Source organism: Paracoccidioides lutzii (genome assembly GCF_000150705.2).
Source record: "Paracoccidioides lutzii Pb01 unplaced genomic scaffold supercont2.48, whole genome shotgun sequence".
Taxonomy (NCBI): Eukaryota; Fungi; Ascomycota; class Eurotiomycetes; order Onygenales; family Ajellomycetaceae; genus Paracoccidioides; species Paracoccidioides lutzii.
In genome coordinates this window covers 1-111,196 of record NW_015440994.1, presented here as the reverse complement: position 1 = coordinate 111,196, position 111,196 = coordinate 1, and the positions used below count along the sequence as shown (strand labels likewise).

The following is a 111,196-nucleotide window of genomic DNA, read 5'->3' as shown; positions in this document are numbered from 1 at the left end:
TATTTATAAATATTTTAAAATATAAGTTTCATATTTAGCAGATCAAGTATTTAGAATTTATTATTATAAATAAAGATATTGAAGTTGATTTAAAGAAGATTATTATGATCTTATAATTAGTGTAGTATTTAATATAGTCAAAAAAGTTTAATTATTCTTGAGATTCTGTATTTTTTATCAGTATTTTATAAAAAAATATAATTAGATTATAAAATCACTGTTTAAACTTACTAAGAAAATTAATCTTTTGAATAAAATAAAATCTATTAAAATATTTTTAATTAAATAAAAAAAATTTTATTTGAAGCCTCAATGTTTTATCATTATAATTTAAATTATAAAACTCATATAAAGATTAGTACTTTAAATAATGCTATACTTGATATTTTATCTCAATTATATAAAAATAAATAGTGATATTCTATTGTATTTTACTTTACTTCTATAAGTAATATAGAGAGAAACTATAAAATTTATAACAAAAAAATATCAACAATTGTAAAAGTATTATTAAAATAATTTACTGAATTAAAAGAACTTCAGAGAGAAAAAAAGTTTAAAATTTTAACAGATTATTGAGTATTGAAGTATTATATAATTATTAAAAGTTTTAATATATAATAAATATATTAAGTTAAGTTTTTTTTATAGTTTTACTTTTTAATTTAGTATTAATCTGAGTATTAAAATATATTAATAGATATTTTAAGTAGATTAGAGATTTAAAAAGAAAATAAAAGCTTTTAAATATAACTATTTCTTAAGTCAGAAAAATTAAACTCATAAATCATCAAGAAATTCATTAAAATCAAAACTGTATATATAAATATATAAATTTTTGATAAAGTTAAAATAAAAAATAGAAAATTAAAATTACTGAGATCATGATATAAAAAAATACAATAAAATGAATAGCTTAAAAAGCTAATAGAAGAATTTTTATATTTTAAAAACAATTGATGATATCAATTGAGAAAATTTCTACTCTTTAAATATATATTATAATAAATATTAATGAGTAATTATCAATAATATATTTTAAAAAAAGAAACCTATACTCATTAGTAAAGATAAGATACTACTAAAATGACTGAATTAAAAATATCAATCAATATATAAATAATTATCTGATGTACTAATGAATAAAGATCTTCTATGATAAGATTTCATAGCTGCTGAAGCTGTTATCAATTTCTAGCAGAGTCTAACAGCATATATTAATAATTTTATAAATGATTTCATGATAAAAAAACTATAATATTATACTAATAATTGTCTGTAAACTAAGAAAAAAACTCATATTTATTTCTATCACAAGAATGATTAATAATTAAAAACTAATAAGACTATTACTAAAGTGCTATTATAAATACTATAAAGTATTAAACTTAATTATATTAGATTGAGAACTGTAATTTATCTTAAACTTCTGAAATAAGTTTATCAAATTGTTATAGCGTAGTTGCTTATATATGAATTAAGATTGATCTACTTTACTACGCTCTAAAGATTAATTTAATTCAATTCTTAATTATATTATATATTTAGCTACTTATTTATTTCATATTTTAATCCTTAGTTTAGTATTCTCATAGCAGTTGTCTAAATAGATAGATGAATTGAAGCTGTTCTCTTGTTATCATTTAGACTCTAATTAAGCTATGATATAAATGATTAAAAGTTAAATTGAAACTTTTATTTAACTCATCAAATACAAATAGATAATTAAACTAAAATTTTTAATTAATATCTAGTAATTAAACTCTATCTATATATGAACTAATATTAAAATAATTTGAAATAAGTAATTATTAATGATAAATTTATAATAGAAACTCTGATAAATAAATTAATTGAAATAACACTCTTTCTAACAGCTAGTAAATATAAACTTCAAATGATCTTTAATTAAAAGTTACTATAAGAGATATTATTTAAAGAGAATAATTTTAAATAAAAAAATATCTATCAATATATTATTTAAATAATAAAAATTTAAAAATTAATAACTAATAATATAAAAAAAATATAAAAGATTATAAAACTATAAATTAATAAATATTATTATAAGTCGAACTTTGAGATAGAAAATAAAATCTTTCTATTATTCAGAAACTACAAATTTAATATCTTAGCAGAAAGCTTATAAAGCAAAATAAAATAATTTTTAGGATTATTGAGAAGATTAACAATAACTATAAATTAAATCTATCAAATAGTATAAAAATTTACTTAATATTCTTATCTGATAAGCTATAAAAAGCTATAAATAACTATCTATTAAAATAAGTAAATAAAATATTGAAACTAATTAAAGTATAAATTAAAATAAATAAAAAATTAAGAATATTTTAATAGATTATATCTTGTATGAGAAGCTTTAATACTGAATAAAATAACTAAAAATTGATAATAATTTAATATGATATTTATCATAAAATTTAAAAAAAAGTATTATATTTAATTTAAAAATTTTATTCAATAAATTTAATAAAAATAAAATATTTAAAATAATTAAATTAATAATTAAAAATTTAAAATAAGAACAACTATTTAATAGATAAAATAAATGATAATTTATTGATATAAAAATATATCTGAACTTTAAAATATTGAATAATATAATAGTATAAAATAAACTCTGTTTAGATTACTCAATCATATAAAATCACTAAGTTGAAAAATATAATTCTAACTATCTAGTAATAGTATAGCAATTATCTTACAATTATCTTATAAACAAATTGTAAAGGGTTAAGCTCTAAAAACTAGAGACTAGTCCTCTTATATAACAAGGATGAATTGCTTGAGAAAGGGAAGAAAAGAATGAGATGAGAACTCAAGCTTAAGCAAGCTCACATAGCATGATCATGTGCGCATGTGCAAATGTGTTGGGCGTGTGTTGCCCGGGCGGCCGCCCCGCCGCACGTGATATAGCGTATATTAGATAGCTAGCTAGGCCTCCCAATATGAGAGATTAAACCATCCCACAGGTTATGGCCCGGATAGCAGTTTTTTAAGCAAAAGAAGACGTTTTAATTAGAATACGCTGCAACCAACGCGATATTGGATGAGTTCGACTAGATTTCCTTTAAAAAAAAAACGCTCTTTTTACACTAAAAATCAGAAGATCCCAAGGGGATACTCTCTGTTGTGAGAAAGCGATCGCGTCCGCGAAGGAATCAAAACAAAACATCATTTTTCTCTTTTTCCTGATTTTCTTTCTTTTCTTAAATTTTTGATCTGAGGATACCCAAGTCTTGTGTCTAGATGAGTAGATTACCCCCTACTCCTCAATCAGAACGAAAGAGATCTCTACATTCCCATTCAAAGGCCCAAGAGACATTCCCTACACTCTACGAAGAAGGTGTAGTGGATACGGTGCCCACCTCAGGAGACGAAGGAGAAACCAAATACGCATTAGTGAAAGAAGCAATGGAAGAAGCCATCTCAACCTGTGATACAGGGAAAGGGCCCGTACGCGACGAATCAGAGGATGACGGGACCCCTAGCCCAAATCCTGGCCCTATCCCAATCCCTACCCCCAATGCCAACGGCATGATCACGATGACCACGGCCGATCTTCTCACGTTTTGTCAACAGATGATGACCGCGCGGGAGAACGCCCGTATGAGTGATACTACCCCTGCGTATACCCTAAAACAGGAGATACGTGAATATCATAAGGAGGTGCAAGCTTCGATGGATACGAAGACCGTGACGACGTTCGATGGAACCAACTACCAAGCATGGAGGATTGGCATCCTGGCGGACGCGGAGGTTATTGGCGCCACTGATATCCTTATGAAAAACCAACATGAACCACCTGAAGAATACGGCACCAACCAGTTGGATAAAGAGCGTTGGACAGTATGTACAAAGGCCTTATACCATTGAATGTTGCAGTCCCTACTGGGACCTGTACATACAATGATTGGAGTATTAGAACCGGATAACGCGGCTGCCCTATGGCAGAAGATCAGCCAGGAATACGCTGTCTCATTGGCAGAGGAACATATGAATGTCATGAAGGAGCTCTCAAACCTTGCTGTCAAGGATAACGACTATCTTGCCTATCAAAGGAGATTTCACTACCTGGTTGCACGGCATAAGGAGTTAGCCACACAAGATGACGATTTTTATCACAATCTTTTCCTTATTGGCCTACGTGATCATCAGAAGGCGTTTGTAAAGACCCGTCTTGATGACTTCTACGCAACTGGCCAAGATCCAATTGTGAACATGGATATTGACAATTTGATGAAGCAGTTAACCAATTGTACAAGCAAGACAAAAGAGTCTGATCATCCGAAGACCTCTAAAGCAAACGCTGCCACCATGAATGGCGATAACAAGCAGTCCAATATGTCGACTACTGCCTCGAAATGCGATGTTTGTGACCGTGTAGGACATACAAATAAGACCTGCTGGCGCCAGCACCCGGAGTTAGCGACTGATCGATGGAGGGAAGCGAATAAGGATAAGATCGTCAAGAATACTGATGAGAATAGTGGCGGACAGAAACCGAAGAATAATAAGGGGAAAGGTAGATATAAGGATGACAAAAACAACAAGAAGACGCCAGATCTCCTTGCCTCTCAACCTAGTGCCAACGCCGCGATCGCACTATCCGTGTCGTCCGAGATATCATCCAAACCATGGTATTTGGATACCTGCGCCAGCTTCAATATGAGCGGCGAGAAGCATTCGATGATACATATGGTGTCTTTTGAAGGTAATCTCAAAGTTAATATGGCCGACGGAGGACAGGGACAGGTTAAGGAAGTTGGGGATATCCTCCTAGAATCGGATGGGGGGGATATCATGGTAAGAGACGTCCATTGGATCCCAAATCTAACTGTCAACCTGTTGTCGTTCACGAAGCTAGAAGACCAGGGTTTCTGATTTGAATTATCCCCATCTACCCCGTCTTATTTCATTATTCGAGTGCCAAACGGTGTCATATTTACCGTGATCCGAACGCCCCAAAGCTCCATATACAAGATCGTCGAACGAGAATCAGAAGTTGACATCCACCATGCGTCCAAAGCGGTCAACTTCGCCGCCCAATCCTACGTATATGGAGACGCGATGGTGACGGTCAATGAATCTGGCGATAAACTGAATATGATATTGAAAACCCTCGCGGAATGGCATGTTGACCTGGGTCATATTCATGTTGGGGCGATAATCACTTTGGCAAAGTATCCACTATCAGGCGTATGAATCAAAGGCCCCAAATCAGGACTATTCTGCGACGCCTGCGTCAAAGCCGGAATGACACAAAAATACTCGCAGACCCCAATGCCACGGGCGCTATGAGTGATGGAACGCGTGCATATCGATATCGCAGGCGGAGGCAAGACGCTCGATGAGATGAACAATCACCCCATTGAATCCCGCCAGGGGATGAAATATTACATGCTAATCACCAATGATGCCACCCGTTATAGGTGGATCTACTTTTTGCATGCGAAGGACCAAGCTGTCGATTTTTACGGCCACTGGGTCCAATTCATGAAAAACCTCGGTTTCACCCCGCCTGCGTACATGAGAACAGATATTGACGGCGTATTCCGTTCCAATAAGATGTCTACAATTATGACCAGTCAGGGGACGATTTGGGAGCCTACGACCCCCCATTCCCCCCACCAAGACGGCGTATCGGAGCGCGGCATTCGTACGATCATGGCGCGTGCCAGGGCAGTCCTTATAGGAAAGGATATCCCTAAGAAGTTCTGGGCGGATATTTTGGAAATGGTAGTGTTGATCACAAACAACACGCCTACTTCCACTGTCTTGTATAATTTGAAATTTTGGCCTATGGATACTACAGATGAATTGCAGCTTGTACACTGTCCTCATATGATCCTGTTCTCTGCACTCCTAAACATCCCACCAGAGGTTTTGCACTTCCGCGAGCTCGGATCGGACGTTTATGCTCACCTCCACGGATCGCAAAAACCCGCGGATAAGCTGTCTGCCAGGGCAGAATCATATAAGCTTATTGGTTTTCGCGGTAAATTGATTTTTCATTTGTGGAATCCTGTGACGGACAAGCTCCTGATCACCAGCAATGTGATTTTCCCCTCAAAAGAGCGTACGAATGAAACAAACATTGAAGGACTAGCGTCCAATCCTACGACCTACTTGGTTGAGGATGGCGAAGTTCCTGAAATCGAAGATGCTGAATGGATAAGACCTGCGAAATTGTTCACTACGTACGTCCCTTCTCCTATCACAGGTTCATTGCCAAAGACGTACAAGGATGCCGTGAATTGACCAGGTGTAGGAGAATATTGGAAGAAATCAATGCAACATGAGATTGCAGATCTCAAACAATGGAAAACCTGGACCCTAATCCCAAGATCAGACATCCCCGCAGACAAACCAGTGGCACCAGGCCGTTGGATCTTCATCAAAAAAGATCGCCCGAACGACCCCAACGCTGATCCGGACGGGATATTACGAAAATCTCACTGAGTAGCATGCAGTAATTGGTTGAAAAAGGGATCTCACAAAGAGACATACACCCCCATGGTTAATGACACTACGAATCGTATGATGTTCGCAATCTCAGTGAAAAAAGGATGGACACTACGTCAAGTTGATATTGTGATGGTGTATCTTCATGGCCGACTGGGATGAACAATCTATATGAGACAGCCCACCGGATTTGAAGCAGGAGCTCCACAGACATTGGTTTGTGCTGTGGAAGAATCTCTATATGGATTGAATCCGGCAGCGAAGATTTGGTACGATTACTTGACGGCATTGTTGCGTGAGAACAGATTTGCCCCGTCCCCCTACGACCCCGCCCTATGGCGGCATATGACCCGTAGGCACCTCTATATGACGATCTACGTTGACAATCTTCACATAATGGCGGAAGAGCCTGCGGATGCTGATTGGTTAGTAGAAACATTAGTGAGCAAGTTAGAGATCAAAGATCTCAAAGAGCCGTCGAAATATTTGGGTATGGAGGTTGAACATCGCCAGGATGGCGGAATCAAATTGACGCTGAAACAGTATATCAATTGTTTAGTGCAAGATTTCCACCTGGAGGACGCTGTCACCATTCATACACCAATGGAAGAAGGACTTTGAATTGACAACTCCCCTGTCTCTGAAAAAGAAGCTGGTTTTACAAAACAGCATTATCAACATGGCGTTGGCTGCTTACAATATCTCACAGTCAAATTATGTCCAGATATCACCCGTGCGGCATCTCTCCTAGCGCAGAAAAATGCCATTCCCACCCCCAAGGCGTGGAAAGCTCTACTCCACGTCGTACGCTATTTGAAAGGAACGAGTGATCTAGGCATCTCATACGAGGGGCCCGACGATCGTGAGTGCGTTCAATTCCCAAATGCTACATTTACACCCATTGGATATACAGATTCCGATTGGGCAGGACCCCTGAATGGCAATTGGAAATCTACATCAGGTTTCATCTTCTTGCTAGCAGGTGCCCCAATTTCATGGCGATCTTCTAAGCAACCTTGCGTATCTTTGAGCTCTAACAAAGCTGAATACGTAGTGCTTAGTGAAGCTGTACGCGAGGCTATGTGGATTCACAATATGATGTTGGATATGGGATTTATTACAAAGGACCCCCTGCAGATTAGGGCGGATAATAAGGGTTTGATCAATCTCACCACCGTGGCAGCGATTACCGCGCGCAGCAAGCATATCCACACTAGATTCCACTATTCCCGTACGCAATTGAATGAGGGGGTGATTTCAATTGACCACGTTCCTACGGAGGATATGGCGGCAGACGGGCTTACAAAACCCCTAGGCACAGTGGCATTTAAACATTTTATCAGTTTGCTAGGTCTTTCACAAGGAAAATAGTTCATTCTAGCAAAATCTTGTATGTAGCGTGTTTCGGTTGACATCTAGGATAGGATAGCTAGATTTGAATACGCGGAGGACATAATATCCCGCACGTTTGGTGCGTGGGGGGGTGTTGGGCGTGTGTTGCCCGGGCGGCCGCCCCGCCGCACGTGATATAGCGTATATTAGATAGCTAGCTAGGCCTCCCAATATGAGAGATTCAACCATCCCACAAAATGATGACTAGGCTGAGTCAGCCAGTCAGAGCAAATCTAGAGGTTCAATTCTTTATAATACCTCTCTTCTCCCTCTTTGTTGCAGGCCTTTATGACTATTTAAAGCTCTCTTTATATCTAATTTTGCCTACTGAGAGGCCTCTCAAGCATTCAAGGCCTTCACTTCTTGTAGGAGACTCACATCATTTCATATAGGCTCAGCTCAATCTACTCATTTAACAAGATATTGTTTTTTTCTTCAGTAAATTCATTCATTCTAAATTTCCTCAATCTCAAACTCAGGTCCTTCTGAAGTCTCTATAGCAGGTGGCTGTCAGTCAGTTTATCTCTGACTAGGCAGGAGATCTGTCATCACAGTATGTAGAAGCTTTACATTAAAGATATTGTGAATGTCAGATGAGATATTCAGTCAGTAAGCATGAAATTCTATCTTTTCTAGCACAGTATATTGATTGTATTTCATGTTCAGCTTCTTGCACAGATGATTAGTTTTTATATTCTCTAAGCTCAATCAGATCTTATCTTCAGATTGAAAGCTTGAAGCTGAGTCTTTTCATCTATTCATATATTTCTCTTGAGATTGCTGAGCATCTGTCATTTTTACTTGAGCTCACTTCAACACTTCACAGACCTTCCTCATATAATCATCTGCAAACTCAATAGAATTACATGACATTTCAACATGGGGTGCATCAGCTATATCAGTGGAGAAGATATGAAAAAGATGTGTTAAAAAAAATGAGCTCACACTCATTGAGGCAGCATCTCTATTATTGATGATCAGCTCTGCTAGAGAGAGTCATTCACACCAGTCATCCTGTTGAAAGCTAATGTACTTGTGTAGGTAGATTTTCAGAATCTGATTCATTCACTCTGTAGCTTCATCAGTCTCTGAGTGATAGACTGTGAAGAGTCATCTCTTAATGTCTAATTTCTCACACATCTGAGTTCAAAACATGCTTGTGAAAGCTGACCCTTGATCTAACACTACTGCCTTAGAGATGTTATGTTGAGAGATGATGTTGTGAAGAAACACTCTAGTCACTGTCTTCATATCAGTTTTCTTAACTGCTTTTAATATAATTTCTTTGGTCAGTCTATTTATTATAATCATGATGTTCATGTATTCTTTAGAGCTTGATAAGTCCACAATAAAGTCCATGGAAAGCTCCTGTCACATGCATTCAGAAATGAGAAGAGGCTTAAGCAGTCTCTGACATTAATCTCTCCATGCAGTGTTTGATCTGCAAAGATGATAGTTCCTGATCATTCTTCTCACATCAGTGGCATAGCCTGACCAGTAGAACTCACATCTTAGAACTCCTGTCATTTACTCTCACCTAGGATGACTGGTAAGAGGTGAGTCATGAGCCTTATGCATTAACCTGGTTTAAAGAGGTTTGAAGTCTGATACTCACTTACAATCTTGAAAGAGAAGCTCTCTGTTCTCATTTAAAGAGCACTTAGAGACAGAGATCTTAATGTCAAGTTCAGAAGAAAATCTGAATCTTCTCTCATGAAGAGTTTGCTTTAGACACTGCAGAATCTTGTTATTTTTGTGAGTCTCATTTCACTGAGCTTGAAGAGACATCTCAGGTTTCACACTGACAGTAATCACTATTGATTTCATTTCAGATGTCAGTACATTAAACTTAAGTAGTTGAACTTGCCTCTGCTTGATTCTCTCATTATCAGCACTTTGTGACATGTTCTGCTCTCTTCATGATAGGATGTCTGGTTCAGCATTCAACTTCTCTAACTGGTAATCAATTCTGAAGTTGAATCAATAGAGAATATCTATTCAACATAGCTGTCTTTTATTTAGTCTGTGTATAGTCATGAAGTATTCTAGATTCTTATGATCTGTGAGAATCTTGAATTCCTTTACACTTCATAGCTCAGTGTCTCATTTCTTTAAACACTCAATTATCACTAATAACTCCTTATCATGAATTTTATAGTTGCATTCCGCAGGTGAATGCTTGCAAAAAAAGAAGACATATGAGTGTAGAATGCTCTGCTCATCATATTGTAGCAGTACTTCTCCTGAGACATAATCTGAGAAGTCTGTTTCCAATATAGTCTCACAGTCAGAGTCAAATTGAAGCAGAATTGAAGCAGAGATAAACATTGATTTTAGATGCTTAAAAGCTTCCTCAGCCTTGCTTATCTACAAAAAAGGAACATTCTTATGTGTAAGAATTGTCAGTGAGATTGCAATCTTTGAGAAATCTCTGATAAATTGTCTATAGAAATTGACAAAGCTTAAAAATCCTCATACATCTTTAAGAGTAGTAGATGTCACTCATTTCAAAACAGCTTTAATCTTCTCTGAATTCATTTGTATACTCTTGCTCACTTCAATGATGAATTCAAGATATTTTGTGCTGTTCACCTCAAACTCACTCTTTCTGATGTCTGCCTGCAAGCCTGCTTTTCATAGATATATAAGCATCTTTTATACATACTCACAATGCTCCTGTAAGCTTTTTGAGGAAAATATCAAGATGTCATCTAAATAGACTGAGCAGAAGTTGTCCAGATATTTATATAATGCTCAGTTGATATATTTTTGAAATGTGCTCAGAGCATTGGCCAAATCAAAGAGTGTAACTAGCCACTCAAATAGTCTGTATCTGATTCTAAAGACTGTCATTCACTTATCATCTTCTGTGATTCAAATCTTGTGAAAAGCTACAATAATGTCCAGCTTAGTGAATCATTTAGCCTGTCTAATTCACTGTAGAGTCTCACTGATTAATGATAGAGAATATCAATCTTTTCAGGTGATTTTGTTAAGAGCTTGATAGTTCACACAGAATCTTAGCTCACTCTCAGACTTCTTCATGAATAGTATAAGAGCAGCTGCAGAGGAGTTGCTCATTCTAATAAAACTTTTATTCAGATAATCTGTAAGAGTCTTTTGCAAAGCCAGAAGTTCCTCTCAAGACATATTATATAATGAGCTTCAAGGGGGTTGTTCTGTACTACCATCAGTCTTTTTAATCAGTTCAATCTCATGATCTCTACCTGGGTCATGAAGTGGGGGTAGAGTGTCAGTGACTTCCTTATCAAATACATTCAAAAACTCATGATAATGTTCAGACAGCTTTTCTCTAGAGTCAATCTTTGATTTCACTTCTAGAGTCTTTTGAATGTTGGTCAAACTGATAGTGAAGATCTTAATGTTTCACTTCTCTCAAGTGCTCACAAGCCTAGAGAAGCTTATAGCAGAGATGGAAATTACATCAGCTTTTGCATTTGAACTAGACTCTATCTCTATGCCACTCTCTTCAAATCTCACAATTCTTTGATGAGGGATCACAGTCATCTTTTGCTGGGCCAGCCAGGGGTCACCTAGATACATATCATGATCATATAACTTATTTACTATGTAGAGAAAGGTCTATTCAGTTACATGATCACCTATATCAATTTGAATGCCAGTCACTATGCTTGTAGAGAGTCTCATGAAGTCTTCAAAGCCAGTCATTTTAACAGGAGGAATTTCAATGCACAGGAGCTTATGCTTGTTAACATAGAATTGAGAAATAAGATCATAGACATTACATCCACTGTCTATCATTGCTCTAGTTAAAAAGGCATTATCTACTAAAGCATTGACAGTGAAGGGTTTGAATATTATCTTAGATTTAAATCTTCTTCATTGCTTTCTCATAAGCTTCTTATTTTGCTTCTTTCAGTGTCTTTTGATTGGAGCTACTCTTTTCCCAAATTCTCACTCATATTCACATCATCATTGTCCAGTACCAGCTCAAGGATCACCTTAGCTATCATGAGAGTGGCAGAGTATCTAGGAGGTTTGAACAGACAGCTCTTAATCATATGACCTTCAGCTTCACATCTCAGGCACAGGCCTTGCTCTTTTCATTGATTAACCTCTGTCTGATTTATCAATTTGATGTGGTGAATGCTTGAGGTCACAGCACCAGGAGAGAGATCCATCAGATTATCAGTGAAAGCTTGAGACTGATTTCATTAGTCAAGGACAACATGACAAAATAGAGAGTGTGAATTAGATGTTGTATGATCTGAAGAAGATCTGCTCTCACAATGTTTAGATCACTGTCTTAAAGTCTTAAGCTCAGAGAGTTGATGATCAACTAATCTAAGCTCCCTGCAATAATTCTCATAGAGAGATAATTCTCTTACATTCACTATGCCTTCTCTCAGCTCTATGCTTAGAGCAGATTTCAAATACTTCTTTTCAATGTGATCATCTCATCTGTGATCATCAGCTTCCAGCAGTAGCTGATTAAATTTAGGCAGAAAGTCAAAGAGAGCTCTTCTACTCTGTCATAGATTGTTGAGCTTTTGTATAGCCTTTTCCTGTCATACAGAATCACTAAAGAGTATGTGTGTCTGCTTCAGTAAGCTCTCTACTGTGAAGTTAATCTTGTTCTTATTATTCTCAACTCAGAGATAAACTCAAGCTGCTGTCATTTCTTTCAGTCTTGAGTATACATACCAAGCACATTCCTCATTATTATCTAAAGCTTTCCCATTGATCTTAAGTTTTGATTGAAGCTTTAGCTTTTACTGAGGGTAGTGCTTCAGATTAAAATCATCATACTTCTTGCAGTCTGATAGCTTGGTCTTTGATCTTCTGACTGCAATGAGTGATTGTAGATTCAATTGAGAAAGAGTTGATGTTGAGATGTTCAAAGCTTGTTGTAGATTAGCTATTTCAGCTTGCTGAGCTGCTATTAAATCTCTGTTCTCACACTGGACCTGTTCCTGCTGTTGAAGAAAGGTCATTTATTGTTGTTCAAAGCTGCTGAGGGTGTCCCTGCTCATTGCTTTGTGTTGATTCATTTGTTGTACAAGTCTGCCACTTTATCTCATTCAGCTAGATGTTTTCAATGTTGCTTGTTCATTTATTAGCATGATTGCTAACTCAGTCTATTCATATATTAGTGCTATCACTGAACTTCATGATGCAGAATTTAAGGCTTTCAATAGTCTATCATATGTCAGTACATTTGCTGAGCTTTGTGATACAGAATTAAAGCTCTCAGTGACCTATCAATGAAAGAAGTGAAGTAATTTATAATGTAAAAGGTTAAGCTCTAAGAACTAAAGACTAGTCCTCCTATATAACAAGGACAAATTGCTTGAGAAAGAGAAGAAAAAAATAAGATGAGAACTCAAGCTTAAGCAAGCTCACATAGCATGATCACATGTACATGTGTGAACAATGACTAGGCTGAGTCAGCCAGCCAGAGCAAATCTAGAGGTTCAACCTCTTATATAAATACTCTATAAATATAAAAACTATTTAATAACTATATTAAAAAAAAAAAGTCAACTTCATTAAATATATATATATATATATATATAAATAAAGTTTTTCTTAAATTTATTTTTTAGAAATTATTTTAATATAATATATTAAAATTACTTATTTAATTAGCAATTAAACATCTATTTTATTTATATTTAGATTGAAGTTATAATAACTACTGTACTATGATAATATATAATTATTAATTATAAATAATAATATTAACTAAAAAAAATAATAATAATAGTTTAATAATTATTTTAAAAAAGTTATTGAATAACTATTTTATAAATAAATATTTTATAAAAACTATCTAGTAATAATATAATAATTATTAATAAAAAATAGTAAAAAAAAGATATATAAACAAAAATATTCTCAAATTATTATTTTATTAAAATAACTTATATAATTAATAATTAAATACTTATTTATCTATATTTAAATTTTATAATAAGAAATTTTATATTTAAAATAAATAAATAAAGTTATAAATATACTATATTTATTAATAAAAATTTTTATAATATATTAAAATTAAAAATTTAACTATATTAATTTATATAATAGTAGATATAATTTTTTATATTTTTTAAATAATTAATTTAAAAATTAATTTTTTCTATAATTTAAATAATATTTAATATTATAATAATAAATTTTAAAATATAATTTTTTTAATCTTTTTTATATATAATTATATCATATTTTTAATAAAATAAAATAAAAATATAAATTTTTAAATTTTTAAATAAAAATATCTTCAATATTTTTAATTCAATTAAAGTTATATAAAATTTATTAAAGAAAAAAAGTATATTATATATTTTTTATTTATAAAAATATTAAAAATTAAATATAATTATTTATAAAATTGAGTTTTTAATATTGAGTATTTTATTTTAATTATATATTATAAAATATAAATAATATAAATTTTATTATATTTTAAAAAATAAACTTTAAATAATAACTTTAAAATATTAAATATAAAAATATAAATTTATTATTTTCTAATTTTTTAAAAAAAAACTTATTTTAAAATCTTAAAAAAATTATATATTTACTTTTTTCAATTATAATTCAATATTAAATATTTATTAATTTTCATTTTACTAAATATTATAAAATTATATATTTAAAAATATTAGTTAAAATATTTAACTTATTAATATTCTTATTATATTTATTAAATTAATTAATTATTTTATTGTTATAACTATTAGTTATAAAGATTATTTTAAAATATATTATTATATTTTAAAAATTTAAATTATATTATAAATTATAGAAGAATTAATAATAATAATATTTTAATATAATTATTAATAATTAAATTATTTAAAGTACTTTTAACTAAAGCTTTAGTTTTATATTATAACTTAATTAGAGTCAAAATGATAATAAAATAATAACTTTAATTTATTTATCTAATTAAACATCTATGATGAGAATATTAAATTGAGAATTAAAATATAAAATAAACAAATAGTTCAATATATAAAGATGATTGAAAATTAAAGTGAATCAATTTTTAAATTATAGATAATTAAAAATTAAAATAAATTAATATGAGCAATTAAATATGATTGAGATTAGAATAAATCAATCTTTAAAATGTAGTAAAATAAATTAATTTTAATTCATATATAAGCAGGTATATTATAATATTATTTTTTGATTTAAAAAAGTACTTGCTTTCAAATAACTGTGTTAGAAGCAAAAAAAAAGCAAAATGAAAATTTACTAAGCTTTTTAGTAGACTAATTGCTTTGATTATCATTTATTAGATTCTTATAGATTTATTTTCATATCTCAGTAATATCAAATTTGTCACAGATTTTTACCTAGAGGCTGGGATTTATTTGACAGTTTTGACAGCAGTGATGAGACTTAAAGAAATATAGACAGAAGTGACAGTCTTCAATTCAATAATCATTAGATTTGCAATGTACGCAACAGTCTTCTTTATAGGGCGTGTGGTGGAGAACCATCATGTAAAAAGTCAAAGGCATTAAGCTGAATCTGATAGGATTATGACGAGCAGGGTGATCAGAGTGAGGCAGGGCTATTGGAGCGAGCTGAGCTATTGAGCGATTAGAGCGGACCAGGCTATTGAATGAGCTGAGCTATTGAGGTGAGCTGGGCTATCAAGCGAGCAAGGCTATCAAATGAGCTATGCTATTGAAGCAAGCTGAGCTTTTGAACGGCCGGCGAACAGCTGAGAAGTGTGTGGCAAAAATGAATAGAAAGAACTAGAAGCTAATTGCCGGACAACATGCAAAAATTCCTTTTCGATTCAAAGAAGATTTAACTGCTAAGCTAGATGATTGCAGATTAACATGATGAGAATATATGTATTTAAACTTAGCAATATAGATTGTCAGGAATTTGTTTGAGATCTAACAGTAAGAGCATTAGATAGAATTGAAATCAACATTGAAAGTCATTCAGAGTTGTTGATTTTGATGATAAAGCTTCTAAATAGTACTTTTAAATTTTTGATAAAGAGCAGCAAGAGAAGCTTTCATAATGAAGATAAAAAAAGAACTAAAAATTAATAAAAATTTTGAGTACTCAGTATGATCATAATGACTAAAAAGCTCATATAGATATAAATATAAACTCAGATATAAATATAGATTTGATCATTTAACATAGTCACAATTATTGAAAAGCTTATATGAATATAAATATATAAAGATTTTCTATTTAATTTTCAGAGCTTTTTAAAAAAAAGAAGCTTAGTATTATATTATAACTTAATTAAAGTTAGAATAATAATAAGATAACAGCTTTAATTCATCTATTTAACTAGACACTTACAATAAAAATACTAAACTGAAAATTAAAATATAAAATAAATAACTAGCTAAATATATAGAGATAATTAAAAATTAAAATAAATTAATTTTTAAAGTAGAAATAACTAAAAATTATAATAAACTATTATAAACAATCAAATATGATTGAAATCAAAATAGATCAATTTTTAAAATATAGTAAAATAAATTAATTTTAATTTATATATAAGTAACTATACTGTAATACTTTATAACTTTATATTTTTCTTTATTATTTTTTAATTTTAATTATTTTTTACTAAGATAATATTAATTAGAATTATTACTATTGAAATTTTATTCAATCAAAGTATTAATAAGCAAATTAAAAAAATATAATAACTGTAAAAATTAAAAAAAATTTAAAATTAAAATCTTAAAAATTTTATAAATAGTTAAATTTTTAAAAATTTTAGTAAAAAACTTTTAAAAAATAAAAAATTGATTTAAAATAATTAATCTATTTAAATTTATTTATATATAAGTTTATAAATATATAATAAAAAATTATCTTATAAAATTAATTATTTTTATTATTATTTTAATTAATTAAAAAAATAAAAATTGATATTAAAATGCTTTTAAAAAAATATTTTATTTTAAAATTTTTTTTTTTAGAGAAATATTTTATAAAATTTTATTTTCTTTATATGTTGTTATAATATAGCTACTTATATATAAATTATGATTAATTTACTTTAATTTTTAATAATTTTTTTATATTTAAATACTCATTCATTTCTTATTTTAATTCTCAGTTTAGTGTTCTCATCATAGTTGTCTAATTAGATAAATAAATTGCAGTTTTTTATATTAACTTTAGATTAAATAATAATATATATCATTAAAAAATTCAATAATATATCAAAAAAATTATTATATAAAAGGTGTAAATCTTTTAATATATGAAAATTAAATAAGATGATAAAAAGATCAAATTAAGAAAGTAGTCTGCTGATTTCAACAAGATAATTTCTGAATTGACTGTATTTAAATGCAAAACAGACCTTAATAATTTGACAGAATGACAAACTTGATTGATTGCAGAGTTTGCACACTACAAGAATGACTAGTTATGGTGGAAAATACATCACGTGATTTTTATGTCTGACATTTATTATGTGTGTACATCCCTGCAAATGTGGAGGAGTTTTTAGAATGAATTCTGAGGTTTTATATTTTCTTTCAGGCAATTAGAGTGATTCTAGGTTAAAACATTTTTAGCTTCTTTGCATATCTATCACTTTTTATTTCACATACACAATGACAAAATTCATACCTTTATGATCAAAACGTGTTATGTCATATGTTCTTGAGCATTTTTTGATAGGTGCAAGGAAAGGGGATCATGTTTGAGGGGTAATCTTACATGCAACATGCAACTGCACGAATATATACAAATCAATACCAATGTAGTTAACCACATTCCATGATTCAAACTTGGCATCACATGGTGCTAAATAAAATCATTCTTAGGCAATTCCTTGGGGGCCTTTATCAACCCCCGTGAAGCCAGAAGACGAGCTTGTATTAGCCTGAGGAAACGATAAATGTTGTCTAGTATTGGAGTTGGAACCCCTCTAACTCTCGCGACCCGTAAAGCATTACCCAGTATTGCTTCCGCCTCGACCGGATTTCCCTTATCCACATCAACCAACATGCTGGGCCGGAACGAAAGTTCAATCGGAGCTGTCTCAATCATGTCATCAATAACGCCTTTACCAAGATCATAACCATCAGCCTTTGCAATGGCTACGACTTCTGCCATAGCAGGCCGAATTAAGCTGTAGTCACCGCCAAATTGCCTAATTGCTGCGCTGTCTAGCTGCGTAATGGCACACATGGGATTGAACGTGGCATTCCACAATAACTTCCGCCATCGGTAAAACACAATGTCATCTACTTTTCTGACTTCGACGACATTGCTAGTGGTGTATGCCGTGGCGAATTCGTCGAGTTTTGCTTTCTCGAGTGAGGCATCCAGAGATGGATTGCGAAAGGCTCCCAGGTCCATACAGTCGTGGTCGTTGTGGCTTACATGTCCATCTCGCTGGTGAGCACCGATGTAACTAGCACCAGAGAGCAGGACGCAGGTTGGGAATGCTTTGATAAAGTCTTCCTCAATGTATATTCCGTTTTGGATCAGGACGATACTGGTATGTCCTGGCGTTACAGCTGGCTGGATAATTTCTGGAATGCTGCATAGTTCTGGGATAGTTTTCATTGTAACAATGACATAGTCGAATGGCTGAGACGGTTCAGCTTTGGGGACCGAATTTACAACTGTTGGTTCTGTCAGTCTTGAGATTCTTTCTTTCAGCAAGGAATCATTGAGATGAACTCGTACTTTCACTGGGTCGCCATGATGTCAAATTTCCATGATCAACCGAATCAATCGTGAAGCCATGCTCCTTGACACGGTTATAGTTTGACCGGAGTACTGCAGTAACTCTCGCTCGCCCAGACCTTTCAAGGGCAACACATGCCATTGTTCCGACCCCGCCAGCTCCGACTACGAGAACGCGAAGGATGGAACCGCCAAAAGATGCCATGATTAGCGTTTGGTTTCCTCAGCCTTGCTTCTCGCCGGTTGGATAGGTAAACAGGTGATTTGTATGGCTACTGTTGGGCTGCGTTAACAGATGGTAAGGAGGAAACGGTATGCAAAGCCGAGACACATGTTGAATCAGATATCTAGTTAGGTTGTGCGGAAATGTGGTGGATCGCCCAGCCATACGATAAGGTTGGCAATCCAAATATGTGGATAAAAAGTTCCGGCCATCCCGTTCCTGCGCTAGTTCAGCTTGGCGGTATGGGAGTGCAGACGGGCAGAGTGTAGAATCTCATTGGCTTAGTAACGTGACTGGTCACTCATCGCTTCAAGTCACTCAACACTTCAATTTTTCTCACTTAAAATACTCAAATTCTTCAACTTTTCACATTACCTCTCATATTAAATGAGGATTCAATTAAACTTGTAATTAAAGATTTGAAAATGCTAAAGATCAAAAATTGTCGTATCACTGCTAAAAATATATATAATTATCAAAAGTATAATATGCTAAAAATATAAAAATATTTAATTAATATAAAATAAAGTTATTTTTTAATATAAAAAAAGATTATAAATATATAAAAATAGTAATTTTAATTTATATAATAAAATCTATAACTTATAACTTTGCTTTTATTTTTTAAATTATTTAAAATTTAATAAAAATTTATTAAAAATTTTATAATAAAGAAATAAATAAATTATTTTATTAAATATTATAAAAATTAAATTAAATTTTTTATATATTTATATAATTGATTTAAAAATATAAAAATATAAAATATTATAAATATTTTAAATATTATTTTATTAAAAAGTGAATATAAATTATATTAAAAATTTTTTTATATTATTAACTACTATATAATAAAATACTAAATTTAATAAGAGAAAAAAAAATACTAAAATCTACTTAGATTATAAATAATTTATATAGTTATATAACTGAATTATAAATAATTCACTAAGTCATATATGAAGCAAAGTTATATAATAAAAATAAATTTAATCTTAGTATCAGTACTTAGTTTAATATCATTCTATGATATAAAAATAAATATATTCTTATATTGATAGATTATTATCATTTTCATTTCTTAAATAATCATTTTTTTTATATCTTTAATTATTTATTCAGTTATTTCAATAGTTTAGCTTTTATAGATCTAGTTTTATAAAAATTATTTATTATATATTATTATTATGACTCAACTAGAGTCAAAAAAATAACAAGATAACAGCTTTAATTCATCTATTTAACTAAGTAGTTATAATGAAAACACTAAACTGAGAATTAAAATATAAAATGAATAAGTAGCTAAATATATAAAAATAATTAAGAATTGAATCAGATCAATTTTTATTCATATATAAATAGCTATACTATAATATTACTCTTTGATTTAAAAAAATATTTATCCTCAAACAACTATATTAAAAGTAAAAAAATATAAAAGAAAATTTATTAAAATTATCAGTAAACTAATTACTTTAATTATTATTTATTAAATTATTATAATTTTTTTCTTATATTTTATTAATATCAGATTTATTTTTAGATTTTTACCTAGAGGTTGAAATTTATTTGATAGAATAATATTAGTAATAAAATTTAAAAAAAAATATGAATATAAATGATAGTCTTTAACTCAATAATCATAAAATTTATAATATATATAATAGTTTTCTTGATTAAATATATAATAAAAAATTATACAAAAAGTCAAAAATATTGAATTGAATTTATTAAAATTATAATGAATAGAATGACCATAATAAGCTAAATTATTAAGTAAATTAAGTTATCAAATAAATTAAGTAATTATAGTAAGCTAGATGAGAAGTATATGATAAAGATAAATATAAAAAACTAGAAGCTAACTACTGAACAATATATAGAAATTTTTTATAAATTTGAAAAAGATTTAACTACTAAGTTATATAAATTCAAATTAATATACTGAGATTGTTATAACTTAACTAGAGTTAAAATAATAATAAAATAACAGTTTTAATTTATCTATCTAATTAGATAACTATAATGAGAATACTAAAGTGAGATTTAAAATATAAAATAAATAAGTAGCTAAGTATATATAAATAATTAAAAATTAAAATAAATTAATATTTAAAATAAAAATAATTAAAGACTAAAATAGATCAATATTAATTTATATACAAGTAGCTATATTATAATATTATAATATATTTAGTTTAAAAAAGTACTTGCTTTCAAATAACTATATTAGAAGCTAGAAAAAAGTTAAAAGAAAATATATTAAATCTATCAAAAAAGTAATTATTTTAATTATTATTTATCAGATTTTTATAAATTTTCTTTTATATACTATTAATATTAGATTAATTATCATATTTTTATCTAAAAATAGAATTTTATTTGATAGTTTAATAATAATAATAAAACTTAGAAGAATATAAATAAAAGTAATAGTCTTCAATTTAATGATTATTAACTTTACAATATATATAATAATTTTTATGATAATATTTTTCTCATTGAGATGATAAAATTAATATAATATATGATAAAAAATTATTATATAAAAAATTAAAAGTATTGAATTGATTCTAATTTAAATTTATAAAATTATAATAAATTAAATATGTCAAATAATCAGAATGAGTTAGGTAATCAGAGTAAGTCAAATAAAAAGTGTATAATAAAAATAAATAAAAAAAATTTAAAACTAACTACTGAATAATATATAATAATTTCTTGTAAATTTAGAAAGGATTTAATTACTGAGCTAGATAATTATGAATTGATATATTGAAACTCTGATAGAATTGAGAGATTTTTAAAAAAAAATTAATTATTTTTAAGTTTTAATCTCATAGAGAATACATTCAAACTTAGTAATATAAATTATTAGAAATTTATTTAATTTTTACTTTAGATTATATAATTTATTTTTTATCTCAATTATCTTATTTAAATTCTTATATACATAGACAAGTTGATTGAGAATTGAGTTGTAGTCTTAATTATTTACTTCTTTAGCTTATGCTAACTGAGAAAGAATCATTATTAATATATTTGAATCTAAATTCAAGGTATAGTAGAATTAAGTAATTAAATCTTTAATAGTAACTTGATTAATATATAGTTTGACTTTGATTGAGAGAAGCCAAATGTCAAATTTAAATTTTAACCAGTGAACTCTTCAGAGTCTGATAATAAAAAATTTAAATAAAATTGAAATTGAGAGATATTTAAAGCAGTCTGTAAAGATTGAAATTCAATTTACAAGAAGTAATATTTAATTTAAAGCTATTGATTTGACTATAAAACTTCTAAATAATATTTTTAAATTTTTAATAAAAAATAATAACAAAAGCTTTAATAATAAAAATTAAAATAATAAAGAAAAGTAAAAAATTAATAAAAATTTTAAGTATTAAAAATAGTTAGAATTACTAAAAAGTTTAATTAAATATAAATATAGATATAAATATAAATATAAACTTAAATATAAATATGAATATAGTCATAAATATAGATATAAAATCTATTTACTCAATTCTCAAAACTTATAATAAAGAGAAATTTAGTATTATATTATAACTCAACTAGAGTTGAAATGATAATAAAATAAATAATTTCAATTTATATATATAAATAAATAACTATAACAAGAATACTAAACTGAGAATTAGAATATAAAATAATCAAGTAGTTGAATATTTATATAAATCAATTTTAATTTATATATAAATAACTGCGCTGCAATAATAACTACTTGAAAATATATATTTTTAAACTAAACTAATATTACAGTACAACTACTTATTGTGAAGGATAGATTGCTTGATTGATTATGAAGTGATCACTAACTACGCGGAAGTTATATACAGTGCAGATTACATAAGAAGATGGATAGACTTGACACTCCCACTTACTGATGTAACTGTATGTGAGATTATATATAAAAAATTTAACCTGTAGCTAGGTATCAGTATATAATTTGACTGGAAAACCTATATTGTTGAAAAATCAGTCATTTCCTTCATATAATCATTTCTACCTGCTTACTGCATCTTCTAATATTGACTGTCATAGGGTGTATCTAGTCACCTCAAGTGGCTTGGTCAGCCTATTTGCTGCATTTTTGGCGGATAGGACATAATCAATCAAGATCTCATTCTTGCAGATAAGATCCCAAAGAGTATGAAAGCAGACCTCTATATGCTTAAATTGATGCAGAATAGCCTCACTTTTGATCAGTTCAATCACTGATTTATTATTTATCTAAATTGTATATACTAGCTTATTGGTTAATGATTCAATCAAACTGTCATTATTATCTAGATTATTAAGTTGGGACAGCATAAAGCTAGCATCCTCTAGCAATTCCTGAAGGCAGACAAGCTCATAGGCAGTCTCCAAGAATGTGATATATTCAGTCTCAGTAGATGATTTTGAAACACCTGTCTGCTTGCTACTTCACCAAGCAACAGGACCCCCTGCCATATAAATAATATATTCAGTGGTGAAGTGGGAACCCAGATCATAGCCTGCCCAATCAGCATCAGTGAACACTACAGGTTCTATATTCACATCTTTTTAGTAGGACATATCTATGTTAAATATATCTTGTAGATATAAAAATTCACTTAAATACTACTCAATTCTTCAAGATAGAGCAGGAGCTGAATCTCCCTAGAAAGTCAGTGATAAAGCTTATATCAGAATATATATTGGCAGTGAGATATTGCAGAGAGTCAATCTCTGATTGATAAGAATATAATGTAAATTCTGCTGTATAAGTAATTGATTTTTCATTATCACTTATGAAATCAATATTCTCCTTCATAGGAGAGGATGTTGAGTGGTAATCATTCATTGAGAATTTCTCAAGCAGGTTCTTTATGAATAGTGGCTGAAACAGTGATAATGATTTAGCATTTTGATCAATCTTCATACTTAAATACTGGTTCAAATTACTCACATCTTTAATCTCATAATTAGTGGTGATCTGGGCTTTTATCTATTCAATATCTGATATATTCAAACTGTATAGGTGAACATCATCCATGTAGATGATTATATAAACCTTGTAAATATCATTTATGAAAAAACTAGCATCATGAAAATTGATGTGAAAACTTGTTTTCAATAGCATTTTTTACAGCTCCTTATACCATAATAATGTTGCTTACTTCAGACCATATAGTCTCTGCATCAATTCACATACCAGATCATTGCATCTCTTACAGAACCTAGTAAGTTGATGCATATATATATATTCATTAGCAGGAAGCTGAGCATTTAAGAATGCTATAACCATGTTAATCTACAGAACATGTCATTTTCAGAATACTGAGATTGCTATAAGCACTTAGAAGATAGAGGCTAATATAACTGGTGTGAATATCTTTGAATAGTTGATATTCTTTTCTTGATAATTGCTGCAGACTACTCAGCAATCCTTATATTAATCAATTCTACTTGTATTATTAATCTTTTTATTGAATACTCATTGATCATATAGAATCATCATATCTGATATTCTTTCAACTAGTCATCATGCACCAATCTACTTGAGGTAATTAATCTCCTTAACATAAGCATGAAAGTAATATTTTTAATTTGTAGACATCTGATCCCAGGTGAGATTCTTCAGAACTAGCAAGCCAGTAATCTCAGAGTCTGTGAGAACATCAGTTAAATTGTTGATAAAATCTCTCACTGAGGCCTCCTCCACTGAAGTAATATTTTCAATAAACATTGAAGAATTCTTTATCTCTAAAGTGAACTCTGAGAGAGCAGTAGTGTTTCATATCAAAAATGTCAGAATTCACATAGTAATCTCATAGTCTATTCATCAATTATTTGTAGAGTGTAGAAATACCAGAGAGATAGATAGAAACTCTCCATCTATTATGAAATTATCTGTTGATAAATTATGTTGAGTGGAGAGAATCACAATCACAGTCACATAAGCAGCAGAAGGTAGGTTCTTGATATCTCACTTAGACAGAGTCTGAGAATTTATCAAATGAAGATCTTCTTAAAATATTATGTCTTTTGATGTAAAAAGATGATCATTAGAAGGATTGACTAATCTATAATTAGTAAAGCTATCATAGTCTGTAAATATAAGCTTCTGTAATTGTGAGGCTATTTTCATATTTGGCTTAAGCACTATTTTTAAATAAGCCTTACACCCTCATCAGTGAATCTCATGTGTAGAGGGCAAGGCCCTGAGCCAAGCTTCATATAGAGTAATCAGCTTTAGATCTGGATTCTCTACACTATTATAGAGCTTGACTGATATTGATATAATATTAAGTATTTCAGTCACTACAATTACTATGTCACTCTACATCTATAGGGGAAGAAGGAATCTATTAATAATTTTTAAGCTTTTTTAATAATTAAGTTAATAGAATATTTGAATATATTATCTTACTGTGAAGTATAAGGCAGGATTGATTTTCATTTAATACTCTCACTCATCATATAGATGACTATAGTATTTGAATTCAACTCACTGTGATCAGAGTAAATAATCATAACGCTGTGATTGAACAGATTCTTCATAAATTAATTGAAGATTTATATATATTTTAAAGTCTTATTGCAGTACTTCAATAGAAAAATCCACTGCATTCACATGGCATTATCAGTGATTATCATCACAAGCTTCTTATCTGCATAAGATGATGTATCTTCTTCATTATCAAGCATTTCTTCACTCTCAAATAGGTTTACTCAGATCTTAAAATCTTTGCAGGTGATATAGTGTAGTAGAGCATTTTTATAACTTGTACATTTATACTTGATTTTAATATATATGATGCAAAATGAGAGCTTCTTCAAACTGATAATAGCAATTTTAAAACAGAGCTCTCATAACATTTTAATTAGATTCTTCTCATCAATATAGTCTAATTATTAGTATTACTCATCAATCAGTAGCTGCTTCAGCATAATGGCAGATAGTCAAATTGATGAGGATAAAATGAAGATATCATTATTTAAATTCTTCAGATTAATTAGCTGCTCTACATCATTGCAGTTGAAAAGACTCAGTGATGCAGTGTTCAGATTATAATTTGTTGAAATTACTCTAGGCTTCAGAACTGTCAAGTATGCCAGTAATCTAAGCTTCAGATTATTCATAATACTCTTGAACATAGAGAAGATGTTGAATAGAATATGTATATTATTAGAATTCAAATTTGTATAGAAGATGTTGTTTTCTATAAATGCTATTATCTCAAAGTAATTTCCAACATTCACCTGCAGATCACAGTAAATATAGCCTTGATGCTTTAATAGATTAGTGGATATGAGATTGATAAATAAGTCTGGTATTAAATAAATATGATTGAATTTAATTAATCTTTCTCTGACTGGGATAAAGATAATCTTAATCTCTTGAATCTTCAAAGTAGCCTTATTGACCACTTAAATCATAGAGCTACTAACCTTTGTTATTTAGAAAAATTGTGATCAATCACATACAATATGATATCTAGCTCTATTATCTCATATGATGAGTGAGTTGATGATTGATTTGACAGAGTACATAGGCACCTCAATGACCTGCACTAGATTCATCATTTGAAATATCTCAGAGCTATTATTTGCAGTTGATGAAGTCTTTTTATCCTCACTACTCTTTTTATTATTATATTTCTCTATTCTTACTGTGTTGATGATTTTTCATTCTTTGAGAGTGCTATATGAATTGACTATTTAGCAGAGCTTACTATGATAATACTCACATTTCAGGCAAATTGAGAGGTTAGAATTTGAATATCTATTCATTTAATAGTCTCTGTGTTCTCTGAGTCAGTTCTCACAGGCTAAATTATTTTAGATATTACTATTATTATTAGAACCTGCAGCTTTGTTTTTGATCTGAGTCATGTTGACTAAAAAATTAGCTGCTTGAGCAGCCTTCTTGACCTCTTTGAGAGGGTTCAATCAAGAGTATATTTCCTTCATGATCAAATGAATATTCAATATAACAAACTTTGATTTGGACTCTTATATCTCCTTGATTTTCTTTTGCATATAGTTTCACCATATATTGAGAAGTGCAGAATAGAATATATAGAATATTATATCATTTGACAGTAAAATATCAAGTATTTCTAATTTCATAATAATGTCATTGAACTTATTGAAAAATATATATATATTAGTGACTTAAATACCACTTATTGATGTAAATGCCAAGACTGCTTTCCTGCAGAGCTATGTTCTCAGAATGAAGAACTTCTCTTCAATCACATGTCAAAGAGAATAAGTGATCCTGCCCTCATCATACTTATTAAAATAAGGCCTAATTCTAGCTGCCAATATATTTAAAATGAATACATAAAGTTAGCAATTTTTAGTCTCTCAAAAAAGAGTCTATTCAGAGTTTTTATCAGGGCTTTTGACTTGCTTATCCTCTAATATAACCTAGTATTGAGTATCAATTAACTTGGCCTTTATATTCATATACCAAGAGAGGTAATTCAAAGATTCAACCAGAGCATTCAGCTTGGTGGCATATTTAGTATCTTGTTTGAACTAGCTAATTGCCTTGCCAATACAGCTATTCAGGTCATAGAGATTATATTATATTTGAGACCTCAAGTTTGAATTTCATACTGATAGTTGACTCACCAGCAGATTTGTTGGTATCATAACTCTATCATTCTGAGTGTGGAGCCTCTTCAATTGAAGTTGAAGCTATAATTCTTTACACCTCTCTTTTTGAAGTTCTAAATTAATCTTTTAACATTTGAGATTCAATCTCCTCAGTTGCAATTCTTTAGAATCAGTTACCAGTAGTAGCTTAGGAGTCACTGCAGGTGTCTCCACTCTATCTTCTGAAGGAGTCAGATCAGCATATTTAACATGATGTAGGTAGATCAGCCTCACCATGGTAGAGGCTGTAATCAGCCCAACTTGCTAATTAGGCATTTCAAAGGGTCTAATATTGGAACTCTTGAACGCTTCTGGGGGGGTTAGTGAGCTCAGGCCCCCCTGATCATTTTCAGATTAGTCAGATTAACTGAATTGACTCAATCACAACTACAAGTGAGTCATTATATATTCTGCCATGTTGTATTAATCTTCTTTATAATAGAGTAATCTTATTCAATGAGATTTTTGCCTATAAGCTTGATTGAGTGAATTGACGCATTCTTGTGTGATCAGTCACTGAAAAATTAATGAGTTGCAGATTTTTTCACCCACTAAGTAAATAAATTGAACACAGAAAAAAAAATAATATAAAAGTGTATCAAATTAATCAATTGACATAAAATAAGATAATATTATATTAAATAAAGTAAGTAGTGATTAATATACACTATATTTGATAAGAATTCCTTGAATTGGCAGTTATTTACGCAAAATAGATCTCATAACCTATGAAGAATAGATTGCTTGATTAATTATGAAGTGATTGCTAGCTTCGCGGAAATTATATATGATGTAAATTATATAAGAAGGCGGATAGACCTGATATTTATAATATGAATTAAGATTAATTTATTTTAATTTTTAATTTTTTTATATTTAATTATTTTTTAATTTTATATTCTAATTCTTAGTTTAATATTATTATTACAGACTATTTATTCAAAGTTATATAAATATTATTATCAAAGTAGGAATAGTACTATAAAAAGGTAATTTTTAAAATATATATTAGTATCAAAAAATATCTTTAACTTGATCTCATAATTATAATAAAAATATAGAAGATGTTAGACTTAGTACTGAGACTAGATTCATCTTCATTATATGATTATGATTATGCTTTATTTGTTATAAAATAGCTGGTTTTCCATTAATAGGAGGACTGGCTAGCTAATTAATATACATATATATTATGTGAGGTGGTGTGGCTACTGGGTGATCATGCTCAATACCCCTCTTCTCTTCTCCCCAACATACCAATAAGTGAGATATCTTTATGTAGTTAAAGCTAGCTATTCTATTTTAGAATTTAACTGTAATATACTATATTTAAAATATTTAAACACTGCTATATCTAAAGATTAATTCTATTTATTATTATTTTCTTCATGAGAACACAGTTAATTTGTTGAATTGAATATTGAATTTATTGACTATTACTATTATATCTCTATAATTATAGAAATGAGTAATATGATTGACTACTTTGAATATATGACAAATATCATTTTTCAAATTTCATTCAATAATATTATAAATAAAGCTTTATGATATATGAATTACAGTAAATATGATATCATTTAAGACATAGATGATAAAATATAACAAAGTGATTGAGAATAGTTTAAATCTAAAGCTTTGATCTTCTAACTTTATAAATAATAATAGATTGATAGTGAAATTTGAGATTCAGTGTATATTTTAAACTATAATATTCTTCTCTTCTAATTGTAGGCAGATATTCTCTATCTTTTTGATTTGTCTTTAATCTTCATCAGCTATACTTACTTTAAAATTTCTATTAAATGACTTTGAATGTATCATTAAATACCTTTTATCAGTAATGTGAAAACTGACACCAGTGTCAAGATATCAGAATTTATAAATAATGTTGAATAATACAAATAAAGTAATTACAGAGTTGATATTAAATTTGAAAAGTAAAAAAATCTAGTATTTTATTACTAGAGTTATTATTCTCATTCTTATTTTTATTTTTATTCTTCTCTCTATTATTTGTTAATTTCTATCTATTACTATTTTCATTGATATTCTCAATAATTTTATTTTTATTTACTTCTATTTATTAATTAGTCACTAATTTCAAATGTGAATATTAACAGGTCTTGTTTATATACTCTGCTCAGTTGCAGATAGTGTACTTTGAAATAAAAAATGATGTATTGAACTGCTTATTATCATTATCTACTGTGGTAGCATTTGTATTAAAAGCTTTTAAACAATTAGTCTTCTTTGTCTTACTTATATGATTAGTCAGTTATTTTATCAGATTATTAATATCTATATTAATAATTAATCTTAATTTATTATATAAAAATTATTCAAATAAGTCTTTACAAAAACTCTTTGATGATATTATAAGCTATTGAAGAAGAGATCATAATAGAAATTATTTATATTTTTAACTAACTTCTTATGACGTGCAACTAAATAGTAAAATCTTCTCTAATAAATAAAATAATTATTATCTTTGATATAGAGAGTAGAAAGTTTTTTTATTATATTCATGTATTCTTCTGCTAATGAGACTGTATATTCAGTACTAATTCTCTATCATAGAGTAGCTGTATTATCTGATTTTAGCTTTTCAATTGTTGTCTGTATAGGTTATAACAAAAATTGAAGTATTTGACAATATGTGATCTTTGTATATATTGTTTAACATTCTTTTTCCAATATATTGATATTCTGATATAATTTATTCTAATTTTTCATTCAAGATATATATATTATCAATGACCTTCACATCTGCAAGAATACTAATTCTCTATATCTGATAATTGATTTCATTAAATATCATTATAGTCTTTGTATTCATTGAAGCTTGCACTTTCTTTTGATATTTATATATCTTCTATTTTAGAGTATATATAAAGATGTTCTCATTGATTTGAGTATTTTGCTGCATAGTCATTATTTATTGACAAAATATAAGTAAATTAGCTACAGTCATAATGATTATACCACTTGCATTAGAGATAAACATAAAAATAGAGATAGATATAAAAGATGAGATCTTCTCATCTGATTTATGATGTGTAGATCTTTTCCTTAAATTATAGCTGAAACTGACTTTCTTCATTGCTTTTTCTGCCAATATGTATTCAGTTTCTTTCTCATCTGCTGAGCTAGACTCTGATATTTGATTGTGCTCTTCTTTGTACACTGAAAGAAATGAGCCTTGAGAGCTTAATTAAGAATATAAAAATCTTTTTATTCTGATTTAAAAATAAATGATAATAGACTTATTTGATCATAATGTGAATGCTGATTTTTCAAAGAACATAATCACTTCTTGTAATCAGATAATATTTCTGTGAAATCTTCTGATTTTGTTGCAAAAAAAGTCTTTTTTTGTAGAGTTGATATTTTTATTTTGATTTCTTTATGAACATGATCTTTTCTTATAACAAATAGTATCTCTTTAAAATCTTCTGATTTTTAGTGTAAAAAAATATTTTTAAAGAAAATCTAGTCAAACTCATTCAATATCATGTTGATTGCAATGTATTCTAATTAAAATATTTTGTTTTGCTTAAAAAACTGCTATTCAGGCCATAACCTGTGAGATGATTGATCTTTCATTGGTGGGAGGACTGGCCAGCTAACTGATATACGCGTACATCACATGAGTTGATGCGGCTACTGGGCGGTCATGCCCAACATTTGTAATCTAGAGGATTGATATGATTCAGTCACGTGATCAGAATGAATTGTTACATTCAATCACGTGATTACATGATTTGATTATAATTAAAGCAGATCTCAACATATCTTTTCTCTCATCAATCTTAGTATTTCATTATATAGCAGTTAGCAATGCAAAGAGATTCTTTCTTAAATAGCTCACATTCACCTTCTAATAGAAGATATTGTCAAGAAGATTTCTTTGACTAGATCTTATAATTATGATATAAATGATCTTATCAAGTCACTAAGTCACTAGTTCATCTTAGTCAAAATGTAGATGAGTTGATCTTACTAAAATATTTGACTTATCTCATCATGTGATCTGATCTCATTTTAGTTGGACTCAACCTCTCACAATACATTGTAAATCATTTATCAATCATATAATCCTTACATCAACAACACTATTTTAAAGAAATCTCTTAATTAAACTCATTTCATGATGTTTTCACTGCAAAATAAAATGAGAAGAATGTGAGTGATATTCAAAAAAATTAGAAAAATTAAAAAGAAAATAAAATTGATAAATTTATATTAATATTAATATATAACTTATTTTTTTTAAAAAAAAAAATAACTAATAATATTTTTATATTTTTTATTTTTAAATTATAAATACTTTAAAATTATTTGATAACTGCTTAATAAATAACTAATAAATACTTTAAATAACTCAATAATATTTTTATTATATATTTTGATAAACTTTATTAATTATTTAAATTAAAAATTTATTTTTATATTTATATAATTAATTAGAAAATAATTGATAAATAATTGATAAGAAGTTAATAAGTAGATAACATCTAATAAGCAACTAGTATAAATATTCTGTTAATAATCTCTAAGAATATATATTTCAATTATAGTAAAAGAAATATTGATTTGAATTTGAATGTTAAAAAAAAAATATTGAGTAGTTATTAATTATTTATTAACTACTTGATAAGCAATTGAATATCAGTAAGAACTTGTAGTATTTACAACCTTTGAAGCTATATTGATCTCATCATTGTTCAGTCCCTGCAGTCTAGTAGTACCATCTATAATTGTTAAAGAGAAATTATTATGGTAATGTTTTTACCACCTGACCTCTTTTTATACGTGCACGGTCCTCAATTTGAATGTGTAGTCACGTGGTGAGGTCAGCCAAGCCTTTAGTGAGGTCGACCGATCTGTATGCTCCGCCTTGGTAATTACGTTACGCTCTAACTAGTTAGTTAACTAACTAGTTAACTATTATAGATTAATAAACAGACAAGCAAACCGCCGAATTAAACTTTGACCGTTGGTCCCAAAGGAAAAGTGCAGTGGTCCATACTAATTAATTTATTACGCCAGGATTGTTTCTCACCATCCTCTATCTCTACCTGTAACTCTACCTTCACTTTTGCTCTCCTCACAAGTAAATACCCATCACTTTACTTCCTCCCTTCTACTAATTTCCCTTGTTCCTGAAGCCCTTGGTATTTTTGTTAGTCCAACATTTCATCACCCTTTTGCTTACCGCCACATCTCCAGATTGCCTACCAACAACTTGGTGTCTTTTCATAGTCACACAAACTCCTTCGATCAATATGTCTGAAGACTGGGACTCCGTAACTCGTATTGGAAGCAGAGTCCGTGGGGGTGGTGGTGCTCAACCCCGTGAGACAGTTGTCAGAGGCCGATCTGCACTCAACGCCGCCCAGAGATCTGGTGCTATTATTGCAACTGAGAAGAAATATGCCACCGGGAATGCTGTACGTGCTTCCCTTTTAGTCTTTCCCTTATATTTTACTTTATGTGGTTATTATCTGTTCTACTATTGCTGAAAACTAACTGCTATTTCCTTGTGACTTCCAATAAATAGACCACTCGCCCACGCGTGGAAGGTCAACTTCTCACCAAAGTCGACCGAAGTGACGACATAGTCCCGCTGAAGGGCATCCCCCGCGAGGTCGGAATGACTATCCAGCGTCGCCGCAACGAAGAAGGCCTGACCCAGAAGGAACTCGCCGTTAAATGCAATACTACACAGCCGGTCATAGCTGCTTTGGAACAAAGCAATCCAACAGCGGATAAAAGTGTTATACCACGAATTTCCAGGGTACTGAATGTCAAACTTAGTGGCCGTGATATTGGGAAGGAACTTTTCCCGAAGAAGAAATGAAGAGTTTCTGGAGGGTGAGGCTCCGGGTGCTCATTTTTGAATGAATTTCGGGTTTTGTTTGGATAGAAACAGAAAATTGTTATGTGATGATATGAGGGAAATGCGATTTTTGTTTTTCGGTTTCCTTTAAGTTGGGACTTAACTATATATATGCAGTTGCATGGTAGTAATAGATTATTAAATACATAAGAATGAGAAGAATGATTTCATAGCAATGCTTATCACTGCTCTTCATTTAAAGCCGTTTCAAATAAGATGCCATTTTTAGAGAGCGTTGCTTGATCTATCTATTCCATTTGTCAAAATTACGAACAAAAGAGGCAAAAAGGTATAAAACAGCAAACTTGAGGTTGCTTGAAGTATGTTAAGCTTAGTAGCACAGCGGTTTTCCCGGACTCTTTTCATGTGCCACCCACGGTGACTTAGTCCTCCCTCCTAACCTACTACCCAAACATATCTGCCACCCCTGTCAAATCCGGCCCGTTGTTGATATTGACCTTGCCATCTTCTTGCCCTTCCATTTCCGTTGTGTACCGTGCTTGAAGAATAGATCTGGGTTCCCTTTGAACAGGTTTAGGAACAGTAATGCGGCCTTGTTCACTGATACTTACACCTCGCAAGCCCTCTAATAAATCAAGAACTAGCGCTCTTTGCTGCCGTCCAGACTCGGATTTCATAAGTGCCGCCAGTGTGGCATCAACTTTGCTCTTAGACATGTCTGGCAAACTCTCTATGATCCTCGTCGGCGTGTTGCTAGAAACCCCGTAGAGAACCCAAATGGAGGCAATAAGCTGCGCAAGTTCCTTCTGCATGTCGACGAAATAAGGATCATGTACGGACGTAATGCATGCTTTAAGGATATCTGTGCTGATGAATTCGCGGATACTTCTCGTGGTAGGGTTGTCGACGTCGAGGACAAACACTTCCAGGATCGATCGGATAACACGCGTTATGATAGCAGAAGATCGTGTGTCCTTCATGCGAATGGCATGTGTGCAAAAGAGAATTACTGGCTCGAGAATCTGAGGGGATGAGAGAATGAAGTTGCGCATTGAATCGGAAGGGGACGGTTGGTTGGTAATACCGTTCTGTTTGGTGGATTCAGAACCTCTCTCTGGATCTGTTCGTGAATGTGTTAGATTTTGAAAACGGGGTAAGCTGTTGAATTAGGCTGGGGGAATACCTACCTCTACGTTGCGGATCAAGAAGACTGGCCACCATAACCGCGACCGAATGTGTGAGTTGGCGCAGGATACTTTCGTCCTTCATCTCCTCTGTCAGATCAGCATCCAGCATACCAAACTTTTTATGCTCAATTATATCCCATTCATTAGTTAACTTTTTGTCGATCTGAATAAATAGCGCAGATAAGATCGGGGTTAAGAAATTGATTCGATATCTCGCAGGGCAATCGTCAATTAGACAGCGAGAAATGTTGAGAAGCATAGACAACTGATGGGAGGAGAGACACGTGGCATCTTTAAATAATGCTTGGGAAAGGGGGAGAGGGAGTTCTTCGAATGAATAGAAATGATCGCGGAGCCTGCTCATGCTGAAAAGAATGGAATAACAAGCTTCTCGTACAGCTCTAACTTTCCCTCGAACGGAGGATGAAAATCCTTCAAGTGTAGCCTTGGAGGCAGTGATACGTGCATAGAATTCCTCTTTACTACCACTTGAGATGCCCGCTTGCCAAAACCGATCCGTGAGGATTCTTCGAACGAGTGGACGCATATCTGGTGACAGCTCAGGATAGCTGTCTGGGTTGTGGAAGGCATGTGCGTGACTATGGTGATCAGTCTAAGTTGGAGAATTGTCAACTGTCTTTACATACCTGAGAAGCTGAAGCAATGTCGGGAGAATAAGAGGGATTGATTCCCGCCATAAATCGCATGCAATTGAGTACGCTGGGTCGTTTACTTGTATCTTTTCTGTGGATACGGATAACATTGTTTTCGTTAGGCGCAGTGGAAGTCGCTAGGAAAATTAGCTTAAGTCTCGCTGATTATATTAAAACTGGGGGATGGTACTTGAAATTTTGATGTCATATGGGCTTGTATCTTCTTTCCCTCCTCGTCGAGAGGTATCGCCAACCAATCTTCTATATTTTGAGCCTGTAGACGCTCTAGGTAGGGCCAAATTCGGTCTAATCCAAGAATTTGACAAAATCCTTCAAAGGTGGTTGAGCTCCGCTTGAACTCTACGTTGCTCCAGGATTGTCTGATCGGTTCGATGAACAATTGTAGTCTAGACTGTCGCACAACAGAATCTACTTGTGGTGCCCGTTGCCTGCCTACAATCAGTTTCCACCTCCTCCATATTACTAGCGTATACTAACATTATTATAAGCAAGATAGCAGAAAGCTCCATATGGGGCTTCTCCTCCCCATTAGACGCTGACACAATCTCTTGAACTTTTGGTTCTAGAGCATCATAAAAAGTCTGGACTTGTTAGCAATACCCATATTCTGCAGTCGGGATCAACGTACTGAAAAATAACCAGCGTAACGTATAGCCAGCCGGCGCACTTCGCAGGTAGCTACACTGTAAAGTTCTTTCACGGCTTCAGAATAAGTTGGACATTCTGGACGATCCACCGGGTTGATCGTCAGAATATGCTCCAGAACTTTGAGAGCAAAACTTGGCTTATTTTTCAACGGCTTATAAGAAAAGTCAACTGATAACCTTATGACTCGTTCTTTGATAACAGGGTCCTTTTTCTAATTTAGCCAATATATTAGGAACAACAGGAATATAGCGGCACTTACGTCAAAATTCTTCTGCAATAAATTGAGCGCCCATGACTCGAGGGAATTTTCTAGGCCAAGCCGTCGTTGTTCCTGATGTTGAAGTCAGCATCAAGAACATCCATCATGAATAGAGATACGTACATCCTCTTGCGGCGTTTTCCCGAGGGTATCTACCCATTTGCTGAACCCCCTTAGTGTTGCCTCAACTACCGTGAACTGGGTATCCGCTTGCAACGACGGAGGCGAGTATTTTTTAAAGTTTTCCGCTATATTTATCAGTTACAGCCTTGTAGTAAAGTAATTGGTAATGCTTACGATTAAAAGGACCAGTTGAATTATAGAGATTGTTAAGGACATAATCCGCTCTGGTTAGTATATGTGGGATCGCTTCATGTGGTCGTTGAAACACAATCAGTTCAATCGTTTGGGAACAGTATCGTCGATAATTCCCAACAAATGCATGCCTTTCCGGTGTGGTATCAATATCTTCATTAAGAAATATGATTGTGGGATCATCGGTATTCTCAGGTAAAGTTTCGTAGCGAACAAGACGTTGAGTGCAAGTCTCAAGTATGGGTGCAATGAGTCCATGGATGACATCCAAGCCCGTGATTCTGGAAGATACCAATAGTCTCGACCACGAATGAAGGACCGGTATAGACACAGTCAGGCTTGGATGCCGAAGGATGTCGACTAGGAACGGGAAAAAGAACCCCAAATCGATGTTCTGGTGAAAATCGAAGTTTTTCTCTTCAAGGAATCCGGAAATATAAGACATTAGCTAAGAAGTCATAGGTCAGCTACTGGAATTCCAATAAACTATATGACTGTCGATGGTTGTTACCTCGGATAGTTTTTTAGATATGCTGTATTTCACATCCGAAATGTCGTTTACATCAACAATCGACCAATTATAAACGTTGTGGAGCAACTGGAGATTATCAGTTTGATATACCAGATTGACAAGGGCCTGAAACTCGGCCATATCATAGCTTGTCCTGCTATATAGTGCATGGAGAGCTTCAACTGCGGCCTGAGAAATTGTCTATTAGTAAATTCGTGGAAAGACATAGTCAAGTTAAACGGAGGGAGGAGAGAAAGATACTTACCATAAGAAGATCCTCATCCTGGGATTTTAAAGCTTTGAAAGTAGTTTCAACACACATGGATGTTGATATCGCCAAAGGAATAGACCAAAACATCAGTGATCGAAGAGTTGCTAAAGCTTTCGCAGCGCATACTTTGACTTCGCGAGAGCCGTGGATGTTATCGAGACAATCGCTTAAGAAATGACATGTCCTCAAAAGCCAGCCTTCGCTTCCGTGGCGTAGCTCGATGTGGTGCTCTCTCCTTGGGTATATTTGTTGGAAAACAGAGTACGGCGTAACTATTTCCACAAGTGCACGATTGAGATCCGTACCACGAAGTGAAGAAATTGTATCTTCGTGATGAAAAGTATCCTCAGATAAAGTTTCTAAAATTGAAAGAACGAATTTCTTGTGCGCCAGAGAGATATCCCACATTTGAACCAGGTTCCTATCCATCTCTATCCACTCGAGACCCCAGCTCCGTTTTGCAATTTCTACCCATAAAAGCGAAGTCTTGTTGCTGATAAAAGACTCATCTTGAGGACTGATTGATTGGGCCAAATTCAAAATTATCACCCTCAGATGTTCCATTTCTGAAGGAGACAAACCTGAGGAATTATGTCTGAGAACATGCTCAAGTAGAGAGAGGCCGAAATGGCGGAGGACTGGAGAGTTGCTCTTCTGTGATGCCAAGAAATGGCCAGTATGGACTGCTGATTTTGAATTTTTCTGAGATTCGAGGAATTCGGAAGCTTGATGGCGGGTTTCGTTAGTCGATGACCTACTATGAATGATACTAAGAGCTTGTATGATATTTGACAACACAGAATCCGATGATATGTTGGAGCTGCCTGCAACTTCAAGATCCAGTGGTAGAGGGGCAGGCCCGGCCATGCTGTTCTTATTTCTCAATGAAGAGAAAGCAACGGAGAAAATGTTCTGAACGGAAAATACTTATATCAAAAATTCATAGTTTCGTGTCGACGCTCTATGAATAGTGGCGGGACGTATAGCTCGCTGAGCAATAGGCGGGATGAACTTCACGAGCAACTGGTCTATAATTCCCAGCGAGGGATTTTTGTTTGTTTGGATATTAAATCACTAGCTTGAGGCCTTTTCTAGCATCTTCTATGATACCTGGTAAGCCCGTTGAGATGGATCTGCCTGCGGATGTGTCTGTTCGGCGACGCGACTTTGAAAGGTTGTCGGAGGTTTGGGCGACCGACTGGCAAAGAAATTGCGGGTTGTCGGCGACCCGCCTTGGCATATTTTCCCGCCGCCAACGAGCCACCCTCAACGGCCGCACTTCATCAACCACATCTCCGAATTCAACACTTTGATTTCTTGTTTTGTCTTTTATTGGTACTAATTCTGATATGCCGTTTTACTAGTAAACGGTTCAATGTGAAAACGAAAGGAGTTCATTTTCACCGTCCCCAATTCACTTGCCGTACCACCAACCTTGATGCTTGACTTGGCAGTAAGCCTGCCTCATCCGTCCGTTCCTCGAAGGATTTGGTCACTTTTCAGATCATGAATATAGAAAATGAGTATTGATTACCGTTGTAAATATGTTCCAGATTTCAGTCGACTCGGTTCGGCACTTGTGAACGCATCCGCTCGGTCTCCGCCATTCCTTCGATCTACTCGGTGTTCCACATCGATATTAGAACCGCCGGGACGCTCTCGGGCTTTCTAAACGGTCTCGGAACCTGCGTTACCAACCAGCTATGACGAGTAGCAGTTTCTCGTTAACTTTGTCACTGCCTACACCTTCTGACCGCATTTCGCTTATAACTACAACCTGCACAACTAAACGGGGCCAAGAACAATAAGAATTAAAATCTTCCCATTTCCTATTGGGCCACAATGCTGTGTAGGCTCTATCCTGAATCTGGAGTATCATGTCCGCTTGGGCCTTAGATGCTTGAACTGGTCCTTTGCTTGGCCGGCGGATATTAGCTAACAACCCGGACGGTTAATGTGGCTTATTCTATTCTGTTTTTTGCCCATTAGACCACGTCAGTATTCTGTTTATGCTCGCGAGAAAGTAAGTCTCGATGAGATTATGATGCGGATATCATGAACGTCTGATACTCCTAGTCTAGAAGGATAGTCATTTGCCAATCTAGCTAAGCAAATGATATACCTACGACTAATTGGTATAGATAGAAGTCCATGGGGGCGCCATATCTGTGGATATCATGGTCTCCACAATTTGATCTGACATCCAATTTTTAATGTCAACGCCGTGCTCATCAATTCATTCAATTCATCAACTGCAAAAGCCCACAGCTACATATTTCTATCTGTTGGAAGAATAGTAATTCCCAATCTCGTAGTTTTAAAGAGGAATCAAATACGCTCGTCACTCTGTTACCCAGCAGTTCTGCTGGTAGGGCATTTGATACACTAAAGCAATTATATCTACAATGGCTATGTGGAAATTTTCTCTGATCTCTATACTCCAAAATATGACATTTACGTTCCGATATTTTCAAAAACTGCATCAACACTGCCCCTGGGTTTAAATAATTTTTCAGATTCGAGGTTGCAAATGCCGATATCAGCTCCGCAGGACACCCAGCTGGAGCTACAAATCTGAGGCAAAACAATTAGTTATCTCGACATCAAGTCTAAATTTAAATGGCATGAACGACGTGCCTCAAAACGCGTAATCACCGAACCGGCCGCTCAGGCACTGGTTGCCAGCTGTTACATTCCTAGGTAAATATCCTTGATACAATGTCCCTAATAGCCTGGTGTGCCTTGAGAACTGACTTCTTTTGGTCTGGTGGATTTTTTAGCTCACCCACAAACATCGACTGTACCGCTGTGGGTTATTTCATCAGCTCTTACCTGTTAATATATATCTTCCTCTGTTCTGTATATTCAAGAAGGTGAATGGGGCTATATCCATGATAATTCCATGATAATTGGGATAAGATAGCATTTGATAAGAAGAACTTTGGAATTGTTGGTAATGTTGATTTCTCGAAAATGTGACGTTCAAAATAGACTCTTTCTGCCAGGGTCGAATTGGAACTATTTCGTGTTAATCAAGCTAGCTTAAGAATAATTCCTGGGTAGCCAAAAATAGATTCTCGGATTGTTCCTCTCAAGGGCAACTAGGAACCTTGTAGGTATAATTCAGTGGAAAAATGGCAAAGATGAAATGAAATGAATAACATCAGTGAAGCATACATCACTCTTCAAAAATCATGATAAAATGGTATTTTAGTATAATGATCTACTACATCATAGATCTATCAGTTTGTTCAGCTAATGAGTCAATTGCAACATCATCAAATATAATGAGAGACAGTCACAGATAGTGAATAGTAGTCCAGGAAACAATGCATAAAATTTTCAAGCCAAAATGAGACTCACCTTCTGTTACCAAGGACCTGTACATTTCACAACTGTTGCTTTCAACAAGGCATTGAGATATCAATGCATGAAAGCGATTGAGAAATGATTTAGCAACAAAGATAAATGCTATGGATGTGCAAATTAGTAGATATAAAATCACTTTGAATAAAACGGCATTTATAAAAATATGTGTTGAGGGCACCTTGCGGAAAAGGGATGTCCTAAATTTTCTCCTTAGTGACAATTAACTACATCGATAGTTAACCCTCACCCCCTTTGACATTTTTCTACCAACTTATCACAGCAGATGGGCCAGGAGCCACCGTAATATATCAACTCCTTCACCAGAACGCCATAATAGGGAACACGACTAGAGAGTAAATACTCATTTCCTTTCTGGATTTGGACTCTGATTCAAATCGAAATAAAGTCTCCAAAAGCACAAAAGAAACGATCCCCCCGGGATGGTTCGACATAGCAAAGCAGAACCCGTCCGTCCTAGTTGAGAAAATGGAATATCGGATCAGAGGATACAATATCCAAACCCTAGCAAGGCAGTCTTATAACTGATCTGCAGGGAAAGTTTCATGCCACAGATACACACCAGCAGAATTGATCTTAAATTGTTTTAAGTAGAGCGGATCAATGGCAAGAGTTTATGATTTGGATTCACATTCATGCTGGCACTGCACATTGAACCTCGCTGTTGCAAGATCATCAGTGTGGCAGAGGCAAATGATATCATAAGGGAGTCTGGAAATGCATGTTCGCTGTCATAGTGGAACCATTTAAATCAATTGATGTGTTGTAGTAAGATAGTTAACTAGTAGTTAAACTGGCTGCCTAACCCTTTTTAGCAAGCGGCTGAAGCGGGGACAAAAAACTAAGCACAAACCCCTCCCATTTCTTCTAACATGTTCAATTATACTTTGTAGCCTAGATGCAAGTTGACTGGCAATGTTTCTGTAGAGTGTCTGAAGGTTACCGTTTGTCATTCTTTCCTTAGAAGTTCCACCGTCGCCTATGTTCACCATCGTATACACATTTGCCCCTGACAGTTGCCCTCTCTGTACGGACTTTGCCAATCATGATGAATGGCAGACCCACGCAGCGGAATGCATTCCAACGGTTGGAGAAGGTTTGTGCAAAAATTCCAAGAGCTGAGGGAGGTTACTATGGCATTTAGGCTGATGAAATCACTATTAGCTCGGTGAAGGCACTTATGCAACTGTATGTTTTCAATGAAAATATCTAACGCTCGCTTACTCTAACTCCAATGTTCTTTATAAATTACTCCTTAGAAGGAGGTTGTCTAACATTTTATGTTTAGGTTTTCAAAGGGAGAAATCGTCAGACTGGTGAGCTGGTGGCTTTGAAAGAGATCCATTTAGACTCAGAAGAAGGCACTCCATCTACTGCAATCCGCGAGATCTCTCTGATGAAAGAGCTCAAACATGAGAATATCCTCTCTCTTTATGACATCATCCATATTGAGAACAAGTTGATGCTCGTTTTCGAATTCATGGATAGGGACCTGAAAAAGTATATGGAGATGCGGGGCAACCATCTCGACTATGCCACCATTAAGGATTTTATGCACCAGCTACTGCGCGGGGTTGCATTTTGCCACCATAATAGTGTCCTTCATCGGGACCTCAAACCCCAAAACTTGTTAATAAATGTTGGGGGTCAACTGAAACTTGCGGACTTTGGTTTAGCACGAGCTTTTGGAATTCCGGTCAACGCATTTTCGCATGAGGTTGTCACTCTGTGGTATCGTGCTCCAGATGTGCTTCTTGGAAGTCACATGTATAATACTAGCATTGATATATGGTCTGCAGGATGTATCATGGCTGAGATGTACATGGGACGTCCATTGTTTGCCGGATCCACGAATGAGGATCAACTGCAGAAAATCTTCCGAATTATGGGCACGCCTTCAGAGCGTTCTTGGCCTGGGATCTCACAGTTCCCCGAGTACAAGCCGAATTTCCCTGTATATGCCACGCAGGAATTGAGCCTCATACTTCCACTGGCTGATCATGTGGGTCTTGATCTACTTAATCGCATGCTGCAATTACGGCCCGAAATGCGGATAAGTGCCGCTGACGCTCTCCGCCATCCCTGGTTCAACGATCTGCCCCAACTTCGATATCAGATGCAATGCCAGCCACATTATCAACAAAATTATCAGCAAAATTATCAGCAAAATTATCAGCAAAATTATCAGCAAAATTATCAGCAAAATTATCAGCAAAATCATCAGCAAAATCATCAGCCAAATCATCAGCAAAATCATCAGCAAAATCATCAGCAAAATTATCAGCAAAATTATCAGCAAAATCATCAGCAAAATTATCAGCAAAATTACCAGCAACATTATCAGCAACATTAGTGGACGTATCAGTATGACCTATAGTCTTATGGCGAATTCGTATGGACGTGGATATCCATCTTAATTGAATGTTGAGGAGATAAACCTGACAGAAGCACTATATACCCCGACCCTTCTCTTATTTTTTATTTCTTTTTCTTTTTCTTTTTTTTTTAATCAATTATGGCACAAAGCCCTTAGACATATTCATAATTCTACAAATTTTGCTTTATCTTTGCTTGCCCTACATTTTCACTGTCATTTTTCATTTCATACTTTTCGTTTACAAAATATTTATTGATAATCTACTATCATTATATTCCCTATTTCTATATCCTCTGATGAACCTGAACCCGATTAGTTACTAGTGACCTCCCATCATTGACTTATCGCAGCATTATTGCTGACACTTTAATCCGGTATTCGTTGTCCATCGACGTAGCAATTATCAACATATTTATCCTCCTGAATCGGCACTTGCGCATACAGGCTTTTCCAATTATTGACTACCATTTAGCGGGCTGTTCCACGCTGTTTCCAACGTTCGCACGCTTTCCCGAGGACAGCAACGCTGAAACAGAAAAGTTTGATATATATATATATATGCGGTCTCTCTATGGAGAAGATCCTTTTTATCGTACCAATGAATCGAGGGTTGAAGTTATCTACTTAAACCGCGTAGGCTAATTAGATACCTGTTCAAGCAAACGGAACTGACAGCTTTGCTGCGAACAATATTTTCCAGTTGTCAGCGAGCCCACGGTATATGTTTTCACGCTTTATCTCGTGGTGGCATGTTAGCAGAGGGCAATGTCGTGGGATTCTTAAGCAATGTTTCTGAAAAGCCCAGCCGTATATATCTTTGTCAACTTCGAATGCAAATGTGAGCTAGAATTCAACTGGGCATCGATATTTTTGTAACTTAATAATTCGAGTGGCAAAATACGAATGGTGCCCGAAACTGGATTGTAGTATCTGAAGTTCACTGACGGGAAATCGGCACCTTCATAATTCTATCGATGATCGGCTGGAAGTTAAAAGTAGAATAAAAAGTGTTGTAGATGAGATAAAAGAGTTGCATGGTTTCCAATGGATATCCTGGGACTTAAAGACTAATGGAGATTATACACAGGACAAGAGTCGAAGACCGGAATCAAGAGAGGTATTCTTACACTCCTCATTATTGCAAGGAAATTCGTATATATCAAGGTTGCCTCTGGAGTGAAAATTTGTACGCAAGTGAAGATATGGAATACTGGGGAAACGAAAGACACAGAAGTAAAGAGTGAAAGTTAACAAACACCGAAACTCGCTTATCCAAGAGGCAGTATAATGTAACCGAAACCAGAATAAATAATAATAGTAGAAGTAATAGTAATAAATAAAACACTAGAGAGATAGGAAAGTCAAGAATCCTAGACCTACATCACGCTGCATGAACCACGCTGGCACTGCTCAAGGTATCCTTCGTCTTCACTGGCGTCGGGGATAATCCATGCTTTGCGCTTTGGTCCCGAAATTTTGATGTTTTGGTCACCCTCTGCATGCCACCATTTCAATATTTGCATGGTCCCTGACCCGACCTCTTGAACTTCAATAACCCATTTTCCACCACTGGCCACCACCTCAATGTGCATTCTTGGGTAGTGCCACTCGGGGAGGTAGATTATTGAAGGGGCATCTTCTGGTGTGGAAGTTTCAGCTGATAACGAGAGTGTAAAGACGCAGTTTCGCATATCGAAGCCATATTCCTTCACGTTTCCATGGGTGAGGAGGGGACTTGGTCGGACAAACGCTTCAGCTGCACGGTAGCCAGGTTTGCCTGTCAGTTCCGAGGTTGGTTGTAACGTTTGGGTTATGGTTTGGCTAGGAATAGCCTTTTTCAGATTTTCAGGAGAGACTTGATTAGTCGTGGTGCTTTGGCTAGTGGAGAATGTAGGGGAGTTGCGATCCGAAGAAGTTGATGATCGATTCTGCGGTACCTCTCCAAGTACGCTAGGATTTAGAGGGAATTCCAGGTCGTCTGCTGAAAATATGGAAAGGTCTTCACCGTTCCATCTATCCCCCCATTGATGACAATTCTGCGATAGCCATTTGAGTTAGCCATTCATTGTTTCCCCCTTATTTTAATGGGTTATCTCCGTACCTCTGATGCATAGCACCATAGGGAAAAGCCATTCGACCCGCTTCCCTCTATAGCAAAGTGATTGGCATCCATGGCGCTGGCTTGACTGCTAAAATCGCCAGTTATATACGCATTTTTATCATCCATGTCGTACGGGATGCCAAGTTCGGTGAAGACCATTGGATGAAGTCCCATATAATTGAAGCTCTCATTACGCAAAAATCGTAGCTGGTCCCGAAGACAATTTCTTATCGCAGTTTCTCCAAGTTTAATGGCGAATATAGGACTTAGATACTTCCCTCTTATAACTCCAACGACATCCACATTATAAACTCGATTCCTAGGAACATCTGTTAATAACACGTTGTTCTAAGAATACGAGTGTCCACTCACCAATGCTTCGTCATGAGGGTAAGCCCATCGTACTGATGGGCAGCATGGACCATGTTCGGATCATCATCTTCCGTTCCCTTAATAGAAGGTGGAAGCTCCAAAACGGCAGGCTGACAAAATATAATAGCATTGGTATGTACACTGCGAATCGCATTCTTGAAATTTCGGAAGTGATTCATAAAATATTTGTTCGTAAAGCCTTCGTAGTCGAGGGATTTACCAGTCTTTGGGTCTTTGGCGAAGTAATCCTTTTTCAGGATCGTGTCTGTGGAGGGGTCCCAGACTCCGTGCTGGGCCCAGAGGCATTCACCTAATTTCCATTGGGGATCCCTTTTCCAACCGTAGAAGGTATCGTTATAATCGGCGGGTAACCAAGCTTTTTCGCCCTTTGGATCGACAAGTTCCCTTCCAATCTGATAAGGCCCAAAACTACCAAAGCCCCAAGTGCTCACTTCGCATGCACGTCCCGAACCAGTCAGCATCCCTTGAAATGCAGTTGGGGAAGTGCCAAGTTGGAGTTGTTGTTCTGGAGGGATAGCGGAGATGTCCTGAACTCCTATTAACCCTCTATTTACTTCATTCATATTTTCCCAACCAATGACAACTTCATCTTCGAGATCACCAGCCTCATGGATTCGAGTTGCCAAATGTTTGCAGGCATTGATGTAGTGACTCTGCAGGAAATCTTGAATATTTTGGCCGTTGATAATCGCTTTTGGTGCAAAGTCCTTTCCAGCCCAGAAAAGGGTGAATATTGTTTGACAGACCAGACGAGTATAATTCGTACTCCAGACCATTTTCGGGAAGGAAGCAGGGTCTGGGAGGTATGTATTTTGCACAAGAGCAGCCTGGGTAACATTGAAATTTCGAGGATTAAAGCCCGCCGCGTATATTGTCCACATGGGCGCACCTGAGCCGCCAGAAAAACGGGACCACTATTTTCCTTATCTATAAGCCTTTGATATAGTCGACTGCGGAGAATTCAACGGACATACCACATCCTGATGAGGGTCCATATAGACATAAAACCCATATTTCTTTGCAATACGTAATATTCCAATCGTGAACTTGATGAAATCCTCATCATATTTGCCCGGTCTGCTATGTTCAAGTGCCTCCCAGGTAAAGATGTATCTGATGCTATTGTAGCCCCATCTCTTTAATCTCGTAAAGTGAATGTGTGCATCTTTCAGCTCGAATGGACGGCCAACGAAGGAAACATTATCCCCATCGTAAAAATCCTCCGGCACATACGAGGGTATGTCGGGTTTTTTTGGGTATTTAGAGCCAGCGTCAACGTTGATTCCTCTCAGCGTGACCTCTCTATTCTGCAGGTCCCGAAAAGTGCTTCCTTCAATCCTCAACTTTAGGGGAGCCATTAAATTGTGGTTTCCAGAGTGGGAATTAGAAGGCTTCGAGAACTAGGAGACGGTGTATTGCGGAGTACGTTGGCAAGGGGTAGCCAGAGAGGAATAATGAACTGGATAGGCTTTAGTGAGCGTTGGGAAGTGGCATAGAACTTGAGCTATACTTGGCTAATTTCATCCGCTTAGACAATCAGATCACTGTTGAACCTGTTGGTGAATGTTGGTTGCAGCGAGTCTGATTGCTTTGCAGATAAAATACGGACCTGGTGATGTCCTTGTGGTGATAAGCGTTTTGGCAGCAATGTCCGCGGCTAATGAAATCCACCGCCTTCCCGTCCACTTCTCCCACCAACATTAGATAACTTTACAATCAAATTTCACAATAACTATGCAGGAAATACAGCTAATTACATTATAACCTATTCTCTCTTATGCTGAGAGCCTCTTTGAGCATTACCTCCAAGGTTCTCACATACACTACATTAAGGTGCTACATTGCTTTCATGATTGTAGATCAAATTGCTCAATTTCTTCGTTGTTCTCTTCATAATCTTTGTATGTGATTTCTAATTTTTTGAACAGTCAAACTCTCTCTAGCTTATATATAAATGATTTCTTTTGACACTTTCCTCTTGTAATTTTTCTTGATAGCTTTAATTTTTTTTTTTTTTTTGATCAAAAAATTATTTTATATATTATAATTATTTAATTTTTTAATTAATTAATTAATTTAAAACTTTATTAATTAAATTAAAAAATTTTTATATAATATTTAAATATTTTTAACTTTTAAATTTTATAATTATAGTTATTATATATTTAAATATAATAATAAATAATTTAATATAAATATATTATAAATTTTAATACTTTTAATAAATATTATTTTAAAATATTATTTTATTAATTTATTTTTATTAATTTTATTTTTCTTAAATAAATTATAAATTATTTTATTATATAATTTATATTATTAAAAATATTAAATTTTTTAATAATAAATTAAACTATACTAATAATATATTAAATATTAATAATATCAATAAAAATATTTTTAAAATATAAAATAATTTATAATATAAGTAAAGTTAATAATAATTAATATTAATAAATAGAATATAAATAATAATATTATTCTTAAATTATAATTTAAATATAAAATATAATATATCTTTTTTAATATTTAATTTATTTTAAATATTTTTATATAAACTATTATAATATATAATTAAATTTATTATTAATTAAAAAATAATTATAAAAAATATTAAAAAATTTATATATATTAATAATTTAATAAAATATATTTAATTATATATTTTTAATTATAAATAAAATAAAGTTTTAATTATTTAATTATATTTTAAATTAATTTTTCTTATTAAATTATAAATAAATATTATAAATAATTAATTAAATATTTTATATTAATTTAATATTATATTTTTATATATATATTTTTTATTTATTTTATTTCTTTATAAATTAATTAATACTTTATTTAATAAAATTTTTTAACTTTTAAAAATTATTTATAACTTTATTTTTAATACTTAATTTATATATATTTAATTTATATATATTTTAAATAAATAAAATTAATAAAAATTATGATTATAAAATATTTTAATAAATTAATTTATTGTTTATTTAATTATTTATAAAGAAATAATATTTATATTATATATAAAATTTAATTAATTATAATATTAATATAAGTTTAAATTTAAAAAAAAAATTATAATAAAAACTATAAATATTTATTTATTTATTTTATTTAAAAATAAATATATTTATTAATATTAATATTTATAAGTAGATATAAATTATTCTTTTTAAAATTTAATATTTTAATATATCAATATTAATATAATAAATTAATATTTAAGTGATAATTTTTTATAATTAAAACTTTTTTTCTGAATTTTTTTTTTTTTTTTTTTTTTTTAATTTTATTTATATAAAACTCTGCACTTATCTTTGTAGCTTTTATTTTCTTTTCTTTTCCTTTCTTCTTCTTATGAATTTTGTCATTTTATTGTATAAAAAAGTATTATGATTGTATTCAGCAGCACGCTCATTATATTATAAATTTGTTCATTTAATTCTATAAGTTCAGAAAGCCTTTATTCTCTATAGAAGGCTGGAGTGCTCAAGAGTCCTTTGCTCTGAAGACATGAATTATAACTCTTTTGAGTACTCACTCTCAGCAGAAACCTTCACTAACATCAATGTTCTACAGCTGATAATGCTGATCTCAGAAGATTGGTGCAGCAACAAACTGCACAGATGACTGAACTGCAGTATTCACTGAATGAGCTGAATCTTATGACATTTTATGTGTTTACACCTGCCCCCCGCCTACTCTGTCTGATAAGTCTTTGAAGAAATGATTGACCGTTCTAGATGAATATAAGAGAAACCTTTTCCTATAGATGAGATAGTAAACTATGACAACTTAGTGTGAACTTTGACTTTTCATCCTGGTGGCAAATATCTTCTTTTAGTATCAGATGATAAGAGGCTACGTTGCTGGAACCTAAGTCAAGAGAAAGTGTGTTAAGATGCTCAGAGACGTGCACATGATCGCTTCGTCATCTGTCTGAGATAGGCCCTGGGAGTTGTCAAGGATGTACCTGCGGATTACGGTGGTGCTGCTGAGGTGAAGGCTGGTGAAATGCAATGAGACGCTGAAAAGCAAGGGGATAAGAGAAGATACTCTCAACGTGCAGATCTGCTGCGTTGTCCCCACGGCAGAAGTGGATTTGAAATTGAGGATATTCGCAAACCGAGGTCGCAAGAAATGATTCTGAATAGACAGATATACACTGCTGCTCTTTGTGAAGAATAGGAGATATACTGAGTCACGCTTTTATGAGAGAATGGGAAATAACACACACACACCCCTCCCCCCCCCCCCCAAAAAAAAAAAAAAAAAAAAAAAAAAAAAAAAAAAAAAAAAAAAAAAAGGGGGGGGGTAAAGCTGGCGGGCCACGCCCTTTAGAGAATGCTGTTTCATGTCTTCTTGAGAGAATGGGAAATATCCCCCTCTCAAGAGTAGAGCTGACATTGACTGAGCCATGCATTTTCAAAAAACATGACTTATTATGAAGTTTTATTGATCCGGCTGCTAACTGTGATTTAGTTTATAAGGATACTTAACTAAGATTAACAGCAGACAGCAGATAAAAGGATTACTCACCAAATTAAGATTTCACAGTATAAATGTTGTTTCTCTTGTTTCTGTCGAAAGCAACTTCGAGCAATCAGCCATTCTATTGTAGTGTTTGCATCCTGCAATTCAAAATCATGGCCCCATCATTTTATTTTGACTCATAATGCACAACTCATTCTCTTTTGCAATTCATTTCTGGCACCCACCTGTTCTTGTTTCTTGCTCTCTCCTGGGAAATTGGCTGGCACTATGAGCGCTCATCCCTTGTGAGCGCTAATTGAATATAGTGGTTACGTTTTACTTCTCAGTAGTTTTTCACTATTGTGCTAGTCACCATTTTCTTCGTTAGGTACATGTGCAACAAGAAGCTTCTAGAGTTTTGGTGTTGATGGGTAGGAGCTGTCGTGCATCCAAGTGTCCCCTAGCCACAATTTATAGGCTGGTAGTTTTTAATCGTTCAAGATATAGAACGAATGTCAGATCAAATATAGAAGAATATGTAGATACGAAAATTCGAAGTTCAAAAATCCAAGGAATCCAGAAATAGTAGCCGCTGAAAATAGCATCCTCCATGCTGGCTCACGTGACAATCAACAGACCATGATCTTAGAGTTACCAGAAATACAATCAGTGTATAAAAATAAAATAGGAAAGAAGCTCAGGAATGCATACATTTTGTTTGGCATTGCATGGAGCCCGTCAACTCAGTTTGATCTTGGCCATAATATCAATAAGCTTATTGCTGCACTATTTTGTTTTGCTGTGAGTTATGAGCATCATCTACAAGCAAAGCACACAATATTAAATTGCAAAATCATGGTCTTAACATGCAAGCAACACAGCAAAACATTATCATTCAAATGACATTCTATAAAATACACTTTTAAAAAGTATCTTTAAGCTTAATGAAAACTGCTTTGTTGCTGAACATACTTATAGATATATATTAATTACTATTTCAATAGTAATCGTGCCTCTGCGCACTCATACCTGATGTAGATGTGCCATAGCTTAACAATAAAAACAGCATAACAATAAAAATATGGATAATTAGAACTTCAAAAATTAATATCTCATCACCACACTGCTAATCTATAATAATTAATTTATTTATATCATCTGTAGTAGCTGTATTATTTGTGAAATGTTTATATATATCATTAACTGTAAAGGGTTAAGCTCTAAGAACTAGAGGCTAGTCCTCCTATATAACAAGGACAAATTGCTTGAGAAAGAGAAGAAAAGAATGAGATGAGAACTCAAGCTTAAGCAAGCTCACATAGCATGATCATGTATGCATGTGCAAATGATGACTAGGCTGAGTCAGTCAGTCAAAGCAAATCTAGAGATTTAATCTCTTATAATACCTCTCTTCTCTCTCTTTATTATGGGTCTTTACAACTATTTAAAGCCCTCTTTACATCTAATTTTGTCTGCTGAAAGGCCTCCCAAGTGTTCAAGGCCTTCACTTCTTGTAGAAGACTCATATCATTTCACATAGACTCAGCTCAATCTACTCATTTAATGAGGTATTACTTTTTTCTTCAGTAGATTTATTCATTCTGAATTTCTTCAATCTCAAACTCAGGTCCTTCTGAGATCTCTATAGTGAGTAACTATCAGTCAGTTTGTCTTTGACTAAGCAGAGAATTCATTATCACAGCATGTATAAGCTTTACATTAAAGACATTGTGAATGCTGAGTGAGATATTCAGTCAGTAAGCATGAAATTCTATCTTTTCTAGCACAGTATATTGATTGTATTTTGTGTCCAGCTTCTTGCACAGATGATTAATTCTCATATTCTCTAAGCTCAACTAGATCTTATCTTCAAGTTGACAGCTTGAAGATGGGTCTCTTCATCTATTCACATATTTCTCTTGAGATTGCTGAGCATTCATCATTTTTATTTGAGTTCACTTCAATACTTCATGAGCCTTTCTCATATAATCATTTGTAAACTCAATGAGATTATATGATGTTTCAATGAGAGATGCATCAGCTATATCAATGAAGAAGACATAGAAAAGATGTGTTAAAAAGAATGAGCTCATGCTCATTGAGACAGCATCTTTATTATTGATGGCCAGCTCTGCTAGAGGAAGTCATTCATACTAATCATTCTGTTGAAAGCTAATGTACTTGTGTAGATAGATTTTCAGAGTCTGATTCATTCACTCTGTAGCTCCATCAGTCTCTGAGTGATAGATTGTGAAGAGTCATCTCTTAATATCTAATTTCTCACACATCTGAGTTCAAAACATGCTTATGAAAGCCAACTCTCAATTTGACACTATCACCTTATAGATGCTATGTTGAGAGATGATGTTGTGAAGAAACACTCTAATCACTGTCTCTGCATCAGTTTTCTTAATTACTTTTAATATAATCTCCTTGATCAGTCTGTCCATTATAATCATGATATTCATGAATTCTTTAGAGCTTGGTAAGTTCATGATAAAGTCCATAGAAAGCTCCTGCCATATGCATTTAGAAATAAGGAGAGGCTTAAGCAGTCCCTGATATCAATCACTTCATGTGATGTTTGATCTGCAAAGATGACAGTTTTTGATTATTCTTCTCACATCAGTGGTATAGTCTGGCCAGTAGAACTCACATCTTAGAACTCTTGCTATTTGCTCTTACTCAGGATAACTGATAAGAAATGAGTTATGAGCCTCATGCACTAATCTGATTTAAAGAGGTTTGAAGTCTGGCACTCACTTATAATCTTGAAAGAGAAGCTCCTCATTCTCATTTAAAGAGCACTCAGAGATAGAGATCTTAATACTGAGTTCAGAAGAAAATCTGAATCTTCTCTCATGAAGAATTTACTTCAGATGCTGCAGAATCTTGTCATTTTTGTGAGCTTCATTCCACTGAGCTTGAAGAGATATCTCAGGTTTCACACTGGCAGTGATCACTATTGATTTCATTTCAGATGCCAATACATTAAACTTAAGTAGTTGAGCTTGCCTCTGCTTGATTCTCTCATCATCAGTGCTCTGTGACATGTTCTGCTCTCTTCACAATAGAGTGTCTGGTTCAACATTCAACTTCTCTGACTGGTAATCAATTCTGAAGTTGAATCAATAGAGAATATTCATTCAATATAGCTGTCTTTTATTTAGTCTGTATGTAGTTATAAAGTATTCTAGATTCTTATGATCTGTGAGGATCTTGAATTCCTTTACACTTCATAGCTCAGTGTCTCATTTCTTTAAACACTTAATTATCACTAATAACTCCTTATCATGAATCTCATAGTTGTATTTCACAGGTGAATACTTATGAGAGAAGAAGACACATGAGTGTAGAATGCTCTGCTCATCATATTGTAGCAGCATTCCTCCTGAGGTGTAATCTGAGAAGTTCATTTCCAATATAGTCTCACAGTCAGGATTAAATTGAAGCAGGATTGAAGTGAAGATAAACATTGATTTTAGATACTTAAAAGCTTTCTCAGTCTTACTCATCTACAAAAAAGGAATATTCTTGTGTGTAAGAATCATCAGTAAGGTTGCAATCTTTGAGAAATCTCTGATAAATCATCTATAGAAATTGACAAAGTCTAAAAATCCTTATACACTTTTAAGAGTAGTAGATATCACTCATTTCAAAACAGCTTTAACCTTCTCTGAATATATTCATATACCCTTGCTCACTTCAATGATTAATTCAAGATATTTTGTACTGTTCATCTTAAACTCACTCTTTCTGATGTCTGCCTGCAGACCTGCTTCCTGTAGATACATAAGCATCTTTTGTACATGCTCACAATACTCCTGTAAGCTTCTTGAGGAAAATATCAAGATGTCATCTAAATAGACTGAGCAGAAGTCATTCAGATATCCATGTAATGCCCAGTTGATATATTTTTGAAATGTGCTCAGAGCATTGGCCAAACCAAAGAGTGTAATCAGTCACTCAAATAGCTCATATCTAGTTCTAAATACTGTCATCTACTCATCATCTTCTGTGATTTGAATCTTGTGAAAAGCTGCAATAATATTCAGCTTAGTGAATCATTTAGTCTGTTCAATTCACTGTAGAGTCTCACTGATTAATGATAAAGAATATTAATTCTTTCAGATAATTTTGTTAAGAGCTCAATAGTTCACACAGAATCTTAGCTCACCTTCAGACTTCTTCACAAATAGTATAGGAGTAGCTACAGGAGAGTTGCTCACTCTAATAAAACTATTATCTAGATAATCTGTAATAGTCTTTCACAAAGTCAGTAGTTCCTCTCAAGACATATTATATAACAGGTCCCAAGGGGGTTGTTCTGTGCTACCATCAGCCTTTTTAATCAGTTCAATCTCATGATCTCTACTTGGGCCACAAAGTAGAGGTAGAGCATTAGTAGCTTCCTTATCAAATATGTTCAAAAACTTATGATAATATTCAGGCAGCTTTTCTCTAGGGTTAATCTTTGATTTTACTTCTAAAGTCTTTTGAATATCAGTCAAACTGACAGTGAAGATCTCAATGTTTCACTTCTCTCAAGTGCTCACAAGCCTAGAGAAGTTTACAGCAGAGATGAGAATCACATCAGCTTTTGTATTTGAACTAGACTTTACCTCTATGCCACTTTCTTCAAATCTCATAATTATTTGATGAGAGATCACAGTTATCTTTTGCTGGGCCAGCTAGGGGTCATCTAGATACATATCATGATCATGTAACTCATTCACCACATAGAGAAAGGCCTGTTCAGTTATGTGACCACCTATATCAATTCAAATGCTAGTCACTATGCTCATAGAGAGTTCCATAGAGTCTTCAAAGCCAGTCATTTTAACAGGAGGAATTTCAATGCACAGGAGCTTATGCTTGTTAATGTAGAATTGAGAAATAAGATCATAGATATTACATTTACTGTCTATTATTGCTTTAGTCAAAAAGATATTATCTACTAGAGCATTAACAGTGAACAGTTTAGATATCATCTTAGATTTAAATCTTCTTCATTGCTTTCTTATAAGCTTCTTATTTTACTTCTTCTAGTGTCTTTTAGTTGGAGCTACTCTTTTCTCAAATCCTCACTCATATCCACATTGTTGTTGTCCAGTACCAGCTTGGGGATCACCTTAGCTATCATGAGAATAGCAGGATGTCTGAGAAGTTTGAACAGACAGCTCTTAATCATATGACCTCCAGCTCTGCATCTCAGGCACAGGCCTTGCTCTCTTCATTGATTAACCTCTGTCTAATTTATCAATTTGATGTGGCAGGCACTTGGGGTTACAGCACTAGAAGAGAGATTTATCAGATCATCAGTGGAAGCTTGAAGCTGATTTCATCAGTTAAGGACAGCATGACAAAGTAGAGAGTATGAATTAGATATTGTATGATCTGAAGAAGATCTGTCTTTGTGATGTTTAGATCACTGCCTTAAAGTCTTAAGCTCAGAGAGTTGATAATCAACTAATCTAAGCTCCTTGCAGTAATTCTTGTAGAGAGACAGTTCTCTTACACTCATCATGTCTTCCCTCAGCTCTATGCTTAAAGCAGATTTCAAATACCTCTTTTTAATGTGATTATCCCATTCATGACCACCAGCTTCCAGCAGTAGCTAATTAAATTCAGGCAGAAAGTCAAAGAGAGCTCTTCTACTCTGTCATAGATTGTTGAGCTTTTGCATAGTCTTTTTCTGTCATACAGAATCACTAAAGAACATGTGTATCTGCTTCAGTAACCTCTCTACTGTGAAGTTGATCTTGTTCTTATTATTCTCAACTCAAGGGTAAACTCAAGCTGCTGCTATTTCTTCCAGTCTCAAGTACACATATCAAGCACATTTCTCATTATTATCTAAAGCTTTTCCATTGATCTTAAGTTTTGATTAAAGCTTTAGCTCTCACTGAGAGTAGTACTTCAGATTAGAATCATCATACTTCTCACAGTCCAGTAGCTTGATCTTTGGTCTTCTGACTGCAATAAGTAGTTGCAGGTTCAATTGAGAGAGAGTTGATGTCAGAGTGTTCAAAGCTTGTTGTAGATTAGCTATTTCAGCTTGCTGAGCTGCTATTAAATTTCTATTCTCACACTGAACCTGTTCCTGCTGTTGGAGAAAGGTCATCCATTGTTGTTCAAAGCTGCTGGGGGCATCCCTACTCATTGCTTCATGTTGATCCATTTGTTGTACAAGTCTGTCACTTTATCTCATTTAGCTAAACATTTTCAATATTGCTCATTCATTTATTAGCACAATTGCTAACCCAGTCTATTCATATATCAGTGCTATCACTGAACTTCATGATGCAGGATTTAAGACTTTCAATAGCTTATCATATGTCAACACATTTGCTAAGCTTCATGATACAGAATTAAGACTCTCAGTGGTCTATCAATGAAAGGAGTAAAGTAATTTATAATGTAAAGGGTTAAGCTCTAAGAACTAGAGGCTAGTCCTACTATATAACAAGGATGAATTGCTTGAGAAAGGGAAGAAAAGAATGAGATGAGAACTCAAGCTTAAGCAAGCTTGTGTAGCATGATCACATATGCATGTGCAAATGATAGCTAGGCTGAGTCAGCCAGCTAGAGCAAATCTAAGGGTTCAACCCCTTATATTAACCTCTTGTTGAGTTGAATCTATAGCATTTTTCTTCAAAACTCTCTCAACATATTTGACTTTCTTATAATATTCTTTTTCTGCTTCCTCCTCTTTACATTGTGTGATCTTTCTATTCACATCTTTGACAGTGAGTATACCTCCTACTTAAACCTGCTAATATGTATTTTTAGTGCTGTGGTGTTTGGTTGTAAGATAGTAACTCTTAATCTCACTATCTCTTATAGTATTGAGTTTTACTTGAACAAGACTACCTTAGAAAATATTGTTCAATCAATTACTCAAGTAAGATGATTTTAAATCAAGTATATTCTTTATATTTTGCATTGTCTTCTTTGTCACTTGAATATGATATTGTAGCTTCTTGATAGTATTAAGTGAGAATAGCTATGATGAAGCAGTATCTGGACAGCTTAATTGCAGTGAAAGGAGTCTTCTTCATATATTTGCAACTCAGAATAGTCAAAGACCTTTGAATCTAGCTTAAACAGTATAAATTATAAATTGAATAAAACAATACCATGATTTGTGAAGCTAGTCTAAATAATAGAAGGTTGAAAAGTCTTTTTGTGGACATCAACTAGATTCTGTAGGAATTGATATTTTTCATACTGCTCATATCTATATCGCGTAGCTTGATTAACTACCTTTGAATGATAGTGCTTATACTGCTGAAAAGGCGTACTGTTTAAAAGTTGCAGTATATGAGTTGAATGTGAAGAAAATCTATATAGAATAATCTTGTGGAGATTGCAGTATTGTAGAAATTCTTCAGTGAGATGAGATTTATGATTGTTAAGAAACAGCAATCAATGACTGTTTTGCTGATATTTTTTAAAGGCCTCATTAAAGTACTGAATCTATATAAAGCTAATTTCATCATTGATATAGCCAGTATCTGATATCATAATTATATATCTGCCTGGTAGATTGCTTTGTGTATACCAATCTTCAAATTAAGTTTTGAATTTTATGATGATAAAAGGATTTAATACCTCATCATCTGCTGAAACATACTCAATCACAGTGATCAATCCTCAAGAATACGATGAAGTTATAACTGAATTAAAGTCTTTAAAAGTAGTAATAATCTATTCTCCATATCCTTGACCCTTTTGAAAGCCAATCTTATTGAAGTTGTAGATATTGCAGGTTTGAAATATGTACTTTTGAAGTAAGATTTCTAGACAATCAAACCACATCTTGATATAGCTAATATTCTCAACAGCAATTCTTTTTAGATTTATTGCCTTCTGCTTAACCCTTTCATACTCATCCAAGCTTTATATATATTAATAAGTCTACATCTTACTGACCACAGGTAGAGAAGTTAAAGAATCAGTATGATAGTATTTGAGAATGAGATTTGTATTATCTTAAATCTGCTTTGCAGTCAGCAGATAATTATTTCTGTTCATATAATCTATTCACTCTTTTAATGTGTTCTCCTGGCTCTTGCTAAGCTTCTTGTTCAGTGCAGTCTTTGCATTATATGTTTTTCTTTCATTGATTCTTGCTCAAAAATATTGATAAAAAATATTGAATTTATATATCAAAGATAGAATTTTCTGTTTTTGATTATCATTATAAACTTCAATGACACTCTGAATATATTTTTCAAGATTATCTATATTATTAGTTATAGTGATAGTAATATATTAATATTTGAAGATTGATTAATGAAGAAGTTGATATTTTTATCATTATACTATTTTTATTATTACACTGTAGCGCACTCATATCAGATGTAGATGCACAGAGTATAATTATAAGTGATAAGTTATAAATTATAAATTTTTTATCTTTATTAAAATAAAATATTATAATATAATTATATTATATAAATATTTTAATAACTATTATTATAATTAATTTTATTAAATATAATAATTTTAAAGTTATTTTATATAATTAAATAAAAAAATATATATTATAATTTTTAATTTTTAAATTATTAAATATATATAATATTTTTAATTATTTTATTAAAATATTAAGTAATTAAATAAATATAATATAATATAAACAAAATTTGCAACTAATAGTTAATATATTAAAGTAAACAAATCATATATATAATTTCTAAATGAAGTTTTATATCGCATGAATAAGTGACTTGAAATGTGATATGTCTCAAGAGCTAATTAATTAAGTGTTGGAAATAACATTACTTAAACTTATAATAAATCATTGTTTAACATATTTATTATAACTTTTATTTATTCATTAAGTTTCTCCGGTGGCTGAATGTAAGGCAGTCACTAGGTTGGCACTCAATGTGGAAAGCTGAGAGCTGCGGTTTACATCTCAAAGAAAGTGCCAAAATCAGACTATCATCTGGCCTACATCAGGTGACATCTGATTAGTTCCTTTGTTATCATCAGCTAAAACTAGTAGTGGGCCTAACCCCACATATAAATTGCCACCATGAATTGTAAACTATAGAATTAGTCATATCTCTTATCTATGGTAATATAACTAGTTTACTTTATTATAAGTATGTTTTCAATATTAAATTTTATTTGTATAATAATTTTATATAAATACTTAATTAATATAAAATATAATTAAATATTTTTTAATTATTATTATTATTGTTATTAATATATATAAAATAAAAATTAAATAATTATTTTAAAATTTATATTAATATTAATAATAATTATTTATTAAAAAATTAAATATTTTTTTTAAGAAATACATTATTTTTATAATTAATAAAAATTCTTTAATATTTTATACATTTTAACTATATAAATTAATATTAATAAAAAATATTAAATTATATTTATATTTAAATTATGATTTTTTTACGGTTTATTAAGACTTATAGATAATATTATTGAAATATAATAAATAACATATGTAACATGTTCAGAGGAAATTCAAAATAAAATAACTAGCTTCTAGTTGCAGTGTGTTAGTAGTGAAAGATTCATCATTGACTCAGTGACCACATGATCACAATATACAGTTTGGCTAGCCTCTCATCCGGTACAAGAGATTACCATCTCACAAAACCCGAAAGCCCTTCAGTGAACACCTGATCTGAACTTCAACTTATCCATCTCCATACCAACCTTTCATCGTCTTCAACACCCCTATCCCATATCTCATCATTACCTCTTATCCTTTCTTCATCTGAGTATCCACTCAAGACCTGTTTCCTCCGATTTGGGCCCTTCCCCTGAATCTCCTGGGCACAAGAACGTTCGTTATCTGGTCATTTCCTTTGACTTAGTCAACAATGGCGCCCAAAACATCCGTCTACGAAGCCAAACGGTCATTGAGAACCATCCGCTCCGTCAGTTTTTCTGTTTCCCTGCATCCCAAACGACTTCATAGTGAATTTTAAATAAGGACTGTATTCTAACTGATATCTTTTACCCTCCAGGAGTTGGAATTCCTCGCAGATACATCCCTCATTACCCAGAGTCAACTCACCTCCCTCCTCTCTCAACTACCTAGTGATGCACAGCTCCAAGCTTCACTACACGAATCCACGGGGGATTCTCCACCACCAACAAATCAATTGTCCAGCCTGCGGTTGAATGAGAAGAGCCCAGAAGCCCAACATTACCACGACCCTGTTGCCCCACCTGCCTACGCTTCAGGGCCTCCTGTCTTGGCCATCGCATCTGCCCTCTACGCCTACGCACCTACAGATGCAGGAGATTTGGCCTTGCAGCCTCAGGATAGGATCCAAGTTCTAGAGCACATGAACAATGACTGTATGTCACCTGAATTCCGATATGTTGCTGCGTTTGCTATGCGTGTAGACTTAATAACTAATGACTATTCTAGGGTGGCGTGGCCGGAACGAGCGGACACAGCTGGAAGGGATCTTCCCTCGAACGTATGTCAGTGTCATTGAGGAGAAATCAATTATCCATTCGCCACAGCCAGTCAGCGGTTATGGCAATGCTCCCCTTGAAGTCGCCCATTTAGGCTCGTCCGGATCATTTGGTGGACATAGTAGTGGAAGACCCAGCAAGTTCGAGGAAAATGGGAAGAAATTCGGAAAGAAAATGGGAAACGCCGGTATGTTTATTAATGCTATCGTCACCATTAACAAGAGTATTATCACACGATTTAATATTTACTAACTATCATATTTTAGCGATTTTTGGTGCTGGTGCGACGGTCGGCTCCAAGATTGTCAACGGCATTTTCTAGCCTAACCCATCCTCGTAACTCTCAGGATTCTTTCCCTTCTGCTTTTGGGCTTTGCTGGTTCGGATAAAGATTTGGGACTTCAGCATAAAAAATTGGCGTTGGAGGTTCCTTTTATGACTTCAAATTATTATTTTTTTCCCCACATACAGTCAAGGAGCAAAAACGTGGTGACGGAAAATCTGGTCGCTGTCTGGGCTTGTTTCTTCTCGTCAGATCCAAATTGATTAATGAGGGATGCTGGTGTGCCTGCACTTTGTCAAATTCTCGATGAGGAACTGGTTACTTTTCAATGCCAAGGCTATATTTTAAAACCCGACAAGTTACTGTTCCTGCAACTCCACTCGGTTGGCAGATTTATCAGCTCCACCTGGGATAACGGCGCTCCCACCTGGATTATACTGGACACTTTGTGCGTTTCCCAAACCCAGATTTCTTCGATTACGTTTCTAGCATGGATACGCCAGAATATTGATGTTATACATCACAATTCTCGAAGAAAACGAAGATTCATAGAATGCAGCAACATCCTACCCGCAGACTCTTATTTTGGACACAACTCTCATTTGTTTTGACTGACATTTTCTTGGTTGCTGTCCCCTTCTCTCCCCTAACACTTTCCCTTACTTCTTCAATGTCTATTTTATGTTTCTCTTGTTTTATACTAACTATGAAGCTTCCATCCTGTGCCGTTTTCCTTAAATTTTCTTGCTTCAATTATACTGCTTTCCTACTGCTTTCCGTGTTTTATCTTTTCTTTTCTTTTCTTTGTTTTTTATTTGCTCACCACATCTATTACCATTTCCTTCGGCGGATGATATGTGACCACAGCAAGACGATGGCATTTTCATAGTCAATGGGTCATAGTCATCAGTTTGTTGGAAAATGGGATCAAATCTTTTGTACTTGGAAAATCACACTACCACACAAAGAACATGCCCGATTTTTATTTGTCTTGATCCGGTGGGAATATGAAGCTTGGTCTGATGGATTTATGATTTGATACTACTCATGTAGAGCTCGCGCTTTATTTTTATTTATAATCTTTTTTTTTTTTTTTGTTGGAGTTTAATAGTGAAACACCTGAGGTAATGGATACTTAATATTTTTCCACAACCGATACATGCTCGTGAGATATAATGTGTTATCCTTTGGGGTTTTTGTTATATATATTCACAGTTTTTGGTGTTCCAAACCGCCACATGAAGAATTAAAAATCCAGTAGTTTCCACACCTTTTCCATAGATGCTACAAACAAGTCAAACCAGACCAGAATCAACCTCTTGGTAGGGGCAGACTTTCTGATTCGGTAACCTTGAATATCCTCTCATCATCATCGACTTCAACTGTGGAGTTCCCAGTCATACCTGGGTAGCGCTGCTACGCTACAGCACAGCAACCGCAAGCAGCCATCTTAACATCGAGGTGACAATTGAATCAGACCACATGGTTCAGCAGTAATCATCGTTCAAGATGCACTTCCGATTTGTTCGATCCGGCTCTTTCTAGCTAGAAGACCTTATGAAGACCTCAGGAATAAAGGTGGTTGGCTGCTACAATGGAGGATTATGTTGTGTCGATTTCTAAAATCCTCGCGTGCGGCTCGAAAACATTCAGTTAATCAAACAAACTGTGAGCAGATCATAAGGAGATAGCTGAAACCTAAAATTGATCACCGACCAATAAGTAGAGGTACATCTTGTCCAGATCTTGTCCAGGACCGAAAGGAAATCGACCAAAGCCAACGATGCGGAACACGAATATAGGGGTTATGCTGGCGGCTGTGGAATAACTCATGTCACCTGCCAAATATTGACAGCGGTTTTCTCGATTGCTTCTATCTATCCACATGAAAGTTTGTCGCCCCCGATTCTCAAGTTATTGTTCACATTCTTCCAACATCCTTCTCCTGTTGGAGTTTGACAGCCACAGAAGGCATTGAACGGTCTGTTATGACCCTTCAGCAGCTTGCACGGTTCACCACCATAACACGCATTTGGATTTACCATGCTCCTAGCGCTCATGCGCTGGGTTATTTTTAAAGTCTTCAAACTGGCGGATGCAACTGGAAGGTGAACGCCATCTTCCTCTTACCAATCACAAATTCTGCCAAGTAAAGACCTCGTGTTCTAGGCCTCGTTTGATTTGCTTCTTCATATCGTCCCAAATCCGCCTCGATGGAAGACATGAGCTAGCGGCTGCTTTATGACGACAAAACTTTCGAAGTCGGTATCATGCTGTGCTGGGTAAACTTCCACTTGGTTCTTCGCTTGGGTGCCTTGAGCAACCTCTGATGGAATTCTTCTCCCTGTTCATAAATATAAAAGCCACCAGACAACCCAACTAAGTCATCGCCTAGCCGCTGGGGCCTAAAACGGACTTTGGACTAGAAAACATTGATCGTCGTCGTCGATCTGCTGTTTCCTCAATATATTTTCAAGCCCTCGTCTCCTCTTTCAAAGTACGGGATTCAAAGAAAAGAATATATTCATTTGCATTTTGCCTGAAGGATTATCTTCACAATTACTTACAACCACAACTACTATTTTCTTATTTTCTTATTTCATTATTTTATTTATTTCTATATATCGAAACCACTTTATTTTTATCTTATTTCTTACATCTTTGCATCCACGTTCCTTACCCCGCTTCCTTTAAATCACAGACAATCAGGCGCAAGAATGTCGTTTCAAACCCAAGGACAACAACCTCCGCAGGGAGGATACTATCCCCGTATGCCTATCTATTTGTCTATCCTGACTGCAATTGATGTAAACAGGAAACTAACAAAATCGATTGTTAATTGTTCCAGCTCCCAACCAGCAACAAGGTACGGTACATATGTGAATCTGTCTTGTCGGCCTCTTCATAGTTTTTTACGTCTTGGACAGATGGACAACTAGGCCACTTTTTCCCCATTTAAATATTTATCTCTTATGTTTTGCTTCTCATTTACGGACGTATTGGACTAACATTTTCAGCGGCATATCCACCCCCTCCAAATCAAGGAGGTTATCCACCACCCCCCCAAAACTATAGCTATCCTGCGCCAGGAGGTCAAACTAGCCCGTCTTTTCCTCCTCCCCCAGCTGGTGGCCAAACCTCTCCCCCCCCCGCTGGTGGACATCCCCAAATCCCCCATCAGCAACCGTCACCCATCCCTGAAAAAATGCAACACGCACTTACGCCTGGTGGAGCACCACCACAGGGGCAATTCGTTGGTGTACAGTCGACTTCCGCAGATGATGTTGGTACATTCAACGGTGGCAGCTACCGGATCAGCCACCGAGACACGAACACTGTCTTGACTATTCAATTGGCGATGGGGTGTCCATTGACAGCTAAGCCAGGTATGGTATTGTAAAGTACATTTCCGGAACATAACCTCTTCTTTCTGATAACCGCTGAACCTTATTCCCACTCAATTGCTCAAAAATAAACTGACAAAAACCACATCCCTACAGGCGCCATGATTGCCATGTCTCCCACTATGACTCTGAAAGGATCCGTTAAGTTTTCGATGAAGAAGCTCATTGCTGGCGGCGAGATGTCAACTTCGACCTACACGGGCCCTGGAGAACTTCTCCTCGCCCCCACAATGCTTGGTGACATCTCTGTCTTGCGCCTTAGTGGCCATGAGACATGGTCTGTTGGCAAGGATGCGTACTTGTCCTCTACCCAAGGTGTTATCAAAGACTACAAGAACCAGGGTTTGAGCAAGGCCTTCTTCTCCGGTGAAGGGTTGTTTGTGTACAAAATCTCTGGGAACGGTCTTTTGTTCCTTCAAAGCTTTGGTGCTATAATCAAGAAGGACGTATGTTTTTTTTTTAACCACTCCCCAATGATCAAAGTATTCATATTATAAAAGAAAGAAACAATACAAGAAACCGTACTAACTCCTCCTCTTCCCCAAACCCCACAGCTAGCCGATGGTGAAAAATATAACATCGACAACGGCCATCTGGTTGCCTGGAGCTGCAAATATGTCATGGAGCGTGTGGCTTCTGGTGGCATTATCTCTGGGATGACTTCGGGTGAGGGATTGGTTTGTAAATTCACCGGCCCTGGGAGTGTATACATGCAAACGAGGAATCCGAGTGCGTTCGCATCTTGGGTTATGGCAAATGGGGCCGCTGGTGGTGGAGCGTAATGCGAGTACTTGAAAACTGGGTAATGTTAATCTGTACAAGTCTTTGAAAGATAAAGAAGATAAAGATTTTATTCCATCATGTGGCTTTGGTTTCTCGTTCTGTCCAGTTTGATCCAGGTGCATTCTTTTGCTGATAACTGTGATTCCCCATTGCTTTTTCTTTTGGGCTATTTTATTTAACTCTTTTCTGCTAATTTGATGGCTCATGATATATCTTGGTTTTCAGGCGTATTCGTTGCTTTCTTCCCTCCAGTGTGAAATAAGTTGGAATACCCGCGAAAACTTTGCAGAAAAAGTCACAATACTCCGTAACCTGTATGGCGGTATGAAACTGTCCGTGGTTGAATCACTCTGTATCTACGGCATTTCTCTCCGTCTCTACCTCAGCAATTGTCCCATTCAAGGGCACCGGCCATTAATAACTCGGCGTCTTAGTTCAATTAGTAAGTTTTCACTCAACTTTTACTAGTTAATATTTAGTCTGATAAGTAAACAGTGCAGGAAATTTTTGTCGAACTTTCACGGCTCTGAATCAGTGTCGCTGTAGTTTAAAAAGACGACAGGAGATACTACACAAAACCAGACGAACTTTTACTGGATATTCACTACATGGACAATTTAACAATTCACAGGCTCTGGGATTCTTGCATTCATCCCGATCTTGGGACCTGCTTTAACCACGTGAGCTAATTCAGTACGACGCAAGCATCCTACGCAATCACGTCGCTGAGAGGCTGATTCGTTTCATTTTACTTTATCGAACCGCAGCAGGCTAGGTTTATTAAAATGAACTCTTTCGCGTTTAATTTGCATCAAATATAGCCGAATTCCCAAAAATCGATAAAATGGTGAGTTGTGTCACCATAAATTCATTAGGGCCGAAAATGTAACCTGAAAATGAAAATGTCAGCTTTGTGGCGAGCTTCTGGGACGTGGCCGAGTAAAAGAGATGAGAACAAGATAGACGGGCTAGGTAGGGGCCTGTTGATGTGGACACTGACAGGCCTACAGACACAATATCAGAAATGAATTGAAAAGAGAGAAATTCTGAAAACTCTCAGACCACTATCATAGAGTGTTAAATACTCCACCGTGGCTCTCCCAGGCGGTCACTGGAAAAGACCCCAACGACCATCCCTTGTGGTACATTCCGTTATTCGTCCAGATACGAAATATATCGAATCTTCCATTACCACAGGATACAGCGGACGGTCTACTTCTGAATGTTCCCCCCAGACCTTCCCATCCATACCACCTTGAATCATCCCACCATCTATGATACATTTAGTTATCCGTGCCCGCGCCAAGAATATCAATTCGGTTTTTCGCCCGGGAGACAACAAAAGGTGAGCTAGTGAGGATACCCCCTAAATTTTACCATCCAGTAGGTGACGACCACATCGACTTCCATCCCACCGTTTGTGAAAAGGTGCGTTGTTTGTTCCGATACCAAAAATGTCGAGTCGATTCCAGCCGCAAGCAGCTGCAGCTGGGTGACTGTTGGAAACTCCCAAGCTCCTCCCTTCTGCTCCAACAGTTTCCATCCCATGCCTTGTGGTACATCTAATTATCAGCTTTCAAGCAGAAAAGATCAATCCGGTTTGGGCCTTATGAAACGGCAGTGAGCTAAATACTAAACACGCCGCCTAATGCCTCCCATCCAGTTTGAGATGGGCCCAAGGGGGGTACATCCCACCACTTATGGTAGAGGTGATTGTCTATCTCCAGACGGAAGATGTTGTCCACCATGTTGGGGCTCAGGAAACAGCTGTAGATGGATTTGAGAAAACACCTCCTAAACCTTCCCATCCTCCTCAAGAATTACCGTCCCACCGTTTATGAAATATTTCATTATCAGTTCCCAAAAGATGAATGTGATTGCCGCTCCAGGACACTGCCGTTGGTTCACTGTGAAAGTGCCACGGAGATTCTCCCAGTCGGATTGAGAAGGGCCCCATGCTCCATTCCACCACTTGTGGTAGAGAGCTTTATTAGTTCCCAAGCCAAAATGTCCAGGCAACCGCCGGACCATGAGATGACCGACGCATCAATGTTATTAAGAAGCGATAGAGATTTAAGCGTGATACATATGGCTAAAGGTGATCTTTTGTTTGGCTAGGTGAGGGTTTTCAGGTGTATGGACCGGAGAATGCGAACTTAAGTTTCTCCTATCAGCATAACGTCATCTCTCATAAACGCAAAAAGAGACACCCTTACCGCGACAGCCCAACCCACGCAGTTCTCAGAGGATCGCTCCCTAGAAGTGGTTTACCTACAACTTGCTTTTGTGAGAAAACAGCCCAAATATGTATACAACTTTACCGACGGGGATCGAACACCCTCTCCTTTATTTCTACTGTGTTACTATCTGGGATCCAAATCTCCATTCTCTTCGGCTGATTCGCATCTATGTATATGCATATATGCAAACTATCATGACAATGGCCCAAATAATGCATGCACGCCCGGAATGACGCCACCGTCTCTGCAGGGGTTGCAGGATATCCCGATATCTCACCATAGTTCGCCGTGGATATGGCGCCTGACATTCATACACCCTTCCGAAATGTTGATCATCTCGCTCTCCGAGTAGCATTAATATACCGGTAGAAGCAGCGAACAATGAGCGTTTGACATCTGAACCTGGTTATCCATGCTAATAGTCTGCTTAGTCAATTGTTCACCCAAGACATCAACCCCAACAACCGGGCGCAGAGTCCTTTGTTCTAGGCACCTGGTGACATGCATAGCATTCGCATGTTGTCTTTCAGATGCTGTGTGCCGCTGCATGCCGCTGCAGCGTAACAATTCTTCGGCCAATTGACAACAATCTAATCTATTCCAAGAACCAGGCTAACGTTTTTCGTGTTCAAACCAAATCCAGAATAGACACGTGGAATCGCGTTCAGCAAATATGTTCATCCGATCATTTATATATGCTTCTTGCACTTCTTGATAGATCAAATGTTGATTTATTCAATAAGCAGCTGGCTACTGGAAGTCTGAAAAGGTGATTTGATATGGATCCATTGATAGCTCGATCCGTGACACAGTGGACAAAGGCTCTACCAAGTCCCGTTCCTGATTTTCTTTTTTAGCTGTTAAGGTTTTATTGTTTATTTGGCCAAATGGTTAAAATAACAGCTAAGGATAATATAAATTTTAAGTTTCCCTTAGTTATGTATTTCCCTTATCCTTTTTTCTGCTATATTTCTATTGTCTTTGGATAAAAGTCTTGACCACAAATCTGAGGTCGTCTTCCCAATGACGTATGTCTTTACAGCTAACTATGGAAGGTCGAGGCCTCCACTGGTGGTTTTGACTTTCACCGAAATTATACTAAATCCAAATTGAAATACATAATTCTAGGTAAAGGATGCCTTATGTCTTAGTAACTAAACAATTTAGTTACGCATGGTGGCTGAAGCAAAATATTTAGTTAAGCCATCTTCTCAGTGCCTCAGCGCTTTTCAGTGCCTTAGTAAGTCAAAACTTTTCAACCTCCGTGCGTCTTAAATTTCGCTCGTCAGCATGGACTATAATATATACAAACACTCTTACATGATACTTGACAACTTCAAGCATTTTTGATCTTCATCTGATGTATGTGGGATGTCTGTACAGAGGATAAAACTGAGATATGCTTCGATTCATCTCTTGCATCATGCTCTCTTATTGAGATGTTGAAAATATGCTGTTTATCATAAATACATTGAATGCAGATTGAAAGAGAGAATCATACGATATGATAGATTTCTGGCTGCACAACTTATTATTCTGTATGTTACCATTCCTAAAATGTTCTGAAATAGTTGAATTTTGGAGCGTTGTGATTAGACTGGTAAGATTTCATTTATCAATTCCCTTGCCGACTGCGTTTGCTCTTAACGATAGATCTCAAAAACAAGGCACAGAGAATGCAGTTTTGAAGCGTAAATTTCAGGGCTTCGATTCCAAAACTTGCGCTCTGACGCGATGGATGATCCTTGCCAGGTCTCTTGATGCTTAGCGGGATCGAACCAGGGGTCAGACCAGCAGCTGCGCGGGTGAAAGCGAGGGAGAATGCACAACACGATGAGCAGGTTATTATTGTTGATATTATTTGAAGGTGCTGCTTCAAATCTCCCCCGGCATCCAGCCGACTGGTTGCAATTCCCACTCTCAGACAGCATGCTATTCAGAATTGAGCATAGTGCATGAGCAGCCCTACGGACAAAAACATCAGAAGGTCCAGATCAGATTTAATAATTCTTTCAATGACGATGTTACTTCCAACAAGTCGTCCAACAAAATTGAGAAAATCACAGTTATACACTAGGGAATTATATGTGGTAAGAGTATGATAAGCGAAAAGCTGGCATACACAATTGGAATAAGGACCATATACGGTTTACAGTTAACATGCGTTGAGATGGATTTTCTCTACTTTCTTCCCCTGCTAGTGTCCACTCAGCATATCTCGCCACAGGAAACCCTCGCTATATCGAACCTCCATATAACGTACAAAAATTCCTTCCTGAAATCATTCGTCATAACAAAAATTCTTTATACCGAGTCAACATATCGCGCAGCACCGCGATTCCGGTCAATCAAAAGATAAACTCTACGCGCTCATAAAATTGCCGAATCCAACCCTCAGCAACAAGGCCTTAAGACATTGGTTTGAGAAGCTCAAAAGATTACCCTATCCTCCTCCTCCGAGATCCTTTCTTCATGTTATGATCACCTTGAGCAGACAGTCCTGCTGTTCTTCGAAGCAGAAGTGCTACCAACAGCATGTTATTTCACAGCTTGTCTCTGATGACGGAAGTGATGAGGATAAGTATATGAATATAGAGACCCTTCCACGCATTACGGCTTCGGAGGCTTTGAATTTGGTGAAAAGGGTTCGCTTGTATGAGGAACAGCAGGATCAGGGAGATCAGAGTCTAATTCAACAGCTTAATTACTATGAGAGAAGGTTAGGAGCACGGAAGCTTGAAAATCAGCAGCACCTCCATATAGCGGATTCCTTTATATAGCGAATTGAATAGGCTTCCAAGATTAATCGTTATAGCAAGGGTTTACTGCATATATCTCTCTTCTGTATATAATTGAGATAATGATTTTGGTGTACATTTAACACATCATATGACACCTTAAAAATCTATATATTATATTAATTGTAGATATATTAACTGTTTCAATAAAGTGATTAACTTAAAAAAGATGAATTATAACTATTTATTAAAATTTGCATTACATAAGAGGGAATTGTAAACGCACTGACATATCTTAAATGATATACTAAAGTGAATTTCATAGTCTTCAGGAAAATATAGGTAATAGAGGATAGAAGTTGCTGGACATTGAAATTGAAGTTGTTTATTTTTATCTTTCATTATTTTAGAGTTCATGCAAGTTTCAAATGAACTTTTGAAGCTGCATTGATGACAACAATCATTATTGCATGAAATCCTCTACAATATTTTCATAAAATCTTATTGACAGTTTTCACTCTTTTTCTCCAAAAGTTCATTTCTTTACACATTTTCCAATAACAATCAGAGAATAATCACAATAAAGGACTTAGAGTACAGAGATAAACAGAATGAAATATTTATTACTCAGGGTATCTATTTTTGTTTTGCTTGGGGGGGGATGGCAATCCATCTTTTGTCTCTGTCGCAAGTCCATGCATCCACAACACATGGGAGATTGGGGTATTAACCTTCACGTTTAAGCGAACATGGCTGCTGCTGAAAATTAGCACTCTGCACCTATACAACGGACGAAGTCCTTGCGGACGTAACGGAACTTCCATGGTGCTTAGCCAGCTTAGTAATACTCGCCTGAATAAGTTAACTAACTAGCTAACTAACCTAGTTTTAAACGGCGCGAAGATTCCATTCCAGTCAGAACCACCACTTTGGAGCCGGTGGAAGGATGCGTTGCATTGAGGTATTTTATTTTTGAATTAACTAGACGGTGATGGTTTGGACAATAGGAATGGGTCAAAATGGAAAAACGAGAAGCGACGGCCAAAAAATGATAGCGTTTCGTATTCAACAACAAATGTCTCAAAACAAATACGCCGGCCGCTGGAGTTGATGTGGTGGGCTTGCCCCCTTTTCCAACGAGTCATTGAGGGGTTTAGTGCAAAGGCAAAGACGAACGGCCGTATCCAGCATCCTTGCCGTTGTCCAGATGGAGTCACAGCACAACGCGCAGTCGAAAAGCTAGCACCAGATCCAATCAAAACCCCTCGGAATCCAGGTGTTGGAACGGGCAATCTCCCAGGCTGTTCCGCCGCCGTAGGATCCCTTGGATTTGGGACGAGCAAGGACGGTGGACACTGGACACTTGACAATTTGAGCGCCTGGAAGGCGAGGATTGTCAGCGCTTCTGACATTACTCGATCCCCGGGAAAAGTTACCTAGGAAACCATGCAAGAATCAAAATTATTACTTAAAATCCTTCAACTGTTGGAAAAGCCTGTTTTTGGGATTGTGAACTGACAGGATATTTTTACAACCACGTTTGGAAAATTTTCAAGAAATACTGTCAGGCTACCCAGTAATATGAGGAACACGATCCATCAACCAGTCATGGTCGACACTGCTAAGCACGACGGATGGGCATGCCGATGCCCACGCCGTGGCTGGATCCAGCGCAGCGATATGGCCCCAAAAAGACCGTCATGAGTGGCATGGATTCTCGGTTGCTGAACGCCTCTCCCAATATCAATGGGCTATTGGCCCAATTACATTGCTCTCGCCCCTCGTATGCTATTGGAGGGCTCTTGTTTACAGCCCGTACTTGCGGGCCTGAACTAGAACTTGCACTTATCCTTCGATAAGCCTTTCTCACAGGGCGCTAGAATGAATTAATATTAGTGGGCAGCTAATGCTGTTGTACAATGTCATGATGCAGAAAAAAGAGACACTTTTGGACCACTTCTGGGAAATGTGGTGAATCATTGGATCAGGATTTCACTTATTTAATATTTGAATGCTTTGTGCTCGCTTTGTCTTGTTTCAATTCAGATCTTGAACCCTTTCAGTGAGAGTTGCTTCTGGCCTGAGAGGGAACCTTGAAATCTACTAAATGTCACAACTGGTAACTAGTGGGTCCTCGGAGTTCTGGTGACCAAACCCAATTCCAGCCACGATGGAGTTAGACTCAGGGGGTTCACCCATTAGAGCCCCGAAAAAATCCACGCCCGTTTAGCAGCACTGTAAAAGGCGCTACTCCTAAGACATGCATCGAATCGCTTGGGAGCTCACGCTCCCCGAACTATACAGGCATAAACCCACCCCGAAGGGGGCGATAATCGTGGCATTAGAAAAAGAGCTGATTTCCCCCTCCCCCTTCTCTGGATTGCTCTGAATGATTTCTTCCCAGTCACTCGTTTTATTCCCAACTTTTACACATAACTTGGCCCTTAGTGATACACAATGCGGTGGACACTCATTCTTTTGGGCGCCTCCGTGGCGTCCGGCGCGGCCATGGATTTCATGAAAAAATTGAGCCCTAATCTGCCGCTCTCATCTTTCGGTTCATTCAAAACCATGTCCATCCAAGATGTCAAGCAGGGAAAGGATCTTCTGGGTAAAATTCTAGATGCCCCAACAAGCAAACCAGCACCCGCGCCCGCTGCTGCTCCAGCCAATTTCCAAACCTTCGCAGCTGCATGCAATGGCAGAACACACATGCGCACCGAATGGCGCAGCTTCTCGCACGATGACCGGCTGGCATTTGTAAATGCGATCAAGTGCTTGACCAACAGATCCGCCTCTGGCAGGTTCTCGGGCGCAAAGAACCGTTACGAAGACTTCGCCCGTCTCCATCAACAGCAGCTATCAGATATCCACGGCAATGATAAGTTCCTACTGTGGCACCGATACTTCGTCTGGGCTTTCGAACAAGTGCTGCGTGACGAGTGCGGCTTTAACAGAAACTTTCCCTGGTGGGATGAGACCAAGGATGCCGGCAGATTTGCCCAGTCACCCATATTCACCCGCGACTACTTCGGTTCCCTTCCTCGCCCTGTTAACGGACAAGGCGTCTGCATTACTGACGGTGCATTTGCCGGACTTACGTGCAATATCGGCCCTGGCACACAAAACCGCCCTCACTGCCTCGCACGGGCAGTCAACGAGCAGCACACCGCTCAATGCACTAACGATTACGTGAAGTTTTGCAATTCCCGAACTACCTATCCTTCTATGCACAGCTGTGCCGAAACTGGGTAAGTTTTCTCCTTCAACCCAATGCCCCAAAGAACCTTAAAATAAAACAAACGTAAATGTCAATTTACTGACAAATTTTCTCAGTCCCCACGGTTATGGTCACAATGGTATCGGCAGTGTCATGGCCGACGTTGCTGCCAGCCCAAGCGACCCGATCTTCTTCATGCACCACGCCTTCATCGATAGAAATTTCCGTGTTTGGCAGAACGAAGCCCAATCCCGCTGGACTACCATCAGCGGTAGAGTCGCTGGTGGTGGCGCCCTCACCTTGGACACCCGCATCAGCATGGGTGGCATTGTACCCGATGCTAGAGTCCGTGATATATTGGATACCCTGGGTGGAGCTGTGATCGGTGGGAAGTATTTCTGTTACCGCTACAATTACTAGGCATGGTTATATGGCTAGGTACATACATATATAATAAATAGTGTGCACTTGCGTGTTCCTAATAATGCTGTGGGATTGGAACATAGCGGCGTTTTGCTGAAAACTCCTTTTTTTTTTTTTTTTTTTTTTTGAACAGAAATTTCCTATTATTCTTGCTTTGATATGGATATCTTTTTTATTTCTTTTGAATAATTTAATTCAAGTGCATTTCATGGATGGCATATCATCTTATAGATATCATATTTCGCTTCTATAATATATAAGTCTTTATCTCATGCATATAGTGGAGATCAGAATTTAAAATGGTGTACCTTACACATTGAACAATCATTCCTTTTACCTGTCTCACCAGATAGGTGGTACAGCTTTTCCTGATGAAAGTCTGGCCAGTATCTCTTTGGAAAGCTGGAAACAATCTGGTAATCCTGTCTCACACCAAGCTTTCTCAACAAGTTTGACAATATCTGGTGCACAAGTGACTATTCAAGCCATCCCTGAATGCAAAAGTAATACTAAATCAATTCCTGAGTCTTACAAGATTGGACAGAAATGATAAATTGTCTGAACAAGGAAGAGAACAAGGAAACAAGTAATGAATAAGAGATTCAATAACAACACTCATCACGCCCGCGCGCAGAAATATTGCACACACAGATTAAATGCTTAATCAGTCCAGCAGTTGACATGGAATCCTTCATCGTTGCAATAATGCTGGTTCAAGCATGATTAAGTCCTTCACAATGCATTGTATCCTGGGCTATTTCTTCGCTATACTCAGCATCATCCGTACTCAAATGGCTAGCAATCGTTTCTGGACTTAAAAAAAGGTATTAAACTGTGACGCCTGGAAGACCAGCGTGCCATTGTTCTATAGCTGTATGAGGGAGTAGAAGTGGTGAAGGATGTACTGCAGCAAGAACATATTTTGCAACATGTTCTCTAATGCAAAAGTTGGAGTGGGGATTAGAGAGTGAGGCTGCGCGCAACTTGGTGTGATATATGGATCCATTTGCGGGAGTAATAGAACTGCATGAGCGTTTGTTGCAATGGATTATTATTATTATTTCTTTTCTTTTTGCGCCATCACCGTTCCTCGTGACGTGTGCACGTCCCAAAGCCCTGAACCTGATTCACTCCTTTGATATCGGTGACGGTGTAGAATGTGGACAACTATGCACCTCTCGATACAACGTTTGGTGGTAGAAATTCTGCGTGTCTTGTTGGTTGGCATAACCTGGCAGGCCACTCCAGGCCGCTGCAGCACCCTTGACTCTCGTCTTGGCCCCTGCCTCCTTTCCTTCATTAGCCTTGACATGTGAGACATCACCACCAGCAAATTTAGATGTCATGCAAACATCAAAGGTTGTTATGAGGTTATACTCGCATGAAACCTTACGCCTTTTAATGAATTCATCGATTTTCTTAGAGAAGAAGGCGTTCGTTGGCGATGATTATAAGAGCTTGTTCCTTGCCATGAGTTTTTGAATAAGCAGTAAAGCCTCGGAATGCATCTGGAGGAAGTTGAGGTTAGTAGATCTAGACATGGAACTTTATAACAGCAATATCTTGTTGAGATATTTCATATTGTCGCCAGACCTGGCCGTATGTGACCGACGTTTCGCGAGCTTGCACCACTCTCGGTCTTCCGTGCTTCGAGTATGATGATATCCTTCCAGTTAATGCCAGCCTCAAGTAGCTAGCTCGAAGGCCGCAAGACTGCCGCTAAACACCGAGCCAATAATCAAATATTGTAAGCCCGGAGGAACTTCTTTCTCTCTCGATTGGCGTATAGAAGTGGGAATGGTCGAGTAGTCCGCTGCCAGTAACTATGACATGGGGTTGCATTTGGTAGACATTTGCCAGAGCGGTTTTCGGAATTGCTATTGCTGGTTTTGGGAGCAAATACCATTGCAGGTTTCCGCGAAGAGTCGTGAGCGGCCCGTCAGGAGATAAACGAATGAGAAATAAGAAAGTAAGAACAAGTTTTAATGTGTCGGTGTCGGACAAGATCAATGACAGGGGATTAATTCCCACACAACGAGGAGTCTTGGATTTGCATTCAGAACTGGCGTCTTTCCTGCAGGTGGTTGTGGACATCAGCCAAACTATTTAATCTTATGCTTGGTCCTCATAGCCGTTGTCTCCCGTTACAGCACTTATGGCGATGCCGATCTCCATGATGTTGACCCCGCATTCAGCGGCATTTTGAACCGATTTTCGGGGCCTCGCAAGAGGTTTTTCAAGAGAAGAGCCGGGCATTGAGCCATAACGTTAACCCAAAATTGTGGCTTTCAGCCAACGGCCCCTTTGGAATACCCGGACGTTTGCAGCTACGGCAAGCTTCCGCAATTGAGCAGTTGAAAAACAGTTGATTTTAAAAATTCTCAAACTATTATTCTATCGGCTTGTGGGGTGTGGATGGATGCTTGTTACGTTCAAGCCTTTGCAAAGAAAATTTATCTCGATGTGGAGGTTTCTTGGATGTAAGGCTAATTAAACGCCGTATGCCAAACCTTCCATTGTTCAAGAGATAATTGACAATTGTCGACATGCTTAACGTAGCTAACAACCAGTAACACTGATTGGTTGCAGTGTTACCTCTGTGCTTTGGCACCCGTTAAGCAGCTGACTAGTTCTTTATTTCCGTATTGTTATTGGCTTTTCCATATCATAGCCATGATCAAACAATCGCTAGAAACAACACTTTCTGTCCTCTCCCATCCCTACCACTCTTCTCACCCTGCTATTATTTGCCATTATAAACGATGAGATTTTTCAAACGCCTCTATCGCTCAGCGACTACAACAAATCATGTTCGCTCACAAGATGAAAAAGCTCTGGTTCGACGACTAGACATGTTTCTTCTGACCTTTGGTTGTCTTTCTCAAGGTAGGTCGACGAAACAAAAAGTCTTTCCATAAGAGTTAGGAATTGACCATCCAATTAAGTCATCAAATACCTCGATCAGCAGAATATCAACAACGCTTATGTTTCTGGCATGAAGGAAGACCTGAATCTGCATGGAAACCAGCTCAATTAGTAAGATTGGTAGTGCTTCAAATATCGTCGAAGAAATTGGTGAAAAAGAGCTAATGTTCTCAGTTTCACAACGTACTTCAATGCAAGTTAATAATACTTTTAAACTTTATTCGTTTATTGTAATTGGACGCCGTAACAGGAATTTCTGGTATAGATTGCTTATTGTATATTCCTCATCCCTTCTCAAATCATTTTGACGTATGTTCGCCCGAGCTTCTGGCTCTCTGGCCTAGGTGAGTGGTGGACAGCCTTCCCTGCCGTATCGTTCTGTTTCTGATATCTGTTGAAGAGGTTTCCTGGGGGGTTATTACTGGTCTGATCGCTATAGCAAAAGAGTCCAAGCAGGTTTATATTCTGAGGGTTTTCCTGGGAGTATGTGAATCCTCGGCCTGGCCGGGTACTGTTACGCTTTTCAGTAAGGCATCCCTTACCCTTCCAACATCGACTGACTCTCTGGACCCTGTTCACTCAGCTCCATTCTCTCTACTCTACCATTAGAGACTAACTCCGTCCCTCAGTGCATTGGTACACACCAACGGAGCTTGCATCCAGAATTGGATTCTATCACTCCTGCCAGGGTGTTGGCCAAATGATGTCCGGTGCTTTGCAAGCCAGCATCACCAACACGATGGAGGGCCACCGTGGAATTGCTGGCTGGCGGTGGCTCTTCATATTAAATGCTATCATAACCGTAGTATGGGGTTGTGCCGGCGTCTTCATGCTCCCTGACCTGCCAAACAAACCCAACCCCCGCGCGGTTTGGTTTACGAAGGACCACGCCGAGCTGTCGATGGAGAGACTAGTCCGCCACGGCCGCGTGGAACCGAAGCGGATGACTTGGGCGGGAGTCAGTCGCACATTCTCAAGCTGGGTAGTGTATTTCATTGCGGCTCTATATATCGCGACCGTGCTGGGGACGTACGGATATGTCTACTTCGGACTCTTTCTCAAGTCGCAGAAGAACGCAGACGGAAGTTCTCGATGGAGTGTTTCACAGGTTAATGCGATCCCGATCGGCGGTTCGGTGATTAATGTTGTCTTTGTGTGGGTCTGGGCTTTGCTTTCTGACTTTATGGAGACGCGCTGGACGCTAATTGTCGCCCAAGCTGTGCTCGGGATAATCCCATGCATTACCATGAGCATTTGGACATCCCATCCCACAAAGATAGCTATATCAGCTGCATACGCATCTTATTTCATTTCATATATTTGTCTGGGGACAGCACCATTGATCTTCTCTTGGCTTTCCGATATCACCCCGCAGGACCCTGAGGCGCGTTCGTTGATTGTCGGCGTCAGCGTTGCGGGATACTACTCCCTAAGTGCGTGGTCTCAGGTCTTGGTTTGGCCTGCTTCGCAAACGCCACATTATAAGTATGGCTGGCAATCATCTATTGCGCTGTTGGTCCTTGTGATCACCATGACATGCGTCTTGCGAGTGATCGATGTCCGCTACCTGCTGCCGCAGCGTGTGGCTTTCCGTGCTACCCTCAACAGCGATGGTCTGGCAAAGGCATCCTCAAGCAAAGTTGATAATGAAAGCAAAACGAACACAGCTGTAGTCGTCTCCTAGGTCCCTAAGGAATGACCCGCAGATTGGCTGGCTGTCATGCAGCTAGCAGGTTGGAGAAGTTTGACAAAGTGTATAGCAGCAGCGTGATACGTGAGCAACAAATTTACCAGAATTAGTTGCGTTTGCTGTTGTTCACTAGCGACATAGTGAGAATGAAAAGTGATGGTCTAGTAACCACTTCCTGGTCTCGTACGCCAGCCACCCCTTTGGGGCGCTGAGTATGTGAATCATTATTAAGGCAATTTGCTGCCCTCAACATTCACGGCGTGACATTGGTAAAAGAAACAAACATTATTCCAAGACTAATCGCCCCTGGGTTTCTGTTTCCAAAACAAGCAGAGCGGTATGAGGAAAATTCGCTGATAACATTAAAGTCCAGAAGATATGTATAGTACGTACCCAAGTATACAATTCCAAGTTTCCATGCACTTTATTGCAAGGAGTTGTGTAGTACAAATTTCAGGACCGGGCCGAAAATTCGACGGAGCCGCTCCCTACACTCTGCAGGTAATGCGAGCCAAACAATAACTGGGGAGACAAACATCCGTATGCTTACCACGGGCCAAGTATGTTCCCGTTTTCAAGTCGCAAGGTTAGTTCGATACATATCGTACGCCAATGCGACGGGGATGGAATACCTATCACAATTTCCAACCCTCCCACCGTTCTCCAAGTCTGAGATCGAGCAATGCACGAAGTCATCACGTAGCTTTAACTGTTCAACCAATTAAGTTCAAATTATCGTAAAGACCTCATATTTTCCATTCAGTGTCTTTCTAATTCTACCTTTTTTTTTTTTTTTTTTTTTTTTTTTTTTTTTTTTTTAACTTCGAACTTTTCACATCACATGTCTCTAATCTTCCTTCCTTTCCCTATTTTCCATTTAACGTAAGGCGGCCCGATTTCCTATACACATACATGTGCATTATTCAGGGATGGGATAGTTTTGAAGGGAAAATCATGAGAGAAAGTAAGATTTCGAGGAGAAAAGGAAACAAGAAGGCTACAAGAATGCATGACATTGTGACAACGACGGCGAAAATCATCATAAGACAGAATGTCCTTGGGGATATGTATAGACATAAGCAGCAAACAAAACAGAGAAGAAAAAAAAAATTGAAAAAAAAAAAGAAAAAAAAGAAATCAATAGATCCAGCTCCTTCCGATTAAAACAGAAGGATAAAAGAAAACAAGGAAAATTGGTCGTAAACAAAGTTTATGGAGGCCTAGTAAAAAACTAATCAAGTCATCAGAATCGAGTTTCTTTTTGGAAAAAGAGAACATGCCATTATTACCCATGGCTTTTAGATGCCGAAACAAAGTATTTTAAGCCAACGTATCTCCCTGTTTAGCCCTGTTGCTTCTTCCGCCTTCCGACTTGACCACGGAAACCTGTCTTAATCGCGGTGACGGAGCGTCTACTACCACAGGAGTTGCACGTAACGAAATAAAGACGGTTTTCGCCCTTGTTGAGTTCCGTGTCTGGACTGCGGCACGTCTTGCAAGTGACATATTCGACTGAAGCAAATTGAATTAGAAAGGCAAGTTCTCTTGGTTACACACTTTATAGGGCATGATAAGAACAACTCACCGATATATCTTCGCAGGACATTCTCAATTTGTTTCTGCTGGAAGCGACCCTTGATGACTAGTCTTCTGCTTCCGTCCACACTGCCGCTCGTGACCAACTCAGCAAACAGGAACTGCATGACGTGATCTTCGGATCGCTTCATACGCTTGCAGATATCGGTAATATTTGCAAAGATAGTTCTCCGGTTGCCCTCACGCAGACACTGGGGCGGTGGGATCTTGTAGGACTTGGAGCCGCTTGAAAGAATATCGGGATGGTGGCTGTGAATTAAGGTGAAGAAGCGAGTAACGAGAAGGTTATAAGGAATGGGTTGTGTGGCATCGTGAGCCCAGATGCCTCTGCCATGTTCGATGTCGCTGACGATCTCCTCGGTTGAAGGTTTGTCCTCTGGCGCAGCTTCCTCGGTGGTCAGACCAGCTTCGGCGAGTTTAGCTTCAAAGTCTCCATCTGCAGCCTTTTTACTACTCTTCTTCTTTTTTTTCATCATCGAGGGATCGAACTCGCCGTCCGCGGAGGGCTCTGCGTCTGCATCCTTTGTCTTCTTTGTCTTCTTCTTTTTTGAGAGCCCTTTGAAAAGCTCGGTTACTTCGTCGACCTCTTTGTCTGGAGAGGCTAGTTTTTGCGAGTTGAATGTCAGTAGATTATTGATGGGAAGAAAGAGACGCCGGAAGGGAGCCATCACTTACTGGCAGTGTGCTTCTCAGCAGAAGTCTTGTCGGCATGGTTAGCCTCAGAGATAGCCCCATTTGCATCCATGATCGTAGTCCCTTCACTAAACGCTACTGATTTCCTGTGCTTCCTTTCGACAACTGGAGTTTCCTTTACAATAAAAACACAATTAGCACTTTTGGTTTGGATTGCAATAAAGAATAAGGGTTAGTTGGAAATTATATATTGTGAGAACTGGTTCTTAATAGTACGGATGGTCATGCCAAAAGTGGTAGGGAAATCAATGTGGGAAGCGTATCAAAAATAGTTGGATGTGACGTACCGTGTCAGCCATGGTGATCGTTCCAGGACAGCCAGTGACCACGAAAATACCAACTGCTGCTCAACTTCGTAAAGGATTAATGTTCATACAAAATATGAATGAAGGGTGAAAAAAGTGATAAATATGAGGGCGGTTTGTATATCGACAGAGTCCTTGACGTCGCTTATTCACTCGCTGCTTGGCAGCAGAGCAACAAAAAGGCAGGAAGAATTTGCGGCACGTGATGTATATTTCTTGGCATTCCCACCTACATCCCATGGATCTTGTTGCCCTCTGCCAACAGCGTATATGTATGCACAGTATCTGCACATGCACGAGAGGTTATAACAATAAGCTGGAGTCGACAGCTGCTAGGTTATTTGACTACTTTCGCTTTGCAAAGCATTGCACCAGGGACTGATTTTGGGTGGTCTGAATGCTCTTTTTGGTATAACTGCGGTACAATACCGCGAACCTTCCCACCCTCCTCCCGGGTTCCGCCAGCTTTTTTTTTATCACCAATCGCTCTGGTCGTCGACCTTCCACCACCCTCTAACACTTTCACCATGTCCGCTTCTCCTACCTTCAGTTTTACTTCCTATTCTTCTCCCCCGTCAGCCTCAACTTATATGGTAACGTCGCACCTAAATCCATCCTCCGATGAAGACGAAATTGCCTCATTACCTTCCGTTTCCGCCTCTGATTCTTCGCTAGAAGGGGGCTTCAGCGATGGGGATGATGAGTCCGATGCCGAAATGGAATGGAAGGAAAGTATACAGCAGTTAGAATTACTTCTCACTATGGTGATTATACCGTTTGTCGGCAAGTATTTGGGAAGGAAATGTGCTTATTTGGGTATGCTACCGGCCTTCTTTTATCCACAGAATTTATCCTTCTTTTCGGTTACTAACTACCCTTGTTTTCTTTACAGGATGGGCGAAAATGATGGAATGGAAGTACCCAGTGGAAGTTGTTGTCCAGAATAAGGCTGTTTTACGCGGTGCTGGAGTTATTGAAGCTCAGGCTTCTCTGTGACAATGTCAAGGCTTCTTGATATAAAAACCATGGTAGGGAGTTGACAGCTGTCTACCAACGTTTTACGAGGACTCGAAACTAAAAAGAAAATGAAAACAAAAATAGATACCATAGATTCCTATGCAAAATTTACCACAGAAGTGCGACTCCTGGATATATGATAAAGATAGCCCACCATTCACGACTTCAGATGCATTTGTGTCACATTAAAACCAAAAAAGAACCAAACGCCTGTAGCTACTCCGGCACCTGCCTTACAATTCAAATTCCAAGATGGGCGTTGAATTAAAATCACGCGAACCTAACAAACCCAAATTTCAACACAACAGGTCGCCGATCTCTTACCGGAACTTAAAAGAGATGATATAGTGTGTTGCAACCTTAACTGTCTTTTAAAGCTGCAACATTCGTCTTGCTTATGCACAGTGGTCCATCTATAAAAGGGATGATCTTTATAGCCAGTTCCTGTTGAAGGCCTTCAGTGAGAACCTGAAAGACGAAGGGCTGAGCCTGCCTAAGGCTGCCCTTTGTCAAGTAAGTATCGAGAGAGTTTCTTTTCGGAGAGATCTACGGCGGCCCTAAGATGGCAATTGTTGACGTTGACTCCACCCACGGGGAACGATTGATACTGGATGTCATCACAATTGTTTCCAGGAGAAATCATAACGCCATGGTTTCGGGCAGCAGCGGAAAGTTCTCGCTGTTATTTTGTCACGAGTATACCTACAAAATAATCCCTTTGGTCACATAACCATTTTTGGTATACTGCATTGCACCATTGTGACTCACCGAAATTGTCCCCCAATCTCGCCAGTGTCATTCGTCACCCTTAAAATTTTAACGTCCAGTTCCTGTGTTGGAGGATATGATAGAGTTTGTCTCACTTTTCTGTAGGCAGTGTGTTATTGAAGGAGATCCTCTGACGAAACTGGACGTGGTGATAGAAGGTGTCGCCTGATTGTTGGGAGTTTGCTGCGTGTGCAATAGCCTTCCGGGATGCTGTGGTGGTCGATTTATTTGAACGACCTATCAATCCGTTAAGGAACACATCCATTTATATATTTTTATTTTTACAATGCATTTTCATGCCTTATTAGACCAAATACTGGGGATAAATCTGCTTACGGGGGTCACTTATCGTTGATTGACAATCATTCGGTTGATGATGATCAATACTGCACTAGATATTGCAAGCATGGTTAGACTAGAGTCGGCGCTGCAGAGCGAACAGTGGAGAGCACATACTCGGCGGTGTTTTGTACGGCATCTTGCACAGACACCACCCTTCTGTCGGATTCGAGCGGCTTCCTGCTTCTCAAGTTTAGTTCTCCATCTCTTGTTTGATCCCAGGTTGGCAGCTTGCCAGAGGTTGCATCAAAGGTAATTTCGACAAATGGGTGTTCGGCTGGTTGGGACTTGATCTTGGATGAACTGGAGTCGGTGGGCCTGAGAGACATGTTATGAGATGTTTGGTTCTTTAATGTTTCGTTGGCATTCATGTTCATGGAAGAGCGCCCATTTCCAACCTGGAAAGGTATAATGGGGTTGCAGTCCGTTGCAGTGACATGCGAGTGGTCCACTCTAGAAGTTGTACCATGGGATGTGGAATGATGGTCTCCATCAATGGTCCTGTGGCAGAAGTCTGGAATGGAAAAGGTTTGAGAGCTTTCTGTGTAATGGACGAAATTAGGCCTGGAAGGTGGAATTTGGATATAAGTTTTCCAGCCTACTACCTTGAGGACATTGGAGAAAAATTCTTCAATGGAAGAAAGCATGCGTTATTCACACTTTGGCCTGGGATCTTTGGATGTACTATGTTCCAGGTGGACAGCATATTGTTGTTCTCTGGATCATAACAGGATTTCAAAACTCCTATTGGAACACTGGATAGAGAAGTATATTTAAGGCCATAATCAAAAGATTTCATCATTATCGGCCCAGAGAAGGTCCCATCCATCTTGGCAAAGCTCCTTGGCTAACGTGGCTGGTTGGCATTCACTGGTTGTTCATATTGCATTGGCTGAAGTTACGTAAACATTAGAGCACGAATCCATTATCTGACGGCAGAAGGCCAACTTGCTCTGGGACCTGATCCACGTTGTTTCCCGGACTATATGGATATTTTGTCGTTTGAACGGGTTTATTCTGGCGACGGCGAATGGCCTAGGAAAAGGGCCATTTCGGGAGATGAACCCGAGGGAATTTGGTCCCAATCCAATTGATTCCAGACCATGAGAAGGGAAGACGCCTTTCCTGCTAAACTTTGTCCTACAAGCGGATTGAGAAAACGGATAAGAAGCCCTCCACGGGTAGATCTGCCAGTGCTAGTTTGGCCTTCGCCTTACGGACGCATTGATATTCCGTTACCCCGGACACGTTAGTTAGAGAAAGGAAGAGCAATAGAGGCCCTCTGGTGAAACAGTATATCCCGTCGAGATATGAAAGAATCCTTTCCAAAAGGTTTTATAACTTGGTGCGGCCATATTTGCAAGTTGGATTTTGAAAGAAGACCAGGCAAAGAATAGAATTAGTGGATTTAGGAGAGAGCCAAAGCCACTGAGGATGTATGGAATATTGGTTAAAACAGATGTTCTTATCCGAGAGGGTTTCAAGAAGCCTGAAGCTTCTAAGATGGGAAATTTTAACATCACGAGGGCACTCTTAAAGAACAGCGAGCCGTGGGCAAATATTGGCTGAGATCGTCTTATTTATTGATTAGAACAAATGCAGTGAGGAGGCACCTTACATGTTATATTCGAGGAAGGAGAAGATGCGAAATCATTTCTGGGTGCGGGGAGTGCGGAATGGACTTGGCGATCAGAAAGAACAGAAAATAATATTTCTTGTGAAAAACCATGATTGGTTGAATATCGTTAGGCTTCACCAATTCCGCGCCTGAATTTTATCACCAGCAAGTTGAAGCGCGTTGTCGATGGTTTAAGCATAGCCATGAAGGTTTGGCGGATAGAAGGAGATGGGATGACCGACCTTGCCACTGCAAGAAGTCTACTTTCTCCTGAGAATGCAAATATTTGTGCCTTGCATTAATTATGATATGATGCTGCAACGCGCTTCATCGGCGAAGCGTATTCGATGAACAACAGAGTGGATCACTTCATCCTCCAGTGCCAAGGTTGCTGAAGAGATTTGGGGTTGGGAGAGCGGCGAGGTGTTCGATGCTCTTGGATGAAGTTATTAGGGATGGTGTTGAAAGACGGAGAACGTGAAGACTGACATCTTCCCCTCCAACGAATGGATTCCTGTGATGCGACTAGGGATATGGGATATAAGTTCCTCATAATCCATTCATTAACCATCACGCAGAGCAGATGCAAAAGACGCAAGGCAACCCGCGGTTGGATGGAGGCAATGCCCGCTAGTTGGCTCAGCCACAAGTTAACTAGTTAACGTTCGCAAGGCTTACTTATCCGATCGGACCTCCACGTCGCTGCTGGCCCAATAATCCGAATCGGTGCCGGTGCTTGCTCATTTACGGTCCCTCAACTAGGGCTCCTGCATAGCCCTTGAACCACCAATGGCGGAACTAAATGTTTTCAGCATTGGATGAAGATCTCGCTCCAAAACTGCAATCCAGTGACGACCCCCTATTCTTACAATTAGAAAATGGAACTCTCCGGACGTGGCCTGATTCATAGGCTCAATGTCAGAGATCCATCCGCAACTCTTCGTCCATCATGAGATCATTTAGCCCCCTCGCTGGCTCGACTTCATCCATTTCCACATTATAACAAAGACACCGTGAATGCACATACAGTAACTCACGGTTGGGAAATGGAATCGCTTGAGAATACATTGCCTTTGTGCATGGGATTTAATTCAAGTGCAATTTCTGGAGAGTAAGCTACCACTTAAACTTGCTAGATACAACAGGAGTGGGGTCATTGTCCTGTCCCGTCACTCTATCTCTCTAATATTCGAGTGGACGGTTTAACACGTGAATCCACAGTCTCCCTGTCGCTTACCCTTGTCATACATGGCTGAAATTTTGCAACGTCTCCTATTATCAGAGTCCCACTGCGCACCTGCATACGCAAATTCGATAGGAGAACTGTCATATTTGCCAGCTGTGACAATGAGTTTGTATGGAAGCATACTGCCAATCCCAAAACTCTTTCCAGTGGCTGCTTTTTCCCTTTTTGCACTTCCAATTTCCTTCTGTTCAGCATCATATATCTTAACGTCAAACTCAAAGTCTTTCCCCGTCTTCCACCCCTTTTGGTTTTGGTTTTTCTGATACTGAGTAATGTGGAGCCCGCACCAGCCACCCCTCCAGGGATTTTTTGGGTTTGGTGTTTTGGGTTGGTATTCTCCAAAGAAGTTCTCATCTTTCACGGGAAGGTTAACAAAGCATTCAGGCCATTTCGATTTTTGAGTGAAAGATGGGAGTTTCGTCCAATCAGGAGAGCCGCTGCCTTTTTTAACTGCGCAGTCGACAGCATTTGTTAAGGCTGTCTTGTAATCGAAGCCATAGTATTGGGTGAAAGAGTTATACATCTTTTCAGTCATGAGGATTGAGGGTCCAGGACTCAAATGGTCCTCTGTTCTCTTTACGATCGCCGTGCAGCGCTGCGGTAAACAGATAATGTCAGCAATAATCCCAGCATGTTAGTCCAGTGGCAGACAAAATATCGACGTCAAAGGCGAATGTTAGCAATTGTGGATACCTAGCTAGGTGGACTTGCATTGTTCATCCATAATCTTTTCTCTTTCTCACATTTGTCTTTGCTTATGTCGTACTAAGAACCAGAACAGATAAGCATATGAACGCATGTTATTGATTAAACGGTCGTGACAGAATGATGAAAGGCTTCATCGTACCCTTTGCGACACGTAATACTTCCCTGCTCTCAAACACTGAACGACTATTCCTTGTTTCTTCAACAGTCAGCCTCAACCATTAAAGCAAGCGTGTATGAGGAAAAGGTAATGTAACCTACAATCATTGCCGCAATTGCGTTGGTATATGTATTGATAGCCGGCTCAAGTTTTGAGTTGTCCAGCATTTTGCCTTCTGAAAATATTTCTCCGATCCACTTGACCTTATCTTCGATTTCACCAACTCTCTCAAATTTACCCCCAAAAACTGCGTCGACAGTTTCCTTGAGAGCTCTTTCGATGCCCGTAAAGAAACGATTCACATCCTTCTCCGTTAGCCTTTTGAAGTCTGCGGGTCTCAGAGGTTTGGCATTCTTTGCCTCCGCACCAGCAGCCAGATTCAGAGCACCAACAACCCCAGTTAGTGGAGCACCAATTTGCCAGACTGGACCGGTAAACGCGACTGCGGATACAAATACGCCAATCATCAATGACCATATATAGGGATTTTCTGATTCAGGAGGACCAAATATGTCAACCGCATTCTGTATGTCTTCAAGCAGGGCACTAATCATAAAGTTCTGAATCGATTCATGGATTCTATCGAAAGCACCCTTCAGCATCCCTATTGATTGGTGGACAAAAAAGGCCTCTGGCGGGTTGTAGGTTTCGCAGGCTGAGCTTTCAGGTGTCGAACAGGGTCCGCCGCCAGGGTAACTCATACAGTTAAACGTGGAGCCGCCATGTTTACCCATATTCACGGTATGTTGAAAGAACTTGTTGGTCCAATTTTTAGTTCCATATTTCTTCAGGAACTTATCGAGAAACTCGCCAGCACCGCTTTTTTCCCAGGTGTTGTTCAACGCCATTTGGCCTACCCCAGTGAAGGGAAGCTTGCATATTTCGGCTTTCTCCCTGACCCGAGGGGTAAGATCCAACAAGTTCTTTGGTGACCTTGCGACATAGGCTGCTGCGCATGAGATTCCAAGGAGTACTGCCGCGAAGTGCGTACGCATTATTGTCAACAAAGAGCTCGGCGCTGTTTCAATTGCGGACAACAGGAGCATACAAATTAGGCAAACGAGGAGTGAGAAGAAATATGTCAAATACAAAAAGTAAAGATGGACTGAGGCAAGTGATGGCATTCACAGGTTTCTTCTGCCAGCGATACTGGATAGAAGGCATAGGTGAGAAGTTTTCAGGAATCTTTCACATATTTATGCTTTTCTCATCTCTTCTCAAAGTTCCCTTTCGTTGCCCCTTAGGTGCTCCACCCCGATTCTTTTCCAGGGTAAGATGGAGAGTATGGTCCCTTTCTGTCCAGGTATGTGTGCCAAGGAATATATATCAGGTAGTTAACCATATGTGAAACAGTTAGGAGAACACTTGATCGCTCCAACCACCGGTTATTTCGAGGATTGTTTAGATAGACTTTGTGGAGAGCACTAGAAATTCCAACCCAACCCCGATCGGCTGCTCCGAACAGGCTTGGTCCTCTTCTCTGTACATGGAGTTGTATTAGGTCTCATTTTGGGTATTTTCAAGTCTCGCTATCGCTTGACCCAGCTAGTTCCGTTATATGTCCTGCCCGTCTCTAGTGAAAGGGATCATCCATGAGAAGCCACGAGTAAAGGACTTATGAGATACGTTCTGGCCCCGGAGTTAGAATGCCAACATGAGCTTGGAAGCAGCGTATCCCAATCACCTATCCAGATTATGCTGAATGCAGACGCCAACACTGTTCATGAATCCGCAGCCAGAACATGTGCTAATGTTTGGCAGCTTTTGTCTCAATGAATTGAGCATGCAACACGTGGAGAATAACTGCATATCTGCGGAGCTTAGATGTGCCAGATCAGGCGTTGAGGATGGGTTGCATATGGTTATCATTACCCTACTACATACCCTGGATTCGGGGTAAAGAGTGCAATAGCACATGGAGAACTGGGGAGCAGCCGGGGTGGGGCGGAGGTTTCACTGTTGAATCTGACTGCGAGTTTTGCGTCTATATAGCGTTTTGACCTCTTGAGGTGTAGACCTGCATCCCGCATTTCACCCTAAAGTCATTAAATGTGGTGGAAAATCCTACAGTGCACGAGTGTCAAACACCTGTTCAGTATATTTCTTCCTTATTCGAGTAAATTAACATTGTTGAAGTGACAGCTTCATAAGGTGCACTCCGTGTGAAAGTGCATGTATGTTTGTACATACATGATTGCAAAAAGTTCCAAATTATCCATTATTTCGGATGAGAATTGAGGGAGAATGAAAAAGATCTTTAAATTTGCCCAATTGGTATGTCTATTTTAATACCATCGGGTTTACGAAAATAGCATCTGTTCACACGACAAAGCCGAAAGTGCAGGGGCTGAGTACATTTTGTGAACTCTTTGACGCATCATTGGAGTATGTAAATATCCATAACTGGTGAAAGTGGCCAGGGGGTTGATAAAAATGGTACGGATATTCTCCGGAACATTGACCTTAGGGACCAGTTTTCTCTGTTTGGCGATTATAACTGAACTCTCTTGCAAATAGCCGTGTGCTTCCATCTAGGCACCTGCATGGCCAACAGGCTCTAGGATGCAAAATGGATACAATATTACTTCATACTGCGTTGAAAAACTACAGACATTTGGTAACTGCCATTTTTTGTCCCAGCAGCTATAATTTATCATTGCAGCCATATTATTTCAAACCCATTGAAGCTGAAATAGCAATTCCTGTCATCCGGCTAGCGGAGTATGTGATCCACCCGGGAACTCCATTAATCCAATACTTGTTGTATGACCAGTGTTTCGCATGTACGTTAAGGGTTCTTCTCCTAGCTAACATAAGAGATAAGTTTTGAGTTCATAGTGAGTGGTTTGCGGCATTTTCTTCAGCAGAGGGATTCTCCAGCCAAGATGCACCTAAGCTCGTGGGCTCGCATGGACTATTACCCCATCCCTGTAGGAGCATAGATGCTAATGGCTGTAAAAGCAGCAACTTATAGTGACGGAGTATGGAGTTCAGATCAATCTGAAACGAGTTTGTTGGTATTTCATGTCAAGCATTATAGATTTCGTAGTTACTATCCCACCAGCCGATGGCAAGAGTAACTTAATATGTAGGAATAAAAATAAGTGAGCCTATGATTACCTCCTCATGCCACTATCTGGTCTTTCACGCCGATCGATGTGAGAGCTCTAGGATTTCGTCTCTGCTATTTAACCACTTTGAAGAATACGTTCACATTTATCCACTCATGGTTAAACCGTTCATCAAGAGGAGATGATACGAAATGAGTTGCTGCAAAATCAACCCAGCGCTGATTAGCCACTGCCATTCATCCGATCTAAATCGGATTTTTCTCTATCTCATTCGTCAATATTGACTTCCAGGGTGATGAATTGATAGAGTGGGGTGTTGATAATTTTCGAGACACCTACAGCATCATCACTGATTCCGTTTGATAGCTCTGTAGATTCCTTTAACATGTGTGATTCTGAGTCAGATAAATCATCACAGGTTGCCAGTATTATTTTGAGAAACAGTGCTGCGATGACTGTTGAACCAACTATAGTTATTCTCTATTTATAATGTTAGATATCAACCCAGCCACGCCACAGTTCGTTAAAAAGCGGAGGGGGGAGAGAGGAAGGGAACAGCGAGCCACTAACTAGGCAGAGCACAGAGGGATTTCTCAACCCAGTCACAGTGTCCAACGTCGAAATCTGGGACCAGAGAAGGTCGTGCAGGCCGTTCCCTGCCGTTCAGGCACCCCCCGTCGTCTTTTTTCTTCCTCACAAATTTTGAGGTTCCCTTCAGCCTGGACTAAATATGGCATGTTCCAAAGAAGAAAAGGAAGAAACATAAAAGAAAAAAGGAAGCTTGTCATGGACGGAGTCGACTTGCAGCTTGAGGGACTTTTGAAGTTTGGTTTGTTCCAAGTTCTGGCTCGGCCCGCACGGACCGCACCTCCCGAAACCCTGATACTTTTTTGCCCATACGGAAATCCACCTCCTCCCAGCCAAAGATCTACCAAATGATGGCTATATCGCCATGAAGAATACATAAGAACAGAAAACATTTCCTCCGAAAATCACATGTGAGAATCACCTGCAACTGGCTGTCTTTGTGTGGCGTTCCTGAGCGCAAAGGCAGATCTTCAGATGAAGCCTGATTAGTTACACATTTAGATGTTAGTTATAGCTCAGAGCTGTCATTCACACACCCTATTGCATTTCTGACAGAGAGGGGTTTGAATGTGCATGACATATAATGGGCATTAAATGGGCATTGCGGGATTTAAGATGAATAACAGTTAGAAAGTATCCAGTGTTAATTATTATAGTGTGCTTGCAGAATTCTTTAATGAGCCGTGCTATCTATGTGGCATACACGTTCAAATCTAACGAGCAACGGAAGCAAAAACAGAATTACCAATCTAAATCACGTACAACCGAAAATCAATAGAGGCTAGGAGAAAAGAGAAAGGAAAATAAAACGACAAAAGCTCTCTGTTTTCGCGGAGGGGTACCATTCTAGGGGGCCAGGAGGCTGGGGACTCATGGATGTTAAGATGCGGAGTTCCATATTTCCCCCTGAAGACATGTGCGGGAATTATGATATTTATTTTCAGAGCTTGTGATTGAAGTAATACGCAATACCTTCTTAACTGGTTTTTATTTGCATGAAAGCTGAGCTTCCATTTATTTGTCAGGGTTTGGAAAAGCAACTTGTTTCCTGACACGAAATTCCCAACGGACTCTAGAAGGAAGAGTGAATTGAAGGAAGAAAACAAATAATTTTTCTTTTTTTTAATAGAGAGAGAGAGAAGAAGAAGAGAAGGGAAGAAGAAATGGGGGAAGAGGGAGGAGGTAGTGGAAACAAGAAAAGGGAAAAGGGCAAGGAAAAAAAGGAGAGAAGGAAAACTATTAAATTGACAATGCACAATGCACATTGCACGGTAGCAAAAAGTTCTATCCGCAAGGATCAGCCGTTGCTTGGAACAACATTCATCTAACTAAAATCCCGCGCCTCGTCTTTATTGCTGCGGTGTTTTATTAGCGGAGATCCAAGGAATCTGAGGAGAGAGTTCAGCTAACATTTTGTCACCATCACTGGTATTTTCAGGCGTCCGTGCTGCTCTGGCGAGTGACCTGGCCTGTAAATCGTTCAAGTGGCCCCCATCTTCTTCCTCTCTTCCACCGTATTTTAAACCATGCTCATACAAATACATCCGGGCAAAGACGCTCGGTTCACTGAGATCACCGGGCATCAAATACCATTCCATAGGATGTTCGATGGTATTCTTCTTGAGGCGTTTATTGTCTCTTACTAAAGAATCGTGGAAGTGGTCCAAATCATCAGATGTTGGACGTTGAAGAGAAGAGACGATGGGGGCTACTGGTTTTGCACTCCTCTCCTGCGTGAATTGATGTATGATTTCCTGAAGCGGATTCGATCTTTTTCAGCGTCTGCTAGCTGGCTTGCATACCTACAGTGGCTTGCAGGTTTCTGAGAAGGCATACTTAGTGGCGAAAATGGGAGGTCAGAGCAAATCTTACAAGGTTTATATTCCCTGTTATGCATTACCAGTCTTTTTTCTGTCAATTGCGGTGATGGCAACAAAAGGACTTCAAATTTGTAAGACTTCAAATGAGACTATTGTGACGGCAATATCTCAATTTTAGAAGGCGATTGGATATTTAATGCTAACCGAAGCATGATGAGACAGTATCTATTGGTAGAGGGAATAAATACCGAGGAATTTAAAGACAGGTGACGATTGCTGGAAACACACAGCATTGCCAAATATTTTAGCTTTTGCGGGCGCATGCTTACCCCCTTACCCTGAAGGAAGTGAATATAATAATCCCATTATGGGACTTGAGTGTCAACTCAGGAGCTGTCGGAGCAGCCGAATTGAGATGGTGAAGAGCAATCGCTGGGAGCAAAGTGCCCACTAACTTACGCCGTCATCTCCTGCATAAACGGACCAATCCACCGGGTTCCAAGGGTTATATTTGGAAACAGCCAAAGGTCTAGATTTCACGCTCTCTGATATGTATGTACCGTGTACTATATGTGTAAGCAATATCTAAGAGGACCGTTATCAACCTTGTTGTTCAGTGGGACTCTAAGCGAGCTAGCTACGACTAATAGATATATATATAGGTGCACGTGACCTCGGATAGCCGGGGAATCCTCCAACACAATATACATACTATACTTTATCATGAGTTTCTTCGCTGGCAAGGTCTGATGGCTCATTCCTCAACCACATTCCATTCGAATCAGATTTATTGAGGGACCAAATCGAACGGCAACGGTAGCTAGTTAAGAAGGCCAACGGGCCTCCAGATTCGGGGTTAATTCTCCGACCCAAGGATAAGGTATGCCACTTATTTCTCGCGTCGTTTTAATAACGTACCTTTCCCATGCTTTCACTGGAGTTTTATGCAGCAATCCTTTCCAAAAGTCGGGTGCTGAAAATCTTGTGGATTAAAAACCAGCCCCGAAGGGGAAACGGGTAAGGATACTTCTGTCCAAGAACTCAAGCGCGAGATATGCGTTAAGCATAGTCCGTCAGCTCCAGCGAGAGTTATTTAGGGATGGCCACTTGATAGCAGTCCGGCTGTACGGGATTTGAAAAGAGATCCAATATGCACGTTCTGTGGTTGCTGAAACACGAAATTAGTCTTGCCGAAGTTTCCTGTTTCTCACTTCCTGCTCACACTCCGGCGAGATGGTTGAACAGACAAAACGAGGGGTGTGGGATCAACGTCGTTATTTCTCCACCTTAGGCGACGACCTAAAATTCTGGATAGGGCCCGTCCCCTAGTGGTAAACGGTGAACTACTCATTCCAATTATTCTTTGGATATCGCGGTTCTTCGATAAACAACCCCCCCCCCCTCCCCAGGGAATGCAAGGGTGCCCTATCCATTAAGCCCCTTGAGCCAACAAACGGCACGAAGTGGATTTTTGCTGCTGAAGTTCTGCAGGCTACGCCTGAGCGGTCAATCTCAAATGCTCGAAGTGAATTCCTGGACTAGTTACCGAATGTTGCCCAATCATGAGCTAATAAAGTCTGTGCACAGCGGGCCCATAACTCTGCCCAACTTTCACCCCCTGTGGATAGCTGATGTTCCAGGTCTCTCAGCCTTCAAGGACGATCTCCAGGCTTGACTAGGACGTAACCAGGATAGCGGCTGAAGTGAGACCTTTCAGTCCAGGATTCTGGGCCTCTGCAAGACCTGCGGTTCCTGTGCCGTATTTCGTGAATTTGTGACAGTCTCTCTCACTACACGTCGGTGTCAACCTCAGGATAACAGCAAACCCATTCCTCGCTCAAGAATGCATGTCTAAGGTTTACGCTCCACGATTTTGGCTCTAGTCACTCTAAAGCCAAAAGAGCCTTGAGCGATATCAATCACATCGTGATTCCACGAATGCCCGCATAGACCCTTATATAGTCTTCAAGCCTGTGACAGGCAACGGGCAACCAATTCGCAAGGGCTATGGTTCATTGATCGACGACGCGTCCCATAACTAGCCCTGGACGAAACTTTTTCCATAAGTCTAGAACTTGTCCGTTAAACTATTTGTCATACTCAAGCCAACATGAGAACGGAAAAATCCCGTTGTTCATGTGGTGGAAGGGTAATTTCTGCCCTGATGTACCTTCTCTTACCCAGATATAAGCCCTTAGTTTTCAAGGTTTCGTTTTTTGATCATGGCTCCTCCAAAAGTAACATATGCACATATATACTCCGCACCGTGCGATGCATTATCAGCAACGTCTGGATTGCTGCTCTCTGCTCACCATATAAAAAGGTATTGGGAAGTACTCCTCAGTTCTTCCCCACTCCAGTGTCATAATGAATCAACCCTTTTCAATTCCATTATTAACAATTGTCACCTGCTAGTTACTCATACCGCTGACGATAGATTGCAAAAGGATAGCTTCCAGGTGATAGTTTGATTGGGTGTAAACCTCCCATTGAAGGTCCCCCCCCCCCCCCCCCCAACTCTGATTTGCATGAGCCACATTCAGTGGTTCATTCCATCAGCGTACGGGGCTCTGTTCTCCGACTCTTAGTTGCGTGATGACGACAAAATCCACAGAATATTAAATCTCATAATAAAGAAAAAGCTGTTAAAAATAACAAATTCATCGTTGTCATGTTTTAACATTTAACATTTTTAAACATTTTTTAAGGTAAAACCGCGTGTTGATACCCCCATTGGAGTAAAATATAATTAAAACCCTGTTATTTTGGTTGACGTGATTTTCAGAGGGTTAAACTTGTCGGGCGTTTGAGTGGTTGTATTGGCAGCTAACTATCTGCTCTGTAATTACTGGGCGCTAGTCCATAATAGGAGGCCTTGGTGCCCACAATATCTACCAAAGAAGCTTTTAAAAGTAATTTTCCTTATAATAATATCATTGACATGGAGGGACCCTTTTTTTTTTTTTTTTTTTTTTTTTTTTTTTTTTTTGTTTGTTTGTTTGTTTGTTTGTTTATTCTTTTCAAAGACCTCTTACATTTCTTGCCTGGACATTGTTAATGTTGTTCCTGCTGTCACTGCACTCATCCATCATTGTTAACTAAGTTTCGTGAATTAAAAATAGGCTGCAGAGGCAAGTGTCCCAAGAATCAGGTAAAATGCTAGAATCTCACACTAAGTATCTTAAGTGACATTTCACAAATTTATAACAAACTGTCTTCAGGAGGCGTGTAGGTATAAGTATCATATTATACATAATTTTGTATTTATCTAAGCAGTGCTTACGTGGTGGATTGAGTATTATGAACTGTCCACACCTGCTAGAGTATTCAGAAGTACAAATGACTTAAACTGAACATAATTTTGTGCTCAAGAGAAATACCCTCTGCAGTGGTACGGGAAGAACAAAATCACAATAGCGAAACTTGTGTGATTTGAACTAGAGAACAATCGACATGTTCTAAAGTTAATAGATGGCCAAGCTTAGTATTCAACGAAGACACTCCTGCAAACGCCCAATAAAAATATTCAATGTCCCAAAGACCACCTGTGGCAATCCAAGAGGATATTAAAGAAGTTGGAGAATTCAATATAGTCTATTTGGGTGAGAGAATGGGAGAGTGAGAAAGTTCGGTGGAGGCGACATAACTTCGTTTACCCGTGGAAATAAGCCCGGATGAGTAAAATTGGAGTGCAGGTCTGGAACAATTTGCGAGGGATAAGTTGTGTGAGAGGGTGTCCAAGTCGTGATGTGGTGATGGCGCCAAGGAGAATTTGAAAGGATGGTAATGGCCGATCTAGGTGTAGCTTGTAGGGAGTTGGAGTTTTGATGACCATTTTGATTGTTACAAAATTGGTCTAATGGAGGATGGTGTCCAACGAATCTTGCCGGACGGTTTTCAGATACCCAATCTGCGTCGAAATTCTGGTTATTTGAGCGCCCACTTCGTATGCTTGACGTCGGCGTTTCTGGATGACTTTCACCGTTAGCATGAGCGTAAAACGGCCATTCAATGTTCCTCGTAATACTGTGTGATGGGCTGCTTCCATTCGCTGTAAATTCTCTTTTACAAGTATCCTGCCCTTTGGAATAGAGCAGCTGAGCCGAGTGTGATGAAAGATGGATTTTGTTTTGGATGGGATTAATCACTCTTATGGAATTGTACCCAGGTTCACGATTGATAATGGAACCTGTTTGCCGTTCGTCCAGTCTCGTCGAACCGTACGGAATGCAATCCGTCTGTCCTTGTGCATTCGAATGGTGTATCGGAGAGGGTCCTCGCGTACTCCACAACTGAGGGCATGTGGGATTCCAAGAGTTTTGTTCAACATGAGTCGCTCCATTGGCTTCAAAATTACAATCATTAAAATCCCGCGCATTATTATGCCCACGGACAGTTGTCTGGTGTACCACAGGAATTCCATTCCCCATATCTGGTTCTCTCTCGTATTGGATAGGATTTTCCAGATTTCGTCTAATTAGTTGGTGGTTCGACTTAGAAGAAGTCAGCGCTGATATCTGAATGGTTCTCGACGCTCTATTTTGTTCAGGTTCGTGTGCATTACTATTTGGCTTGACTCTAGATGAATGCTGACCAGTGTTGTTGGAACGAGAGACTGATGAGGGAAACGACTCAGAGGGGCTATGGCGGCCGTGCATAATAAGCTGATGTGTGTTGGTATTCGACGCAGGATGAGTGGCAACTTGGTGATTGGAATTCGAACTTGAAACGGCACGTTGCTTTTCTTTTGGAATCCTACTTCTCTCTCCAGGAGATGGCGATCGTTGAATATCATCAGGTGCGGCAGGCAAATGAGTACTCTCCCAGGAAAAGGGCGCTGGAGCTGGAATGTTAAGTTCATCTTTAGAGGCGGCACCTATTTCCCAGCAAAAGATTAGTCTGCATGAGCCAGCGATGACCAGGACGGGAATCATTATTAAATCATGTGGCCATACGTACCATTTGCAGCATTTAAATCATCACACTCTTCGGCAATGTCGCTGGAGGCTGTGTAGTCGGACTCAAATACGGAGCAGAATTGAGATAAAAAGCGATTCTGCTCTTTGATGACCGCTTCTTCCCCTCGCGCCCCCCTCTTGATTGGAGTTTGAGAGACCAACTTAGACATTGGGTACTCTTTGTCCACTTCAGCGTTAATCTGCAACCTGTTTTTGTGACTTAACAACTTCGCCGTATGTTGTAGAACCCGTCCATAGTGATCGAGAATTGCAATATTGGTAGGGTCCCACGCAGGCCCTGTTTCATGGCTGCTACCAGGGGCACGAAATTCAGCTTGAGATAGCCAAGTTGTTGGTCGATTGATTTGTCTCCTCAAAGGATTCGAGGTAGATTCCGCTGGGTTCACACTAGCATCACGGAAAGAATTTGCAGGTATGTTGGAGACGAATGAATGTATGTTTTGGTCTGGGGGCACCGGTTCGGTGCCTCTTGACTGATTTGAATTAAGTTTAGGATTTGAGAGAAAGGTGCTGAGCGGCTGTGGGGCTCTCTGGGAACAATCTTCAACTGCAGGGAGGTTGGGCAAAGGTTGTACCTCTGGGTGGCGTGAGAAATATTGAGATATGGTCTCCCCAGAGTCGTTACCTTCCCGTGCCCTCTTTGCACAGGTTTGTTCGTTTGGCTCTGACTCACTCGGGCGCTTAGTGCTATTTGACAGAAAGCCCATCCCTGAAAAGCTGAGGTCAGGCACTGCAAATTTATTATCGTTAGTACGAAATAGATAGATTATGTAAGGAATAGCAACATACCACCCCGTCCGACTCGAGCTTTGTTAAGGAATCCCACACTTGGGTTAATCGGTAGCTGAGAGAAGCATGTTAGCAATAAGCTGTTGAATGGTGCAGTGCAGTTACTGACACTAAGACGTTCTTGAGCAACATTTGGCGCCTTGAAATTATTCACAAGGCTATTGTCTTTCCTCTTCCCCCCTTTACGGACTTCTGGTTTCTTGATTACCCCTGTAGAGTATGGTGAAGTCAACAGAGCGCTTGCGTCGTTGGGAGTATTCTTGGTGCTAATTCCGTTTCTCTTTTTCCCTCTCTTCAATGCCGATGACGTGCCGGCCACCCCCGTTGAATCTGATGGCATCGCTGAGGGGACTATACCCTTGAGTTCATATTTGTCGAGCCGAGTCTTGTGCCTCGGACGACGATCATAGGCACTTCTAAGCATCTCATTAGGCACTGGCGGGTTAAAATTTCTTGAATCGTGATTTGCCACTGTTGTATCAAGATGTGATACAGTAACAGGAGATTGAGCAGTGGTACTCTTAGGACGGACACTTTCTGCAACGGACACATAAGGATCTATAACATTATCTCCAGTTGTAAACGGAAGCAGATTCCCTGCAGCAGGTGCCACACTGAATTCCTTTGGGGGAGGCAAGGTTGCGTCTGCAGTTATATTAGAACGAAAATCGTACACACCAGGAAGAGGGCAAATATTACCTTTGAGTGCATCGCTGGGAACACGTGGGTGTGCGCAAGGCATCTGCTGCTGGGACTCTCGTGTAATTTTGTTCAAGTTTTGCATAGTAGCAGCGTTCTTTCGAGCCTCTTTATCTGCATTCATCGTTGCTATAAAGGCTAGAAGCTCCGAAATTGTGAAATATTTCTCACGTTCTATCTGGGGAGCTTGGTTGCTTTCGGCGATTCGTCCTCTGTCGCAACCACCCTCCCTCCCCTTGTTGCTTGCAGCTTGCAGACCGTTGTTCTGTTTCGTATTGGATGAATCTTCTCGCTGTATAAAAGCAGAGTTGTGAGCGAGAGAGTTGGGGGGAAGGTGGACATTTCGCGGGACAACTTCTGATAGCCAGTGGTATATTACGTCATTCCTCTTGAAGTCACTGACCATGTTGAAAGCAAATTGCGCGCAGCCTCCGTGGAAAAGCAGGGCGAATGTAGCCCGAGAACAGCAGATGAACCACCGTTGAGGGCCGGAAGAGGGGATGACTCGGATAGATGTAAACACAGGATGTAGGTATGGCATGAAACAGGCAACAGCAGCAGGTAGGTTCTTGTAGTTCACCCACCCGCTCCTTCCTCAAATTGTAGAGTAGGAGCCTCCATCTCCCAGAGAGCCATGGCAGGTGCGAGGGGCTGGCTCTTGAGGGATCACTCTGGCCAGTGAGAAGGAAGTCGTGATGCTCAACCGTAGCTTTGTTTACATTGCGATAATGCGCACCGTCTGTCTTCCCAGGAAGTTTTGTGAACAAAGACGGACGGCAGTGGTTAGACAGGGGAAGATATCAGAGTGGAGAAACACAGCGCTCAATGTAAATGATAGATAGCACAGTGCGCTTCATGGATGCAGGGCAAGAGATCAAGGCGACAGAAACACACATTCCTTCAACGGCATTAAATTGCCCTTTGACGGCTGCGAGGTCGAACATTGGCTAAGTTAAATCGAAACGATTGTATGAGGATCCAGCAGCGTATTTCCACTCAATCCCTTTCACCCCCTGATGGCGAATCATGCTGACCATGGAGACCAGCTTCTGGGAAACACATTCTGTGGGACAAAGTGACTGTTGGCCCGATCTCCCAAAAATGTCTTCACCCTGGGAGTTCCAATTCAGTGATGGCAGAGCAGTACTGGTATTGAAACAGTTCCGGCGACCATATCAAAGTATGTACAGAACACGTACATACATTCAAACCCGATTGATTTCAGCAAACTCAATTGACAGACGTTTTACAATCACAAGCGGATAGAGTTGGGTTTTTTTTTTTTTTTTTTTTTTTTTGTTGTTGTTGTTGTTGTTGTTGTTGTTGTTTTGGGGGGGGGGGGGGGGGGGGGGAGTTTGTTGGGTTTGCTAAACTATATGGTCAATCTCTCAGTTAACGAAATATCGCCATGCCATCACTGGCTGTGTGAGACCATGCGCAGGCCAACTATAAATTTTGAGGCGCGTCTCTCCAGAAAACGCCTATCCCGTTGCTAGCGGGTTAGTTATTGTAAACTCGACATCCATTTGGAACGCTACCAGCTTCTTTGATGCTTGCATATGCAGCGTGAGAGGGAACCAATTCCAAACCGCGAAATAAATTTGGCGTTTTAGTGTTTCAGAAATCTAGAGTTGAGCAAGGTGTGATTCTGTTTGGGGAAAAAACAAGCCAAAGAATAATTGTGTTGAGGAACGAATTGGCTGGAAATAATGGAAAATACGACGCAAGCGACGAAGAGCTGCAGCCAACAGTTTTCGAAATGCGGATATCGCAACCATCGAATCAGGACGGAAAAAATTACATGAATACACGATTTGTGCAGCCTCTGCAGCATAGCCTAGCGGCGACGCCCTTGCACACGATTGCGTCGGGGCCAGACTTTTCTTCACAAAAGAGTGTGAGTGGGCATTTGCACTCGTTGGATAATAATAATAATAAATAATAATAAATAATAATAATAATACACGGAGCAGTTATCTTTAGGAAGCAGGCAAAATCTCCAGAGGCACTCGATAGGCTTGCGCAGTAATGAAAGTTTTCATGTCCCTAGCTTCAATGAAAGGGATCAGCGGAGCAAAGAAACATTTTCAAGGTTTGGCAATGCCATCCAGGCTGACACACCAATAGGCCTCTTCACCGATGGTGTGAACAACGACATAATCTCTCGAAACCACTTTTGAGTGTGAAATAATCAGAGCGGTCGAGATGAGGTTGTTGGCTGGGGTTGAGGTAAGCTCAATGGGTGGAGACGGACAAGCAACCAATCTGGTAACCAACCCATGCAGATGGATGTGAACGTTTCCGTGGTTCGTGATGCGTGGTCCATCGGCAGGCATGCCCAATGACCCTCTTCTGCAGGACCTGGTCAAACCTGCGCTTTTTGACGGAGGATATTCAAATTCAGAGAACTAAGCTTGTTTAAGAATTTGCAGTTTTATGATCTAATGACTGGACTCCGCCGCAGACGGACGTCCCAACAAGCATGTACGGCTTCAATCGTACGTCCGCACTAACCCGCAGAACTCTCCGCCCTCAAGGGAAGTAATTATTACCCATTATTAATACTTCTGCCGTCGTTGAAGAGGGCAGAGCCGAAACGAGAGACAGCTGCAATTATGAACAGGCAACGGTGGGGGTCCTGGGAGTGGCCCAGTCTTGTGGACTAACACCCCCAAGTTCCCAGGCTAGTTCGGTACTGTACCTCCTAGCCGCCTGTCGCGGAGGAAAAGTGTAAAGAGATCCAGTTTGGCGCTCCAGCACTCCAGCTCTTTCGATTTCAATTTCAATAATGGAGGAGGTGAAGAGCGTTTCTGACAGCGCAACGTGGTATTATTTCATTCAACTGCATGTCGCAATCAACGTTTCTGCGAGGATTTTGCCTGGGTTTTGCTTTTTCTCGGAAGAAGGAAGAATATTGAAATTAACAGTATTTTCGCTTGCTCTGTCCCGCACCACACAGATGTCGGACGGGAGTAATAAATAATAAATAATAATATATTACAGTGACAGAGGGAATAAATGTATGCGAGCAAGTGATAGGTGAGGTGTGGTTGTTGATTCACTAACTACGATTCTGCCCATGTTGCTGACTGTCGCCGTTTGAGCCTTCCCCTCCTCTGTCTCCCCATCCCATCTTCTCTTCTGCACATCTCACTCCTCTTCTTTCTTCACCTCTCTTTCATCCTCCATCCTCATCTCATCCCCCCCTCATCTCAATCTCCATCCCCATCATCGTCTCCATTGCCCACCCGCTCTTGTTCGTCTCGTCTCGCAGGTCTCTATCACGTTTGTCTCTACGAGCTCCTTGTCGTGTTTGTGCTCCTCCCTCTCTCGACTCACTCTCTTCATCACCCTATCTTCGTTCGTTCTGCGGTATCGACTGATCTGATCAACTTCTAGTCCAAGCCAAAACGTTGGAACACTCCATTTCCTTTTGCTACCCTTCTCTTCTTTATGGTTGTTGATCCCATTCTCACTATGTCTCTTTCCTCCTATCAATATTCTGTCACCCGTATGTCTTTTGTAATACTCTCTTTTTATCTCCCCAATAACTGCATTATCTCATGTCTGTTTAACTCTTATCCCTGTTTCTTGTGCTAGTTGACATCATTGGCATTGCCATTTGTAATTGCGCTATGCTGCATGGGTCACATCTGCCAGTGAATCAACTCATTGATGGCAATTGTCTTGCTTGGAGACTTCCGCCATTCCCATTGTTACCCAGGCATCGATCTTGGAGATGCTAACGCGAATCCAACACATATCCTACTAAAGTGCCCTTGGTCATGTCCACTAATGCTCCCTCATCGCTTACTTGCTTGTTTCTCTTAAGTTGGTTCAATGACTTTCACATTGACATTAATCAGATGACCCTAACTGTTTTCTTGCCCTCATTAGATCCGAGCCAATACCAAGCCTCCTGACACTAAGTAACAGGCTCCAGCATTTGCTCTAAAACGCCAGAATGTCGAAGCTATTTGTTGGGTCCGTTAATCCATTTTCTATTGTTACTTTTAATCTAGCCTGAATGTAACTGACAAATGTCATACTTGGGATGTGTAGCGGCCTTGCATGGCATACTACCGACCAGACCTTGCGTCAGGGTTTCGAGAAGTACGGCACCATTGAAGAAGCTGTTAGTGTTCCCTTAGTACAAGATGCCTTCTCCGATTTACATTTCTAATCGCTTCTCCTGGCGGTTTCCTATCTCTAATTGCCCTTTGCAGATCGTTGTCAAGGACCGCGACACAAACCGCAGTCGTGGTTTCGGCTTCGTCCGGTTTTCCCGCGACGCTGAAGCAGACGCCGCGATGAACGCAATGAGCAACCAGGAGTACGTTGGAGCCATTCTGGAAGCGCTGGGAAATTAGTCCTGGTGTTTACTTTGTCCGTTACCGAATGAACATCATTGAGATTGACCCGACCAGGTTCGATGGCCGTGTCATCCGGGTCGATAAAGCTTCTGACCGTGCTTCCGCTCACCGCAATGATGGTGGTGGTTACCATGGACGTGGCGGCGGAGGATATCACCGCTTCGACAGCAATGGTGGTGGTGGATATCGCAGTGGCAGCGGTTATGGTACACATATATCACTCTTGTTCGTTTTGCGTATAATATTTTGCTGTATTTCTGACGCGAGCCCATATAGGTGGCGGAGGATACAACGATCGCCATGGAGGCGGTGGTAAGCTGCTCACCTCGATTGCAAAGTTTCTCTTCCATGATTTTCCTACTCAATTCCTCGTTGCTAACTGTATCCCTTTGTAGGCTGGGGTGGCCACCAACGGCAACAGTATTCCAACCACGGCCTGGGTGGATCTGGGGCATAGACACACATTTATTAAACGCCCACGTTCAGAGATAGCGATTTGTCAACCGTTTTTATATCCCGAAGTACATCTCATGGACCTCAATCCCTGCTCATCAGTTTTTTTTAAGGTTACGATAAAAGGAGTATGAGAAAACGAGGCAACAGCCAACGAGCCACGATTAATACGATTAAAAGAAAAATTGGGATACTATGGATCATTTGTACCCCTTCGATGTTAACCTTCTTCTATTTTAATTATTTCTTCAGGCTCTCTTATAAGCTCGAGCATACACCCATGTAATTGGCGTCAATCTTTCTTTCTCTCACCACTTTTCTTGTACCCCTTCTCCAGCGATACGTGGTTTCTGCCTTCCACATAGCTTCCAAGTCTGTTTCGTTTTGTGGCCTTTTTTTTTTTTTTTTTTATCTAAGTACCCCCAGTGTTATTTGCAGCTCCTGGCTTGTGCTTTTTCCAAAAACTAGTAGCAAACAAAAAGTCGGTCTCTGGTGGTGGACTTCATTTTTTCTTCTACAGTTTTAATTTATATTCCATTTTTGTCTTTCCCGCCTCTATTGCTGTCTCGTGTGTTTCCATGATTTCCCACCCTCCAACTCCTATAACCCCCTTCCCCAAAACAATCTATCAAGTTAGCTAATTTGTTTCCCAGGCTGTTCTTCCCTCTCTCACACATCCCTCCAAAACCCTTAATCCCAATAAAGCTCTGCCCAGCGCATGCCACGTCCTGCTCTTCTGCACTAGAATGACAATCTTTACCCATTTGGGCATGAAAGAACTGCTTTTTGCTTTCTTCTAGTGGCCGATATCTGTTTTGCTCCGTTTTGCTCTGTTTTGCTTTTCTCCGTGTCACTTTCCCCAGCTTTTCTTTTGTACAAGACAATAAACGAAATCAGAACTGAGGAAATTTAATCAATTAAACAAATTGAGTGGGTAGAAAACAAATTGTGTTCTGTTTAAGGTCTCGTTTTGGTCCCACGCTTTCTGTTGACATATGATTCACCGCTCCTTTACCCATGTTAGATTTTACTTATTTTGATGGAGCAGTGAGTTCAACAGGCTGGCAAAATGAAGTGGATAATATCAGTCATATATCATGTACATGTAAGCGTTGTGGAAGGGGAAGCAGGAAGTATTTAGAAGTATTCTACGTAAAAACAGTAACCCGAGAGGATATGGAGAAATATTGCTACAAACGCGCAGAGAGTATATGAACGGAGCATTAAAGATATTAGAAATATATGTGGCCATTCCTTGAACTTCTCCCATGCACACAACTCTCTAAGTAACAAACACATGATCCAAATCTAGATACGTATTCTATAAAAACTATCTATGCAGACAGGTAAGCATCAGCATTCACCTTCCTCACCCCTCCCCTCACCCTCCTAATTGGCCCCCTTCAAACTCCTCCATCCGAACCGCCTTCTCCTCCGTTTCCATCTGCGGCCCAGGCAAATGCTCCAACACAGCTTCGCTCCTCTGCCGATCCGCCTCACTTACTTTCTCCCCCTCAATAGCCCTAACTCTCCTTGCCAAATCCGCCACATGTCCATCAGCAACCCCCATCCCCCCTTCACCTCTATTCCACTCAAACTCCGGCCCCTCCAACGCCTTCTCCAGCAAATACAAATAATCGCGATTCTCACCGCTTAACCCGCGGCTCTGGCTTATGACACGCGCGACGGAGGCTGGGTCACGGTCTGCCGGGTTACGGAGGAATTGCGCGTTGGTGGGGAGGCCGATGTAGACCATGCAGGTTATAGGGGAGGTTGGTGGGTGATTGTTGTTGGTAGTTCCGGTGGTGGTTGGTGATTTTGGTGACGGGTGGAAAAGGGTGAAGTGAACAGTGTACCCATCTATTTCCCTTTCGTCGAGGTAGGCGTGAACCTCTCTGGCGTGTGAGGCGGGGATATGGTAAGCTGCTCCCCAGACGACGGAGAGGTTGGAGGTAGATTGTTGGAGATCATTTTGCTATGATGACATGTTGGTTAGGGATTGTATAGGAACCTACCTAGGTAATTTGCTGGGTGAGGTAAGGTTGGGGAGGATGGATGAAGGGGGCATCGATTTCTCTTTTTTGATTTCTTTTAAAGATACTAACTGTGTCTGATAGTGTTTCCCAAAATGATTGTTCGATTACAGTTACGACCCTTCCGGGTGATTCGGGAGTCCCTCGATGGTCTCCGCTGTTCAGAAGGAAGGGAGCAAAATCAGTAAGGTCCATGAAAGCCTTTGAGACAGGGTTTGTAGGGATATAGAAATGACTTCCCCTCCCCGGGTATGACGGGATTTCTAACCCAGACATAGAAAACAAAATAACGATGGGAAAAATCGATAATAAAAATCAGATGACGCACCTCGCCTTCACATGGATAAAAAAGCAGGAGAGAAAATGAAAGTCAGCTCCCGTTTTTTCACAAGTTAAACGGTCGTTGGCTCCCCCTTTCTTTCGCTCCCATAACTCACTTGATATGAGTGTTTTTAAATGGGTTAGGATAGGCAGCACCCGATACGGAGACGAGGTTCATACCTGCCAGAACCGCCGAACATAACCCTCTATGTAGCCGAGTACCCGCTGATCTAAAAAGATACTTAGTCGCAGTATGCAGGTATATATTAGTGTATGTATTTGTAAACCAATATAGGGTAGTTGATGCTGTGCCACAAGGTTATTTGGGTGAAAGTTCGGGATCCATGAGAGACACTGTTGTCAGCGCAATTTCATGTTTGAAATCCTTGCGTCTTCGGTTATCATATGTCATAACAGGAAGAAATTAAGCATACCATAATGCGGGGGCGGCTTCCATATCAGACTCCTAATTGGTATATATCAGAATTGCATGTATGTATGGCTCTAACAGATGAGTGCATGTAACGTCAAAAGACGAATGAAATAGAAAAATAGCGAACAAGAGGATATATAGACCAAAATTGAGCTTGCAAAAATAAACAAACAAAACGGTAAACAGCATAGGAAAACATTTACGAACCCGTATCCGAAAACCCAAAGATCTCCGTTGGGGAAATGGCTCGTCCAGGAGATTGGAGCTGGTATCAAGGAATGTGGCATTTCGGAGTCGCCTTGTGGTTTCACCCTACCTACCTAGTTAAAGATTACCAGTGTATAGCAAGGCGAAATCTGTTGATAAAATGAGAGAGAAAACAATAGAAAAAAACGCAGAGGACTCGGTGGTGTCTTCTTTGTACATGTTGAGATGTTCGAGGTTTAGTCAATTATTATTGGTGCTGATGTTTGCATCTTTGCAACCATCAGGATTCATCATCAGATTTATCACGTGATAAAAATCAAAATTATAAAATCTTTTCATACTATGAAGTTTTCATTATATGAATATTAGAAGCTTTTTATTATAAATCTTATATTTACATTTAGTGAGATTTTTTTCTAAATATAAAGATATAAAATTATAAAATTTTATTATTATTATATTATATGAAAATTTTATCTATTATATAGTTAAATAAGTTCATTTTTATTATAATTTTATAATTAAAATCAAAGATTAATAATGTAATTTTATACTAAGTAAAATATCATACTGAGTGAAATATTATTTCAAAATATTTTCTAATTTAACTACTCTTTTACTTTAATATATAATTATATTATTAATTTATAATAAAAGTTCTTCAAATTCTATTAACAGAAAAGAGAGACTTATATTCATAATAAAAGCTATTTAAAATAATAAAATTACTTTAATTTTTAAAATTATATATTTATTTAATATTTTATATATCACTTTATATTATCATCTTAAAGGAAAATACTTATAAGTGAATTTATATACAAATTTAAATAAATTATCATTTATTGAAGAAAATAGACTAAGTAAATAAATACTAGATCTTATTAATTGAGAATTTTTCTCTCAGTTAGTATTTATTAAAAATATAATTAATTATTTTCTTTCTTTATAATATTTTATCTTTATTTTCAATATTAGTAAGAACTTAATCTCAAAATTAATTAAATACTATATAAAGCTTTAATACTACTATTTCAAATATTATAATTATGATCAAACTAAGTGTGAAAATATAAAAAAATTTTAAATTTTGATTTAAAATCTTAAAAATTATAATGATTGAATATAAAATTTTATCAAAGAATATATAAAACTTTAATAAAATTAATTTTATAATAATATTTTATATAATCATCAAAATTATAATTAGTTCTGAATATTATAAATAAAGTTTCTATAATCTAAAATTATAAATAAATAACTGTTATTAAAATAATAAATATCTTTAAAAAAATATTATTATCATATATTATTTTTAAAAAGTAAAATCTATAAAATAAATAATTTAAAAACTTTATCAGATAATTAAATATTGAATATTAATATCAATAATTAAATTTCAGATAAAATAAAAATTAAATAATTTATATAAATATTTATTCTAATAGCAAATTTATATTGAATTGATAAATATTTTTTTTTTATTCTGAATAGATATAATAGTCATTTTATCTTAAAATTTAATCAAATCTATAAGAATAATACTAATATATATCTTTTCATACTGTTTTATTTATAACATCTCTTGGAGTCATTAATTATAAATATTTTTATAGTTTTTAAATAAGTACATAATACTTTGATAAAGCAGTAAATGTAGCTTGAAATCAATATTATTTAGAAAATTTAATTTTTCAAATCTTATTCTACAGTTTGAATAAAAGCTTTTAAAACTTAAACTATTTAAAATAATTTTAAAACTATTAAAATAATGTAATTTTAATCTAATTATATTATTTAATAGTTGAATATTCAACTTTATATCTTTATTTCTTTATATAATAATTTTAGTAATTTAATTATATTCTAAGTATTTTAAATATCTAATAACTTATGATAATTATATTATCAAATAAATAAAATAAAAAACTTATTAAAATATCAGTCTCAAGTCTTAGTGAAAAATCTTGATAAAATTATAAAGATTTATAAATATAAAATAGTTAGTATTATTATTTTAAAAAAGTAATATCAAAATATATTTAATGTGAATGAGATAGAAATATAAAAGCATACTAGATCTAAATATCAAATTTAATATACAGAAAATTTAATAAAAAAAAGCTCAGAATATTATTATTCTACTTACTATATTTGTTGAATTTTAGTTTATTTAACTTTACGATCAGTATTTACTTAGTTTATATCATATTTATAAGTTATGTTATATTATAATAATTGTGATACTTTTAAATATAATACTAGAAGCTATTTTTTTTCTTCAATTATATATTATTATTATTATTATTCTTCATTTAAAATATATTCAATCAGTAACTATAATATTTATCTAGTTAGACTAGAATTTAACTATTTAACCAATTTAAATAATAAAAAGTAAATAATTTATATATTTATAGAGTTTTATTTTAGAATAATATAGCATTTGATAATCTTTTAATAAAAGATATATTTATAGTTTCAATTTTGATTTAATCTCTTTTTCAATTTAAATAAATCAAGTATTAAAATAAAATCAAATAAAGTAAAATAAAACAAAAAAAATAAAATAGTAACTTAATATAAAAAAAATCTTAATAAAAGTATTATTGAAAATATTTTTAACTTTTTTATAAATTAAATATCAATTTTATTTGATATTGAATTTTATTCTCTAGAGATAATTTTTGTTTTCTCTATAAACTCAATTAAAAACTTTCTTTTTAATTCAATATTGAACAGAAAGATTATATTTAATTAAGTGTTTTTCTTTTAATTTTTTTTATCTTATTGTTTAATAAGCAATTCATTAGTATATGATCTGAATTTTCAACTATATTACAGAAATCACATTTATCAGAATTCAAAAAATCTTTAAATATTTTCATATATGATTTAAAATAATCATGTTCAAGTTTCAATTGTATCATAAAGGAAAATGTTTTCTTTCTGCATTTTATTGATGTAGATTTTCACTTTGATTTTTATTTTATATCTTGCATACTGAGTGCTTGTTATGACTCAACTAGAGTTAGGATGATAAACAAGACAACAGCTTCAATTCATCTATTTAACTAGGCAGCTGCGACGAGAATATTAAACTGGGGATTAGAATGAAGCATGAACGAGCAGCTGAATATATAGAGGTGGTTGGAGATCGGATTGGATCAACATGAGCAACTGAATATGGTTGAGGTCGGAACAGATCAACCTTGAGAGCATAGCGGGGCGGATCAACCTTAATCCATATACTAGCAGCTGCGCCGTAACAATAATTCTTTGAGTCACTTTTAAAGTTTCAGTTTCAATCTTTGTTGCTAGATCTGCTTTTTCATTTTCTAGAATATCTACATAAGTAGACACTCAAGATAAGTAAATCTGAATATTTTTATTCTTAATCTTAATTCTTTTCACTGTTTTTTAAATTAATTCAAGATTTATCTGATTACTTTAAATTTTAAATTTTTGAAGTTTTTTCAATACTATTTAACTATTTGAAAATATTTAAATATTATCAATATTTGCTTTCTAAGAGATCATTTTATAAGCTATTATAAAAGTCATTTGAATTACAAATAATTCAGTGTTAAAGACTTCATATTTTTTTTTTTTAGATTTTATGAAAACATTTCATATTCTGAATTTGATTTAGAATATTTAACTACTATATCAGTTCTTAACTATTCTTGTTCACTTTTTAAATCATCTGAGTATATCAATAATGAGTTTTTCTTATTTATCTCTAGAAGTTTTTAAGTATATGTGGTTTTTTCCTCTTCTTTTTATGATGATGTAGAATGAATAGACTTTGTTCAACCTTCTCAATAATATAATATTATAGGCTAAAATGATCACTAATCACAACTGTCTAAGTATTGGTATAGCAATCAACTTCATAATTACCCTACATACAAATAACATGTAAATGTAAGAAATGACACTAAGAAAAAGAACTATACAAACAGAATCTTCTCTGAACTCATCTTTTAAAAACTATTTAATATTTTATTTAGATAATTTATTTAGCTGATAATTGAACATCTGTTTTATTTATATCTAAATTGAAATCTTGATATAATACTAAAATTAATAACTTTTTTTGCTCTTTTTAAAGTAGATTTTTTAAATAAAAAATCTTTGAGAATTCTTATTTACTTTTATTTTAAATCTTTGAGAATACTGCTGAAATATTAATAATAGTTAGAGAATCTAATAGTCTGTAAAAATTAAACTAAAATATAATAACTTTGATAGAGAGAAATATAATATCAAAAGAGTTTTTATTAAAAAATATTTTTAAAAACAATTGAAAAGAATTCATAGTATATATATCAAAAAATTATTGATTTTATGAATAAAATAAGAGAAATTTTAAATCAGATTAAAATAGAATAAAATAATTAAAAAAAGCAAGTAAGTGAACTTAACTAGTAAGTAAATAATTTGATAGAGAAATAAAATATCTTATAGCAGATAATGAATTCTTTAATATTATAAATTAGACTAATAAATACTCAACAAATATAATAATCAGTTAAATTTGATAATTCAAAATATCTTATCAATGAGAAAGAATTAATATTTAAAAATTAATTTTAACAGATGAGATATAAGCTAACTGTCAATATTAATTATTTTTTAACAGAAAAAAGCTGAATTGCATATATAAAAAACTGAACAGATAATAAAGCAGTAAGACATCTAACTTTTAAAATAAAAGAAAATTACTTTGAGAAGTTTAAGACTACAAAGAAGGTTTTTTAAGTATCTGCAAAATATATATGAGAATATCAATAAGTTTCATAATGTAAAAATGAAATACTAACAGGTGATAATGAGAAATAAGAACAAGTATTATATCTTTATGATCAAATTCTTACATCTGACT

General features: G+C 37.1%; 25 protein-coding genes across 25 annotated transcripts; 11 read left to right on the top strand and 14 right to left on the bottom strand.

The window, feature by feature from the left end:
- Positions 1–3,270: 3,270 nt before the first annotated feature.
- Positions 3,271–3,897, top strand: PAAG_12648 (hypothetical protein; the record flags this gene model as incomplete). The annotated part of the gene is made up of 1 exon (XM_015848114.1): positions 3,271–3,897. The coding sequence occupies one exon, from the start codon at positions 3,271–3,273 to the stop codon at positions 3,895–3,897; it is 627 nt and encodes a 208-aa protein (XP_015702276.1).
- Positions 3,898–17,679: 13,782 nt separating this feature from the next.
- Positions 17,680–18,775, bottom strand: PAAG_08831 (2-dehydropantoate 2-reductase; the record flags this gene model as incomplete). Its single annotated transcript, XM_002789234.1, has 2 exons — positions 17,680–18,506; positions 18,571–18,775. The coding sequence occupies 2 exons, from the start codon at positions 18,773–18,775 to the stop codon at positions 17,680–17,682; spliced, it is 1,032 nt and encodes a 343-aa protein (XP_002789280.1).
- A 13,961-nt stretch (positions 18,776–32,736) lies between these two features.
- Positions 32,737–33,311, top strand: PAAG_08829 (multiprotein-bridging factor 1; the record flags this gene model as incomplete). The annotated part of the gene is made up of 2 exons (XM_002789232.2): positions 32,737–32,901; positions 33,012–33,311. 2 exons carry the CDS (start codon positions 32,737–32,739, stop codon positions 33,309–33,311), a joined length of 465 nt encoding a protein of 154 aa, XP_002789278.1.
- Positions 33,312–33,754: 443 nt separating this feature from the next.
- On the bottom strand, positions 33,755–38,043 carry PAAG_08828 (hypothetical protein; the record flags this gene model as incomplete). The annotated part of the gene is made up of 11 exons (XM_015846643.1): positions 33,755–34,431; positions 34,499–35,097; positions 35,146–35,288; positions 35,342–35,600; positions 35,650–35,753; positions 35,801–36,025; positions 36,080–36,151; positions 36,203–36,327; positions 36,377–36,842; positions 36,906–37,094; positions 37,171–38,043. The coding sequence occupies 11 exons, from the start codon at positions 38,041–38,043 to the stop codon at positions 33,755–33,757; spliced, it is 3,732 nt and encodes a 1,243-aa protein (XP_015701440.1).
- A 3,568-nt stretch (positions 38,044–41,611) lies between these two features.
- On the top strand, positions 41,612–42,916 carry PAAG_08827 (negative regulator of the PHO system; the record flags this gene model as incomplete). Its single annotated transcript, XM_015846642.1, has 3 exons — positions 41,612–41,659; positions 41,728–41,751; positions 41,852–42,916. The coding sequence occupies 3 exons, from the start codon at positions 41,612–41,614 to the stop codon at positions 42,914–42,916; spliced, it is 1,137 nt and encodes a 378-aa protein (XP_015701439.1).
- Positions 42,917–44,316: 1,400 nt separating this feature from the next.
- On the bottom strand, positions 44,317–46,792 carry PAAG_08826 (negative regulator of the PHO system; the record flags this gene model as incomplete). The annotated part of the gene is made up of 4 exons (XM_002789229.1): positions 44,317–44,976; positions 45,042–45,360; positions 45,414–46,348; positions 46,409–46,792. The coding sequence occupies 4 exons, from the start codon at positions 46,790–46,792 to the stop codon at positions 44,317–44,319; spliced, it is 2,298 nt and encodes a 765-aa protein (XP_002789275.1).
- A 12,990-nt stretch (positions 46,793–59,782) lies between these two features.
- On the top strand, positions 59,783–60,641 carry PAAG_08825 (hypothetical protein; the record flags this gene model as incomplete). The annotated part of the gene is made up of 3 exons (XM_002789228.2): positions 59,783–59,839; positions 59,930–60,266; positions 60,340–60,641. The coding sequence occupies 3 exons, from the start codon at positions 59,783–59,785 to the stop codon at positions 60,639–60,641; spliced, it is 696 nt and encodes a 231-aa protein (XP_002789274.2).
- Positions 60,642–63,389: 2,748 nt separating this feature from the next.
- Positions 63,390–64,858, top strand: PAAG_08823 (DUF124 domain-containing protein; the record flags this gene model as incomplete). Its single annotated transcript, XM_002789226.2, has 5 exons — positions 63,390–63,441; positions 63,521–63,538; positions 63,690–64,058; positions 64,173–64,522; positions 64,631–64,858. 5 exons carry the CDS (start codon positions 63,390–63,392, stop codon positions 64,856–64,858), a joined length of 1,017 nt encoding a protein of 338 aa, XP_002789272.1.
- A 1,109-nt stretch (positions 64,859–65,967) lies between these two features.
- On the bottom strand, positions 65,968–66,607 carry PAAG_08822 (hypothetical protein; the record flags this gene model as incomplete). The annotated part of the gene is made up of 3 exons (XM_015846641.1): positions 65,968–66,131; positions 66,275–66,409; positions 66,493–66,607. 3 exons carry the CDS (start codon positions 66,605–66,607, stop codon positions 65,968–65,970), a joined length of 414 nt encoding a protein of 137 aa, XP_015701438.1.
- Positions 66,608–66,653: 46 nt separating this feature from the next.
- On the bottom strand, positions 66,654–66,890 carry PAAG_12647 (hypothetical protein; the record flags this gene model as incomplete). The annotated part of the gene is made up of 1 exon (XM_015848113.1): positions 66,654–66,890. One exon carries the CDS (start codon positions 66,888–66,890, stop codon positions 66,654–66,656), a length of 237 nt encoding a protein of 78 aa, XP_015702275.1.
- A 2,686-nt stretch (positions 66,891–69,576) lies between these two features.
- PAAG_12646 (hypothetical protein) lies at positions 69,577–69,879 on the top strand (the record flags this gene model as incomplete). The annotated part of the gene is made up of 1 exon (XM_015848112.1): positions 69,577–69,879. One exon carries the CDS (start codon positions 69,577–69,579, stop codon positions 69,877–69,879), a length of 303 nt encoding a protein of 100 aa, XP_015702274.1.
- Positions 69,880–70,814: 935 nt separating this feature from the next.
- On the bottom strand, positions 70,815–71,249 carry PAAG_12645 (hypothetical protein; the record flags this gene model as incomplete). Its single annotated transcript, XM_015848111.1, has 1 exon — positions 70,815–71,249. One exon carries the CDS (start codon positions 71,247–71,249, stop codon positions 70,815–70,817), a length of 435 nt encoding a protein of 144 aa, XP_015702273.1.
- Positions 71,250–71,477: 228 nt separating this feature from the next.
- Positions 71,478–71,696, top strand: PAAG_08821 (hypothetical protein; the record flags this gene model as incomplete). Its single annotated transcript, XM_002789224.2, has 1 exon — positions 71,478–71,696. One exon carries the CDS (start codon positions 71,478–71,480, stop codon positions 71,694–71,696), a length of 219 nt encoding a protein of 72 aa, XP_002789270.2.
- Positions 71,697–72,294: 598 nt separating this feature from the next.
- Positions 72,295–73,477, top strand: PAAG_08820 (hypothetical protein; the record flags this gene model as incomplete). Its single annotated transcript, XM_002789223.2, has 2 exons — positions 72,295–73,088; positions 73,174–73,477. The coding sequence occupies 2 exons, from the start codon at positions 72,295–72,297 to the stop codon at positions 73,475–73,477; spliced, it is 1,098 nt and encodes a 365-aa protein (XP_002789269.1).
- A 1,130-nt stretch (positions 73,478–74,607) lies between these two features.
- PAAG_08819 (hypothetical protein) lies at positions 74,608–75,736 on the bottom strand (the record flags this gene model as incomplete). The annotated part of the gene is made up of 4 exons (XM_002789222.2): positions 74,608–74,898; positions 75,093–75,146; positions 75,206–75,523; positions 75,629–75,736. 4 exons carry the CDS (start codon positions 75,734–75,736, stop codon positions 74,608–74,610), a joined length of 771 nt encoding a protein of 256 aa, XP_002789268.2.
- A 1,369-nt stretch (positions 75,737–77,105) lies between these two features.
- Positions 77,106–78,089, top strand: PAAG_08818 (pantothenate transporter; the record flags this gene model as incomplete). Its single annotated transcript, XM_015846640.1, has 1 exon — positions 77,106–78,089. The coding sequence occupies one exon, from the start codon at positions 77,106–77,108 to the stop codon at positions 78,087–78,089; it is 984 nt and encodes a 327-aa protein (XP_015701437.1).
- Positions 78,090–79,437: 1,348 nt separating this feature from the next.
- Positions 79,438–80,683, bottom strand: PAAG_08817 (translation initiation factor 2 subunit beta; the record flags this gene model as incomplete). Its single annotated transcript, XM_015846639.1, has 4 exons — positions 79,438–79,607; positions 79,681–80,292; positions 80,367–80,499; positions 80,672–80,683. 4 exons carry the CDS (start codon positions 80,681–80,683, stop codon positions 79,438–79,440), a joined length of 927 nt encoding a protein of 308 aa, XP_015701436.1.
- A 533-nt stretch (positions 80,684–81,216) lies between these two features.
- Positions 81,217–81,685, top strand: PAAG_08816 (hypothetical protein; the record flags this gene model as incomplete). The annotated part of the gene is made up of 2 exons (XM_002789219.2): positions 81,217–81,505; positions 81,582–81,685. 2 exons carry the CDS (start codon positions 81,217–81,219, stop codon positions 81,683–81,685), a joined length of 393 nt encoding a protein of 130 aa, XP_002789265.2.
- Positions 81,686–82,884: 1,199 nt separating this feature from the next.
- PAAG_08815 (hypothetical protein) lies at positions 82,885–83,642 on the bottom strand (the record flags this gene model as incomplete). Its single annotated transcript, XM_015846638.1, has 2 exons — positions 82,885–83,411; positions 83,474–83,642. 2 exons carry the CDS (start codon positions 83,640–83,642, stop codon positions 82,885–82,887), a joined length of 696 nt encoding a protein of 231 aa, XP_015701435.1.
- Positions 83,643–85,189: 1,547 nt separating this feature from the next.
- On the bottom strand, positions 85,190–87,537 carry PAAG_08814 (hypothetical protein; the record flags this gene model as incomplete). Its single annotated transcript, XM_002789217.1, has 3 exons — positions 85,190–85,290; positions 85,669–86,272; positions 86,644–87,537. The coding sequence occupies 3 exons, from the start codon at positions 87,535–87,537 to the stop codon at positions 85,190–85,192; spliced, it is 1,599 nt and encodes a 532-aa protein (XP_002789263.1).
- A 4,013-nt stretch (positions 87,538–91,550) lies between these two features.
- PAAG_08811 (hypothetical protein) lies at positions 91,551–92,035 on the bottom strand (the record flags this gene model as incomplete). Its single annotated transcript, XM_002789214.2, has 2 exons — positions 91,551–91,971; positions 92,004–92,035. The coding sequence occupies 2 exons, from the start codon at positions 92,033–92,035 to the stop codon at positions 91,551–91,553; spliced, it is 453 nt and encodes a 150-aa protein (XP_002789260.2).
- A 3,570-nt stretch (positions 92,036–95,605) lies between these two features.
- Positions 95,606–98,894, bottom strand: PAAG_08810 (hypothetical protein; the record flags this gene model as incomplete). The annotated part of the gene is made up of 5 exons (XM_015846637.1): positions 95,606–96,897; positions 96,981–97,730; positions 97,790–97,844; positions 97,899–98,434; positions 98,489–98,894. 5 exons carry the CDS (start codon positions 98,892–98,894, stop codon positions 95,606–95,608), a joined length of 3,039 nt encoding a protein of 1,012 aa, XP_015701434.1.
- A 1,573-nt stretch (positions 98,895–100,467) lies between these two features.
- PAAG_12644 (hypothetical protein) lies at positions 100,468–100,824 on the bottom strand (the record flags this gene model as incomplete). The annotated part of the gene is made up of 2 exons (XM_015848110.1): positions 100,468–100,534; positions 100,610–100,824. 2 exons carry the CDS (start codon positions 100,822–100,824, stop codon positions 100,468–100,470), a joined length of 282 nt encoding a protein of 93 aa, XP_015702272.1.
- Positions 100,825–102,542: 1,718 nt separating this feature from the next.
- PAAG_08808 (hypothetical protein) lies at positions 102,543–103,318 on the top strand (the record flags this gene model as incomplete). The annotated part of the gene is made up of 5 exons (XM_015846636.1): positions 102,543–102,623; positions 102,715–102,821; positions 102,916–103,067; positions 103,138–103,173; positions 103,257–103,318. 5 exons carry the CDS (start codon positions 102,543–102,545, stop codon positions 103,316–103,318), a joined length of 438 nt encoding a protein of 145 aa, XP_015701433.1.
- A 1,377-nt stretch (positions 103,319–104,695) lies between these two features.
- On the bottom strand, positions 104,696–105,623 carry PAAG_08807 (hypothetical protein; the record flags this gene model as incomplete). The annotated part of the gene is made up of 2 exons (XM_015846635.1): positions 104,696–105,289; positions 105,420–105,623. The coding sequence occupies 2 exons, from the start codon at positions 105,621–105,623 to the stop codon at positions 104,696–104,698; spliced, it is 798 nt and encodes a 265-aa protein (XP_015701432.1).
- Positions 105,624–111,196: the final 5,573 nt, after the last annotated feature.